Source organism: Taurulus bubalis, assembly GCF_910589615.1.
Source record: "Taurulus bubalis genome assembly, chromosome: 13".
Taxonomy (NCBI): Eukaryota; Metazoa; Chordata; class Actinopteri; order Perciformes; family Cottidae; genus Taurulus; species Taurulus bubalis.
In genome coordinates, this window is record NC_136601.1 from 12,986,250 (window position 1) to 13,130,428 (window position 144,179).

General features: G+C 40.4%; 7 protein-coding genes across 7 annotated transcripts; 1 reads left to right on the plus strand and 6 right to left on the minus strand.

Annotated features, from left to right (window-relative positions):
• Positions 1-1,630: 1,630 nt before the first annotated feature.
• On the minus strand, positions 1,631-9,373 carry eef1g (eukaryotic translation elongation factor 1 gamma). Its single transcript, XM_079229148.1, has 10 exons — positions 9,343-9,373; positions 8,246-8,404; positions 7,962-8,025; positions 6,916-7,058; positions 6,603-6,746; positions 6,365-6,494; positions 5,518-5,716; positions 4,376-4,548; positions 3,607-3,731; positions 1,631-2,007 (listed from the first exon to the last, which is right to left on the minus strand). The coding sequence occupies exons 1-10, from the start codon at positions 9,352-9,354 to the stop codon at positions 1,849-1,851; spliced, it is 1,308 nt and encodes a 435-aa protein (XP_079085274.1). The 5' UTR covers positions 9,355-9,373; the 3' UTR covers positions 1,631-1,848.
• Positions 9,374-9,521: 148 nt separating this feature from the next.
• polr2g (RNA polymerase II subunit G) lies at positions 9,522-12,714 on the minus strand. Its single transcript, XM_079229189.1, has 8 exons — positions 12,654-12,714; positions 12,225-12,334; positions 11,562-11,721; positions 11,118-11,168; positions 10,674-10,739; positions 10,280-10,351; positions 10,089-10,122; positions 9,522-9,862 (listed from the first exon to the last, which is right to left on the minus strand). Exons 1-8 carry the CDS (start codon positions 12,663-12,665, stop codon positions 9,849-9,851), a joined length of 519 nt encoding a protein of 172 aa, XP_079085315.1. The 5' UTR covers positions 12,666-12,714; the 3' UTR covers positions 9,522-9,848.
• Positions 12,715-15,733: 3,019 nt separating this feature from the next.
• LOC306746237 (uncharacterized protein) lies at positions 15,734-18,464 on the plus strand. The gene is made up of 5 exons (XM_079229116.1): positions 15,734-15,800; positions 15,887-16,024; positions 16,144-16,243; positions 17,260-17,390; positions 17,578-18,464. Exons 1-5 carry the CDS (start codon positions 15,747-15,749, stop codon positions 17,866-17,868), a joined length of 714 nt encoding a protein of 237 aa, XP_079085242.1. The 5' UTR covers positions 15,734-15,746; the 3' UTR covers positions 17,869-18,464.
• Positions 18,465-32,699: 14,235 nt separating this feature from the next.
• On the minus strand, positions 32,700-65,496 carry LOC306746122 (neuronal acetylcholine receptor subunit alpha-7-like; the record flags this gene model as incomplete). Its single annotated transcript, XM_079228992.1, has 9 exons — positions 32,700-33,311; positions 33,508-33,617; positions 35,484-35,570; positions 36,204-36,398; positions 37,311-37,558; positions 46,689-46,798; positions 49,052-49,096; positions 53,607-53,746; positions 65,436-65,496. The coding sequence occupies 9 exons, from the start codon at positions 65,494-65,496 to the stop codon at positions 32,700-32,702; spliced, it is 1,608 nt and encodes a 535-aa protein (XP_079085118.1).
• Positions 65,497-73,089: 7,593 nt separating this feature from the next.
• Positions 73,090-79,171, minus strand: LOC306745919 (neuronal acetylcholine receptor subunit non-alpha-3-like; the record flags this gene model as incomplete). Its single annotated transcript, XM_079228783.1, has 6 exons — positions 73,090-73,254; positions 73,365-74,280; positions 74,393-74,502; positions 75,101-75,145; positions 77,481-77,632; positions 79,114-79,171. 6 exons carry the CDS (start codon positions 79,169-79,171, stop codon positions 73,090-73,092), a joined length of 1,446 nt encoding a protein of 481 aa, XP_079084909.1.
• A 13,280-nt stretch (positions 79,172-92,451) lies between these two features.
• LOC306745920 (neuronal acetylcholine receptor subunit alpha-3-like) lies at positions 92,452-113,277 on the minus strand (the record flags this gene model as incomplete). Its single annotated transcript, XM_079228784.1, has 7 exons — positions 92,452-92,577; positions 94,795-95,823; positions 96,231-96,438; positions 96,642-96,751; positions 96,836-96,880; positions 96,969-97,108; positions 113,220-113,277. The coding sequence occupies 7 exons, from the start codon at positions 113,275-113,277 to the stop codon at positions 92,452-92,454; spliced, it is 1,716 nt and encodes a 571-aa protein (XP_079084910.1).
• A 10,995-nt stretch (positions 113,278-124,272) lies between these two features.
• On the minus strand, positions 124,273-138,544 carry LOC306745605 (neuronal acetylcholine receptor subunit beta-2-like; the record flags this gene model as incomplete). Its single annotated transcript, XM_079228428.1, has 6 exons — positions 124,273-124,413; positions 125,347-126,325; positions 128,802-128,911; positions 129,194-129,238; positions 129,377-129,522; positions 138,493-138,544. The coding sequence occupies 6 exons, from the start codon at positions 138,542-138,544 to the stop codon at positions 124,273-124,275; spliced, it is 1,473 nt and encodes a 490-aa protein (XP_079084554.1).
• Positions 138,545-144,179: the final 5,635 nt, after the last annotated feature.

The following is a 144,179-nucleotide window of genomic DNA, read 5'->3' on the forward strand; positions in this document are numbered from 1 at the left end:
ACCACGATCCACAGGATGGGTGAGTCATGTGTTCAAGGACTTGGGCGCTTTGCTGTTGTGGGAACATTTCCATTTTCTGATTTCCATGAGACCACAGAACAAACTAAAATGGCCTCCCTGATTCAACACTATGGTGGAAGATGGTCGCACCAAAACGATCTGAATCACGCTGCGTAGGTTGGAAAAACGTACAGATCTTAGTCACTCCGGGGCGTGATTCCTTTCTTGTGCATCTCACATTTGAGTGTGTCGGAGAGAAAAAAAAGATCCACTCAAGAGCTTCTCAGCTTTAGAGTTTAACATTAAGGGATACAACTAGGATTGGTTGTAATTACTACATTAAAGACCTCAAAGGGACATTAAATTAGGTACATTGTATTATGAATATGACTAAACAAATCATAAGGGCTTGGCCCAGGGGTCCTATTTTACCTGCAGCTCTAGCCAAAACACAATGAATCACCAAACAAAGAATTCAGTTATAGCTGAAGTGAAAGGATGAGTCAGGTTTTCTAGGCGTGGGAACGAACAAACAAACGATGAAAAGTGAAATACAAAACTATGGTATGGTTGGGTGTGTGTCCGATTAAACCAAATGATTCGTAGTCAAATATTTACTCTCGGAAAAGAATCTTAAGCTATAGAAATATTTTCCTCAAAAGAAAAGTTTAGTTTTCAATTTATGTATTCAGTCTTATGTGAAAAGAATGGCTGTATCTATACAGCAAAAGCAGACTCCTGCATTCAAGTGTAAAACAGATATATTCCTCAAACGGAACGAATATACAAAACAAGTTATTGATGAAATAGTGTCACGGGAGTGTCTAAATTATATTGTATATGCCGGGTTCTCTTTGAATGCTTTCTCACTCAGTGAAACTTAAGAAAAAGTAGAAGTTATATATTAAAGGATCATGGAAGACATTTAAAGGGCATTCAAGTAGATGTTCTTCATACAATTATGTTTTGTTGGTAAAGCACCAGAAACATCAAAACAACCCATAGTTTAAAGCAGACGACATTCTTTTCTTCGATTGAGCAAAACTGAGCTCAGCCCAGTAATTCTCTTATTCTGGTCAGGAACTTTCCAATTTCAAGTCGTTTCCTGCCCCCTACTGGAATAAGTGAACACAGCAGCTGAACACTTGTTTGTGTAATACTGAAACACTGATCCTCAGGGACCAATTCTAAAAGAAAATGTTTCCCAGTCGAGACGCATGCTGCATGTATTCACAATATCAGCAGGATAGGTGGAACCGGCCTTTTTTAGGGAATCGGTTATATGACCCAACTGAAAAGATCTTCAGATTGAAAGTTGAAACTGCACTGTTATACCATGCAACAGGAAAGTCACGAGTTGAGAATAAAAACGCAAGGTTTTCACTTTTACTTTGGACTGGAGGTGAATGGAAAAACTGGTTGCAGAGCTCCTCATGTTTCACTTTGTTTAATCATTGTGCATCTTGAATTGGTCTTCTCGTTGACAATTACTTTGATGATTTAATAGGTGGTACTGACTAGGAAAAGATTTCATGAATTAAATGAACAATTTAATTGGTTAACACAAACATAAAAAAAAACAAGAAATAAATAGAAAAAATAAGATTTGAGTAAGACCACAGACATCATATCCCATAGATGGCATTGTGGAAAATGCTTTATTTCGCAGGTCAAACCAAAAAACAAAAACAGTTTGGGGCCACTGAGACAATTCACTCCCGCCTTAAACACTGTAATTCAAAGTCATTCTTGGAGTAAAGTAAGCGCGTGGTGGCTGAAAGTCAATCAAGTTTAAGTGCTGGAAAGCCGATCAAAGAGCGCTTCTGTTCAGGCATTCCCAGTGTCCTCTCACTTGAAGATCTTGCCCTGATTGAAGGCTTTACCCACGTGCTTGAAGTCACCCTCCCAGGTCAGGTACTCCTTAACCATGGTCTTGCACTCCTCGCTTTTTGAATCCAGCTTGCGCCACTCATACGATTCGTAGTCGATCTGCCAGTCTGGAGATAGCTAGGAGGGGAATAAAAATATGTTTTTGAAAGAGAGTCTGATGAAATTATAATGTACAGATTAGGGCTGCAACTAACGATTATTTTAATAACCGATTGATTATTTTTTCAATTAATCGGATAAAAAAATCTTTTTATCAAAAAAGCGTTCATTTCCAACCCTTTATTCAAAAACAGAAGTGACAGTGCAAAACATCTTCAGAAAGTGCACAAACAGGTTGCTCCTTGAACATCCCTGAGCTGTTAATTAAAACAAAATGGACTAACACTAAAAACATACACATCTATGCTTTACATCTGCCAAATGTGAGCTCTTTTTACTGTAATTGATCCCTCCAGAGGCTGCATTTACATACCCTGCTTTATCAATATGTATGAAATACTGGGACAGAGGGAAGCTGTACTGATCCATATAGCGTGTCCTCTTCCTTAAACTCTTTCATTCTGGGTCTCTTATGACCACGACGTCCTGTTGTTGGCTAAGCCCGACTACGTGATTTGCTTCATTCTACTTTGAGTAAAAAAAATAAAAAAAAACCTGCAGCCAGATCCGCCGGTGTGCCGGTTTAACGTTAACGAGTGACAGCGTGAACTGAAGCAGACCGGGGGGTGACGGCATGTTTCATCACGTTACGTTTTTTTACAAGCAAGACTGAACTGTAACGGAACATAACGGAACTTTAACGACAATACACAACCAAACACGTTAGCTAACGTGATAGCAAGCTGACTAGCTTCCATTAAAAACAAGTTTGAGGAACATGAAGACGCTGATTGGCCAAGACTCGACTTGTCAAAGATCTTCTATTTTTGAGAACATCACAACCTCAGCTTTTCGTGTCTGACTCCGATCTCAGAAACGCTGGCCGGCCAGTTGCTTTGCTCCGCTTTTTTTTTTTTCTTCTCCGCGACATATTGCCCGACGTAATAATCGCGCGACACAACGAATCGATAATGAAATTCGTTGCCAACACTTTTGATAATCGATTAGTTGTTGCAGCCCTAGTACAGATCAGACTACTGGAAAATCATCTGATTTATAATAAAGAATAATTGGACCATCACATGGTGTGCATTGAAATGCGGACCATGATCTTCAGCGCATGCTTCAACTAATTTAAGAACGTCAAGCTATAAAACATTTAAAGCAAAGACATACCTAAACATAGTCTCATGCAATCCGCTCAATTGTGACCTGCAGTCTAATTTAGTTATGAAACTTAATTTAGCCAAAAAAAAAGCATTGAAGACATCAACCTTAAACATGAAACAATGTGCCCATAGCATGAACCAGCCTATTACCCACTAAACAGAGATGACTGGGATGAACATGGTCTCTAGTTTCTCTTCCTCCGTCAGATTAAGAATTGGTGCCATGAATAGACACCGCCTTGCCCAGACGGGGGAATGATCTAATCAAACATGTTGTCAGTCAGGAAACATTGGTTTAATGTTTAGCTGCAGCAGTATTGTTTTGCAACTATACAGGTGAACAACAACCCAAATCAGTTCGTCAAACACAAGCACTACATGCATGGGGGTGGGAACGTCATCAGGTCAGGACATTGTGGAAAATGTGTTCAACCCTGTTAAAACTTACAGGAAAGACCAGTTCCTGGCCTCTGAAGATCCAGATACCAGAGATGCTGCTGTTGTTGTCGGTGCCAAACAAGATGGCACTAGCGAAGGCACTCTTTCTGAGCTTGTCTAGGCGCTGGAACATACCTGTGAAAAAAAGGGAGGGGTTTTAGACTTATTAATAAATATAAATAAGTCAAACATAAAATGTAATACATATGACCAGTGCTGTCATATTTGGAAAAAGTTCATTAAACATTTGACTCAAAGCTCATCTGGATGATCCACATCAACTTCAGGGGTACCTTTTCCAGATACGATCAAAACAAAAAACACAGAGTAGTTTTCTTTTTTTCATTACACTAAGGTCAGTCTTTTTTCTGTGCCCATAGCATGAACCAGCCTATTACTCACTAAACAGAGATGACTGGGATGAACATGGTCTCTAGTTTCTCTTCCCCCGTCAGATTAAGACTTGTGCCATGAATTGACACCGCCTTGCCCAGACAGGGAACCATATGCTTATTAATCATTTAGAAACAGTCTGCAAGTTAGGATCGGTTAACATTGTGTTACCATAAAACACAAACACTATGTACGCCACCATTAAAAAAAAACCTCAAATGTTGTAAACTCACTGCAACACATGAACCAGTAATCACAGACAAAATTCACAGAATGTTTGCTCCATTAAGTAGGGCTGAAAAAATAAATAAAAAGATTCCAATATAATATGACCCTTAAAATAAAAAGTAATTTACTTTAATTCATGGAATTTGGTTAAATCTTACCTGAGATCAGGTTGCAGCTCTTGAAGGTAAGTGTAAGCTCATCTGAATATTTGTACTGACAGTACCAGATTGAGTAACCCTCATGGTCAAAGTTCTCCCACAAGTGGGGAATGGCTACTTTGAGGGTGTCCTCGTTGGAATACTTTCTCTTGAACTCGTCCATGACAAATGTGCTAGAAAAGAAAAAAGGGAAAATAATATTGAGTCCGAGATGTCCATTGTATTTTGATAATATTCTGTATAATGCAACAACAAAAAAATACAATACACGGAATGTCATAAAATGCACCATAATGGACACAGGCCCTCATTAATCACAACACATCGGCACCTCACATGCCGTTTAACAGCACCCGGTCCCCATACTTGGTCCAACGATTTCCCCGTCACCTACTCGGAACACGCCAGCAAAAGTCCAAACTTTGCCAGTGTGTTCTGATCAGGTGATACGGTGGAGCTCCTTGAGCTGCAGTATGGAGATCTGCAGTTACCCCTTCAAACATTAATTAATGGAAGTTCTAAAGTAGCAGGCAGACGACTTTGTGGCTTTTGGTTTATTGAGCAGCTCTAAGGACTTTCAGCATCGACGTCATTGATTACGCCGACTAGTCATTTAGTTTAACCCTTACCCCTGGCACACTAATTCATCCATTTCTTGTTTTGCAATTTAGAAAAACTACTCACAACCCAACATGTCTTACAGAGAAATGTTTCACTCGCCCAACAACTGCAGATCTTGATGTTGAATCTGATCTGTGCCCATAGCATGAACCAGTCTGTTACTCACTAAACAGAGATGACTGGGATGAACATGGTCTCTAGTTTCTCTTCCCCCGTCAGATTAAGAATTGGTGCCATGAATAGACACTGCCTTGCCCAGACGGGGGATAAACAGTTTTCTGATTGGTGTTCAGGCCCATTACAGCCTTTTTAATTTTAATGTTCAATATGCCATTAGATGCACCAAATAATCTCAATCTGCTGAAGTGATCCACTGGCAACCTGCAGACTATTGGCTCTTCATGGAACATGGTTGGCCACTGCTTGTCTATGCAGAATTAGCCAAAATGTGAGGGGGAAAAAAACAATTCAACAAATGCAAACCAATGCTTTTGACAAGAAAATTATAAAGATTATTCTACCTCTTTGGCAGGTGTGCAAATGGGTCCTTGGTTTTGGGTTCAGCAGCCAAAGCAGCATCACACTCATCGATCTCCTCTTCAGGGGCAGGCTTCTTCTCTTCCTTTTTCTTCTTCTCCTGGGGCTTGGCAGCCTCTTTTCCTCCCTTCTCTTTCTTGGGTGGTGCCTCTTTCTTGGGCTGCATTTCAGCAAACTTCTTGGCTGAAGAAACAAAATATTGAAACATGTTTTCTGTTTAATGATGCAATTATTTGGCTTTGATTTAAGACTCAAAACTAATACAGTTTAAGTATTTATGTCAATAACCTAAAGAAGAGTCTTTTTTTTTTTACTGTGCCCATAGCATGAACCAGCCTATAACTCATGGAAAAGGAGATGACTGGGATGAACATGGTCTCTAGTTTCTCTTCCCCTGTCAGATTAGGACTTAGTGCCATGAATAGACACTGCCTTGCCCAGACTGGGGACCACCCGTTTACCAAAGAGTTGAACTTTGTTTCTATCCAAGTCTTTGGAGATAAACTGTGAAATATTGCCAGACGTCGGCCTTTTGAATAAAACGAAAATGTCCTGTCCCTGAAAGCGATTCAGTATGTCATTTACGTTATTTTAACACTTAAAAAAAGTAAGTAAATGGCTGCATTTGTCAAATGCCATGTTCTTTTGATGCAATCATTTAGCCACAACCATTTATCTTCCAGGACAATTTAGCTTAATTTTTAGGAGACATGGAACAAACACTCGAAAGGCTAGTGCGCTTCAAACTTGATCCTGTAAATTACACAGTGGGCTCCAGCAGCCAGCAACGTGCTCAATATGAGTCTTCTGATCTCAATGCTGACTACTCACCATCAAACTGGGCTGTCTTTTCACACAGTTTGACCTCTCCAAGGATAGTCTTGAATTGGGGCTGGTTGACACAGGTGACAAACCAGCGAGTCACATTGGGGTAAGGCTGACGGAGAGAAGGCTCAAGGACCTACAGGGGACAGAGTGGTGTTAGGTCTTCCTGGAAAACTAATAGTATGCCTTACAAGTGTTGCTCCAAGTAAATATAGTTTAACAGTGCACTGTGTGTATGTCAAACCTGTTTGTAGAGCCAGATCATGGAGCATGCCACAGTGATGTCAGCCAGGCTGACCCTCTCTCCTACTAGGAAGGTACGGGTGTTCAGGTGTTGGTTCAGCACAGCAAGGGCCCTCTTCACATCTTCCTTGGCCTGCTCTGTGGCCTGGACAGATCCAGACAGAAGAATGACTATGCATAATATCACAACATCTACACGTACCTAGTCTCAACTACAGTGCAAGACACAACTGAAATAGTTACCAGCCTTCCACCACAGCGAAGAAATCATAATTTAAGTCTTGCGCTTAACCAGAAAATGCTGAGCTGCAAACCTGCTTGTTGAACTGCATGATTCCCAGAGTGGGGAAGACCCATGCGCTGGCCGGAGGGATGATCTCTGAGTCAGCAAAGCTCACCCACTGCAGCACCTGGGCTGTGGCCTGGGGGGTGGCACCGCGCAGGGCATCATTGCTCACTGTTGGTAAAAGGTGAAGATCTTCAATCATAATGTCATACCAGTCTATATTTTGTACACTGAGCGCACAGAAAGTTTGTTCATGGCATTAACCATGTATTTCAGTAATGAATGCGCAGAAAAGCAACTTAAAGTGCAGACTAGTTATAAAGTTTGATGGAATGCAGCGTACAGTGCAACAGTCAATGTCTGTTGTACTGTATGCTGCATTCCATCAGACTCTTTTCCTCCTTTCTCTTTCTTAGGCGGCATCTTTGTTTGGCTGCATTTTAGCAAACTTCTTGGCTGGAGAAACACGAAATATTGAAAAAGAAAATTGTATTAATTATTTAGCACTCAAAACTAATAAAACGGAAAGTATTTATGTTTTATTTCAATGACCTACATAGAGAATTTTTTTTGCTTTATTTTACTGTGCCCATAGCATGAACCAGCCTATAACTCATGGAAAAGGAGATGGCTGGGATGAACATGGTCTCTAGTTTCTCTTCCCCTGTCAGATTAGGACTTAGTATCATGAATGGACACTGCCTTGCCCAGACTGGGGACCACCCGTTAACCAAAGAGTTAAGTATCGTTTCTATTTAGGTCTTTGGAGATGGACTGAAATATTGCCCGACGTTGGCTTTTTGATTAAAAAGGCAATTTTATGTCACTGAAAGTGATTCAGTATTTCATTTACATTATTGTAACACTTTTATAGTAAGTAAATGGCTGCGTTTGTCAAATGCCAAGATTAATATGTATAATCAAACAACAAAGGGAATTTGTATCAAAATATGATCAATGATTGGCCGCAAAAATGTGATCAGGGATCTTCAAGTTATATTGGCTTCACCCCCCTTTGTGCTGATCCAAATGCACTTCTAATGACTGCATTAAATGTATGTAAAATAAACTTACAGAAGTGAGCAATGGCATTACTCTCAAACAGACAGAAACCATCATCTCCCTGGTATGCAGGTACCTAAAAATAAAATTGAAGAATGATTTAACACATTGTAATCCTGAGTCAAGCAGCTTAATGCATAATGACATATGTAACAACAGATGGTCAAAGTGGTTAAAACCGGTTCACTTAAAGAATTGATTGCAGTAACCGATTTTCATTGACACTTTTTTTTTTAAACCATTTTTGTTTCTTTTAAAAAGAGGTCCTACATGCCCAACATAATAAGTACACCAACCTTGCCAAGTGGGAAGTTGTTGAGGAAGGCAGGAGTGCGGTTCGTCTGCCCGAAGGTGAAGGCAGGGGAGTTGCTGGCGACTTTGAGGCGAGCCCCGCTGTACTGGGCTGCAATCTGGGCCTTGAAGGCCCGCCAGTTCTCTGGATACGTGTACAGAGTCTGGAGAGGGGAGAAAACAGCAATAGTTTAATAAAATAAAAACACGTAATTATTTGAACATACATGCCTCACATGTAGCATGATGACCAGAAGTTGGGGTAACTTTAAGAGGTTTTCATGCCAATATCTCACGACGGTTTGATACCAAACAAGGATGTATTCTGGCCGTGTTCTAGTGCAATTACTTTAAAATATAAAATGAAAAGGTCTAGTTTTTTTTTTTTTTTTTTAAAACAAAACAAACAAAAAACACACAGACAGACACACAAGATACACGCGGTGCGTTGAATAAAGCCAAACCAGTTTGAGGGCTAGCTGGTGGTGTTCTCGACACAAATGTATGATGTTATCCAAATCTGGACAACCGATCATTTAAAATAGACGTGGCCAGAATGGGAGCAGAGTGATAAAAATGTGGGCTACCGAGGCCAAATGTACGGTTACTTAAGATAACTACGAGAAAATATTTCACGTGGCTTTCCGCTCGCTTTAAATGCTAACTAATGCTAGCTACCATTACCGGCAATGTAGCCCGCTACTCTTTGTACAGCTGTAGACAAAGTAGCTTTACATAAAAGGCAGTACCGGTTTGTCGTAGGCGTTCAAAAACACAACATAAAACACCAACGTTGTGCGAAATCACCTCTAACTGCAACAGTAAGATTTTACACACGGTAACGTGGCACAAGCCTGGGTCAGGAGAGGAGCGTCATTCACTGTGAATGCAACGTCAGGTTAGCAACGGCTAACCTTAGTTTACATGAACACTGAATGGAATTCTTCGTAAATGCACTCGATAAAAGCTACATAACGGACCGAAAGCAATGTTTACGTTAAAAGGTACTCTGTATCCATGTAGATGGGCCTGATATTCGGCGGATTGCAACAGGAAAGTCAAAAGAGATACCCTAAATTAGCCATCTTCCCATTTTACTCACCCCGGCCGCCATCTTCAGGACGAGAGAAAGAAAGAACGAGCACTCCACTGACGTATTTACGTACACGAGTCGTGCGCGTACTTGAGGTTTCCGCGTTCACGTTTCGCCACATCACACAGATGCAGTTCCATCAAGTCTCTTTGCGGATCAGGAAAGATCAATACATATTACCATGCGGACACATTGAAAATACAATACTTTATTACAGTCAGTGTACAAAGAAAACAACATAGTTGATATAAATTATGAATTCTACAAAGAAACAATACATGTTCTGCTTGTATGCCATCTTGCCAAAGATTTAGTAAGCAGTCTCCTGGAATTGTTACACTAGTTTCAATAAAACAAATGTATGCTGTAGAGCATTATACTAAAATAATGTATCTAAGGGGCTTCTCTACCTGTCACCATACCATATCAATCAGTGTAGAAAAATATTAATTTTAACAAAATAACAAAGCTACTACAAAAAAGTCACAAAGTAAATGTGCTCCCTCTGGGGTGAATCAGCTCACAAGACCTAGAAATACAAAAAGGCAGGTTCAACAATCAATTATACAACATTTTTAAAGCACAGGTTATACACAGCTCAACCCAAACTGTTCTATTGCAACCACTTTGAAGGTATGTTCTTATTGTGCAAAATAATTTGACATTGAATACATTTATGCAAGACTTTTATAAATGTCTGCCAATCTGACAAACAGATACATAACCTGTATGACTATGTTATGTATAAAACTCACCCAGATAATCGTCCATGAGAGAACCGATGGCAAACTGAAAAACAAGAGAAAAGCTTGTTTTTAACTTTTTGTATATTAAGATACAGTACATCACTTCTATAAACTACTGTTTAACATCTGATCCAATGAAGAAGAAGAAGAAGAAGAAGAAGAAGAAGAAGAAGAAGAAGAAGAAGAAGAAGAAGACTTACAATGTCGTTCTTGTCCACTCTTGTTCCCACAATCTTTAGCCTAATCTCATCATCTTGCTGGATTACAATGTCCTTGAAAAGAGGAGAAGAAAACAGTCAAGATTCACAAAGAGTAAAATAATAATAGGAGTAGTATGCAGGACTACTTTACAACTACTTTGTATACAGAATATATGGCAATATACTATTATTTAACTTTTTCTTTACTATGCTTTCTAAAAAATACCTTGGTTTACACCAGCGTTACTATAATTACCTGGATTTGTATGTGTTCATTTATTCTAAATGTTGTTAAAGGCAAAGCTAGGAAAATATCTGGTGAACATCTATTTAATTAAAAACACTTTTTTTAACCTCCAGCTGGAAATATGTAATGATTAATTAATTGTCTTACCTCATCAACTGTCTTATAACAAGGAGGATTGGAGTTGGGGTCAAACTCCATTTCTGAAGGGATAGACTGCAAAAACAAAGAAAAGGAGAGTGAGATAAAGATCAGAGTTTAACCGATAGTGGACTTTTAAAGGCCGCTATAACAACAATAGCTTGGAACAGGAATTAGTTGAAATCATTAATTAATGTGCATGCATACTCCCGAGGGGAGGAGGATCCGTAAGTGTGTAATTTCATTTCATAAATCTATAGTTACGTGACTGGATTGGGAAATGAGAAAATTAATTGTTAAAATAAGTTAAAGTAACAGTTGAATGATGTATTCTCCCCCATTACTGCCAAGAAAAACATACCTGGCGAATAAATGGTTCTGATTCTGATACATGGAAAAGCCTATAAAAAGCCAACCGTTTCGGTCACAACTATTCATTTTATGCTGACTCACGTGGCGAGAGATGAAGCAAGACATGGGACCGATTTCTGTGAACAATCCAACCTGCAAGAAACAGAGAAAAATATAGGTCATATTTTATGTCTATAAAGACACAAAAGTAAAAAATATCCATTATTAGCTATTCATTATTTAATACATATTCAAAACATCAACCACTGCAGAAGTATAAACTCTCCACTGGAGGCACATTTACAATGATAAAGTTAAAAGATGTGATCTTTACCAGTAGAGAACTTCATGAACCAATATAAAATGTGGGTATTTACAATTATTTTTCAGAAGTAAATGGACACATGTTGCCATTAGAAAATTAGATAAAAAGCAGTGCAGTGTCAAGATGATTTATTAGTATAAATATGTCAGATTTAATATGTCATCATATAAACTGTTCCAGCTTAAACATCTTAATTCACAGTAAACTGTATTGTCCCATACCTTGTTGACCTGAGTGACCACAGCGTCAACCACCTCCCCTTTGAATGGGCGGAACACAATGGCCTTGTACTTGACTGGGTAGAGGACAAATCCTCTCCCCGGTTGTATTACACCTGCCCCGATGTTGTCGATGGTGGTGACTGCGATGACAAAGCCATACCTGAAGGAAGGTCACACATAAATCAATGCCATGCATATGTCCATGTAGAAATATAAATGCTAAGTTAATATCTTCCATATGCAGGTGAATACTGCCTTGATGGCTTGGGAAGGATGTAACAACTATCGGCCGTGATCTGTTGCCTTTGAATGTGTTTTTTTACTGCCAAGTCAAAACTCAAAGTTTTAAGCAGTGTCTTCCAGAGGCAATGTTTTGAAATGACTAAATAAATCTAACCTAAAGTATTTAAAATGATTACACAAGTCGTTTTTTTCCTATTCCTGAAAGTGCACACACACACACACACACACACACACACACACACACACACACACACACACACACACACACACACACATCTGTGCATTAGCTTGAAGTTCACTACACTTTAGTAACATATGATACAACCTAATACAATTCCGCAACATTTCACTGAAATTACTTCTTAGTCAAAGTACGTCCTCAATGTATTTGTAGGTGCACAATAGTCAGTATGTACTCACTTGCCAGTGCACGTACCCTCCACTTCTGTGAAAAGCTTTTGCTTCACGGTATTGAGGAGGTTAGGGCCAAAATACCTCGGATGTAGTAAGATTTCATGCTCCAAAGAAATCTGATAACACAAACAATACATGCGTTATAAGACACCCCTTACACTGATAATGCGGGTTGCACAATGTTATAGATATTATGCTGTTTTAAGGTACGGATGCCGCCACGCTGCATCTGGTTAATCAAAGACGAGAGAACTGGTGGTATTACTGCCCGGCTATAAAACAACAACGCTATTCAATGCGTCGAGGATTTTCCGAAGTTTTGTTCAGCTCCAACAGCCACGCTAACCGATCAAGCTAAGCACACATTGATCAAATACAACCCCAAATACTGTGCTAATAGCCGTCTCATACCCGGAGGGTATTACACATACTTACATGGTAAAACATGTTGCTGTAATGTTCGATTCGTGCTCGCTAAATTTCCTTTTTGTTTTTTATCCAAAGCGTCTTGACAGAAACCGCCGCTCATTCGCGACCGTTCGCTGCAGTCACTTCCGGGTTACGAGGATAGATCGATCAATGGGCTTTTGTTGCTACCAGTCCTCTCAATACTGACTCCTGGCGACGAGGAGGGGTAATGCATAAGAGCGGGGACTGTATAGGGACAGGCCGACCAGACATTTGACAGAAACAATGGTGGGAAGAAAACAGAGGCAGGGTTTTAAAATATATGTTATACAGCCAACATAAAGTCAAATACAAAGAAGGGACAGGAGAAACAATGTGTTACCAACTAAGCAGAGACTGGGTCACTGTGGACTGAATTGATGGGATGGCAATGGTGGCTAAGCATCCAGATGGAAAATGCAGCTTGTGGTGATGCAGAAACGGTGAAGCACGCCTTGATGGGGCACCAACTATCACAGACAGAGGAATGCATCACATACCATACGGAGTTACAGATCAATCATTAAAGTCCTTTCTCACCGATGGAAATTGGGAAACAACATAATCTGTAATCAATTTTCAAAATTGTACTGGACTCTGTACAGTGATTCTTAACCATAGGGCCAAACCAAACTTTCCGTTTTTCACCTGTGGGCCGCGAGGGTCGCGGGACCGCATAGGTTATCAATTGAAGACAGCAGAGATTTTACTGTTGTCCATGAGACGCTCAGTTACAATATAGCTTCCCACCACTGGGTGGCGGTAATGCCTCAGTCAGTTATTTAACAAGCTCTAATATGCAGAAGAAGAAACTCAGCCAGCAGCTAGCTAGCCTGTAGCGAAAGTTATAGAGAAGTATTTACAACGAAAAAATGAAGACGAAAGTGCTGCTGAACAAACGTCTAAATATTTGTGCAAGTAGAATCCTGATTTCACGAAGTAGGGCTTTGTGAACGGAGGTAACGAGGGCAGGCCCGGCGCCAGGCACTGATTTGCGTGGGGCCTTACGTTGCTTTGGGGGGGCACTTTTTTTTTGACAGCCTATGGTAGCATAGGAGTTCAACTTTTCACCTATAATCAAACTCCGGCACAAAAAGGTGACAGACGGTATTATTTAGAATCTCACAAGCTAGTAAATAGGCCAGCTGAGCAGGTAGCCTACCCAATAGAATTAGACATGAACTGTAAGCCGATGGCAATCAATCAACACAGCAATCAAGCAACACATAAGTCCCAAAATATATTGTATTGAAAGATCAGCAGAGAGTCGATTCAGCCACAACAAGACATTTAAAAAAATAGGCCTAAAAGGGTCTAAAATGATTAGGCAAACACATCCAGCAACAACATTAACAATAACAACAACAATAACAACACACTCAACAACAACACGCGGGAGACGACGTTGGCCGCCAAGTGAAATCTGCGTAGGACAGTGTGCCTCCATTCACATCTGAATTTCTTTGTTAAGTCCTTCTCGAAAGCATAATCAGGTTGGCCTTTCGTTTGTGGAGCATCGACTGTCTGTGATCAAAATGATTTTGCTCCTTTTTTCAGGAGAAATGTAAAAATCTGGCAAGTATTTGTCATTATTATATGTTATAAAGGCGTAAAACACTGTGTAAAAGGTTAAGCAATGTATTTGAATTTGTATCATATTTTTCTATTAAACATTGAAAATTAACATGACCAAAACTTTTGAGATTACAGAAATGAAATTTAACCTATTTTACATCTTCCCAAACAGTTTTGTTTGCATAGAGCATTCAATGTCCATGTTATAGGCTTTTATATGTCTCCATATCCAGACGTTTTAGAGATCTGTTTATCTCCCTGAAGCAGTTCCGATCCAGCTGAAGACAGAACCCATTATTGCCCTCCTCACACACCTAGACAGGCTTTTAGAGGCAGCTAGTACAGTGTTTCCTCCCCAAAATGACTTTAGAAAGCTACGCTTTTTTTGCGCACTTCAACACTCACAACTGTTTATCAGTATGTTGACATTATGGAAGCAGACTGGTCGTTGCACGTTCCAGTCTTGTGAGAAAAGATGAGAACACGGGATTCTCCTCCTCTTGACAGGATAGAGCCAATCAGATGTTAGGACGAGGCGAGACGAACCTGTGACGATAACCTGTGTATGAAAGGCCCCACTTCCGTTTGTGGGGCAGTTGTTCTGTGCCCAACCTGCGTGTTGGCTGTACCACTCACTGCTTTTGCAATTGCAGCGCTTACTACTTACTACTTTGCTCGGCGTAAGGCCGAGTTCAAGTGAGACAAGGCCAATCAGGAGGGGCATTAGGCCCAGCTATTGCTTACTTGCAGAAGCGAACAGTTTTTGACTGTTGGTGAGCAGACGTCAATGTGTAGATAGGAAAATGTTTAGATGTATTTTATGGTTTAATTATACGCAAATAGGTTTGTGCCAGGACCTGGTTATCTTTTTGTTTTATGTCAAGAAATATGCAACACTTAATAAACTACCTTTACCTTTACAACTGGACATTGGTCATCAATTACACACGTAGGAAAAGTTAGCAAAAGAGCAACCACATAGTGACCTTAGTTTTTGCATAGGCAACGGGGGGCACTACCGATTATACATAACGATATTCATTAATTAATCAGACTCCTCTATCTGCACTACTCTGAATACTGTGTTTTGAATTATCTTTTTGTCTCTGTTGTCTTTAATGTCTTTATGTTTATCTTTTTTATTATATATTGTATATATAATAAGTACGAAGAGCATCGCGAGACAAAATTCATTTATGCGTAAACACACATGGCCAATAAAGCTGATTTTGATATAAATCACACAATGTATGTCTACAAATGTACCGTGGAGGGCAGCAATATGCCGTGGCTGCGTCTAGTCTGCCGCAAATTAAACTGAAGAAGAAGAAAACGACCAGTCTATGGGCGTGACTCAATACGACTCTATGATTGGTTGTTGGACTGGTCAACCTTAGATGTCAAGGAAGTAAATTTCAGTCGTCAACAACCTGGGAAGTCTTCAAAGTAACGTTACTCAAGCAAAGCAGCCGTGTTGGACGCGCCCTCCGACTCCTCTTTTGCAAAATGGCAATTAATCTCGTCTCGAAGTTAATTCGTCCTCATATGTTCACACAGCTGGTACGTTATCGGTTACGTTTCTACTCCGCTCCGCTGGTGCTGTTTCCGTGTGAACTCCGTGACTCTCCTGTCTCCCTCCCGTCCAGGCGCCGCTCCGGTCGGTTTACGTGCCTCGGCTGTTCTCCAGCGACCCGCCTCCGGAGAACATCAGTCGCTATCCAGTCCCGTACAAGAAAGACTTACCTTTTGATATAGTGGAGCTCATGGAGGAAGTGGAGTCAAAGGTATAACAAAAATAAATAATAATAAAAAGTATTATGTCTGGCATTCAACGCTTAAGATGGACTCTTATTTTAAACTTTACGTTTGACTTATTTTAAACTTCCTGTTTCCTTCTTTCCAGGGAGGCTTTTTGCCCAATGTCTTCAAAGCCCTTTCTCATAGACCAGCCGAGTTCAGAGCATTCTTTGCTTATTACAATGAACTAATGAACAAAGAGACAGGTGTGTGTTTGTCATGTTTCTCTGTGGGGGCAGTAAATGCAACATTCCGGGGCCGTATATACCACTCTGAGCCCAATGCATCATTCACATGCTACCCTTATCGGGCTACAAGGTCAAACTTCACATCATCCACCACTTAAGTGAGCCAATATGTCATTTTTCTTCATTTTGTAGGCACTATGTGGACTCCTTTTAGAGGGCTGCACCCTATTTGGCTTTTCTGATGCACTGTGGGGTTTGGTGTGCAACCAGTTGAAAGGTGACCTGACATGCAGATTAAATAATGCAAACTGCATCTTGTCTTTCACAGGATCTCAGGCCACTTTGGCCTCTCTGCACACATCATTTACATGTTTTACCTCAAGTTGGGAAGTAATGACGTATAAGAAAGTAAGAGTAGTGTAAATGTCAGCCTGGCTGCTGCATCTGAATGTTACTGCTCTGCCACTTGCTACACAGTAGATATCAACCCAGACAGCCACAGCCATAACAAGCAGGGAAGACTGCAGATAATGTAACAAACAACTCATTTAAATAGAAAGTTATGTCTTCTTACTGAGTTATTTGATGTGTTCTCTGGCTTTTGTTTTAAATACAGTCACCAATTGGGTTTGGCAACAAAGACGCTGAGTGGGCAAGGCTGTCGTCATAGTGGGAGGGTCATAATCTGCAGAACGCCTTCAGTAAAATGTTTTCGGTTTCTTTCCATTTTATTTCATTGGGTTTTACACTTTTATTGCACTTTATTTTTAATACATTTTGTAAAGTAAAACTGAACAGGTGCTTAGTTATTGGATAACCACTATCTGTTTTTTTTGTTACACGTGTTTAGCCATATTGGCCTCAAAGCATTCACATTCACAACTCAATAACAATCTACACTGAACAACATAATCAAACACTAAAACCTCAGCATTCTCATAGATGTGAATTAAAAAGTCTCTACTAAACTTAATTTGAATTCAATGTTACTTTTTTCACAATTTCACATTAATTTGATGTCTCCTGTCTTCCAGGCCGATTGACCAAGGCCGATCGTGAGCTGATTGTAGTAGCTACCAGTATCCACAACAAATGTCTTTACTGTGTGGTATCCCACAGTGCATTGCACCGTATCTATTCTAAAAAACCTACTCTTTCTGATCAGGTATAAACATTAATTGATTTTTCTTGCCCCTGCTTTGCTTTTTATAATACACTGTAGCTGTCACAAAAAGTGTAGTTAAGTTATACCAGGCAGTTTAATCAATCAGATTTTAATTGTTGATTCAAAAATATTATAAATCACTTAAATTTACCACTGTCTAATAATCTACCTCCCTATTTTCACACAGGTTGTTGTTAACTACGAGAATGCCGAGCTGGCCCCCCGGGAGAGCGCCATGCTGGACTTTGCGATGGCTGTGTGTCGCAGCGACACCATTACAGAGCAGCATTTCCAGTCTTTGGAGGAAGTGGGCTTTGACCGTGAGGATGCGTGGGACATCGCTGCCATCGCTGCTTTCTTCGCCATGTCCAACCGGCTCGCCCACCTCACCGACATGAGGCCAAATGTAGAATTTTATAACATGGGCCGTATACCAAAGGACAAGAGCAAGGATAAAGGGAAAGTGAAAGGAGAGTAGCAATGTAGACAAGATAATTTACATTTTAGTAAATGCCTCAAATCAATCAAAAGTCTCCTAAGTGTTTTTTGACGCCCCTCCACTTTGACCATAGCATGTCAAATTGAGGATTTTGCAAAGCTCTAGATGTAAATGTTGATAATTTACATGACAAAGAAGCATGAGAGAGACCATCTGACTTTGATTTGTACATTCAAGTGAGTGTGTTGATGTGGCAGACATAGTTTTGTTGGTGTCTTAATCTAAATAATTGTTGATTGTGTGACTTTGACAATTACAATTTTAGGTATTCTCCGTTTTTTTTTTACTGCTGGTTGTCCATTACATATAATTTACTGAACATGTCATAGTTGTCTTCTAACTTCCATATTTGTGGTTTATGAAACATAATAACCTGAAAATCAGAATCTCAAGCCAGCTCTTTATTTCCTTGTTCACAAGTTGAGTGCACTGTGTTGCTCAATGCATTGTTACAGTGACCAGGAAGAGTGTAAATAAGTTACTGACATTGTTCACAGCTATGCTAGTTAGGTAGATTGTGCTCCTACATTTAAAACTGCTTCTCAAAGTGTTTCCTTTTATCTTTTTAAATAAACTATTTTTCTTGATAATATGAAAGAGTTGGCACTTACTTTTCTGGTTTTACCACTTTTTTGGAAATAGTTGATTTTAGCAGATCACAGTTCACTGCTGGCTGGACGGTCAGTGGTGGGACAAGTAAAAATGAAGAGATGACAACATTTTGGTGAAGTACTGTGTATCACTACCAGATGGCACCAAAGCAATTCACATATTGTGTGCATGTGTAAACTGTTAAACTGTGATTTAAAGATTAATGTGAAGTTATACCCCATACGAGCTGCATATGAGAGACATTAGTCCACACAGCCTTATACAGTAGAGGGAACAAAATATGTATTTTCTATTTTTAGTTACAGTAAGCTCACACATGATTGGTGCAATCTTTAACTGTCATTTTTTGAGGCACATTGTTAAATCGTCTGAAGCTAATCAATCAACGTTAGTAAAACTGATAGCTTCCTCTCAGGTCCTAATCACCCTTAGTAAGTTTCATATGTCTGAATAACTTCTCATTTTCTAACTCCTCATTAGGCATCAACCCTCCTGACCCCAATCTCTCTTATTCGTAAAAGGAGACAATAGACAAGGCTAATTTATGGTGTGTTGCTGCCCTGTTGTCACTTAACTTGTAACTCTTCAAGACGAGAACATAAAATAAATATATAGATCACATGAAAACAAATCAATATGATTATATTCCTGTTGCAAACTGGCAGGGGAGTCTGAGGAGGCTTTGTTGTTTGTCTTTGTTCTCCTCATGTAGATAAAAACAGGCCGTGATACACACGTCAAATGGCTGCATGAGAGATAGCTGGAGAGAAAAGCTGAAGAGCATCAAGAGGATCAGTGAGGTTGTGGTTTAAAGGAAAAAAGATCACTAGGGAAATAGACATCATGTATGAAGCTTAACTTCCATGTGGGTGGATATTACTGTAATGTAAGGAGCAGTCGCAACATGTTTAAGACATCGTCCAGCAACGTACAGCAATGCCTGAGCAGATTTGACATACAAATGTATTTCACAGCAATCCAATTTAGCAAAAATTACCTGAATAGATAATAATCACGTTACTGCTCAGAGGTTTCACTTCAATGGCACTCACATTATTTGTACCGAGTCACATAAATATGTAGGAATTTGGCTTCACAGCTGACTGTATTTCTCGGCTTCAAAAAATAAAAATAAAAATGATCAGGAATTATATTTTTAGATTTTTCCTTGAACTGAGATGCTCTATTTACACAAGACATGCACTCACACTTTGTGACTAATAGAAGAAAATCAGTGTTGGGGGTAACGAGTTACAGTAACGTAATTACTTTTAAAGGTAACGAAGTAAAGTAACGCATTACACTCAAAATATTGGTAACTACACTACTTTACTAGACCTCTAACGCGCGTTCCTACGTTACTCAAGACATTTTTACCAGTCCGAAAAGTTCTCTTTTAGCGGCGCGCGAGTCACACGACACTTCCTGCATGAACAATCTATCACAGAACTCGATCTGAGTGATTTGAGTGACGTAGCTGCTGGTGCGTAGAAGGAGGGAAGCGGGGAATGGATGAGACGGAGACGGAGTGCCCGGATCCAACTGGGAGGTTCTCTCCAGGTTCCCTAGGATTACGGATATTGTAAAGCAATACAACACTCAAATACCATCAAGTGCACCTGTCTGTAATGACGTGGAGCTTCTAATGAGGACAAGACACGTCTGGTATAAACGGAATCACTTTACTGGTGAACTGCAGTATTACAACTGTTAAAGCGATTGAGAACGCGCTCTTGTACCAGACATGTAATATATTTTCCACACGTAACATCAACATTAGTTAGCGTCAACAAGCACGTATCACTGTACTTTATGCCATCAAAGTAAAAGCACTTCCTGTTTACATGCTCTTCACAATAAGAGTAAATCATGTAATAAAACAAGTTACAACACTGTCAAAAGGCTTTTCAGCCTGGGCAGTATTGTTCTGACCCCAAGGAGGAACAGGCTGTCGGATAAAAGATTGCAGAGACTTTTACTCATGCGATACAATCGCTATTTTGAAGGGTTAGGAAATAGAGAAAAATGATAAACTTCATAGGATATAGTGCACTTTCTGTTTATTTAGGCAAAGATGAAGTGGATTTTCTGTTTATTTAATTGCATTTTCAGTTTCTATTTTTTGGGTTAAGTGCATTTCTGTTTCTATTTTATGGGAAAAAGTACCATTCATGTTTCTATTTATCTTAAACCACTACAATGATTCCTATAACAAGCTGGTTTTGTTCTTAGGAGTAGGCCCCCATTTGGTTTAGTGGGGTCTCATGTTTCCAAAAGCCTGTTTTCAATGTGTTATGCTGTTTGACCTGAATGTCCCCACCATACACAGCCTCTTGTATCCTGTTGTTTGTGGATTTTAAAGTGAGGCATATTTCTTTGGTCAGACAGTGTGAACAGGGTTAATGTTCGTTCAAGTTAATGGCTGAGTTTTATATGCCATTTTGTTTTACATGTTTACAATACACTATGTGGAAAGGCTAAGAGATGCCCTTTATTGAAAATAAAGTGATGAAAGGGCCATGATGTGTGTCCATGTATCTTTGCGGTTAATTTGTAACTAGTAGTGAAGTTACTTTTCAAATGCAGCAACTAGTAAAGTAATCTAATTACAATTTTCAGAAGTAACGAGTAACTTGTAACTAGTTACTTTTTCTGAGTAACTACCCCAACACTGAAGAAAATGCACACAGGCATAGGAGCTGAAGTCTAACCAAGCGAGCACATATGGAACATTAGTAAATGGACAGACACAAGGATGAGGCCATTATCCTCTGTGTCAGCTCCGGCTAAGAGTCTGCGCACACATGTGAAAGTCTGCATATGCACAGTGTTGTGTTAATGTGTGTGGCCAGCCATTCACATACTCTAGCAAAGTGTGTGTGTGTGTGTGTGTGTGTGTGTGTGTGTGTGTGTGTGTGTGTGTGTGTGTGTGTGTGTGAGAGCATTTGCAGCTGGGGTCATTTGATCTACTTGTCCCTTTACTGGGAGTCTAATCCCTGCAGACCACATCAGAGATAGAGCATGCAGTCGGTCACACAGCTGTGACACGTTGCAAAAGGCAACACATCTATAGAAATAAGCTAAATTATGAAGGTCAGATTGAGGTATCAGAGCATCCGCTTGGAATTCTTATGCACCAATTTATGGTAGTAAATGTATAGGAAATGTCTAGGAAAACACATAATCCTCTGTCACACACGCAGAAGCATCCCCCATACATGTTTGTCTCACTAAATGTGTCATGATGAGTACAACGAGTGCTGTTTTTACGCCTCATGTGAAACGTGCACACATGCCTCTGTCTGCACTCAGCGTCTCGTCTCTTCATCCCTCTGTGTGTGTGAGTGTCGACTTGCCTACTTCAAAGTTTGCGGTCCCACTCCCTCTAAACAGTGTTGTTTTTTCGGCAGTGCACAGATCCAAGCCTGTGCATATTTCAGCCAATGGACAGCAACAAATAGTAAATGTGAGCAAAAGTGCCTTCTAATCAGTAAACAGAATATAAAACATCAATAAAATCAATATTTGAATGCTGCCCAGCTTTTTTTTCACATGTCTGTGCATTCTGTTTAAACACGGTATTTATGCATGATTGCAAAGAAAGATCAAGCACAAGTATAATTATAGAATACCATTTGCAGAATCCGATATTTAAATAGCAATGGTCCAGGTGCAGGAACACCTTGCTTGGAAATGATAGGTGACACTTTGAATACATGTAGATATGACATATATTGCACTGAATAGGATAAATATAACTGTGATAAAAATGTTAGGGAATCACCAAAGTCATTCACCCCCTGGGCACTACCAATATCTATCTATATATAAGTGAATGACTATCCATTCAATAGCTGTTACGATATTTCAGTCCGAATTAAAGTGGTGGACCAATATACCAAAATATCCTTAAAAACTCCCTTCCATGCTGTCACATGATGAGTGGAATGACGTGGAGAGACCTCATTTAGCAGGATAAGACAATTAGCTTTAATACAGAAGTGTTATACATATTCTTCTGAAAGTGTGTTCATAGCTTAATACTCCAGGATTGTTCTGCAGGTTATCACAGAGATCACCTTGATATTTTCATTGAATACATTGAATACATGTATTAGTATAGTTGAGGAGGTAGAAAAGTAAATTTGATCAGGGTTCTGGTAGACTTGACACAGCAGCTGTCACATAATGATAAAAGTAAGACTGACTCACAGAGAAAGGTCTGGCAGCATCAGCCAAGGGAACTCTAAATATCAGCCAATGAGAATGGGAACAAGTTTCATGCTCGATATCTGCCAACAGAAGAGGTAAACCTAAAGGACTAGGATCCAAGTTACCAAGTTACCACATTCACTTAAACTGCTCAGCAGATCATGTCTTTCTGAATTTGTAGCTGAACTAGTCTGCACCTGCTGATGGGCCTCAAAGCCCAGTGATATATCCTCTGTTACTCATCAACAGTGGGGCAAATACTGATACACTGCCTCTCCACATGACAGAAGCTCTTTCCCGACCTCTCAATCAACCAGTTTGAGAAGTGTTTCAGATTAGACTGTTCCAGACTCATAATCCAAATGCACATTCGCTCAGATTACTTCATGCCTGCGGATTATGGGTCATGCCATCATCTCATATTTGCTGCTGAAAGAGAGAGAGATTCATGCTTGTACTGTTTAGTTTGTTTGTCTGTCTTTGCTTGTTTTGTAGGTATTTGTGTCATACAGTGTGTGTTGCATTCTGTGCTCTTCACTCCATGCATGTAGAATGGCTTCTATTTTAGATGTAAGATTGTGTAATCGCTGCAATGTGTTTAGTTTTAGCATCATGCCCCTTTTACAGTTCAAAGGCTTCAAATCTGCTTCTTTTTTCTTTTCTCTGTTTTCACAGCATTTAGGTTTCAGATTATGCTTTAATATATTATTTAATCAACTGTAATGCTGTAAATAAACATTTCAGAAGTCTGCTTTTTCTGTTGTCCTTGAAACTTGGCAAAATAATGACTTGCCAGACGTATTTGCAAACGCTGTGCTCATTTGTTGTAGTGTCCCATGAATATGAATATCGTTTGACTCATTTAATTGCCGCTATATCTCTACTGGGGGGATTTACACGTCTCACATATAAAACTCATGTTTTGGTTCCAGCCTGCGAACGGAGCCAAGTAAACATTTATCCAGACCTCTGAGCCACAGAGAGGAGTAAGGGCTCTGCTCTGTCAGGACAACCAAGGAAAGTGAGAGGAGATGAGACTGATGGATGAAGCACTCCCTCTCCGGCCAACCCTGCTGCTGCTTTTTAATTTGGTGATGTGTCTCATTAGCATTCAGGCTGTCCCCCACTAAAATGAATCGCATCTTATTACATTAATGAAAGTGTCATGTCAGAATTAAATAAATTAAGCCAGAATTAATTACGGAAACAGAATAACACAGTAATGACTAAGAAATATAAAACACAATAAAGAAAATAAAACAAATGAGAGAAGAGAACATGACAAGATATCATCAAATAGACCAGTGACATGACAACAAGTCCTCAAAAGTAAACAACAAAATATGTTGTTTGAAACTGAACTACCTTTTAGAAAGAACAAAGAAGATTTTGCTGAGTACTAATTTCTATGGCTTTTGGCCAAATCATTTCATTGTTTTTCTTGGAAGGACAGTCTTGGACATGAATGTCTGTACCAAATTCCATAGTAAAACCACCTATGTCAACCTCATGGTTGCTCCAGTCTAGATTATGCAGGTTTAGCAAGGCGGTGAGAGACGCTAAATGTCAGTACTCTAAGAAACTACAACACAGGCTCTCAGCAAGAGACTCTACTTATGTCTGGAGAGGTCTTGGACAGATCACCAACTACAAGCCTAAAGCCCCCAGTCCACGAATGACCTCCGCCTCAAACCAACTGAACAAGTTTTACTGTCACTTTGAAAGACAATGGGACAGTTCTGACCCCATCCCCCATGACCATCCACCAGCTCCAGTCCACAAGGTCCCCCTCCCCCAGCTCAGCAGGGACCCATGCCTCTCAACCACCCATCTGCTCTTCTCCCTGTACACCATACACCTCCAGTTCATCAAGCTCCTGAAGTTCACAGATGACACCACCACTCATTGGACTCATCTCTGGTGGGGATGAGTCTGCCTACAGGGGGGAGATTGACCATCTGGTGACCTGATGCGGCCTGAACAACTTAGCGCTCAACGCTCAAAAAGCAGTGGACAGATTTCCACAAGAACGCAGCCCCACCCGCACGTATCACCCTGTGTGATTCCCTTGTCGACGCTGTGGAGTCCTTCTGCTTCCTGGGCTCCACTGTAACCCAGGACTTCAAGTGGGAACTGAACATCAGCTCCATCACCAATAAGGCTCAGCAGAGGATGTTCTTCCTGAGGCAGCTGAAGAAGTTCAACCTGCCATAGACAATGATGGTACACTTCTACACAGCCATCATTGAGTCCATCCTCTGCTCCTCCATCACCATCTGGCACACTGCAGCCACTGCCAAGGACAAGGGTATCTGCTGTCTCTCCAAGACCTGTTCGCCACCAGGACTCTGAGGTGGGGAAAAAAGATTGTAGCTGACCCCTCTCAGCTGGGACACAAACGGTTTGAGTCCCTTCGCTCTGGCAGGAGGCTGAGGTCCATCAGGACCAAACCCTCATGCCACATAAACAGTTTCTTCCTATCTGGTTAATCAATAAAGCCCGGGACCCCTCACTGACTCGCACATTCCGAGGAAAATGTTCACTGTTTCACATCTTTTTTTCTATAAAAACACACTTTCCACTTTTCCACTAGTTCTAATGAATTGTTTTAACATACTGTTATTTGTTTGTTGACCATGTTTTTATTTTACATTTGAATATTTTTCGATTTTGAAATGATGTCTTATATATTGCTCTGTGTTTTTTGTTTATTGTTATACACCTTTCACTGAGTCAAATGTATTGTATGTGCAACGTTCTTGGCAATAAACAGTTCTGATTCTGATTCGATGAGGATTACCAAAGTCAGCGAGCTTCATTCTCTGGGGACCATGAATGGCTAGACAAAATGTCATGCCAATCAATTCAATAGTTGTTGAGACTTCAGTCTGAACCAAAGAGGACAACTGACAGATTAACATTGCCATCCATAGAGCCACTCTACATGGCTCAAAAGAAAAGCAAGCAAATAAATAGCAGTAGAAAGAGAATAGTCTAAGTGCAGTTAATCACTTAACCAATCTAAAGAAGGAACTATTTGGAGAGAGGTAATGTGTGAAGGTGAGCGACCGTTTTGAACTGAGGTGGCTGTTCAACTCGCCGGGCAAAGACAGGAAAGTCGATCATCAGGTGTGGCAACAGCATCCTGCAGGGTTGTTTCCCTACTCCAACTTCTCTGGGGATTGTGTGATTGATTGGGACTTGAATGAGAAAACGTGAAGAGGGAGCAAGAGAAAGAGAGACAGTAAATGCTGTGGGGTGTGATGTCCAGTAACTCTGCGGCATGGCTGACGTGTCTCTGAGTGTGATCAGGACGGAATAACATTTTGCTGCTGGGCCAACCCAACTACAATCCACCTGCCACACATATAAACACACAATGAGAGCTTCATATTTATTTAAACTAATAATTCTGGGCCAGCTTTTCAGCAGGCTGGCGTTGTTGCCATATTGGACGGTAATAAGATTGAGCTTCAACCCATAAATTCTTCATGGATTTCATTATTTTCCTGCCCTTTCACCACAATGCCCCATTGCTTCCTTGACCTGTTTATGGTTTGGATTTCAAAATAATTTACTTACAGTTTATCATCTACTGCAGTTGCATTATTTACCACCACAGATTGAACCCATATTCCTGTAAAAAAAAGAAAGAACTGTTTTGGTTCATAACTTTTTGATTCCCTGTGAAGTATACATCAGCTGCACGCTGGGCTCAGCAGTCTGACCATTTGACACTCTCGTAGATGCAATCTGGTCTCGCTCAGGCCCCCACCATGCACAGCGTGTGTGAATGTGTTTATGTTGGTGTACAAGCATATTTGTGTTTATGTGTGTGTGTGTGCGTGTGTGTGTGTGTGTGTGTGTGTGTGTGTGTGTGTGTGTGTGTGTGTGTGTGTGTGCAACTGGTAATGGCAGCTTGGTTGTGAACAAGCGTGTATGTGAGGCATCCAGGCACCCTGTCTTGCACTTTGCCATGTTACCACCCGGCTCATGATTAAGCTTCCTATGGCTGGCCTGAAATGAAACCACAAAAACAAACACAACAAGAACACTTGTTTACATGTTGTCATCTCAGGAGCCTGAGTCTGGCAGCTGAGCTGTTCTCACAGGGAGGTTTGCTATGTATACCAAGCGGTGTTGATGAGATTTAGGCAAACGCATCTGTTCCAATGAATTGTTTTACCCAAGATTGTTATCTCATTTTCGCAATGTACGACATAATATAAGACATGCGAAACATAGGGCAGATGTTGGGGTAGGGCAAAACGTTTTGGAGACCAGGATCAGGGGAAATCCTGTCTGGGGTAAAACATGATTTGCATCTGTTAATAATAGCATAAACGAAATGCTAACAAAGACCAATTTCCCTCAGGATTTCTCTGTTTTTTGTTGCATCATTTCACCCCGTACCTTTGCAAGGCTTCACAGGACTCAACTGGGCAAATAATACTTTATATTTATATATAATGATTTATAGATTGATAAATTGGGGAATTGATGGTACTCATAAAATGGTAAAGATGATGTTTGTTTCATGAGATGTTTATCTGAATGTGTGAATTGTGTTTTATTCCTGTGTTAACTGAGCCTTCACCTCCTCACCCGTTATGCTCTGATCCCTGATGAAATTTCCAAGTCTCAGAGGAAAAAAAGAACAAACAGATTTCTAATTAATCTGTGTACAATGCTGTAATATGTATTCCCCAAATTCCTGAATAATTACAAGGTTAAAACGGATTTAGAGTTTTGTCTTTGTCTGTTCCCTCGTGACAAACACCATTGTGCTCAGAATTGCTGCAGCCACAAAACCAATGTAGTACATGTGTTTACATCCTAAATGCAAGCTTTTTTCATATCACAAACACACACACACACACACACACACACACACACACACACACACACACACACACACACACACACACAGACACACACACACACACACACACACACACACAGTAATATAAGATAATCCTTTATTATCTTATATTAAAAGGATTAATACATACATATTTTCACCTATAATATTTATATGATCAGTAATATGTTTTCACACCCTTCCTCTTGCAATGTTCACTCAGTGTTTCTGTGGCTCTTCTGGTTAAAAAAATCATCCCTGGTGTAACCTTATTTTACAACATCTAAAATGCCATAACCCCTAACATTTATAATTGCCCTTAAAATTTGGTCAGACTGGCAGTGACTCTAGTCTAGTAAGAGAAAGGTTGAAGCGGCCGTAATTCGGGCTCTTGTCAGTGGGAGTTGAGATTGTCTGCGTTTGTCAGTGTTTGGGCGGGTGTGTTTCCTTTCAGTTTGTGACTGCAGTTGGACATTGTGGCTGTCCTTGACGCTTCCTGCCTCCAGTGATGTGTGTTGTTTATGTGTACCAAGACGACTCTGACGTTCTTCCACATTGTTTTGTTCCATCAGTGAAGGTGACCATGGTCGAGTGAAAAGGGGAACAACGTGCACTTTCAAAATCAATACATGTCATTTCTATTGTCTGAGACAGTGAAAGAATATTAGTAAGCATGAACAACTCTCAAAATCCCCAAAACTAGAGTGCTGCAATTTCAATTACGATGTCATCAAGTCTACACAGGGGGAATGTATCTGAGTACGTTTTATATTTCAGAATTGAGAACACTGCAATGGAGTACAGCTCATCTGGGTATAAAAAAAAGAAAAATCAGTCTCCCATTCATTGTCTTTGGGGAAGCTCTATACTTGATGTCATCACAAGTTTGAGACTAACTTCTTTGGTGTCTGGCTTCAAGAGAAATGTGCAAACATATCGAAAGAACTTTCCTAGGCCATGGAAATAACATTGGAATTCTTGATTTTGGTGGCTATTTTCCAGGTTGCCAAATACTTGTATGCATGACTTTGATTTTCTGTATATATTTCCTTACTTCCGTAACATGTTGTGCAAAGGCAACCAAATGTACATCTTGACATATACATTATAATATCTCACTAGTTATACATGTTTCTAAATTGTGGTTCATCCCTGTGCAAAACTTTAACATTCCTGGACAGGAGCTTGGTATTCTCCAAAAAATGATGGCTGCCATCAGCTAAATGATTATAAATTACTGTTTGTAGTTTCATGCACACATTTTCACAGGTACAATTAGACTTCTAAAGGATTCCGTGGCCTCAGCATGGAGCATTTTTTGGGTCCAGTATCAACAGTTCTTAAAGACTTTTACAGTTTGTTGTCCTACACACACACACACACACACACACACACACACACACACACACACACACACACACACACACACACACACATACAAATACACACACACATGCTCATACACACTCCAAACCCTCAAGGGTGTAGCTACGGTAAGCAGAAGAAAACAGAGAGAGGGGGATTAACCTTTAACACAGTGTACAAACACACTGCTTGTCTCACAGCCAAAATGCCTTTAGAGCCATCATGCACGAGGTACACACCCACACACAAATACATGAACAAATGGACTGCCAGAGGTCACTTAGAATGATGGATTTGTCATTTATATCCTTAACCAATAATAGCCCTGTAGCTGGGATTCTCCGTGTATCCTCAGTTATTTAATATTATTTATATGTGGCCTACTGACCGGTTTCTACTCTTAAATCCAATATCTCCCTTTCCATTTAAAGCTACAACAACGAGGAACTTTCATTTAGTTTGGATTATGGCTGTCACTTCGGACAAAATTGATAATTTTACTGCAGCAGGGTCTGACAGTCCCATGCCTACCTTTCCTCCAGTGCGTCCAACAAGCGTGGTGTCGGTGTTCTTTATATTTGCCATTGTCGACTACCTAAAATGATTTACCTGTTTATTGCTCTCCAGTTTGACTTATCATCCTCCAAACAATTGACATGACAGTATCTCCCCTCTAAAACTAAAGGGCCAGACATTGCAAATCATTGAAATTCAAAGTGGCATACCGGTTTAATGGTGCAATAGGGTTAGGATGCTGTTGCTATACCAAACAGCTGCTCATCTATTTACAGGACTATTATTATTATCATTATACACAACTAGTGTAACTATTAACTGATGTCTGATCATACAGTTTGATATGCAGGTCTTTTCTTCTGAATCTCAGTTTAGAAAGTTTGTTCAAAGTGCTGCGTATCCCTCCACCTATGCATGAACTCCTGTATTTTCATCTGCGTCCTTCATGGACTGTTTCACTAATTTCTATTTCCATGCTCCTTTAATAAATGATTCAAATACTGACACAGTGCAGGAGACATAACTCAGCACTTTAGTGTCAAGTATTTCACACACAAAGGAGAACTGACTGTACTATGATGGTATCATTTAATTGTAGCATCTTAACTAAAATGGATGATCACGCTCATAAGATGGATGTGTTGCACAATGACAAAGCCATTGTCGTTTGAAAGATAGATTCCTATCTTCCTTCACATTACTTTTGTCATTGCGTCTGCAGACTTGTTTTGCAAACTAAAATAAAAATGTATATTTCCTGAGTAAAAGGAACTGTGAATAATCATCGTAGATGGCATGCTACTTGCACTCCTTTTTCATTTCTATTTGCATTATATTTGTTCTATACATTGCGATTAAAATATTAGCATTTGGTTTGTATCCTAGTATTTCTAAACCTTGTTGTTTATGATAATACTTGTAGCCTAAATACCAACGCAGTGGTCTAAAAGAAACAGCAGTACGATCCTGTACGTACAGCAGAAAAGGCAATGAAGTTGACTTGTACTTGAAAGGAATGAATGCATCTTCCTGAAATATGGGTTCTTCTTTTATTTATTGGAGTTCATCCACAGAACATCAAACAACTGGAAGTTGAGAGGCAGCTTTTGTTGGCCACACAAAAAAAAAGAAATCAGAGCAGATTTCCTAGACCACAGAAAGAAAACATGACCCACATTGTTCATCTTGGATGCTTTTTGGGGGACATATTTCAGCTCAGATAATTATTTGATTCCATCTCTCAATCAATAATGTATTCTCTTTCCTATTTTCTACGACTATCTAAGAAAACATTCACATTATATTAGTCTTGTCCCGACCAGATTTTTTAACGGTTTGACTTTTTCAAAAGGGTTGACATCCCATCCTAATTTTGCACTTCAGACATCTGGCCGATCTGTTTTCTTGCAATTTGGCAGCTTGCAGTAAAACAGCATGCACTCTGATTGAATTCAAAACTTGTGCATGGAGTTTGCAGACTTGTATTCATCTGATCCTGAAGCTGTAACAATCTAAGAAAAGTGTCAGCTATCTGTGTCGTGGATAATGCTATGAATGCCATATTACAAGCTGTAATTTCAATGTACTCACCACAGTGAATGTATATGGCTTACTCTACTTTCTGTCCCTCCACATTATGTCCCCACATATCTGTCCAGAGCCTGTTATACAGAGAATGAATATACTTTAATCACATAGAAAGATAACAACTCACACTTGGAATAACAGAGAAAGAGATAAAGATACCAATGACTGTTGCTAATGCAAAGAGGAGGGTGGGAGGTGGAGGTGGCAATAAACACGTTAACAACTTTGTTATGTGAATCCGTCACTCGGCTCCCTCTACAAAACATGGACACAACTTACTTGCACCAAAGGGCCTTTTATAAATCTGCAGTATATTCTGCAGCAATATGGTGGCTGATGGGGTTGTGAGGTTTTCTTCTTGCCGTCGGACCTCATGGCCATTGTCTCTGGTGCCAGAGATTCAAAAGTCACATCACTCTTCACCTTCAGTGATCACGTATGTACAGTGAAGTCCAGCAAGGTACATAGATATGGATCTGTTTACTACAGTTAACTTAATGAATTGTACATGTATTGTCAGACCACATGGTTAAACAATGTACTGCGCATCATACATACAGTATTTTACTATCATTTAGAAAGAAACGTGTGTTGTGTATTTTGTTTCATTCGTCAACACCAATACACACTAGTAGACATAGTGCTTTTTAAAACAACATATTGCATAACAGCTGTCATTATTACACTGTCACAAACTGTTCTTATTATGTAACAGATTCTATTGGCTAAAATAAAAACAGGCAAGACAAAGTGATAAGTGATCCTAAATAAGCATTCCAACTGTGATGAAGAAAGAAAATGCCTCTATACTTAAGAAATGAACGGTATCCAATGCTCTGTTGATCGAATTGCGCAAACGCAAAAACAATGAAGTCCACAGTGAAACATTTCATTTTAATAACTAACCTTAACATCATTATGAACTCAGACTGAGGGGATATCTTTACATACGTGTCTGAATAGATTTGTACACTTAGGACAAAGAGATTTGAGCTGAGGCAATGAGGTGGATGTGGTGCTGTATGAGTCGTTGTTCAGTAAATTAAGCAGTTTTTAAAATTAATACTGCAGATAAAACAATGATATTAACACTGTTGTCCGGGAAAAGACAATTAGCTGCCACTTTATCTTTCCCGTATAGATATCTTACTCAATGTAAAGAAGAAAAACTATGCATCACCCTCCTCTGATGCCCCAGTGATTCCCAACCTTTTGCCGATAGTCTCCCCAGGGTTGCTGCTTAGTCGGCATGTCCAATTTATTTTCCTCTTCTCGATAGCAACAATTGGTTTCCGACATCAACACAGAGTGGACCAATGAATATCTGTTTCTATTCTTAATTTGGAATGTGCTAATGTAATATAATGATTTTTCATTGTAATTACTTACTTATCAATCATCTTTATTTTGTTTCCTTTTTGACTTAATTGACTACATGATTCAGCAGCTTGGCAAGGCTCCATTTACTTTCTTGAGTTTCAAGAGTACATTTTTTTCATAAAACACTGCGTGGCCCAGCTTGGGTACCCAGACTGTAGGTTGGGGACCACATACGGCACCCTTCATTGTTCCTGTCCCCTCATCCACTTTCTCTTTCAATCTCTTCTTCCACCCTAATCTCTTGCTGTCTTCCTTCCCTCTATCCTGCTGCTGTTAGCTATGTGAAGTCCTTGGAAACCGCCTCTATGAAGTTGGGTGCTGCCATGAGAATGGTGAAGGTGCAAATGATGGAGAAGAGAGAGAAGGCCACCAGGCACAGCCGGTCTACCACCGCCGCTGCAAACTTCCACTCGCTGCAGATGACCTCAGCCCTGTCCTGGTCCCGGAACCGCTGGGCTATGTACGACACCTCCTCCAAGATGCGCTGGATCTCTGGTGGGGGGACTGGGAGTCCAACTCCCATTCCCATGCCTCCGACACCACTGCCAACTCCTCCAGATGGCTCAGCCTCATCACTTGGGGAGCCGTGGGCACGCCCCCCTAGCGCTACCCCGGAGTCGCTAGAAGACGGGCAGTGTGGGCCTTCCATGGGCTGGTAATTGCCAAAGTAGAGGCTCATGGAACCGTTGGAAGTGCCTGTGGGGCAAGGTGGGCAGGATGTCTGTGAGAGAGGCATAGTGAGGCTTGGAACAGTGCCCATCTCTATAGAGCCGGAGCTGGAGTGGTGCTGGGAGGTGTGACTGTACTTGTAACCAGGCCGCTTGCGCTCATCGCCAGGTTGTTTCATACGGAGAAACCAAGCACACCAGTTCAGCAGGACCACCCGGACCTGAACGTTAGAGATGGAGCATCAGTGGCATGCACACACACACACACACACACACACACAGACACACACACACACACACACACACACACACACACACACACACACCATCACACTCATACAAACATAGGTATTTGTGTTATCAATTATCAATGACAATAGTGATGAATATCTGATTCAATTAGTTTCAGTAACTCACCCACTTGGGCATCTTGCCTCCGTGAGGGTCATGGTGGTGAAACTGCAGGACTATAACTGTCACCACCACAGACATTCCTACTATCATCATGGTGCTGGCAAAGTACTGGGCTGCCGTAGACAAAAATATATATTTTTGTTTTGCTCAGAGATACATATAAGGTCATGCCCCCTCCCTTGAACTAACCCATGGTCACAGTTAATAAACATGTTCCAGCAAGTAAAACATTAAGCTTAAATTAATTCCAAAAATAGGTTGATTTCACACTGTAACATGAAAGGAAAGCAAGTATGATCAATTTAAGCAAGAAGTTATATTGCCTTGGGGGAAGATGCACACTTGCACTGAAATGGAGAATATGCAAAAATTGTGACAAAACAGAGAATAGGGGTAAACAAGAGATAGAGAGAGAGAGAGAGAGAGAGAGAGAGAGAGAGAGAGAGAGAGATGTTCTGGTTCTGGAGGGATGTCTTCAGCAACAGGAGGGAAGAGAGGGGAGCATTAACTGAACACTGCTCTTTCCTAACACACACACACACACACACACACACACACACACACACACACACACACACACACACACTACTGCAGTGCCGAGTCAAACTTCATGTGACCTCATGAGGTCAGGGGAAATTACCTAAATTGGTTGTTTGATTGTTTACTTTATGGAAAAAGAGTCCGAGGAAGACTGCCTACAAATAGGATGTACAATGCAAAACATAACCATGAGACCTTTGGTCAGAAACCATATACTATTATAACTACATTTTAAATGAATTAATACTGAACAGAGCTAAAATAAACTAAGCCAAATGGTCTTGAAATAGATTTAAAAAAACACAAACAGTCTAACTAAATTAACGAAAATTAAATGGACACATTATGCTTATCTGGTGATTAGGGCTGACGATGCACTGTTTAACACTGGCTTTATATATTTACGGTCAACCTCAAGCAGCTACAATAACTCACATTCACTTTCAGCCATTGTGTTGTAAAGAGGCATGAGTCATTTTAACAAGGCTGCTAAAAGTGTCCCAGTTGGCCTTGTATTGAGGTCGAGGGAAATAAAAAACACAGATGAATCACTCTATTGATGAAGCATTTGTCAAGCTTTTCTCAGTGAGAGCAGTTATCGTTGCATTGATGTAGTGTTGACCATGTGCACGACCAAACATTCATATCACAGCAATACATTCATATAATGTACACAAAAAATATATTTAACTTTGATCATGTGAAACTGATGTGAAACATTACATACAGGACTGCAGTTATAATTCAAAGTATTTTAAAACACTGTCTCTCGCACACACACACACACACACACACACACACACACGCACACACACACACACACACACACACACACACACACACGTGTGTGTGTAATACTAATTTGTTCTTCTATCCTCTTTTCCTTCATGCCTCCCCAGTGGAGAATCAGACATATTAAACCTTAATGGTCCTAACAGCTGTAGATCTGGCCACCCAATTTACTCAACCCCATCCAGGGGTGCTCTGAATGATGTGCAGATGCTCTCAGGCTTCTCAAACCAAAGGCCAGCGAGACATCAAGATGGCTTTTTATGTATCATTTACAGGAGACCATTTACATCATATAGAGAGGTAAACGTGTCAATAAGGAATGCATGTTTTGCACAAATGGTGTTTGCTGGAAGAGCAATAAATACTCAGAGGGAGTATTGAAGTCCAGTTGAAAAAAAAACTTTCCCCATCCGTTTAGGGAAGCTTTTCACAAGAGGTAAGCACACACACACACACACACACACACACACACACGTACACACACTCTCAGGGATAGCTCTGGTGAGATATATTGCAAAAAAAATGTCTTCTGAGGCGTGCTGGTGTCACTTCGACCAGGAAGGAATCACCAGGAGGTGATTCTACATTCATGCCTGCTTAAGCATGTTACATGTAGGCACACACACAAAAACATCAATATAACCCACCGATGAGAGGAACAGAGTCGGACGTGGCAGGCATGATCTCTGCGACCAGAAGCATGAAGACAGTTAGCGAAAGGAGCACAGTGATGCCTTGAGACAGAGATCAAGAGAGAGACAGAGAACATGAGCATATACATAATGATGTGATACGGGGTCACTGGTGTGTAGAATTATTCCTGTAATTACGTATGTATGTAATCGGTTACGTTCTCATGACTACAACCATTTATCAGCTGCGGGATCCCCTGTGCAAGGTAGGTCACAGCTCCAGAAATCCCTCAAACACTTTGACTTTGTAGCTGCCTAATTATCAAAACTCACTGGTGCGTTAGACTTGCAAAATAGATTTAGTGGCAAGCCTCTTATTTTGAAATTCAATTATTCCAAGGGGATTTGACATGCATGCATTCACGGCTCGCTATATGATTCATGAAGACAAATATGCATGCACAAGTTTGTGAGTGTGCATTAATATGTTTATGCATCGGTGTTGAGCTGTGACTGTATTTCTAAAATGTTGTAGGTTGATGTTGGTGTTTGAAAACCACATTACTCCATGTGTCTTTTACTTGCCAAAAGCCTGGTACTAAAAATCTTTACGAACATCTTCACCTTCTTTCTACCTTTCTTATATAGATTGATATTACAGTTTTCAAATGTTTTGCAAAGCAAAGTTATTTCATCAATAATAAGTGTGTTTGTGTATGTTTACGCCCCCCTCACCCAGAGAAATCTTTTCTCCAGAGTCTGCCGGAAGCAGGAAGACCAGCAGGGCCAAGCCAGAGATCAGCACACATGGGATGAGCAAATTGAGGCCGTAATATAGCGTCCTGCGGCGCATGGTGACTGTGAAGGTCACATCAGGGTAGGGCTCCTTACAGCAGTCATAGTACAGCTCATTGCGCTTGGCTGGCACCCCTAAGAGAGAAGCACAACACATACAGGTCAGGTAGATTTGGTAGACTAATAAAGTAATTCAAGACTTAATAGCTTCGATAAAGTGTGTAAACCAGGCTTGGAACTTTGCTGTGCCTCTCTTTGTATTGTTAGCTGAATTTTTAATCATGCCAAAAAAGAAGAACAACAAAAGTCAGTTCAGATTTTTGATCGTTGGCTCACTTTGGACTCCAACTCTGGGGATGTGGTGTGCTGCCCTCACATATGGCCTGGCTACACAACTGCCAACATGTCAAACATTCCTATTGCCCGCCATCTGGTGCTGTCTGACACCCATTTTAAGCGAACCAACCACCACGGGGGAACAGGCACTAGAAACACCCAGTGTGGAAGGTCCTCAAAAAAGTCTCCCCTCGTCCATCTACAATCATCCAAATGATATCCCACCAGAAAACCCCCATCTCTTTTCCATAAACCTCACCAAGTGGTTTTATTTCCTAAACCTACACAGATTAAATTCACAGCGTTGACCACGTGTTTACTCCTACCATAGTAGGATAGTAGTAGTAGTATAGTCAGTGTTGATGCGCTGGGCTACACACCGAGTTAGAAAGGGACAGCAAGGGGTCCTGACCAAGAGACAGCATGTGTCAAGTTGGGATGGTTGAAAATATTGACTCAAGGAGTTAAAAGATGGAAATCAACATTGTATTGCATGGACTTTAAACTGCAGTCATATTGTTATACCGCCTGAAGATATATTAAAAAAAATGTTTTATCTCATCACAGGACTACGATGGAGAAATCAGTTTTAAGTCAATATATACATATAACAATGTATTACACATCAGTTGTGTAATTGTATCATTACACATCAAGTACAGCCATCAGGATAGATATCTGTACTTGCAGTGAAAAAAAAGTCTCTCTTACCCACAAGGTCCCACTCCCCATTGGGTATGTAGGTGGATGTGTCCACATCCAGCATCTGGAGGTCCAGCAGCCAGCCGTTGTGCGTCCAGGAGCCAAACTTCAAGTCACACTTTTGCACGTCGAATGGGAACCAACGCACGTCAATGTAGCAGGTGCTCTTCAGGATGCCCGGGGGGATGTACTGGCAGTAACCGGATGCATTCACCAGGACGTTGGTGTGAAAAGTCGCATCAAACCGCTCGTCCGCACTAGGGAGAGAATAAGAGAGAGTAACGTGTGTGTGCACCTTCAACACATTTCATCATCTTGCTGTGAGCTACAGCTCTATCTTGCTGAAATGTCTTTAATGCCTTTTTCATTGTTCTTGACATCATGCTGGTAATTACTTTGAAATAGGTTTTGTTTATTTGTTTTATCGTAGAGATGAGGACTCATAATAAAATTATAGTCTGCAAATTTAGTTAAGACAAATTATGGAATAAGAAACATACTATGAGGAATACAACATTCATTTGAAAACAGTAACTGAGTCCTGTCTGTTTGGCCACTTAGCGGTAATTAGTTTTTGTATGTTTTTGTGTGCCTGTTTAAGTGTGTCACTGTCATGGCTGTTTCAGCCAAACCTGCCACAACAGGGAGCAGTGAAGTGAGACCAGCCATCTGTGGAGCAACCAACCTACTGCTGCAGTCCTTCACCCGTCATACACACTTTCAAACAGCACCAAACATCAATGAAGTCGTTGAATGAGGTATATCTCTATCCTCTGAAAGTCTCGGGAATAGCAAACAAATCCTTTGGGAACAGATACTTAAAGTAACGAAAATATTGAAACACCTACACTTAGAGCCACTTCAGCTCTGGCACTCCAGTTGAACTCTAATTAAGAATTAAAACGTTGCTCCTCTGGTGTCGGTGAGAGTTTGAACTCTTTTGAATTAAGTGCCAAAGGCAAAGTCTGAACTTGGGCAATGTCTTCTGTTTTGTTTCTTTCTATATATGGCCAAAATGATTTTCATACAAATTGATTCTCCACTGTAGCAACTAGCTGGAAGGAAGTATCTCCTTTCCTCTGCATTGCTACTTTGTTGTGTGTTTAGTAAAGACTCGTAAAGTTAGTTCATCCTTAGATGAGGGAAACTGTGAGATTATAGTTCCAGAAAGAGAGGTATACATTATGGTTGAATCCTTACTCAACAGCATTCTGTGGTTTCATTTGAGCAATATTTTCTTTTGCTACAACACATGTAATAAAGTAAACACGTCGCTGAAATGTTGTTAAAACATGTTCTTTATACACATCCTTTAATTCATTCGACAACCGCACCTCAATCCTGCTAGATTACACATTTTATTATATAGTCTCCAATATTTTAGCTGACATCAGCTGTGTATGTATATATAAAAAAAACTCCCACTTGCCGAGGTTTAATTTTGAGCTGAGGGTGACTTGACTCATCATTGACTAATATTTGAACGTTAAACAGAGTTTAAGAGTTTCTCTCTCTCTCCTCCCTCTTACAGAGCCAGAGACGCTGTTTCATTTCCTCATTCTTTAAGTCCGTGTTGCAGAGTGTAACGCTGCACATTATTAAAAAAAGGTTTACCGTTTGTTGGAATGTAAATCCTCGTCGGATTTTAGTTTGTTACTCAGGAAAATCTAAAGTTACAGCAGGTTTTCTTTTGCCCTCATGTTCAAATGAGGATGCAACGAATCATCCTTTAATCCATTCACCCTTTCATATTATTGCTTTATATGTCTCAACATTTGATGGACAGCCATAGGTAGTAGAACATGTTGGTCAAAATAATCTATAGCAGCAGAGAAACGTTGCTTCAAGAAAAAACAAAACAACTCATATTGTAGCAAAGAAATGGATACAAAAAGGGGGACAATTCCCTTCTGTAAGGCCTGCTGTCAGTTTTCAGCAGTCGGAAAGAATAGCAAATGTTACTGTGAAGAAGTGCAGAGTTTTCATTCATTACATAAAATGCTCCTAACATACACAGTAAGTCATATGTTTGTCATATTAGGCCACATAAAAGCCTTTTGAAATCTATCTTACTTTACAATCCACACCCATTCAGAACTCAAGCCCACAGACTGAACTCTATATACATACACAACATGAGGCACGCACAATACACCTATACATGCACACACAAATCAACACGTACACAATGCAATGCCCACCGAGAGAGATAACGCCAGTGTGTCTGAAACAAACTGGAAACTCTTTCAGCTCTGACAAAAGGACGTGCTGTGCATCTTAACCGAATTTGTAGACAGACCCATTTTATTTGTGACTGCCTTTGCTCAAGATTGAATGATTTACCGTTTTGCCCTAGGTTAAGTGTGGTAATTTATTTCTCTTCTGTGTGTGTCGCTATCAGGTGTGGCTCCTGCTGCTGGGGGGATGTGTGGGTCGGCCAAGGTGATGAATTATTTAAGCTTTGGCCTTACTTAATCTGAAGGTGTGCGTTTTTCCTTCAGTGCTTATATATTTAGCATGTCCTGGCCTGTGTGTGTTTAACAGAAAGGACATATATTGTACAAGTTATGTATGTGCATAGAAGGGGATGTACTGAACAATACAAGATATTTATAGTTATCTGAAAAAGATAAATTTGAATTTACATGAGATTTACTTTAATTCTACCTTATTGTAGCTTGCTCCAAAATAGAAACACACTGAAAACAATTGTGTCATTTAATCCGAAACTTTTCAGACAAACATATTCATAATAGTATTAATCGTTGGGAAATATTTCAAAATGTTTAAAGAAAAATATTTTTAACAATGTTCACATTTTAACCATTAAATATGCATACTAGAAGGCAAGTGATAGCCCTGGGAGAACGGTAGTGTTCTTGTACAACACACACCCACACAAGAGAAAGAGTACTGTGGACATGTGAGAGTGGGTCAAGGTGGAACCATTGACAATAGTGGCAGTGACAGGTTCCTTCATCATGGGACATGAGTCACCAAAGCTTTCTTCTCACTCACTCAGCACCTGCTGCTATCCTCACTCACACACACACAGACACACACAGACACACACAGACACACAAATGACAAAAAGAAGGAAGCCACAAAGTCAAGAGACTTGCCAGTTGGAATAAATTAGCACATACTGTTAAAAATATAAAAAATGCACTGATCTTTAAAGCGAGATCTCGCTGCCAGATCAAGAATTCATATGTAATATAACAATAGTACGTACCTGTTTAAGTCATGATTCTACTTTTTGTTGATTGTGCAGGAAGAAAGAGCAACAGGGAGTACCGCAGAACACTATTAACTTTGTCATTCTTTGCAAACATTTTTTCCTCATCCTTTTTAATCAGAAAGATAGGAATAAAAGAGCTAAAGACTGTGTATTGTTCCATCAGAGAAAGCGAACCCCTTCCCTGAAGCTTTTCACCGTGCACAGTTGAGAGCTACACACGATCAGCACCTACTCAGGCAAGCAGAGACCTATCCATCCATGTACAGTATGTCATGTCCCAGGAACATAGCACTCATCTAACACTCAGGGGATCCTGACACAGGCAGCCTGTTTGACAGCCATACGGCCCTGTGGCTAACTAGCTCGCCAAAAAAGATGCAAGAAGTACACAATGTGTCAAATTTACAGGGAGTTTACTCCGATAGAAGCAGAGTTCACATAAGGTAGTAATACATCACCCATGACGGATGGATTGCTTTTGAACATCTCCATTGTCATCCTTAAGAGGAAACAGAAGGCGTGGCATCATTATGTTGGGATTATTATGTGACATAATTGTTGTGAAAGTAAATACTTTTTTTTGTGTGAAAAGGAAAACTGATTATTGTTGATGAGACTAAATGAGACTGTTTTCACGTACAATTAATTTGTCTTGGCAGGTGGTGCATTACATTAAACAATAAACACAAGAAACTGCACCGTGCGTGTAACATGAGCACTTCATCAATGCTAATCTTTTCTGCAATCATGCAGAATCTCTGGGCAAAGAGAAAAGAAAATCTGCTTGTAAACTAGCTACCTGTGAAATCATCCGATTGTACACATCGACTCTCAACTCTTGAATCTCAGCTTGCTAATCAGAGTGTAAACAATGAGCAATGCAAGGAAAAGGAAATATTGGCCTATATATCCACTGTCTACACCAGAAGCTCTGAAATATAGCCCCTCACTCTCAGAGGCTTATCCTTTATCAGACTAAGATGGCACTTGATTGTCTCTGAGTCTTCTGGACGCTCACCTTGCACACATACTGGACATGCAAATTGTGCAGGCGTTTGCTAATCATGATCAACCTCATTTACAAATTCACAAAGTCACATCTTCTTCATGGGGACATTAAAAAACAAAACGCACTTTGAAAAAAAGCATGCGTACATTGTATTTTATTTCCAGAGTATTTATTCATTTAAGGGATCACAGAACAGTCATCAAATCTGTCCATCTGTCCATTCATTCAACCGTCCGACCATCTAAGAAAACAAAAACAATCCCTCCATCCATTTATTCAATTAATTCCCCTTTCATCTTTCTGGCCTGTCGCAATGCTCTGTCTGTGTTTTGCAGCTACTGTCACTTCTTGCAAAATCAGGATTCTGTCCGTAGTTTACCTGAGCTGAACGTCCTTCATGTGTCTCATCGATCCCCAGTCAAGTGAGACCATTGACTTTCCCCTCTAATGAGAGAGGAGGTCAACGGCATACATAGCTGTTTTAGATCTGGATATTCTTATACAAACACAATCACGCACACACACGTAAATTCTTGCTGGCCTGACACACACACAAACGGCAGACGAGCTGGAGTCAGCTGGAGATTCTCATCAGGGAAGTGGATGAGCTTCATAGCAAACACGCACCTCTTTGTCCTTTGTCATAACCTTCTTGTGAATATTATAATATTCAATATCTATCAAAATCTTCCATTGATTATCAGAAGATTCAGTTTTCATGAGCTGAGGGAAAAATTAAAGAATACAATGTACGTACAGTAATTTAAACTCTTTGATCTGAATTGGAAGATCCCATCTCTCAATCCCAGTACAAAAACAAAAACACTGTCACCCATTATGGTGGGTAACAAAATAATGTCCCCAGGCACTATGCACTATGGTTGGAATATTGCAAATTCATGACTCACAGTATAGATTACCCATGCGTGAAAACCTCATTGTGAGACAACGTGAGTGAGTGTGAGCACAATATGAGAGCTATATGAGCGATTTCACACTTGGATAACATGAGCCGAATGACTCATCAAAGTCAACATCAGATTTTTCTTCGTCTCACTCCTCTTTTCTTTGATCTCATTATGACATCTGACCTCAGCACTCTTAATCAACATCATTAACTTCATATTAAAACAGTAGAAATTAATGAAGGGATTTATGACTACGTCTCGACTGTGCTGCATGCTAATAAACCGAAATGTATCTGCTATTCAACACAGTAAGACGAGCGTGTTATTGGCTGCGCACTGATGGCCTGCGGTGTAATGACGTATGTTGTGTGCCATTACAGTCTGTAATTGTGTGACAGCGTGTATGTATGTGGATGTGATGGGCTGGTTAAGAGTGTGCGTCTTTTTGCAACTTGTGTGCATGTGTGTGCACAGTTATTTACTGTGTATTTATGACATGAGAGCTTAGATGTGTGTGTGGTGTAATTAGTTAGGTGTGTTTGCGTGTGTTTCCAGCAGCGATCCATATTATTGCTGAAAACTGTACATTTTCATTTCTCCTAAGGAGGCACTTAAGGCTTCCGTCGTGGCTGTAAACTGAATCTTCTCCTGCAGCTTCACTTCAACATTCATTATTTCTAACGTCACAGAGGTAGGCAATAGTCCTTAAATGCAACCACTGTTTTTTTCCCCTCAATTGCCCAAGCGAGTATGTATGTATGGCTGTTTTCAACAAGTTACAATGAATACATGAGAATACGTGAGATTGTTTTTTTTGCTGTTTTTGTTTTGGCAAAACGCCAAGAATCTTGGCATGCGCAAGCAAAACCTGTTAACGGCGTAACGTAAACATTTCCATGAAAGTACAGGCATTTCGCCATGTATTTATTAATGACGTTTTAGGTCTGTATACTTTGTCCTTTTGTACTATGTGAAGTTATCATGTTCATGGGGAGAGTGGTCGTCCTGAAGCCACAAGGTTCGATCCCTGGTGTCACCATAGTTTACATGTTGAAGTGTCCTTGAGCAAGACACTAAAGCCCCAGTCAGTGCTTCACATCAGCACACTGCTCCTTAAGTACTAAGGATGGTAGCATCTTCATTGTGAGGGTTTTAGCATGCTGACATTCAATACAGTAGCACAGCTGTGGACTCTTAGGTTTAACCAAAATAATCAACTTTTCACATCTTAACTAAATGAAGCTCAAGCGTAAGTTCAGTAAGGAAGACACTCTTTACTTTCAGGTTCATTCATAAGCTCAGTCTCACAGCGATTACTCCATCAGCTGATTGGGGGTGTGTATGTTATATGAACCAATCGGAGTCGGCGCAGTTTCCATAAGCCAATCACAGCGTTGTTGTCAAACTTTTAAAATAGGTTCTCCTCTCTTCTGCTGTCAGTTGTCGTTTCAGCTCAAACCGATGCGACCCTCCTCCACCCCAGGCACCTCCAGTCAGCATTCAGTCCTGCTCATCATTCGTCATTGGGTTACACAGCAACTCCCTTCTTCAACAACACCACCAGTGTCTGGACTCAAGGGGGGATTCTGCCTTCGCAGATATCAACATATCACCCATTGCTCATCCTAAATAAGGATGGAGTCCAATCGCCAAAGACTTTGCACTATTCAAATATATGCAATTGTAATACATTATTGTTAAACTCTAAAACAAGTCTCTCCTGTTTGAAATGCTTTTGAAGCCTAAACCTAACAGCATGTGGGATGCAGGACATAAACTCCAGTCTGCAATGTCGAAGTTCTCTGCTATGTCCACAAAACCAGGCTGCACTTATTTTTAACAGGGTTGTTGTTTTCATGCATGATTTTAGCATGTAGCAGAGTAACAAGCAGCATAAGAGAAGGCAGGTGTGAGCGTAACATGCGGACACCATGACAGACAGAGACAGGAAACTGGGATGATTTATAAAGAGGAGTCGCTGAAGGCTGGCAACGATAAAAAAAAATGGAGAGAAAGAGTTGATTGAATCGAGTGAATTATAGTGAGACAGTGAGTTATGAAAGAGAGACGGAGGGAGACACAAAAAATGAGATGAGAAGAGAGATGGTAAGACGGGATGCATGATGGAGGTAGAGCAGGAAGAGGAGAGGCAGAGGGAGCAGGGAGCTTATGATGGGTAATCCTGGCAGGTCTGAAAGCTGAGCTTTTAAAATTTGGGTTAATGCCCCCAAACCTTTGTTTTGTCCTCGTATTCCCTGTCGTGTGTGTGTGTTTGAATGTGTGTATTGGCGGGAATATGGCAATGAGGAGAAACATCTGAGGCTCTTCTCTCCATCCACAAAGTAGCATGAATGAAGACCAACTGCAAAGCTGTCTTTCTGTCTTAACCTCAATTCATGTGTTCAAATCGATCAAGTTTCTGTTTTACACGCTTCTTCACACATTGTATCTGTCTAATTAAATCCCTCTGTGCGATTAAATCCATCTCTTAGTATCACTTCCCCCTCAGTCTCAGACTCATTCGTCTCTCACTCAAGCATGCAGACGCAATGCAATTAGTTGTTTTGGAGAAAAACAACTGGCCTACATTTCTAATTGACTTGGGAAGCCTTACACGGAAGTGTGAAGAACTGTGGATACAGCTTGAACTGAATAAAAAAATGCAATGAGCTTTTTCAATTTAATTAATTAAGATGTTGTCTTTGCTCTAAGCCTTTATGTTGCCTTAAAAAACAGCCAAATAGGATTCAATGTAATGCAGCATTAAACACATCAATAGCTCTTTATTAGCGTTCATTTCATGACATTAGTATCTTAATTGTGAACAAGGATGTCCAAATCAAATCATCAAGGAGATCGGCAGACTGTCAGCCACTACACTGCATCTTAGGAAGACTTTTCGACAGTTGATGTTTTTTCAATGTTAGATAATGGAAGAAGTGTTTTTTCTTGAAATAAGTCAAAACATTTGCCAATGAAACAACTGAAAATATGTAAGAATTCTTAAAATAAGATCTAAAATAATATATTCCTTTATTAGTCCCACAGCGGGGAAATTTGCACTGCAATATTTAGTAGACCTTTCAAGATAAAGAGATTTGGGAAATTAACTATATTTCACCAGTATTTGGAACGGTTGTGTTGTGTATTGTCCCAAAAAGAAGTATATTTATCTCACTTAAATGTTACTTGTGGATTGAGTCTTATATTAAGTGTAAGTAGACAAATATACTAGGTAGGATTTTGCATTTTTGGAGCGTTTGAGAAAGTAGATTATTTATTTACCCTTTTGATCTGTTGCCTGTGTCATCGAGTTTTTCTGTTTGATTGGGTGTGATTGTTTATCACATTGGCTTAAAGTAACCCTGATACGGCTTTAGTTTGTGGAGAATAAAGACAGATTTTAATAAAATAGCGGCACATCAGAAGGATTAAACTGATATTTCAATCACTCCAACACACTGACCCAAAAATAAACATAGAAAGAAAACATGCCATCTCTGACACGTGAGTTTATCTGCTGCACTGACTGATGGATTACAACGCTTATTTTATCAAATTTAACGAGACAAAAGTGTATTTATATTAAACTAAAAAAAAGAGAACCTTTTCAACTTTTCATTAAAAACCTGCAATACCTGATTTGTTTGGCCACCTCGTGGCAGTGGAAATTGAATTTGCTTCATGGTAACACTTCATCACCTTATAAATTGATATGACAAAGTTGTTGACAAACAGTTGCAGACCGTAACATTACTTTGGAGTCATATTTTAGTCCCCTGGTGAATGCAACACCCATATTCACTCTCTTTTAGCTCTGTTTTTGGTCTCTACAGTCACCTGCGGGACATATTTGCTCTTTACCTGCTAAAGGCTCCACTATGTTCCAGCTATTCAATAACTGTGTCTGACTGCTGTTTGTTGTTTAGCACCGAGTATACAGCGGGGTCTTTAAGAGCTTTTTCACTAAAAACAGCTACCTTGTGCAGATGAAAACACTATAACACTGTAAAGTTGCTGCCAACAGCTAAACAATGAGCTGAAACGCAGCTCCATAAAGCCAATTGAAGCTGCAGATTCAGGGTATCATTTTATGTAGGTTCATCACTAAGAGGTACCCCTTTCATTGTAACATTGTTTTCACTTTGTCATTTGATTCATTATTATTATAAAAATGTTGCTGCTCTAAGAATGGTGGCAATGAGCATGCAGGAGAAAGTATCTCTGACCTGTTGTAAAGGAGGATGTCAGGGGTCCAGATCTGGTCTGAAGGGAATCGCAGGTTCTGAACACCGGGGTAGTTTTCTGGATTCCAGCTCAGGTAGATGTCTGTCCAATACTGAGACAGAGAGAGATTAAAAAAGTTAGTCACTAGACCTAAAACATTTTTTAAATGGGTACAATAACTCTTATGCTCTGCAAAAAAAAACATTATGTCCAATGGCTAGATGAACTAACTTTATTGACCTTTCACAAGAAAGTTGACCGTTCAATAGAAATAAGAGTGTCTGTATCTCGTCAAGAAGCAAAATTAAAAATGAGGGATACAATTGATTTTTGCAGTCTTTTCCAAATTAAACAGCCACTCTGAAGTTCTCAATAAATGGATAGAATAGGGTTATTCCTGGGGGGGTATTCTTCGTACGTGGTTCAACAAAGTCGATCAAATGTCCTATTATCCAGCTTAAATTAGTGAGATGATTTATTTCATCAGGCTTTCCCGGTTCTTCAAAGGTTGACCCGCCCTCAAACAGTCTAGTTCATTCTAAGACGTCAGTCATCTGGATAAATGCGCGCGCACGCTCCTCTTCAAAAGGGGGAGGAGTCAAACACAGATTCGATGATCTTCAAACGCTACAATGGCAAATAAACTTTGAGAAAGAGCGTCTCTTCTCTCCATGTCCATAAGTCCATAATCATGGCAAAGTCTAATGGTGCGTTCACATCCAAAGCGCAGTGAATATTCGCAACACTTCCTGTTTGTGAATGCATCATAACGGTGCCTCCGCTGATCGGGCTAGAGTCACATAAGCATCGCAAAATATCAAGCTAAATGCGTAAGTGTTGGGAAAAGGTATTGGCTAATTTGAAGTGCCTCATCACCCAAATCAATCAGATTATATTTATTTAAATGTGCCTGCTGGCAGTAGTGTACAAATTAATATATACTTATGAGGACATATGTACTGTATGCGTGTATATTTCATATATGTGTACATACATGTATGTGTAGATTACCAGATAACTAGGAGTTTGAATATGTGCATGGGCGGATCAGTACCTTAATCATTTTCTACAATAATGATATGTATGGTCTACTAATAACACTGTCATATAATTATGAGTGCTTTCAATACATCCATAAGTTTCTGTTAGTCTGCATACTGTGAGACGGGCAATTGGCTGCGCCTGTGGTGATCAATGTCCGCGGCTCGAGAAGCTCTCGTAAATAAATGATTCCTTGTCAGCAGAATCTATAGCGCCGCGTACAGGAAGTCATGATGATGTGAGAACGGATCTTGGCGATCTGGAAGAACTCTCTCCCTATAAAACTAATATAACTAATATCGCTCCTTCATCAATGAGGAAGGGAGCTGCCTTTTTCGTCCGGTGGGAGTGGCCAGCTTATCCAGTGAATTTCACTAAACCTGCGCTAGAGCAGGTTAAGGGATTTCAATGTGTTATGGTGATTTTTCCAAACTTGCTTCGAAGAACCGAAAAGCCTGACCTGCGTCATCTTATCCTGAAAATTATCCGGCTAACTCAGTAAACCAGGTACGAAGAATAGGGCCCTGCGGTCATACCTGAAGGCTTAAATAATGTAACAGTCAATACCATTTACAGCCAACTCACTACATTATAAGTCTACACAATGCAACACTGTTGGATAACAAACAAGGGATGGTTCTTCTCTCTGCTTTTTAAAATCTTGTTATTTATTTCGGGCCAGTCTAGATTTCTTCTGCATTTAACAGTGGGCACCAAGCAAACTGTGTCCTACTTGAAACTGTTGCCCAGACAAATTTGGCTTGAGGCTATGAAACTGTCAGTGGGATGTTTAGCCTGTTGGCATTAAGTCCATTAGCTATCAAGTTGACAGCCACTTAAATATGCTGCACTCTTTCTTCTTCTTCCTCCTGTTTCCCTAATTTTTTGCTCGACACTGACGTTTTCTTGAGGATGGCGTTGAACATGGACACACACAAAGCACTACATCGCTCAAACTCTCTCAAACGCTGGTGGATGAGTTCCAGTATTGAGGATGAGTGTTATGTGAAACTGTGAGTGTTGAATATAATTGCAGATAACTAAAACATACTTGGCTGGATGAGCTAGTGCCTAGTAATACTGGATATAAAGTAAATGTTAGATTATAAATCATGCTTTTAGACTGTGAGCAAATTCAAAGAATCAATCCAGGAAAGTAATTGTGTCTCTGGACATGCATGGTTAAAATGCAATATCATCAACAAGCACTTAATGTAGTGGCACTAGTAATCTGAAAAAACACAGTAATAGCGTAATATAATTAGAAATCTAATTAAATCACATTAAATTGATGATGACGTGCCCTTCTTAAACTTTGACTCACAAGCTGCAGCCAGGAGTTGGTCATCAGCACTTGGTTCTTCTCATCCTGAAAACAGAAACAAAAAAGAGAAGAAGAGGAAGAAAGAATATGTTTTTTCTTTTGTATAAGAAGAGAAAACCAGGCCAATCCATATTTAATATAGTGAAAAAGGGCTTTGTCATTAGCGCAGTTGCTTTGCATATTCAAAGAAGAATAAACCAGGCTCTGTAAAACTGTGCAAAAGCTTCTTATGTAAGCAAGTTTAGGTCCGTTGAACAGTTTCACTGTGGAGTCATCTGACAAATTACTCAACCCTTTTAAAACTAAAATAAAGTAGGTCCCAGTGGATTTGAATCATGGTGATGGACTGTAAAATACCAAGCTGGCTCCAATTATGAATACCAAAAAAATACTCATCATGTTCACAGAAAGAAATGCTCTCACTGTTTCTTTTCTTGGCTCACTGGTTCATCTGTGTCTGCCTGTTTATTTAATTAAGGTGCAGGGAAACAGTTAATGCTCTATAAATGTTGTGAATTATGTGGTTATTGTCTGGTTATGTATTATCTTAAAAGCACCATTGCAAACACACTAATGATCAAAAAGTATTATCCATAAAAGGAAACAATGACAAAGGGATTTAAAAATGTAAAAGCAACTATTTTAACTATTTTCTTTATATTATATAAGTACTATGTTGTATATTTTATATGCTGCTGATAGTTTGGACAAGATATTACCGTAAAATGAATCAAATAATAATCTCAGTGAGACAATATTCTGCTTTAAAATATATATATTTTTTTATTAAACGTTACTATTAACAATAAGTAATGACCAAATTCTGCCAAAATAAAGATAATGAAGCTGAAAAAGGTGGAAAGAATTCAGACTATATTAAATATTTTGAAAGTGTACTTTGGGAAATTATGTTGCTAATATTCTAGCTGCAAGGTGAAATTAGCATTTCTGCAAGCCTCAGAATTTCAGTTTCATGTGCAGAGGGGAAAACACAGAACACGAATGCCTGCTTGGTAGAAAAGAAGTCTGAAAGGAATCAGACAATTGTTCTTTTTTCAACGCAAAGCATCTGGTTAGACATTTATATTTCTCTCTCTCTTTTTCCTTTTTCTAAAGTTGGAGTTGAACGCGTGGGCACATATGGCAAACCCTTCTATAATGTCTGAAAGCAGATGACCCAGATGATCGAGTAAAAGTCACAGCTGAAAGTAATAATTGGAAATGTGTGTCTCTTCAGACATTTCGTTTGTGTGTGTGTGTGTGTGTGTGTGTGTGTGTGTGTGTGTGTGTGTGTGTGTGTGTGTGTGTGTGTGTGTTTATGTGTGTGTGTGTGTGTGTGTGTGTGTGTGTGTGTGTGTGTGTGTGTGTGTGTGTCTGTGTGTGTGTGTGTGTGTGTGTTTACAATTTGTTGAAATAATGAAAATAGAATTGTGGGTTGTGTAAAATTCATAAGCTGATATTATTACCTTCACTCACCTATTCAAGGTCATAGCACCAGAATTGCAAAATATCTACAGAATATAACGATTTATATTATCAGCCTGCAGCATTATGTGGAGACTGAATATACATTCAACACGCAGACTTTTCTTAATCTACTTCAAGTAAAATATTAATTCTTCCATCAAATAGTCTTGCAACTCTTGCATATCTACTCGTCTTGAGCATATTATTATCTACAGATGTGTGTGAAGGTATTGATTATATAACCTCTCAACATTATTACTGATGTCTTTTCATCAATACACTTTTCTTGACTGTATGAGTGTATTTGTACGATTTAAATGAGTCTATGAGTCTATGAACAAATGTATGGAGGAACACATAAAACCTGACCTAGAAACACACCAGTCAGTCCATATTGTTTACTTTATAGCTGATGAATAAATGAGTGGAATGAACATTGGTGTTCCCATGACAACTGAACAGTAATGTTGAAGTTTATGAGCACACATATGGGTCTCAGCACATCAGTTGCTGCCACATAATTAAAGCAACCTCACACAAGCTATTCTCAGATCGATACAAAAATGTCTGTTATTTTATTTTGATGTAAAAAAAATCCTCACATCTTAACTCTGGGCATCACATTAGCAGCTTGTCTGGAGGCGACAGGGAACAGTACAAGCTATTAGCCAAGAGATGGTCTGGAAGGTATTTATGTGGATAGAAAGGTGTCTTTCTTTACTGACATCCAGCCCCTCTGGCAAGGTTTAATGAGCATCCTTGCTGTGTTCCAGTGTTTACCTTTACCTTGCTCAAAGTGTCAGTGAAACAGTACAAATCTGTCATTTTACTCCCTACCATATTCTCCCCACCAATCTTGAGGACATGTCGATGGCTTCTGCTCCATCCTCCTCTTAATAGTATAATGGGCTCATAACTACAGTTTGTAAATTAGGTTAATTGTCTACTTGAATTGCTTCCATTAGACGCTCTAGAGAATCTGATAAAAACATGATGACACTCACAAATAACATTTAATGATATAATTTCCTCAAAGTGTATTCTTTCTGTGGACAGGCTGACTGAAACATGTGCATGCAGCCTGCAAAGTGTCGTGCAAGTTTTTGGTCCTCACTGGTGGTTAATGAGTCGAGAATTCATTTTAAGGCCTCCTGCTACTTTGAGTGGAAGTTTAACAACTTGAAGTCATTAAAGATAGTAGACCGCGATTGATTTCTGGGTCACAGGCTGGAGGGAGGAAGGAATGATAATTTTCATGAATTGGGAATGTATCGGGGTGTCAAACTCAGGTAGACAAAACACTGTCAGGGAAGCAGCCCTTAGGGAGAGTTTTACACTTTTTATCTACAGTCTAGACAACATGAGAAAATATGGAGGGGAGAGTAGATAAGCAACGTCAATGCCTCTCTCTGCAACTAATCTTTAGGATCAAAACACTTCAGACAGAAAAGTGTGCATCAGAAAACAGCATCATGGGATCATTCATGCTTTTAAGGGCTTATTAGACACCAAACACATTACACACTCAGACAGAATTTTTTAACTCAAGAGAGTTGGCACAGTGACAACTAGTTTTCATCCCGATGATTGGGAGGTAAATAGCACATATTGTGTGGCATTCACGCTACTAAATCATCTATCAGGAAACTGTGCCTTGCTGGATGACGTTGACGTTGCAGGAGTCCCATGTGTTGGCACTCCCGCCGCATCAATGGGCTCTACTTCTAGCCATGCGTTATTTCATGCAGGGTTACTGACGGTCTGAACGATGCCCTAACCGCACACTGCTTCATTGGAGCAGCAAAATAAACAGCTATGCTCAGCCAGCTTTGCCTCGATGAATACAGATTACAAACAATGAAAGATTGTGTTATAAGAGGAATTAAGACAATTACGAGTTGTCAGAACGGATGTGCGGGAATGTCAGATCCAAGGAAAAGATACAGCCAACTGGTTTTTATTGATCGATTTAAAATTTTGCATCAAAAGGAAAAAGCAATTATCGATATACAATCGATATACAATCTCGGATACAAGCGGCCGAAATGAGCTTCCTCCGTAGGGTGGCCGGGCTCAGCCTTAGAGATAGTGTAAGGAGCTCGGACATCAGGAGGGAGCTTGGAGTCGAGCCGCTGTTCCTTCGTGTTGAAAGGAGTCAGCTGAGGTGGTTCGGGCATCTAGTCAGGATGCCTCCTGGACGCCTCCCATTAGAGGTTTTCCAGGCACGTCTAACTGGTAGGAGACCCCGGGGAAGACCGAGGACACGCTGGAGGGATTATTTCTCCTGGCTGGCCTTGGAATGCCTTGGGATCCCCCAAAATGAGCTGGAAAGTGTTGCGGGTGAGAGGGAAGCCTGGGTCGGCCTGCTGAACCTGCTGCCACTGCGACCCGACCCCGGATAAGCGGTTGAAAATGGATGGATGGATGGCTGGATGGATATACAATCGTTTCGCCAATCGCCGAAACGATTGTATATCCATCCAGCCATCGGGTAAAGTTGCAGATTGTAGACTTTCAGGTACAAAGTTTGCCAAGGAACACTTAGGAACATTGTAGAAGTGCATTACTTCTGCAAACATTTAATACCAATCCATAAGCACAATCTTGCCTGCGGGATGCGTCACTGAGGAAACCCACAGCTTGATACACACATCAGACCGTTTACAATGATAATATTCAAATGCTGTTTTTCTTTTCAAGCATTTTCTCTCACTTTTACTTGGATTCTTGGCTGCAATGATTGTAATGTGGGAGTTTAATCAATTTTTCTTTTCTTTTTTTATAGTTTCTAGTATGTCAAGTCTCCCTGTATGTGATGCTTAGCTAATTAACTAAAATGTAAATGATGCAAGTCACCACATAGTGGTCCAATTCCACTTCAGCTTTCCATTAAACTACACACCCAACAAAACACAAATTTATATTGTCACACCTCCTACGTTCTACACTGCCTAGATTAAACACCACGCCACACACACACACACACACACACACACACACACACACACACACACACACACACACACACACACACACACACACACACACACACACACACACACTAGAAAAAGAATGTTGTCTCCCTCACCACGTCTATGATCTGCAGCAGTGTGAGCCCCAGCTCCACTAGAATGGCGGCTGAGTCATTGACCACAGGTCTCTCCAGTCGGTTGTAGTTAGCCAGCAGCTCCTTGTACAACCTCCTCTGATGTTCTCCCTGCAGGGATCCTGGAGGAAACAAAAGAAACATGAGTTGTCTGAGGATTATTTTGAATATAAAGCATTTACATTGAAAGTTATTAAAAACTAAGAGTCAACATCTGTTCCTTCTTGACCTTAGCTGAAAGTTTGTGTGACAGAATAATCTCAATGTGAAGGTCCCTACTCTGATAAAAGTAGTAAAAGTAATTATTTTACATTATTTTGTCACACATAACCACGAGTCGTTACCACATATTTCAGACTTGAAGGTGCACCCCTCCAATTAATGGTTTCTGAAGGTCACTCCTTGATTTACATACTCAGGGGGTGCAGTTTTCACATTTGCATTTAAACGGTAAATCTTGTGCCGGATTCATGATGTTTCAGCGCCGGATAAAAAAAAGAAAAGCTATCAGTGTTTTGGCTTGAGCTATCCCTTTCTTGCAAATTATACTTGTGTACTGCGGCTGAATTCTAATCCAGAAAGTAACTTTAATGGCCTTCCTAACCTTTTACCCTTCCTTTGCTGGCACCAGCCGCTGTTGATGAATAATGAATACTGTAGATTTAAACATGCGCTAACATCAGCATCTACATCTGCAGAATGTAACACACACACACACACACAGACACACACACACACACACACACACACACACACACACACACACACACACACACACACACACACACACACACACACACACACACACACACAAGCCTGACAGGGCTGAGTTGGTGTGGTCTTAAGGTCCAGGGTGATTAAAATGATGCGTTTGTTGGCCCGACTCTTATCACCATTATTGATCCTCTGTACCTCACCTTCCACACACATTTCATATTTGGCCCAAAACAACAGGAGACAGAAACCGACAAACACCTACATGTACATACACAAACACGATCAGACCACACTGTTAATGCCCTTGAAGTCAGTGATCTCACTATAGTGCAATTTACAAAAAAAGTAAACATCCTGATACAACAATCCTTCAAACTAACAAATCATTTGAGGTAATCTCATATTCAGTTCTCACTACTCTTCAGTTCAGTGTTCCTTGTAATGTGTTCACACTGCAAGTACAAAATAATAATTGTTTGTCCTTATATGTGACAGAGATATGTTTTAATCATTGGGGGCTGCAGCGTCAAAGCAAAGACCGTTCAAAATGTCCAGCTATGAGAGAGGGGATTTGTGTAATGACATATATGGACATGGAGGTCAATTCAGAATAAATATTTAAGACTGGTAGGATAGTGACCATAATGTCAAAAATGTCAAATGGACTGCATTTTGAATATAGTCAGTGTATGTTCTACTACATTTACCAGTGCAAACCCTCCCTATAGCGTACAAACAAAAGTCAATATTTGAGATAAACAGCCTTCTTTTGAGCTGAATGACATGATGTATTTTGTAACACCATTAAAGGGGTTTTAAAGGGTTTTGTAGGACCAACAAGTTGGATAATTTTCTTCCATGAGTACACAGACTTCACCAAGTGAACACACTCTTAAAAAAATCATATAGATTTCTGCAAAACAAGCCCATATTGTTACAAACACTTTAACATAAACTTCCTCTCAGGGCATACACAACATGTCCTTGATATAAAACATGCTTAAGAGGTCACACTGATGAACAGACAGTGATGATTTCCTACACAGAAAAAATACTCAAACAGAAAAAAAGAAAGAACAAAGACAGAATATGTAGTGTGGATGATAAACACAGAAAAGGGGTTACAGAGAAGTAGAGGAGCAAGCTCTTGAGCCCTGTAAAGCTGTGAAGAGGACCGTGTTGATTGGCCCATTAAGGCTGTAATGAGGGGAGTTATGGCAGGACTGAGCCTGAGGTCAGAGACAGAGAAGCTACGAGACGCTGCTCAGCCCAGCAGAAGGGCACACATACTGATTAATACATCAGACTGTACTATCCTCGCTCTTGATTCGTCGATCCATCTTCCAGTACCTCATGTGGAAGTTGGATTGACTGATCCATGGCTTTCCTGCAGACACATTCAAACACATGCACACTCAGACATGGATACAGACACATTTTTGCACTGTCTCTGTTTTTCTGTCTCTGTCTGTAAGCATGTTTGTTTGGTCACCCATGCAATTTTTCTAACCGCTGATGGCTTCTGCGAGAACACAATCTCAATAAATCAATACACAGCACCACAAAGTCATAAATCTGTCCATCCACGCACAATGTAATTTGCGTACGCATGTGCACTCAAATTTAACTACTGCCTCATCTTCAGCTGCTATCCTGCCAACCTCCTTCCGGTGTCTCTCCTGTGTTTTATTACTACTGTGAACTGAGATCCAAACATACACAACAAAACTAATAAAGTCAGTGGAAAAGAATTGAAAGCTCATTCTTCGTTGCTGCTCGTCTCATAAAACCGTGTTCAGAAGGAATTAAATAATCAAATACAATAAACCACTGTGCCAACTTAAATCCCAAACAAACGTGTGCAGCATACGCCAGGGACGAAGGCTTACATTTATTAGTTTTCTCTTCTTTTTATTCATCACACTAATGTAGCTGATATGAGAAGCTGGCAAGAAGACATTTCCAAAACCCAGAGAGAGGCTTCATCAAACAAACTCCAGCAGAGGGAGGGAATGAGAGGGAATAGGGGAGCTCCAAGATGTGCCATTTGTTCAGCACTATCTTTATTTATCTCCCTCTTCAGCATCCTTGACCTTACATTTAAAGAGCACAATAAATAAGTGTTTCTGAGACCAGATGAAAGAAAGTCAACTGTCAAGAAGACTCTTAAAAGCCTTATTTATTTTAATCTAAGAATGTATATGTTTTGTTTCAGATTGATTGAGGCCACATAGCACAGTGTCATAGATCCTGTTGATGCTTTTTGTTCAAATACATATAAGTGCTGTTGCTCAAAATGTAAGTGAGAACATGAATTATTGTTTTACTAATGAAGGCAGGTGATAAGATAAAGAAAATTGTACAATATTATGTAATATTTAAAATAGGACGACCAAGAAAAACTAGCTTTTAACTTTTGACCCGTTGATCTTTTTGACATCAAACTGAATCTCTAGTTTTCTTTCGATGTCACTGTAATGTAGTCCATTTGACCTTTTAGTCTCAGTCATGCGTACACATAAACGTTACTACAATTAATCTTACGTCCTTGATAAAGACAATAAAATCAGTGTTTCCTGATCAATTGTGTTTGTGTTAAACAAAGATGTGCAACTGATGCTAAATGAATACTCCATCAGCTTAAAGCCATGGAAATCATCAATATATATAAATATCTCAATACACTTAACTCAAACTCTTCACATGTATTATCATAAGAAGCTCCTGGGCTGTTTTGAGATCAGGGACGCAAACTCCTAAAATGTTAATTAATGTCTAGTGTGGTGGTGTCATTGAAAACTAAAAGCGTGCTGTTTTCCTGTTCCCTCGAGAAAGAAAAGAAAACGGGCCTTTTAAATACAAACCCTTGTTGGTCTTAAAATGGTGTGTGGTCAGGCACATTGTTGGCTCGTTGCTATCTTGAGGCGGCAGAAACCCTGATTTAAAGTCAAAGGCTCAGTATTATCCTTCTATTTAAAGAGCACATTATTCAGATAGTAAGATACGTCTACAGAGGCGGGTCCATGCATACTCTCTACTTGTTCCACAGACTCAAGGACACACAGCAGCGCTCCTCCTCTTCAGTTAAATAGAGGAGGCAGGCGGGTAAAACGGCCGAGGATCCCATACATGCCCCTTCCCTTCCTACACAAAATGTAACGGCACCAGTAATTCAACACCCTGTAAATGGACAGCGACAAATAATAAACACATTGCCCGTTTAATCAGTAAACAACAGAAGCTCATCAATAAAAGAAAACTCTAGGGTTGTAAGAAAGAGTTGGAAGCTTCATATCTTCATGCAAATGTTGTCATTTCAATTCTAAACAAATCCTTTTTTTGCATTTATATTCCTTCTGTTTTTACTTAAAGATTAGTCTTCACTAATATCAGAATGTTTTGCTAGATTCTAGTGGTGGCTGAGCTCCAGGATGTCTGCACATCCAATTTGTTCTAACATAGTGAGCAGAGCCAGACCGCTTCTGGACACAACAAGGACCCCAAGGGCATCGGCACCCAAGGGAATATTTTATGTCAGCTCCGTAGAACCCCACACAATATTAATACATTTCACTCATTCACAAGGTCTCTTTTGAGACTAAGTTAATTTTCTTTTGGAGTACGTTTTCTCGAAATCAACATTTATTAGAACATTGTTGGATGTGAGAGCTGTCTCACAGAATCTTGTGAAAGAGAATTGAGAGGAAATGAAAAAATGTAAATTTGGTCCGCACATCTCTATGCATTTGTGCTGTGTGGAAGTGAAACAAAGTGTCCAAGAATGTGTCACCCTGCCTTTCAGTCAGTCCAACACGGTAGAGGCTCCAGCCCCTGATGTAAAGTTTGAGAGTGATTAAAATATAAGGACAGAAATTATGTTGTGGGTGTGATTTTTTTCTGTACCGTGCTGCATTGACACTTAAACCTCTTTTGATACCCACTATTTTGTATAGGATTAGGAGGCACACATTAAGAACTGACAACCGTCATGACAGAGAAATGGTTGAAAAAACTGATATTGACAACAACGGCCCCTACTCAGTCAGGAAGGGACGTCTGCAACCATGAATAGAAAATAAAGGATAATCTTGCTGAGCATCAGCTAAAAAGAAACATGTGCAAGGTAAGAGGAAAATACAATTTCAGACACATCTGTCGAAAATGTGAAAGATGGGAAGAGGAGTAGGCGACTTCTTAAGACTGCTATTGTATTCAAGACGGTTGTATGCCAGCTTCATATTTCATGCTAAAAAAGTCCACTGAGTGTGAAAGTTAATTCCATTTATTCACAATCAACTCAAGGTCAAACTTCTAGCTCTCCGAATCTTCTTAGTCTTCATCAAAAGATGAAAGCTCCAGAAAAAAAGCTACCTTTAGTAAGTGGACCTTAAATAAAGAGTTTTTATCTAACTTCTATTTCAAACAGCGCAAACTAGACAAACAGTGATGGGCATTTGAAAGTTCCTGAAAAGATCAAACCTCCCCTAAAAGCTTAAGTTTCTGCTTGTTTTTTAAATTGGCCGTTTACTTGCGAGTACAATTTGTTACGTTTATTCATCTACGCGTCTACTATTTCTCAATTGTACAGTCAGATCTCTCAACATTAGCTTTGAAAAATGTGGATGGTTGGAGAGGGATATGTGTGTATTCATAGAAACAAAATGCCGTGAGATGGGTGGACTTAACAGTTTTTAATGTATTGTGCAAATACAAATAATTACAAAAGCGGAAAATCTGAAGCACATTGTTCCAATCCTCCCTCTCAGGCATTCCACCTCTAATCCCAATTCTTTACATTCCACTTTCCTTCTCATGTAAAATCCACTCCAATCTTTTGAATATCCCAATCCTTCACTATTCTACCACACAATTGTCATTCTTTATTTTGATTGAACCTCTCTCCCTCTATCAGTGCCTTTATCCCTTTACAAGCCTTTCCCAATCTTGTGATATCCCCTCTTTTGATCCACCTCTCTATATATGTCTCTCTCTTGTTACATCGATTCCTCCTTTTCAGTCGCTCTGTCTTGTCCTGAATTTCCTTTTTTTTCTCAGCTTTTGTTCTTATTTGCAATGAATGAGCGCATTTTAGAGCCGATTATGTTGTGTGGAAACTAACAAAGAGCTGGAAATGAATTCATGGTCATAATCAGAAGTTAGCGTCACAAATGGCTGGATTTTGGGAGAAAGCCCCTCAAGGTGAGGGCAAGTGAGGCCAGACAAACAGAAAGAAGGTAAACTTTGTTCCACAACTGATGTGTGTGACCTGTGAAGCCAAAAATATAGGTTTGTGTTTGAGGTGGCATCTGAAAATGGGGAAGCGTGCAAATACACTCATGCATCCAATTATTCTCTCTGACACACACACACACACACACACACACACACACACACACACACACACACACACACACACACACACACACACACACACACACACCAAAGAAATACAGCTAGGCGATTCGGTCCCATCTGAATATTTTTTACTGGGGCAATGCGTTCAGATGAGGCTTCCAAATACACTCATCAGACACAGGCTATCCAAACACAGGCGGCCTAAGGGACCGGCTCTCCCTTTCCCTTTCAAACACAAACACCACACACACACACACACACACACCTCACAGACACACCCCTAACAAAAATCGTGAAAGCTATTTTAGGGAGAGCACTATATGACCCCCTCTTACATCATGGTGCTTTAGTGCCCCTGATGAGCTCAGATAAACCCATCCAGGATGAGCCGCTGTCCAACACACACACACACACACACACACACACACACACACACACACACACACACACACACACACACACACACACACACACACACACACACAAAACAGACTTTTAACTGGTAGGATGAAAGAAAGTATGCAGAGCTTTGTTCCCTCATCTCTTTCTGCTATGATACTCTACTGTACTTATGTAGATTAGTTCATCTATAATCATATCACATGGGATTTTAGCACTATTATGCTTTTGGGAAAACCACTAATTATGTCACCAAACTTCTTGTAGAGAAACAGGCCCTAGTAAAATAACTGATCGGAAAATACTGAAACTATTAGTTTGATTAATTAATGGCAATTTTCATGTTTTGGGGATCATTAACATCGAACCTCTAGTGATACTTGAAGTTTCTAATTATGTGACATGTAAAAAACAGAAAGAACACCACAGAGCTGTGGTGACAAAAGGGTCGGGATGATACGACTAGAAGTAAGTTTGAAGCATTTTGGGAGATTAATTGGCAGAAATAAATTATAATATTCATAGCTATGTTTGTGTTAGTATATAATCACCAAAAACTAAAAAAGGATTGGGTTTGGGTTTGCAAATAGGCCCTTCTTATCTACAATTGACTGGTCCTTTTCACAGAGTCTGCCATATTGGACTGCCATGTTTCTACAGTAGCCCAGAAAGAACAAACCAAATAATGGATCATAGAGCCTTTTGTCTTTCCTGAGTTTAGCTCAACATTACATGCTGACAGCAAGTTATTTCTTTTGAGGCTTGCCATATTACTAACATGGAAAGAATGCATTGTGAAACAAACCCTTTATTATATAGAATAATCTTGTTGGGTAAATGTGGTAAACATGCTTGCTAAATCTTAAAAATTGAAGTAAAGTGCCAAGTCTATTATCCGGTCTGGAACATAACAGGGCTCTGGTCCCAGAATGCTCTGGGACAGAGGGACTAGAGTTATGAACCTGGAGGTTGAATAGCGCTGCACAAAGAAACCGCTGACAGACCGCCACTCCCTGAGGGCCTGGACAGTCAACACCACGACAAATGCTACACAGCTACAGCCATTCTGATGCAAATATCTTATGTTCGTGTTTGTGTGAGAATGTATGGGAGAACCAGAAAGAGTGAAAGTGAAAAATGAATAGCACTGCATATACACAATACAATATTGATGTGGAAGGAGCCAGATAATTAAAACTAAACTCCCACAGTACAGTTTGTTTGTCTGAAGCAGTTACATCTGCCAAATCAAATTTACACCTGGAAGCTGGAACAATAAACACAGTAGAACAAACGCTATGAACTTGGGGTTTGCAATCATGATTCACATAAAAATGTGTTTCTGTAAATTTTGTTTTAAAAGACAAAATGTGGGTGTATGACCAAGCTGAAACTTAATGTAATTTGATCCCCATTTCATTTGGGATTTTTTTTAATTAATCAAAAAATAGCAGCAGATACTTGGAAACACTCAGGTACATGACATACTGACATGTTGGATATATATGGATTTAATGAATGCATTCACACGTATGAAGCTTACACGCAGGTCTGCCTCTAAAACTAACCATGTCTACATCAATTCAAATTAAGGTCACTACTACATTGGACATGGTCTAGGACCTCGTTATTTCACTATCAATCATTTGGCAAGGGAAAGAGTCAGGGGAGGTCAGCAGTGAAGTATCCAGATGTTCAGCAGCTTTAAACCTGCATCTTAAGCCAGGTGGCTAGCTGATTGCCGAATGATGTTTAATAACACAGACAGAGAGACGGGAAGAGATGGGGAGAGAGTGAAAAAAATTAGAGATGATGTGAGTTGATAACAGGAGGCAGAAAAATGAGGGAGACAGATTGTAGCGGAAGGGCAAGGAGGAGAAAGATGTTCTGGGTTAGAGAGGTAAAAACTAAAGGGAGGTAAGGGAACAGCCGGGGCATCCATTTGTCCTTAAAATGCTCTGAAATACTGAAGAGCCATAAAGGAAGTCCCTTTAATAATGTGACACAGTTTTCTAAAGATGCTTAGTTTTGAATCAACGGTAAAACTTCAGACATACGTTTTCTGTCTCGTGAGATTTGATCAAAAGTTGTAGTTACACAAAAGCTCACACTTGTATCAATCATTAAGTGTTGAAAACAAGATTGGTTGTAGTGTCAATTTGTGTTAATTTACTAGACATGAATGTTGACTGTTTTAATATATCAAACCTGTCAATCAATCATTCTTTGCCCTTTCATATATGATTAGGGTATAATTTACTGTGTGTGTTAATTTGCTACGTTCATGCCAAGCTGCTTTGTCTTCAATACAAATCTAGTTGGCAATATAAAAAAGGCTCAAATCTGAAACCTGCAACCAGTAAAATAGGCAAAAAGGCAAGAGAAGGGCAGCATGTCACTGTCAAGAAGTAATGTACAAAATAATAATAAACAGCAAAATAAATAATTAATAATAATGAGGAGTAAATGGGGTGTCAATGAGACACGAGGGGAAGAGTGAACAGAGACAGACGAGAGTAAAGGAGACCACTGGAATAAAAGTAATCCTGAGAAGATCGATTTCAGCGTTTACAACCCTCTACCCCGTCTGACTAGTAATGTTTTGTCTTTGTGCGAGTCTGTGTCTCTTTGTGGATTCCTCTGTAAGTAAATGGGTCTCCATGTGCACATACACATGCTCATTACGACTGTGTGTGTGTGTGTGTGTGTGTGTGTGTGTGTGTGTGTGTGTGTGTGTGTGTGTGTGTGTGTGTGTGATGCTGAAAGCAACTGATGAGTCACGGGTCAATCCATTAGCACGACATTTCCCAGCATCATGTGACAATCTACAGTGGAGAGCCAAGATCAGAGTGTATGGTGTTGGGTGTTAATGGAGTTTTGGTTGGATGGATTCATACATGAGATTTATAATCTATGGTCGAGGACTCAGAGCTCTAAAACCACTGGAGGTTTAATCCTAATCCAGGAGCTAAAACCTTCGTTGTGTTGCAACGCTGAGGGCGTGGCTACATCCATACTTCTACACCATTTTACACCTAACATGCCTTGCATATCTTTCTAAAACAAAAACAACCTTCATACTTTATCAGGAACTGGCACTGACATGTCAATTTAGGGTATCCTTACACCATTTCACAGTTTTAAACTTTTGAGCAAAACAACCATTTTAGCAGTGTCATTGAATGAACAGCGGCACTTATCATACTTTAACACATGACTGAAAGGCTGAACAAAGGCATAAAAAGATCATTTAACATAAGTGTGTGATTAAAGATCTTAGAGTCTGGGGAAGTAGTAAGTATTGCTGACCGTGTCTGCAAGAGAAAAAGAGAATAAATGAAAGAGGCAGCAGAAGTCGAGGGAGATGAGGCGTCACATTGAAATCATTTCAACATCTGTGCCAGGCCACTTCACGCTTACCAGCGAGGGTCAGTCAAATAAATTAATTGGAGGGTATATACAGTACGCAGTGTAATTTTGTTGGATATTGTCTTGTGTTTCCCTCGACAGATTATAGCTGCTTATCAATGGTAGTGAATGTGAACATGCTCTGCTTACAAGCGGCTAACTGGTTCTTTAATCCCCGTGCCAAAAGGCTCATGTCACTCGGCATGACATCCACTGTTAAAAAAACAACAACACACTGTTCCCATCATTTCCATTGTACCAGCAGCATATTCTTTCAAATAAAGTTAATGTAAGGCTGCTCAATACAAAATTGTGAGTATTTCTATTAGGGATAAATCAATCCGATCAATATCGATACCTGGACTTTGGGTATTGGTCAATACAGAGTACCGATCCGGTAACAGTGTTTAATCAATGAGCTGTATGCCTCAGTGTGTGGAAGTGACAGGGACCATTGTTTTATATGTAAGGCAGCATCTAGATTAACTTAAACATTGCACCCCTAACTTTGTAAAAGAACATGTAACAAGTATATACATTTAAATGCACTGAATTGTTATTTGTCAAAATGATGGTATACAATACCAGATTGCGGTATTGGTACCGATACCCGGTCGGTTATCTGATTCAGTATTGTACCAGTATCAGTATCGGTATCTCTAATTTCTATTGCCTCTCAACCATGACGACGACTGAGCCGGTGGCTCGCAGCTAGCGATGCTAACAGCGCTAATAGTAAAAACAACAGCAAAAAGCGATGATGCCTTTGGTCTGGACAGCCGTTTGAGAGCAGTGCAGAGTGGCTGCTGTGAGCGAGACCGTGGGGCACGCTCACATGCACTAACAGCAATAACACACACAGAGGGAGAGCGACTTCATTCTCTGTTCAGGTAGACATTAATCAACCATATATGTTGACAAAAGACTGAAACTTTCTCACCCTTTGTGAATGGTTTGAGAGAAATAAAATAAAATACTGTCAGTACTAAATGATATGACTTGTGTATTATGTACCTTCACAACTTTGAAAGTAGACAGGACATAGTGTCCCACCATTAGACAGAAACACAGTCCATGAAAGACAGTGCAGGCCTCCTGTCATGGGTTAGCATGCAATACGTCCCTTTATCTCTCCCTTAAGCCATTTGACCACTGTGAGTGTTACGAAGATCTGAAGAAAGCGGAAGGTTGCAGCTTTGATGTTGACTCATGTTGTGCACACACAAACACTGTTTGCACTTAAACATGCAAAGAGGGTTTGGAAGACATATCTTCAGCAAAGCTGCTGTTTCACAGATCGACAAGTAAGCCACCCAGATGTTACAGCTGATGCTGATGGGACGGGGCTTAGGAGAGAATTACAGTCATGTATGCACATCTAATTGCACAACAATGATCAAACATTAACACTGGCACAGTGTTTGAAAATAAAAAAACTCTTTGTGTAATAAATCCCCCTTTTACAAATGCACATACAGGTACACGTGTTTGTACCTGTAAGGAGATCAAACTAAAATAGATTTAGGATGCAGAAAGAGGTGCATTTTGTATGATTCATTCACATTTGTCATTCAGAAAGCAGTGTTGTTAAAAAAAAAAAAAAATTATCGCATGTTTTGGGGCTTGGTTCTATCGCTATCATTCCAACAGGAAATGCGCACACAAATCTAAATCAGGTTTAGGTGTTTTTGTTTTGTTTTGTTTCTAAAGTAAAAGAACAAATTCACTCATCGTAGAAAATTCTTCCAACAAAGCCCACAATGTAGAGTCACTTCTATTCAAAACACATGCTAAACCCCCGACGACTTTATTTTGTTTTCGTCAAAACAATGAATGTCTTCGTCATCTTTATATGAGGCTTGTGCACTAACTGAAGGAAGTGCCTTAAAAGAGACACAAACTAACAACGTAATCACTTTTCCTCAAACCTACCTTTGAAAAGCATGGCCACGCAAATATAAAATCCAACCGAACATGGTCCCCAAAACTTCATCCTGGCACCGCGCTGTGGACTCCGCTGGCCCCCGGCAACGAGCTCTCAGTGTCGGCCTGACAGGGAATCAGCTCCGGCTTGGCGGTGGTGGGAACATGAGGCTGGGGAAAGACGGTGTGTGTAAGATAGAAAATACTGACGGACCAGGTTGAGTATAGAGTTGAGATTGGCGCGTTCACGCCGCATCACAAGCACATTCCCTCACACAGCGCAGCCCGGGCACGCGCGTCCGAGCGAGTAGCCAGAAATATGGCTGCTAAAACTTCACAGGTAAAACAAGCGGTGACAATAACTACAGTAAAGTTGTGTAGCCTGTAGTTGTTTATTAAGACCTATCCGTGGTTGTTTTTAATTCCCTCCTAATTTAATCCTTATTTTGTATGTTTTTTTTTCGGTGTGATATTTACATCCTTAATCTGTTGATGTTTTCGTTAACAAGAGACGTTAGAGAAAGTCTCTACTAGGCTACTAACTTTAAAGTAGCCGGTGTGTGTGTGTGTGTGTGTGTGTGTGTGTGTGTGTGTGTGTGTGTGTGTGTGTGTGTGTGTGTGTGTGTGTGTGTGTGTGTGTGTGTGTGTGTGTGTGTGTGGATCCTGCCCTGCTCGCATTTGAATTCCCTCTTCAATTTTTCCTGTTGTCAAACTGCATTGCGACTTTTATTGATTGTCAATTTATCACTTGAAATACATATTTCTTATTATTAGCATTAATTTATTTATTTCTATCATGAAGGTGTGTGTGGCCTGAAGGACAGCATGCTTCCAAGTTTTTTTTAATATAAAGCAGAGCCATGGAGAAGTTTTCTTCTTTCCGTGATTCAAAGTTGATTTAAACTTGAACAATATTTCTATGTAAAATCACTGTGAAGTTATTTTTGCTCTAGTCTTATTATAACAATAGATCAAATTAGTATATGCAGGGGTTGCTTGTGAGGAACACACCGATAATTATTACCTTGCAGATCTAGAGATCTTGTTATTGTCTTTCAATGCATTGTGTTAGTTACAGCCAGAATATTCCTATCTTATTTCAGTTTGCTGCTCCCATCAGCATTGTTCACAACCACAGTTTCCAGCTCTAAGGATCTGTTAAACCTACAGTGTGCAAGTGTTCGTGATTAGGTGGGGAATATAGTGCATCAGGAAAACAGAACAAAAAAAACATTGGACTTGCACTCATTACAACAAAGACACTACTTCAAATGATAATGTTGCTCTGTTTCTGCTGGATGTGTAAACAAGCAATGGTTTGCCACCACATTTACCACATCAACGTTGTGTTTACAGCTTGATGAGCTGGCCCCGAGTGGCCAAAAATCAATTAATGCTGGTTTCATCAAAGATAAGGCTTTGAGTCACACTACATACAAAAAAAGACAAAACTTTCTCAGCATTGGTCACGACCAGGCCAGAAACTTTTTGGCCCTTGATGTAGGCGCACATCAACACCCAATCCCCCCTCACCCACAGTTGTAGACTATCGATTTATGAAAGTGATGATACAATTTTCCACTTCCCGGTTTTACAAAGAGGTTCATCCAATGCATTTTTCGTATTTGTCACCTTTTTGTGCCAGCGTGGCTCATAATCAAATGACCCATTTATTTCAGTCCATAAATAATTTCAGTCAGGAATAGGATCCGACAGGCACTGAGAACATTTGCACAAATGTGCAGCGTTACCCCTCATGAGTCCCTTTCGCTCCCTCTCAATGGAACAGGGGCGTATCATCTAAGAAGCAATCCTGCACCAGTGGTATTAGACCAGTTCTTGCAATTTTTATACCCCGCATGTCTGCGTCTCATGGAGTTCCATCAGAGGTTTATGCTGCTAGATGTGATTTGTAGAACATCATATCTGTCTGTGTTGTTGGTGGGCCGACGTGGGCTCAGTGAAACCTCTGATCACAACCTTCAACCTTGTACTTGCTCTCACTGGGCAACCATCTAAAGTCAGAAGCCAGAGCCATTAAACTAGTTCTCATTTTAGCAAGGAAACTATATCGAGCCAGCTTTGAAATAAAAGCTAAAGGCTTTGTTAAAAACAACCAATAACTCTACTAAAGTTCAATGAAGAGCTGTCCATAGTGCTGAAATCACCAGTGTCACTGTTCTCTGTCGACAGCAGTATACTTGCAGATGAAAAGGGTATCAATAAATCTCGCCACAGCAAAAATGTAAACGGCTGAGCCTCTGATCTCTTCCAACCAAAACTCAGACAGAAACAGAGATCGACTGAGATCAGACCTCTCAATTCTTTTTACCACATATTTAACAATTACCAGGAAAAAAAACAAAGCCAGAACACTTCTCCGAAGCACCACAGAGGATTGGCTGCAGGTGCCAGCAAAAATATTTGTTTAAACATCAGATATCAGAGAAAGTAAAATACTTGAAGATTTAGTTCTAAAAAAGTCCTGTCACTGTGAATCTAAATTCACAATGTAGATTCTTAAACTCTCAATACTGAGCTGGAGACTACAATGTGTCCAGCCTTCTCCAAATAAGGTCAGAGAGGGAATCTGCATCATATTTTGGCTTTTTTAAATGCACATTTCACCGCTTCGACGTGAGCAGGAGAGGTACGCGTAGAACAGATTGGAAAGACCAGGGGGAACTGTTAATTCTCTATCTTTTATAAATGAGAAATGTTCTGCTAATGGATTTAAATGTTGTGGAGCGACCATTGCTTCTTTCCAGTCTCTCGCTGTCCCTTTTTCCCCTCTACATCCATCTTGTCTTCTTCTATTACTTAAAACAAACCTAGTGAACACATAATTGCCAAAACAGGGACAGCACTACATTGTTTTACTTATATTTAGACATATGTGAACACCACACAAACAAAAGTTAGAACAAATCAATAAAAATGGCAAAATTGAAATGTTTGTATGTCATTTTGAATCCGTTATATTGATAAACACTCTTCTCTCCCCCTTTCCCAAATTAAATATTTGAAATATTCCCCTGTCCCAGCAGGGTGCATATGTGTGTGCATGTGTGTGTGTGTGTGTGTGTGTGTGTGATAGAATGGGGTCAGATGAGTTTTAGTTTTGTCTGAGTCGCTACCTTTGATGTGTGTAAGATGCAAAGCTTATGCTCTGGCAGAAAGCACAAGGGTCCCAGAGCTATCTAAGGTCTGTGTATGTGTGCATGCTTTGGGTTTCTGCATTTCTCTGTGTGTGTGTGTGTGTGTGTGTGTGTGTGTGTGTGTGTGTGTGTGTGTGTGTGTGTGTGTGTGTGTGTGTGTGTGTGTGCGTCTGCAATTGCGCAGTCATACTGTACATGTGACAAATGAAAAATGATCTAAGAAACAATGAATTTGAAGCTTTATCTTCTCTACATATTGTTGTTAAGTTATCTGTGAATATCTGCATATGATAAAGTGCATCTTGCTCCTCCCAAAAAACAGTTCCTCCTCATTTGTCTTGCTGCCAGCAAGCCATTTGTCTCTGTCACACTGCAGAGGTGGCAACTTCGTTCATTATGGGATGTCAAAGAAAGGTTAGACCTCTCACACACACTAAGGAGTTTAATGTGGAGAAGGTCAGCAGTGCACACACAGGTGAGGAAGACACACAGAGAATCACACAAACACAAAACACACAGAGAAAACAAGAGGTGTGCACTGTGTGGGTGGACATCAATGTGTGAAAGAAAAGTCTTTATTCCCATAGAACTATGCTATGAAGTACCCTCACACGTGTTATACACATTACTTACACTTATATTCATAAATAGAAGGAGTTTGAATCATTAATGAAATGTATTCTGTGGGACCTTTTGTTATTGTCTCTCGACATCAACTCTTCTCCCATCAGCTTTTAGGTGGTCATTTTCATGTGTCTGGGTCTGGTTTGAGCAAATGTAGATTCTACATCACACGAAGCCTCCTGCTCATACTTTAAAGGATGGGAACATTTGATGCAGCACCTTCAAAAGAAGAAACACAAATTAATACTCTTGGGACCTGCTTTGAAATTCCTGCAAGCCTTTATTGACTCAAATACCAGGCTTTAAATTACCTTGCCTTGGGTAACCCTATATACATGCATATTTAGTTCATGGTCATTTTCTATCACATACATTTGACATGTAAATAATACCTTTAATTTGTGTAAAGTCTCTTCTTGATGTCAGGCCCAAAATGTACTTGGCTAACTTTTTTTTCTTCTTTTTTTTTAGCAAAAAAATCCAACTTTCAAAAGATTCTGAGAAGCAACAAAACAACAGCATGTGTGTCACACATCGGTTAAAGGCCTGGAGCAGGAAACGTGAACTGTGGTTAGAACGCCACCCAGTGGAAGAAATGTTGATGTACACAAAACCGTTGTATATTTATAAACAAGCATTATAATTCTTCAATGACCACACACACATGTCATAAAATCAAAATGATCTGTCTGAACAGTCAAACACAAATAATGAATTGATGTGGTGTCAATTAGTCTGAGGAGAAATATAATGCAACGCACAAGTATATACTGTAATGATGTGTTTCATTTTAAAACGGCAAGGAAAAACAAACAAAACAAAATATGTGCGCAAAATATGCATATTTGCGCACATTCTGTGCACTAAAGATGATTTGTTTCAAATAGATCTTATTGAATTTAGTTTTTATTGATACACAAGATCGCTGCCATGACAAAATATGTCGACTGTAAAGTATTGTATTTTACTGGGTTCTAAAATCAAAAGTGTGTTTGCTGACAGACTGTTCAGACAGGGTTGTCTTTATGTTGACTCTGAATGCTTGACCTGTGTGTGTGTGTGTGTGTGTGTGTGTGTGTGTGTGTGTGTGTGTGTGTGTGTGTGTGTGTGTGTATGTGTGTGTGTGTGTGTGTGTGTGTGTGTGTGTGTGTGTTTGGGGCGGTCTGCCAGAGCTCTGTATCACAGATAAGTGGATACCTTGAGTGGTCGGCCTGATGCTTGACACCAATCACGCCTCTCTGGTTTCTGGTAAATATCTGTGAAGGAAACTCTTGTTCACTCTCACGCTTAGCTCTGAAGACAGCTGATCAACAGCACAGTGCTCACACCCATTTCTGGTAAATCTGGTAAATTTTGCTACTTTTTTTACTTCTCTCTCTATCTTTGTCTTATTTATTGAGCAAAGGTTTACACACATGCCGAAAGGAAGGCTTTTCATAACAATGTAATACATATATTTGTGTTTCGCACCACTCTCAGAACCAACCGGGTTACAGCGCTCAGGAACAGGTAACACTGCGCTGTGTGATGTGAATACATATATAAGCCAGTTTGACCATGATCTATAATCAGTTAAAGCAAAAGTTAATACTTTTTTCCACCATTAAAGAGGCATTTCTACCACCAAGTATCATTCTTTCTCAGGCAAACGAGTAAAGCAGTACGAGCAGATGCTCAGTGCTACTTGGACATGAGTAGCATGAGGTTTGACCGCTCTGTGGAAACGTGAGTGAGATCAGCAGGAACAATTCAGTTGTTAAGCATTTACTTCATAATGTTTTTATTTGCAAGTGAAGGTCTTAGAACCATATTGTTCCCACTTTAGCACAGTGCCACTTTGACATGGGGTAGTAGTTCATTACTTGATAATAATAATAGTAATTTTAATTGTTTTGATTAGACAGATTTGCTCCATCAGTTTATTATATTCAGTTACCTCTTGTTGCAATTGAGCAGTGCACCTCTCCCTGAGTGTTATATGTAACCTGTTTTAATATGCTATTAAAGTGCTACAATTAATTTTCTTGAACATGTAATTATTTTTCCGTATTTTGATTCTATCTGGTTATGTTGCAGGGAAAAGGTTGTATATGTAATTGCTGCGCTTGAGAGGTTAAAGCCAAAACATTGAAACAAATGTGATGTCATTTTCACATCTTCTGAGCCTAAACCATGAACTACTTTTATGAAAAATGTATTAGTTCTGCCTTTAAATATTCAACTGTATCTGTATTAAAGTGGACACAAGAAAAGAAACTGAAAGGGGCACAAGATTATAGACTTGTTAGGACTTTTGGTAACAACAATCCACTTGTAAATTATAAATCAGTTAAATAAACAGAAACATAATATCTCACTATGAGTTTAACTGAATAAACTTAATATAAAAGGCTGCGTTTCGTGAGATTTACAGAGAAATGTATGTTAGTGTATATTTATCTATCTGTGAATAGATAAATAGAGAATAATAAAACATGTTCTTCATAAAAGACAGAATCAAAGAAATTAAAATGGTCCTTTTTTATAATTGAAAAATAAATGTTATTCCCTTGGGATTGTTGTCATTGTCCGATAACAAAATAGTTGCTTGCAAGTAATGACGATGTTTTGAACACTTAGAATTAATAGAATAAACTAATCCATATTTAGCAAATCTTGCATGTTGTGCTATTGGAAATCAGATTGGATTTAATGAGAGGAGAAAAGAATAATTTATTTCAGTTCTGGGAGAAAAATAATTATGTTTGTGTTTTGCATTCTGTGTCATTTCTCCAAAGGGGATGTTTACAGCTCCCTGACTTACCACTAGGTAGAGCAGTCACCACCCTTTCATCTCTCTATGTTTAGTACTTTCCTTTTTCTGTGACAACTGTGTGACTGGACAGTCTCAACTTTTGATGACTATAATTTTCAAAGGAACAGAGGTAAATATGGCTTTAATCACGAAAAATAAAGCATCATGAATTTAAACCAACTATTGCAATAAAGTACATTTGAACAATACAAATACTGTACCTTTGAGGATTGTGCCATCTCAAGATAAAATGTCTATTCAGTCTGGATTTATTCCTTACACTATACATTACGTTGCTTAAAATGCTTTCAATTTCTGCAGCGACCACAACAAGAGAAGGGTGAGAAACACAACAGAAAAAAAGTCACAAATTAGAGCTCTTAATGTATTTATTCTCCTAACGTATGCTAACGTCTTCAACGATTCTGCAAACATATAACAGTTTGTTGCATCTCTAATTAATGTGTAAGGTAGTTCAAAGGTTGTTGGTACCTTAAGAGAATACATTATTTATTTGTCTACTAGTAAAAAGAAGTTATACAAATTAACATACTGTTGAAGTGATAATTTGACATTGGGAATTTCAGATGGTCGACCACATTCATCTAATCAAAGGCAATGTAAATTTGAAACATAACACAATAGAGAGGTCGTCTTTTTAGTCAATCATGAAATTTGTCGTGAATCTTTATTTTTTCATAATTTAATTTGATCTTAAATACCTTTCAAAAATGACCATGTGTAATCTAATAAATAAATAGCTGCATGCTACTTAAATCCACCATGATCCACCAAATCCAAATGTGCTGAATTTCAAATTGTATGACAATACAGGTTGCATTAATTTCCACTAATATTGTCTTATTTCATAATAATTTGAAATGTGGTATAATGTGCATACAAAGTACACATACAATGACTTAATTGCATAGAGAACATTTTACACAGTGGATCTAGAGAAGAAACCTTAAACAAAGTTCTCCTTTACAAAACACCTGAAGTGACTTCCTCTTGCTTAGTGGTGACAAATGATTTCATAGATTCTTAAAGGTTGATACTCAGTTGCATGTGAAAGGGGTGTTATTGTCTAGTGTGAAGGTGGATTCTCACTTGCAATTGGAGGAGGGATTTTAAAGAACATGTAAAGAGCTGGAGTGAAGATGAGGACAGTGCCCAGTATTGAGACGGTGAGAAACGCCCACAGGAAGATCCTGTCCAGCACTTGAGCCACAAACTTCCAGTCTTGTACCACCTAGAAAATAGAGGAAATGTGAGATAGTACGACAGAAACAAATACAAACATTGAGCCCTTAGAGCCATTCTAATGATCAGCTCAATCTTTCTTGATAAAGCTAAACCAACCTCGCGGATGAAGTGCTCCTTGCGGATATGTCTGCTGATGTAGCGCACCGAGTAGACAGCCTTGTCCAACATGGTCGCCCAGGCCTCGTCTTCCTTCCCCTCAGAAGTTGTCTGTCCGTGGGATCCGCTGTTTGCCCTCTGGCCTCCTTTCCGACCTCCAGAGTGGGGTTTCAGCTCTGGGCTTTCGGGAGCCAGCTCTGGGTAATGGTAGCGGTCGGTGTGTCCACGCATGCACAGCAACCTCGGCAGCTTCTGGAGGAAGAGGTTACGAACCCACGGCGACATGGGGTGGTAGGTTGCTGAGGAGCGGTGGTGCACGTTGATGACAAAGACAGTGACAATGATTGAGAGTGTGACAAAGATCATGATGAACAGCAAGTACTCTCCGATGAGCGGGATCACCTTGGAGGAAGAGGGAATGATTTCCTCTATGACCAGGAGGAACACAGTGAGCGACACAAGCACAGAGGTGGAGAGTGACAGCTTCTCTCCTTCGTCCGAGGGAAGGTAAAACACCAGGACAGTCAGAAAGGACAAACCCAAGCAAGGGAAAATGAGGAAGAGTGTGTAGAACAACGGCAGCCTCTTCAGAATGAAGGAATACGTGAGGAACGGGTACGAATACATGTCGTCCTTTCTGTTCCCTCTGGCTCCAGTAGCATTTAGGATCTGCCACTCCCCATTATCGAAGAAGTCCTTCCGATCTACCTGGTTGTCTAATAGGACCAGGTCCACCATGTTGCCATCATATGTCCAGGAGCCAAACTTCATGGTGCAGTTCTGCCGATCAAAAGGGAAGAAGGTGACGTCCATAGTGCAGGCGGATTTGTAACTAGCAGGTGGCGTCCAGGTGATGACGCCATTGAACTTGACGATGGCTTTGGTCATCAGGGAGCCTTCGAACCGCCCATCAGCACTGAAGGAAGGTGGAACAATTTTACGCATTTATTGAAAATTAATTTATTTAAGTTATTTAAGTTTCACATGAAGGTAATATTCAGTCAGTTGCCCCATTCAAGCCTTCTTACTTCTCATACAGGACGATGTCTGGGAGCCAAATATTTTCAGAGGGGACTTTGATAGAAGTGATACCTCCGTATTTGTCTGGATTCCATCGCAGCTTGTAATCGGTCCACTCCTGGTCAACAAAAACACAGGACACAGGATGCAGTATCGTTACTCCTAGACTAAACAATATTCAAGTTTCAATTTGCATTTATTTTACATTTATAGGCATCACATTTCATGAAACATCTTTTAATATTGTCCCTGGATTCATGTTTTACACAAAACAACAAAGAAATACTACAATTGTATAAATATTTCATAGGGTTGGTTTAGAGGGAAATGCAACTCCTTTTTAAATTGTTTGTTTTTACAAAGAAAAATCAATGTCTTTTAGTCAAATTCAGTTCTGTCAAGTTAATGCTATGGGATAATACTTAAATACAAAACGAATTTCCTGCGTTATACAACCACAAATATTTACATTTATCAGACAGAACAGAAATAAATAGTCATGAGTGTAGATTGTGTGAACTTATTTACAAAGTGAACTTATTTTACAAAATGTAGATTGTAATTGACACTAGATAATCCATATAAATACCATCATGTTCCTTCTTATAAAACTATTACACTATTGTGTAACTATTAGCTTGTGTCTTTTCCTTGACCTTTGGCTTATGAATTGATGGGAAGAATTTCGCCTCACTTGGTTTCTATGGCTTGCTCACCTGCCACAGCCAAACGTTGGTTGTCATTAGCTGGTTCTTCTCATCCTAAAACAGACAAAGTAATATCAACAGTAATATTTAAAAATGGGAGAAAGTGTAAGGTTATTACACATGATCCAAATTCAAACAAAAGTGTTTACACATCACCAAAATTCAAAACATATGATTAAAACCTTCTGTCACAACCTTATTGTCAAGTCTTTGCTAAACCGACCAAAATGTACAAAAAGTAAAAGTGGCTGGGAATGAGGCTCTGATATTACTATATGAGTAAAACAATTTTCAGATACAGTATTCATCAACATATAATACAAATGTACAGATAGTGGTAATGTGAGATAATCTATCAGTTGTGTTCACATGAATATGTTTATCCCTTCAAACTAAAAGTCAGAACATATCTTGAGGTTATATCTGAAATGTGATCTGGGTGCTTCCGTCACGATATTAGATTTGATTAGCTGACGAGATATGAAGCTTGGTTGAAAGTTAACAAAATCATCCGTTTCCCTTGCCATGAAATCAGAGACAATGTCATTTACCTGTCTCTGTCTGCCACTTCCTTAGTAAACAAGAATAAGAAACATAAAACCGGAGGTGGGTGCAGTGAACCCTGGAGCTGAAGCAATATAAATGCAGGGGGAGGTAAATAGATGAAGACAGGAATAGAGATATGAGAGTGGTTAACACAGGTTCATTTCCACATCACTGGAGGTGAGTTGGAAAAACAAGGGGGAGACTGAGAGCAAAAGACTTGAGAGAAATAAACAGTAGAGAGATACACAAAGATGTAGCTGTTCAGTTGTTTCCAGACCAGGCCACAGCTGTCAGACTGAGTTGAATGGTTTAATGATCACATAGAGCAGAGGTGAACCATAACCTAATACAGAGCCATGCACAGTAGCAGCCCAGTGACGCTCAGGGTATGGACATAGAGGAGTGTAGCGGTGCTGCTGTCTTTCTGGTTCGCTCGCTTTCCCAAAATCCAACAGATTATTCACCTAAGTCTTTCCTCTCTGCTGCAGTGGGAGCTTTGTTTAATTCATCACTGATTGTCTTTGAACAGCATGTGTTAGTGTGAAAGGATGGAGAGTTAAATCTAAACTGGGTAAGATTAATATTTTAAGCCAAGAAGAGCGGCTCCTCCATTAGAGTCCTCCATTTTCTCTTCTTGGACACCTAAACCATCGCAGCCTATCACAGCCAGCCGCTGAAATATTAAAGGAACACTCCGGAGACGGAGACTGTGTGGTTGTAGATATGAAGAGTGTTCCAGATCTATTTCAGGACCACAGAAAGCGCCACACTGTCAAGCTGCCAGTGGCCTGTTTGGTTTCAGCACCACAGACGCTGCTCGGCATGCGAGAAAAGAACAGCCTTTGTTCTTTTTGATACATTTTCATGTGTCATTCTATTCTTTTGACGGATAAAGCTAGACATGTTCTATGTTTTTGTTGTTGTCAACTCTAAATACTTTTCGGCTTCACCACTATATCTTTGGCTCTCACTCCCACACCCACTGATTCCTAACGATGGCATGAATTTAAAAAAAACTGGTCATTATAGATACACAAACATCCTTTTCTTAAAAAATACTTGAAATTAAAGGCAACATTATTTCCTATATTTTGTAGCAAACGTAAGCTAAAAAGGAGTAAATTGTTCATTGCTGGAGACTATTTATAGATGTGTTGCACTAGCATGGATCATGGTAATGAAGGACATTTTCACTCAGTGATTCAGTTATGTGTTTTTTATCGGTTTGAGACAATAATGGAGGTCTATGGTACGCAGGAAAACGCTATATCAGGCTTTGACTACACACATAAAACTGACTTATAGTATATATTAATTGTGGGTTTTGTTTTTTCATTTGATTTCTTGCCAATATGAAAAATATAGAGTTAGCCCCAGACTCATCCTTTAACATCCGCATCATGATGAGGTTAAATATACAATTAAAATAAGCTATTTGTTTTGACAAAGTGTTGAGTTTAACACCTTAATTTAACAACATTTCTCGCAAATAGATTCCAAACTTTTTTGTTTTTAAATGCTATAGTATATACTGTATGTTACATTCATATTCAACATTTAGTCATTGAAGTTGTAACATGCTTAAATTGAGCAAAATATTGAACAAACTATGACATTGGTGATATTAATACATTTCTATGGGATTGACCTATTTGGTCTAAAAAGTTACTGCACCATAGGAACGAGAGCTTTTAAATAAAAAAATGTAACTCAGAGGGTGTTGTGGAAAACTCAAAGTGTGCTTGTAGTTTATATCCACTAGTGGGATCCAAACTACAAATCTTCATAGTCATGAAAACAGAAGTGCATGGATATGTGCTTGTGATTGCAGGTGTGTTCTCACCACATCGACCAGCTGGGAGATCTTGAGTCCAAAGCGTACCCTCACAGTGTCGTTGACATGCTGGATGGGCCTGACCCAGCGCTGGTAGCCTTGGAAAAGGTTCCTTAGGAGGGCGTCCTCCATCTCCGCCAAGGACACAAACTCACTTGGAGCTGAAACAAAGAGGAGGAATGTGTATTTAAAACTGTTCATTAATTAACTAAGATGTTGTGGTAATTGGTGAATGAAGTAAAATAGAGTTATCTCACTGACAAAAAACAAACAGACAAAAGAAAGCAAAAATCTCTCCTTTTATTTGGAGTGTTGAACTATTTTATAATCCCTCTTGTTGAGTATTTTTTTTTATCTTTTAAGTGGGTCAAAGGTACAATCTGAGAGTAAACTATTGGTTGGCAGCAGCATCGTGACATTCAGATACTTTGAATTTCTTCTTCCTCATTTCTCACTTCTACACACTTTGAAAGTATATTTCAGCACCATGGACAGTAGCCCTGCTTAAACTGCGATGGATATAGTGTCAAGATTGTAAAGTGCGTTCAGTTAATTTAACTGAGTACATCCTTAAATGTGTTCCTTTATGTGAATCATGTTTAACACCACAAGGAAAATAAAATTAGCAAACAAAAGTGTATTGAACAAGTTGTTTCCCTCCAAATTCAGATAATCTTCATCCAATTTGCTGTAAAATTCCACTGGAAAATCACAGCAATCATAACAGTCTAGTTGTGTATGGTCAGGTATTGTAGATATTCACACTAGGGGGGGGGGAATGAATGATGCAACTGTATGCCGTCACAAATGGAGAGGAAGGGGTTAGAGATAATATAAGTTGGGCAGTCAGCACATCAGTCAGCCTGAGGCGATGCAATGTCTCTGGAGGGACAGAGACAGTAATGTAGACAAGGGACAACTATAATGTCAGACACCAGGGACGTCAAGTGCAAGAGCTGATGTGGAGAGGAGGAGTGTGGACCTGCAGCTGGTTTCTCCATCTGGCTTCACATCTGTCTGACTTTATCTGGACCCATGGGTGAATAAAAGTATCCACAAAAGCTAACATAACACCAGAGGTAGCAGTTATGCTGTATCACCTCTGTCTGTGCTTCCAAGGACTCAGTGAGAGGTGCTGGGAGCTGGACACTGACACCTGACACCTACAGTATGTTTGTCTGATGAACAATCAGCTTCAGCACAACAGAGCCAGGCCGGGCCTTTGTTCTTGATCTGATGAACTGCTGAAAATCTTAGTGGAAATAACTCAGGTAAATCTGATAACGTGTATTTATGTGATATATTTTTTTGGTTTCAACTAGTTTATGTCTGCTTATATAGTGGCATCCCGATAAAATAAGAAGAAGGGGAGGACATGTTTTCTTCGAGTAGAAATAGTCGTAACAAATAACATGAATTCGGGGAAAGTAACTCAATTAACGCGGATTCTGTAACAAACTGCGGCAAAGCACCAGCAACCTACTTTTGGCTACACGCGATGACTGAAGTCTTACTTTCTGGGTTGCGAAGCTAATTTCGCATGTTTTTCAGACATGACACGGTCTGTCTGTCCAAACATAAACGATACCGTAAGTGGATCCCCCCAAAACATATGAAGAAAAACACATCAGAGTTCCCTTACCGGCCATGTCGGCGAGGGACAGCGGGCAGAGGAGGAGGAGGAGCACAGTCAACTTCATGATGCTGTCCGACCGAGCGCTCCCACAGCCTCCCGTTACCACCGGCTGTTCAGCTGGAGAGGAGGACTACAGCGCACACATCGAGGTGGCAAAGGCACCGAGGTTTCCATCAGTTGTGATCAACATCATGCGGCAAAACAAGCCCTCCCTCTGCTATAGTTTCACGTATAGAGCCGGGGTCCGGTGTGAGTGTGTATGTGGCCGGTGTGCGTATACTGTGATTCTGGTTGAGGAGTCACGAGGAGCGGCTGTCGGCGGACGACGACGAGGAGGAGGAGGAGGAGGAGGAGGAGGAGGGATACCCGGGTGGGGCTTAGAGGTGGAGTTTTAAAAGCCGATCTGAAACGTACGGTTTATATTGTATCTCTGTGTTGCTGTTCTGCTTAGAAATGTCTATTTATGGTATAAAAACATTATAATATTCCTGATCGGGAATATGAAGGGAAACTTCAAGTTGTGCAGTGTATTTTTTAAAGTGCACATTTCACTTAAGTCTTGGAGTAATTCGCCCACATATAATGACTGTTGTAACATTTGCATCGTTTCCTTTTTAGGAGCATAATTGTGTTGTAATTGTTTTGGCGTGTGACACAGACTGGATGGCATGAGACTTAATGGCTGAGACCTTGGCTGTACATCCCCCAGTAATAAAGTAATAGCCCACATTCTAACTGGCAGATGAAGTGAGATCAGCTGCGTATATATATGTCACTGTCTCGGCTCCTCCACTGGAGAGCGCTAATAGGAACACTAACACAGGACATCATGCTGTTAGAGACGACATGACAGGAGAGGCATTTTCTAACATTTAAAGATTCCCTCTAGCTACAATTTAATTTGTGATTTAGAAATTACATGGCAGCTATGAAATGGAAAAAAAAGACTATTGTAATATTCCAATTGGAATGCATCTTTCTTCTTACAGTATCAGGTTCATGGTTTATGTGTATTAATTTGCCATGTCATTAATCATGATATTAATTTAACAGGACCACTTTGTCAAGAATCATATTTGGTGTGGCCTAAATGATACTGCATAGTCCTCTACCTGACAACAGGTTTTTAAATCCATAGAATTTTATAGCGTAATTTTCTCCATGACATTATTATTTCATTCAAGTTGCTTTATGGATATTGAGTAGATCCACTAAAACACAAATATGCTTCAGTATGAAAAAATTATGTCAGAACTGACCATGGAAAAAGTTTAAATCTGCTCTACTTTCAAAGCGCATCACTCAAGCATTTCGCAGAACCTAAACATAAAACACAATTCACTTTTTACATGCCCAGAGCAGAAACACACACATCTGTGTTTCCCTGTTGTGCGGCCTATCGTGTCCTATCAGGGAACCAGCTCAGCAGCACACACTCTGTCACATGCAGACGTCTCCAGTGTCAGACACTCAGTCAGCCATAAGAGCATTGTTCATCCCAGGGTGCATTTCTTTGTCTGTATGCTTAAATCACACCTATAGACAGAGCAACATGTGAGCGTGTAGGGAGAGCACAGAGCACAGACTCATGGGAACATCACCAAAGACCACAATGGATGTGTGAGGTGTTGTTGTCAGCGCAGCAGGTTGAGCGACCAAATGCTGCATCACAATTATGTAACACTTTTGATCCTTTTTTTTTCTCTCCTATCGTTCTCGTCCTTTTTCCCCTTTAAGCACACACACACACACAACAAATATTACATGAGTGACACTGTAGCTAGCACTCGAAAATGTCTGATTCACACACAAAGAAAAGGGAAGATAAAGAAAAAGAAGAGAACGGAAAAAGAGCACTGACAGCAACGTAAACTCACTTACATCCCCACATGAATCACATAAATCACAGCTGAGAGCAACAACTTTTGATGAAGAAATGTGCAACTGACTTCGAGAATACAGCAAACATAGTAGAAAAAAAGTAGAAGTGAGAAACAAGCCGTTGATTAAAAAAAATAATAATACAGTTTAGTGTCTATGAGCTTGGCAGCTTTCTGCATTCAACAACATAAATAACTGTCCAAAATATTGGTTTTAGCAATCAACCAAGCAAACACACCCCCTGTTCAAAGAGGCACAGCAAACATGGGTAAAAGCGTGGATGCTTTTCCAGGTTCAGGATCATGACCTTCCTCCTTCAATTTGCATGTCACATGAACATGCCAGAAATGATAATGGCATTAAGAATTAAGATGTTTCTTTAACAAACTCATCTCAGCCTTTCTAGTTCTACAAAAAAGGATTCTGCTGTAACAAAGTATGTGAACAGCAGTCGCCACAGCAGTTGCCATTTGATGTATATTTACTCTTTGTGCATTGGGGTTAGATGATAATGACAATTTATATGTGTCATGAATCCAGCATTCATGTTCGGCCAAAGTGGGTTTTTCTACCCTTTTAGTTTAACCAAATCTCATCAAACCATGAGAGGATATGAAAAGATTGATTACTTGCATTTTATAAGTCCTACTTTACATGTAGATGTTTTTTTTGCTCTGCTCTGCTGCTTCATAATGTTGCCTAGATGGTAAATCTAACATCAGTTAAAAATGACGCCAACAATTGCACATTTACAGCGTTGTTGATTAATGTGCAGTGTCCCCATGAAGATTGCTACACATATTGAACCTTGCAAATTGTTTCAGTTTTATGTGAAGATGCTTTCAGAATCTTAAGAAAAGTAATCAATTGGCAGGTTCCTCTGGAAGGCTGCAGAGTTCATTGTTAATGGTTTTCATTGGAACTTTCTTGTTCCAGTTCCAGCAAAAACTGTTGATAGTCAGGTGGGTCTGTGGATTATAAGTAAAGGACACAATAGTTTCAAATACAGGCAGAAACCTGTGCAACTGTTGTCTTAAAACCTGACAAATAAAAGCACAACCTCTGCATGGCTGGATTTAGTGATTTGGTTGAAATGACAGTAAGGGAGAAGGATATATGAGTGAATGCAGGCTTGTTCCTCACCACTATGAGAAGATAAACATGTAACACTCAAAATGTAGACGAACAGACTCCAACACACTCACACACACATTGTGCATACATTTTGAAGTTAACCAGGCATGAAGCACACATTTTTTGTGTGTGTATTTTATTATCGCTCTCTCACTCTGAATGTCACACACTCTCTCTCTCTCTCCTCTTCTGTGGGGCGAAGTGACAGGGATAACGGGAGGCTGATTATCACAACGAAATTATCCTGATTTTCTGCTCCACTTGGAGCTGTGGGGCGGGCAGCTGCTGCCTCTGAGATCGTCCCATCCGCCTCTAATCATTTGGAAACATAAATTCTCGCGGGCTGGAAACCTGCCGGTCCCTTAACAGATGACTGTGGGCAGCTGTACGGTGTGTGTGTGTGTATGTGTGTGTGTGTGTGTGTGTGTGTGTGTGTGTGTGTGTGTGTGTGTGTGTGTGTGAGAGAGAGAGAGAGAGAGAGAGAGAGAGAGAAAGAGAGAGAGAACAGAAAAGGAGAATACACTTTCTGCATGTGTGCTCTGTGTGTGTGTGTGTGTGTGTGTGTGTGTGTGTGTGTGTGTGTGTGTGTGTGTCTGTGTGTGTGTGTGTGTGTGTGTGTGCGTGTGCTCTGTGTGTGTGCTCTGTGTGTGTGTGTGTGTGTGTGTGTGTGTGTGTTGTGTGTGTGTTTGCCACGCGTTGTTTGTGTTTTCTCAGCTGGTTGTTGAGCTCATAATTAAAGTCTGCATAATTAACTTGATGCAGAAATATTTAGTAAATGAGAGGAAACACAACAGCCATGTCTCTTATGGTTTGTGGATTTAATCTTAATCTGTTTGTTATTTTTAGGATTAAAAAAAATGGTGAAAAGGGCAGGAGAGACATTCTACAAGGGGAATCAAATCTCACACAAGCTTCAAAGAAAAACACAAAGTCAGTGGGCTCAAACATGCTAATACTATTAGCCAACTGAAGCTAGCAGCAGCACTTTGAGTGGAAACCCTGATAACGTTGTAAGCTTTGGTTCATCGATGGAAGCCAAAGCAGCTTTTAGAGGAAGCTAACTTTTTCTAAATTAGTCAAACTTTTAAGTGATCTGATGTTAAAAGCCAGATGAGAGTGGGAAAGTCACTGGGGATTTTGCCAAAAATCCCTAAAAAGAGAAGAAAATGGAAGAATAGGGAAAGTAGTGATTAGGAAAAAGTGGCTATTCAGCATGAGACCATCACATTCTGGGATGGATGACTTTCAGTGTCAAATCAAATGTTAATCATAAGAGAGTTTCATGTCAGTTCCAGACGGTTAGCCGCAAACTGAGCCGTCTCATTCAGCAGACACTCACACACAAAATATTTATTGACTTCTAACATGATACGTCTCACTCTTATTTTCCTTTTGTCTTCATCTGACTGACGCAATGACAAGAAAAGGCCACTGATTGTTTGAAACGTATCCCTGGCGGACAGAGTTACACTGCCTCCTTCAGATAATAGACTGTAGGAATGACTGAGGGACAAAAGCTATGTGTGTCCATTTAAAATAATAATGGTGTGTGTTTGGTTTGACTTGAGTCTTTGAAGATATTTCAGACAAAAAAATTATGAAATCAAATTATATCAGTTATTTTTCCTTTCTGGGCATAAAATATACCAATATAGTGTTTTTAAGTATTACCATTTTTTGGCAATGCGGGTCAGTTGGTCACCTGATCCACTGAATTATCTCAGCATCTGCTGGATGATTATTATTTTGTATCGACATTTAAATCCTCACAACGACTGGTGGTCTTTTCACTTCTAGTGCCCCTTATGAGGTCGACAATTTGGGTTTTGAATCAATTTCCCCTGCAAATAGTGACTGGATCTTCATGAAATTCTGTACAAATAGTCAATATCCTACTCCTCTTTTTATCTTCTGACTTTTCATCTAGCATCATCATGAGAGTGAATGTTTTTGTTCAGGGGGAAATGTCTGCAACTAACATTTTCAACTAACACAATCATCAGGGAAAGTTTCGCTCTGTCCAATACTTTGGTCTATGACAATTTACCGGAAACTAAACATCTGCATGCTAACATTCTCATTGTGACCATATTGTTGACCTTAACATTTAGGTCAAAACGCCGTAGTGTAGCCTCACAAGTAAAGCTCAAGAGACAGAATATTTCAGCTTTTGTTTTTAATATTTCTTTACAAGTCGTGCCTTAACTGAAACATGAACAACTGCATATCCCTGTTAGGCTAAAAAGAAAATGTCAGATTGACTTACCTGATTGGTCCAATCATTTTCAAATACTTATTTCAATCAACATGACAATTTGTCATTCAACAATCAAAACTTCTGACAGCTCTCCATGTTAATGTGCATATGTCATTGTGGCCTCTGGCATCTAATGTATATGCTGTTTGTGTGTGTGTGTGTGTGTGTGTGTGTGTGTGTGTGTGTGTGTGTGTGTGTGTGTGTGTGTGTGTGTGTGTGTGTGTGTGTGCGTGTGTGTGTGTGTGTGTGTGTGTGTGTGTGTGTGTGTCTCTGTCAGTAACATTTAGTCCAAAGCCAGTTGGGAGAGAGTGAATGAACTCTGGCACACCAAAGATGTTGCCATGTTGCCATCAGATGTGAGTCAGCTGTGCTTTGTGTGCATGTCTCATCTGTATTTGTTCACATAAGCATGAGTGTCTCTATGTGTGTGTGTGTGTGTGTGTGTGTGTGTGTGTGTGTGTGTGTGTGTGTGTGTGTGTGTGTGTGTGTGTGTGTGTGCGTGTGTGTGTGTTTGAGCATGTGCTTGCGTGATATGTAAAAAATCATGACTGTCCACTTGTGTTGGTCAATGTATGTGTGGTCCATATTTGTGTCTGTGTTTGGTTTATCGGCCTGCGTACAGTACAGCATTCTTTGTATTTGTGAGGTGCTCTGTATATCTGTATGTGCATGTATATATATGTGCTCCGGTGATGTGATTGCTGCTCAGGGCTTTGCACCCCGGGGTGTCAACAAAGAAGACGGCTGGGTATGCGTTTCGTCTCACGGTGTCTGTCTCTGTGTGTCAGTGCCCATGAGGAGTTCAAAGTGCTTGCTGTCCGAGGAGAAAACCGTCTCCATTTCTCATCTCAAGTAACAGAAATGTTGTGTAACCTTCAATTGCCTCTGGACAAGACGGACGGATAATAAGGCACCTTCTGCCACGCATCTACATATGCAGTGTGTCACATTCACATATAGCCTCGGCGAGGCCTTCAGACAAGTCTTGACTCCACTGAGCTCTTGGTAGAAGATTTCACATTGTATTTACATCCACACCCTGATTCCTAACCTGTTCTTAACATGCAATGTGAAGAGCAAATGCATAGTTGAATGACACCAAATTGTATTAGCAAATGCAACAGAAAAAAATCAAAGATCAGTCTAACTGCTGTTCATCATGAGGTTCAGAAGACAAACAATAACATCACTGGACCCTATATTTGTTTCCTCATCCAAATTGCTGTGTGTGTTCTTTCCAGCAGCTTTCACATTAACCTTGAACCCTTATTTTTACTCCACATAAGGTCCAACAGGTTAGAATAAGGCTTTAAATATCCACCAGTTCACCCAGCATTTAAGCTCTCTAAAAGTAAATATTGGAGAATTAGTGCATGTCTTTTTTATTACCTATGTTTAAATGGGAAAATACCGCTAGAAGTAATATATTTAGCAACAGTGTATGTTGGTGAAACTGTCGCAATGTACTGGACTGAGAACATGGATGGACAGAAGAGGAGTTGATTTTATGTCTGGAGAGGTTTGAGAATGGTCTTTGCTTATAACCCAAAACATGTGGTATCTATTTGAACTACCTTCCCCGCCCTTCATCCATTTAATATATGTTTGCATGGAGCATCACATGAAATGTAAGAATGTTTAGGAGGACCTGGACTATTAGCTTGAATAAAAGCTGAATAATTTCATGAAATGTGTTAAAGCAAATGTGTGAAACTGTTATATTATAAAGATATTATAGATATTATATAGTTATTACAAATTTCTCTCTGGTGATTTAATAAAAGGTCTGAGTTGGAGACTTTCTAGCTGGCCGGTAATGTTGTGTAACAGCCTTCCTGCTTTTTTTTTTAACACCGTTATGGGCAGCAGTTGTGTCACTGCGCTCACAGGGGATGTGAGATTTCAGGGATCTGTTCTGTTGCAGATCCTGTTTGAGTTGCAGAGCTGATCTCTGCTGTTGCTGTCCAAGCTGCTGATCTGATGAGTGGTTCTCAACTTGGGCGTTTGTGATCCCCAAAAGAGCTGGAATTTCCTAAAGGTTGTGGGAAAAATGCATAATATTATTAATAAAATAACATATTTTAGACTGGGAATGTTTTTTTTACAATACATGGCTTGTACCAGTGACACAAGTGATGCCTCAGAATATATTTTATTGTGTGCACAGGGGATTTCCAGCTGGATAGTGCCTGGAGCACATTGGACAACACCTGGGGTCGCGAACACCAACCTGATAATTATGTGAACCTCTGCTATACAGCACACATTGAAATTAGATCAGATCCTGAAAAAACAAAAATTAAGAGTTTTTACTACTAAATAGATTACTTTTGTTGTTGTTTTAGAATACCTTTTCGAGAGATAATAAAATGACAGAGATGAAGTTAAAGGAATAGTTCAACATTTTGGGGAATATGCTTATCCGCTATGTTGAGAAGGTTGATGGCTCCCTCTAAGACCAGCAGCCAGTTAGCTTAGCATAGCATGAATCACTATGAGGATGATGGACAACTGGCAAAGACTCTGTACTGTTAAAGTACAAGAGTACAAGGTTGTATGGTTTTGTATTTGTTATTGTACAACAGGGTTGCACAACGAAAATCCGATTGTATTCCCATTTTGCTATATCGGGAAAAAAAATTATATAAGAGGGTGAAGGATGAGTTAAGGAGTCCCGTAGCCAGAGGAAATAAGCTGTTTTGAAGTCTGGTGGTATGGCAGCTGATGCTTCTGTATCTCTTTACAGACGGCAGCAGGGTGAACAGGATGAGGCTGGGATGCTTTCTATTGATCAATCTTAACAATCTGCTCATTCTTGAGTTAGCACGCTTTCTTGATGGTGCAGTTGTCATAAAAAGCAGGTTACATAGTAAAGATCTAAGTTGCATTTCCTCCTACTGTTATATTTTAAATGTACCTGATATCCCACATATGAAAACCATGCACCGCTGAATGCCACTATGTCACTGTGAGCAATATAGCAGAAACCCACACAGGAGGAATACCATACAGCTATTTTAGGGTGATAAAGAGGGGCAGTGTTTCCCTTATCATTTTTTTATCAAAAGATTTAAGGTCAAACAAATATAATATTTATGTGCCCTGCTGTCAACCTCTCCTGTTCAAGCAATACAGGTCATGTAAAGATGGCAAGAAGAAGAAAATAGCATGCACCAGATAAATTCATATGGCTCCTCTTATTAGTAAGGTACAAGCACATATTTATCTAAAAGTTAATGTATTTGTACAATGTAATGTATAATGTTTGCTCTCAAACCCCCCAAAAGTGCCAGAAGCATTTTCTGTTGTTCCACCAAATTCCAAATTCTAAGACAATGTTTCTTCATCTATGAATATTCATCTGAGAGTAAAATTAGATGCCTGCTCTTTGTGAGCATGTGTGAGTGTGTGGTGCTGTCTTCTACTTCAAGAAGCAACCAGTTATGTGTATGAGAGGACCCTGCATTATGTGTGTGTTCAGGAGTCTCCGATTGGAATGAATTATTTAGAGGAGAGTCTCTTTTACTTATCCACGGTCGACTGGCCGCCGGCACATACCGTTCTGCTCTTGACGGCACAAGAGACTACCCTAATTCACCATCCACCCTCCTGCAGTAAGCCCCCGTGTCACCCTTCAACCCCACTCAAAGTTTTCCCAGCATGCTCCAGTGTCCCACTGGAGAATTAACCCTCTGTGCAGCCTTGCTTCTTGGTAGATAGGGTTCACAGAACTACTGAAGAAAGACAGCAGGAGACAGAGAAAGAAGGACAAGTATGAAGAGAGACATGCAATAATAAGTTGTTTTTATTTCAAACCCCAAAAAACAAGTACAACAAGTAAGTCATGTAAAAAATCTATCATTAATTTTTTTCAAAAAGTTTGATCACAAAACGAAATGAGATCCAACAGGCACATGCGCTTTGACAAGTCCGTCATCTTGAAGTCCTGTTATCCAGAAGCCGAATGCTAACAGTCAGCGTCAACAGTGAAGACTCATGTAAAATATTCATTGATGTGGCCGGCTTAATAATGTATTATGCCTCAGTTTAGCACCCAGAGCTTTGCTGTGCTCTGCTTTGCTCTGACTGCCTCACAGTACTTGGAGTCCAATCATTCAAGAAAGATGTACTGCTTTCAAATAGGAAGCTCACTCCATTACATATTTAGATTAAAATGGCTGAAGCTCTCTAGTAGCAGCTGATTGGTGTGTCTATCTCAAACAATTGTATAAGTGGCCTTCAGAAATGTCTTAGTTTAGGAGGATTGTGAGAGTTAGTGTCGATCAGATTTAAAAAATGAAGCAGTGTTGAAAAAAAAATAACATCATTGGCAGTCTTAACTATTTAATTTCCTGTTAAAAGTTGGAAGGGCAGCCCAATAAATTGGATGGAGATCCACTGAGGAAAAGTGCATGTATCGCGCACAAATACTGTCCAAATATAGCTGGAGTAGCTGGTTCTTTGGCTGATCTCTTCATTTTCTGACAGCCAGGCACGGATGTGACCCTGTCAAGCAGCAGACTGAGACTGATAGGATACTATGTGTGCACTGCTGCTGCTGCATTTTCATATTTTTAACTCAGCCATCCCATAATCCCCATGTAGTGAGAGCTATGCTGCTGAGTGGCACATGGACTCACATACCATGCACACTCAAGTCACTGTCTTACTCTCTCTCTCTCTCTCTCTCTCTCTCTCTCTCTGTTTTCCCACGCTTACTTCCGCAGGTGACATATGTAATCTTCCTCTTCCCCTTTTGGACACACACACAAACAGAAACGTGCACACGCTCATTCAGTACTCACTAGTAAGGATTAAGTTTGAGTGGTTGTTCGGAGCCACAGGGTGGACCAATTCAAAGCAGAGTCATACTCCAATTTGGCTGGAGGGGGAAAGGACTGGGTTTTCACCACCCTGAACTTTCAGTGTGTGTGTGCATATGTGTGTGTGTGTGTGTGTGTGTGTGTGTGTGTGTGTGTGTGTGTGTGTATGTGTGTGTGTGTGTCAGTGCTGACAGGCACATTCAGATTCACCCGTGACCTTTGATAAAGAGAAGGAAAGAGGGATAAGTCAGAGGAAGAAGGGAGCTTCAAAGGAAAAATGCTTTGCTGTGCTTTTGCTTCGGAGACGCAGTTCTGATCACTTTACCCAACGCACATCAGTATGTGGGACTGTGTGTCAAACTGTTTCCTCAAGAAGCACAGCAAACTATACAGCTCACCCTGAAACTGCTGGGGTTATTATGGAAAATAATCTTCAAAAATATGTTTCCTAGAATAATAGTTATTATATCCCAAACTATAAATAATAGTAAGTCTGTTGTAGATAAAGAGGAGAGATGACAGTAGACAGAGATGTCATTCATTTGCCCTTTGGTGACATTGAGCTTGATGTACGGTGGCTCAATGAGCGTTTTCAGTTTGAGGCAGAGCAAATTAAGAAAATGCATGCAAATAGAAACAACAAAATAAAAATGGATGCAAATGGCTCAGATATGCAGCGCTTGTTGCTGCTTTTTGTGGATTCTAAAGCAGCAAATGCTGCTGGCCAGAGACAAACTGGGGACATTGTGGTCCATGGTCGGCATCTTAACCCAAATGCAATCTATTTAATAATTTTAGAAGTTTAAAGGGGCTAAATAGAATATCCAGTGCATTATTATATCAGCAAACAACTATTTGCGTTGTAAAGATATCGTGGAGTCGACCTGAGCAGATAATTCATTCTCTCCCTCCTTCTGTGCATGTGAGCTCATAGTCGCCATGTTGAGAGCTGTTTAAAGGCAATAGAAATGGTCAAACTCATATATAGCATATTTAAAGTGTTTCACAATTCAAATACGTTTAAAAATAAATAAAACAGATCTAAAAAAGCACACAATCGGAAAAGTAACATAATAATAATAATAATACAAATGTATTTAATTAGAACCTATTCTTTATTTACATATGGGTGCTGCACATTTTTTCTTTGTCTTATATAAATACATGAAGACCATTCATTTCTCCCATCCTCTGATCTTGTGCACTCCTCAATACCTAACGCTTTAGACTGTCAGTGACCAGCAGCTAAAAACTCAATGAGCTAGACCTAATTCAAAATACTGACCCCCTTCCTTCTCCAAGTGTACTCTTGAGACCCAGCTGCAGAAGCTGGTAGAGAAATGTCTTGCTCAAAGGTGTATTCTGTGGGTGACTGAGCAATATTCCATCAGTTCCTTACACACATTTTTGATTCCAGTCAAGTGTATCACTGTTGCCCCCGGTCCATGCTAAAACTTCCACTCAAGATCAAAGGTTTTTATCTTAGATATTAAACAACAATCATTGAGTCTGTTATATAATGAGAACACTGACACCAGAATCATCCATCTGTCAATGACAGATCTTTGAATTGTGTGCTGTTTGCTAAAACTAACACTTCCAGAAGTGAAAGAAATCTACATTTGAAGTCTGTACAGCCATGCGAAATAATGTTCTTTTGCGGGTATATTTGCAGATAGTATGTGATTGAAGCTCAACAACAACAGTTCAACAAAAGGACAGGTTATTACAATGTTTGTCTACTGCTGAAGATGAACCCATTGAAAATCCAATTTGTTTAATACAATGGTTATATTGCCTCAATGTTGAAGTATATAAACCTATTCATTATGCATTTGATCAGACCTCTCTGCTGAACACCAGGAAGCAATAAATTCAATCAGAGTGCAACTGTTTTTCCATTAATTGTTTGCTATAGTGCTGTACAGATGGTTCCTACAAGTCATTACACGAAGAAATCGATTGCAATATTGTTCCGTTACGTTTGCATAATAGCTTTGTTTTACTTCATACTTGACATAAACATTTTTCATTCTAGGTTTCTTCCTCCTATATTTCATAAGCATTACAAATATTTGTATTCTATACATTTAATCCTTTTTTTTCAATTTATCCAATCACTTTCTGCACCCGCTTACTCTGAAATGGGTGATAGGGCCAATTTCAGCAAGAGGCTGTTTACATCTGTGACAAGTGACTTCAGTATCGTAAGAAACTGGAACATCAGAGGAAACCGTCGCAGACAAAGTGAGAAGTTCACACAGAGTTTGAGTCCAGCACCTTCTTTATTATTAAATAACATGAGACAGTTTGGCTTTTAATGTCTTTTTACAAATCTAATCTATGTTGTGCAATTCAAAGTGTCTGCATTGTATCTTGCAGTGAAGTTGTGAATTCATGTGCAATGCGTAAATATACTTAACGTGAACACATGTGGGTGCAGCCGTAGCCAGTGTTCCTTCTCAGGAGCCATGCATCACTCTTTTGTATCTTACAAACTTATCTACAGGGAAACACAGTCTGACAATAGCAAAAGCTAAAGGCAGCTATCAGAACAACATCATACATATCATTACCAGCTGTCAGTATTTGTTTTTAACTGAGACGTTATAGTCAAACACACTGTCCAACTTTTCTCAAACGTGTGTTGTCTTTATTGCACCGGCTTACAATGACAAAGTCCTATTGCAAAACTCATAAAGTTCTTCTTTCTCAGCCATTTGAACGTTAAGAGGTTCTTAAAATTGCAATTATTATAATACATACTCCAATAATTACCTGACATTGTTAAACACATTGTAAAACATTGCACAATAACAATGACTGAATATATATATTTTCAATAAAACACACAGAATGGAAATGCACAGAATAATGAACACAATGGGAGACAGGAGACAGCTCTGACGAGATAAGCTGGCAGGTCAAAACATGGCACAGGAGAGGATAAAGATGGGAAAGAGAAAGGAAAGGAAAGCAGACTTGATAATCAAAGATGAGATGGGGAAATCAGGGGAAATCGTGTGAGGAAATAGACAGACGAGAGCTATAAGTAATAGCTGATGATGGAGTCCCAGAGAAGAGCATGAGACAGAGATGAGAGACACAATACCAGAAAAAGAGAAAGGAGACAGTTCTGTGTTAAATGTGAAAGAGCTGCAGGAGGGATAATTCCCAAAGTAATTTAAGTGGGAGACAGACAGAAGTAGACAAAAAGAGAGTGAAAGAGACTGGACAAAGACACGTTTCTCACATAAAGAAGCTGATAAGTGGCTGGAGGAAGAGTCCCACTGTTCCCAACACACACACGGTCACGAAAACCCAGAGGAAGATCCTGTCGATGACCATGGCTACGTACTTCCAGTCGTCCTCCACCTGAGGAGAGGAAGGACATTTTGAGTGTATAAGTCATAAATATATAACATACAAATTCATATAAAATAGCACTTTTCTTGCAAAAATGCTCCCAGCAAACTCTGCTTAATGATTATTGCAAAATGGGAAGTCACTTTGCTTTGTTAACATTACAACTGAATAGCTATAAGGGGTGTGGGCGTGTCTTTATGTGAGTTTGTGAGTTTCTGTGTAAAAGAGGCTAAGAGATGCTGCACTGTTTACCACCATGGCTACTGGTGGAGTGGTTTTGTACAGTGTGTGTGTGTGTGTGTGTGTGTGTGTGTGTGTGTGTGTGTGTGTGTGTGTGTGTGTGTGTGTGTGTGTGTGTGTGTATACATATAGTATGGAGTATCCCTCAATCAGTCAGGTGTGGCCAATAGGATCTTGGCTGCACTGACCATAATGCCATTGTGTGCTATTCTGCATGCATCAAAGAAATATCCCAGCTGTGTTACGAAAAGATGGAGCTGAAGCAACAAACATATCAGGACCATCCAGAGGGTGCAGGAGGCGTACACAAAGCCCTCCATCTGCAACCAACAAGCAGCTTTCCTCTCCCTTTATAGCTCAGTGTGAATGGCTTTCCCCACCTTTTGCTAAGCCAGGTAGAATATCCACACGCTGCAGAGATAACAGACGTACAGTATTGCTTTGTTGTTGCATGTTTATGTTTATTTGTGTGCTGTGTACATTGTGGGGTCTTACTCTGTGCACACCCATCTGGGGACAAAACTCTGGTCCCCACACGGTCAACCATTTATTTCAAGGCATTAGAACCAAGTTAAGTTTAAGGTTGGGGTTGTTGTTAGTGATCTCAGCCTCTGTGATGACCCTCTACCTCTGCCATGGCTTGGCGGTTTTGTCTTTCCCTTGCCTTGTGGCCCACCTGTACCACAAAGTAAGTTCAACATACCCAGGGTATCTTTTGGTTATCTGGCTTCACTAACGGCCGCGATCCCACTTAACGGCCCCATGGATTTTGTTATGAACTTCACATAAGGGGTGGGGGTTCAGCTCAAGACCGAGACTAAACATGGATGATTCTGCTGTCAGCAGAGCGGCACATTTTACAAATAAAGAGAGAACTGTAATATTAGACAAATACGCAGAAGTAATAATTCAGGCTGAGAGTAAAGCAGTTTAAACTGCCAAATGAAGGAAGGACAGGTAACAAGAAATAGCCTACCTACTGTGTGAATGCGTAAATTAACACATCTATAATATTACTGCTTAAACATCTTGTCAACAGAAAAAGGCTCACTGGGAGAGCTGAGTAGAGCTGAGTATAAATACAGGTGCTTATTCCGTTAAGTTAAGTGGTGTGTATGACAATATTGTAATCGTATTCCTTCAGCTGCAACCCTGGCGAAACGGACTTGGGAGCAAAAATATATTTAACAACATAATTCTAAGCAGTAAGAAGATTTGCTTCCATAACTTGTTATCACCCACCACGTCCATTAAAGTAACCGGAGCAAAGTAACACTGCACCTAGTCAGTGACTGTAAGACACGACTCTGACATGTCTCACTGCAACACACAGCTCAAGAAGCTGACGTGACACTGCCGGAGTTACAGCTGAAAGACTGAGGCGAAAGTATTGTCATAAATGCCATAAGAACCTCCGTTGTGGAACTCAAGACCCAGAGTTAACCCTGAAGTTACCTCGCTAACTCCAAATGTTTTGTTCTGTTTTGAGTTTTATACTTAAATCACCCAACACAACACCTTCACACTGGTCTACTGATCATTTTACACAGTTAGTCAGTATACTTAACTATTTAAGTTAATACATTCAATATGATTTTCCCACTACAGTTGAGTGTAATTATTTTGTTTTTTGCCTCAGAGTTGGGTTATGACACCTAGTCCCATAAATATAGTAGTTTAAGGTTATGTACGTCTCTATCAGTCTCTATCAGTATATATGTTAATTTGAATGTTTTCAGTTGTAATTTGGGACTGCTCTCGTGGCAGAAAATTATCAAATTCCACTGTAAAGGTGAAATTAATAACTTTGTCTTTATGTTCAAGATATAGCAAAATGTGTGCAGTAAAAATATAAATGTATATGTGTTATTTTACTTGATATGATGAAGTTTGACAACACTGGCACTGCCAACTCATCTGACAGAATATAATGCCAAACACAAATATCAATTTCATTATCAAGACAGCTCAAACTTGCTCTGGTACCTCTTTGGCTTTGTTGCGAGTCCTCATGTTCTCTGCGATGTACCTGACACTCTCTATGGCTTGCTTGATCTCTGGCGACACCACGGAAAAGGCAACAACAGCGTTGACAGCCGAAGGAGCATTCAACGGCCGCGGCACCTTGGGCACCTTGGGTACCTCTGACTCCTGTGGCCCCTGGGTGGGAGGTGCCTGTGGGGGGGGAGGAGGAGGAGGAGGTGGAGGTGGAGGAGGTGGCACCATCGAGGGAGGGACAGGAGTCGGTACCTCTTTGCCTCTGTAGGGGCACCTCCTGTTCATGTCCCGGTTCACCTCACCGTACTCCACACAGTTCATGGAGCCACCAGCGGAGGCAGCCCCTCCTCTTCCTCCCCCTGTCCCAACATCCAGCGGTGGAATCGCAACACCCCCAGTTATACCCCCAATGCTTACACTTCCTGTGCCACTTCCTCCTCCTATGCTGTTCTTTCTCTTTTTGTTTCCTGCCCTCCTCCCTCCTCTTCCTGTAACACTGTCAGGGGAGGAGCAGCCCTGGTCGATGGGCCGCCTCATCAGCATCACCCTGGGCAGCACCCCGAGGAACACAGACCTCACCCACTCCGGCATTGTGTGAGTCATAGGGGTGCGGTAGTGGACATTCAGCACAAAGACAGTGATGACGATGCTGAGCGTGACAAAAATCATGGTGAAGAGGAGGTACTCGCCGATCAGAGGGATGACAAGTGACGTCGAAGGAATGGTCTCAGTGATGACCAGCAGGAACACAGTGAGAGAAAGGAGGACGGAGATACAGAGGGTGACCTTCTCGCCGCAGTCAGACGGGAGGTAGAAGACCAGCACCGTGAGGAAGGAGATGAGGAGGCAGGGGATTATGAGGTTGATGGTGTAGAAGAGAGGCAGGCGGCGGATGTAGAAGGAGTAGGTGATGTCCGGGTAGATCTCCTCGCAGCAGTTGTACTTGATGTCATGCTTGTATCCTGGTGCGTCAATGATCTCCCACTCTCCACTTTCCCAGAAGTCTTTCAAGTTTACCTAAAGAAATGCAAATGTGAAGTGAATATTTTGAGGGTAAATTTATATTTGAAAAACCAACAGTTTTTCGTGTTGTGTGGCAAAATAAAAAGCAAGTCTGTTTAAAGAGACAAAATCAGTGAATAGTTTAAATGTTCAAAGGTTGCCTCTAGTAAATTGTGACACCTCACTAAATGTTTTTTGGCATAAAAGTGAAGGAATTTAATAGATGTTTTCTGAATAGATTATATGAGCACATAAAAGGGCATTGTGCCTCAGTACTGAAACCTTCCTGGTAATATCTCAATGAGTTCCCACAAAAAAATACAATATTGCGATGTAAACATGTCATGTCGAATACAACTGCATGACTGCTGCAGTTTAATGGCCAGGATCCCTCCCCATATGCCCCAGAGACTCCTTCTGACCTTTGAGCCAATCAGCACAAGGTCAATCTTGGCCTTGTCATAAGTCCAGGAGCCAAACTTCATGGAGCAGTTCTGGTAGTCAAAGGGAAAGTAGGTGATATCCATGGGGCAGGAGGATTTGAAAATAGCTGGAGGAACCCACGTGATGGTGCCATCGAACTTCAGCAGAGCCTTGGTCTTGTCTTCCACAAGGAAGTCACCCACAGCACTGTGAGAGATGTAAACGACAGGTCAGTTAAAGGCTATTTCACACAAAAGATGGAGAGCATAAATAAATAGCATTAGCATGTAGGAAGAAGACTAAGGGAATAATTAAATTGTTAAAGGCCTAACTCTGCACAGTTGTGTTTCTCATCATATAGGCAAGCTAAACATGGAACTCTTCTTTAGCATTTGTGCACTAAAACTTACTTGTTGTACAAAACAATATCCGGCCTCCAAATCTTATTGGAAGGAACACGTATGAACTCAATCCCATCGTACTCAACAGGGGCCCATTTCAGTTTGTAGTCGTTCCAGACCTAAAAGACACACAAAACTTAGCATGAATAAAAAAATAATGTGTCATCACTAATGCTGTTACATAAAAAATAGAACTCACTCACATGTCTCAGCCACAGATTGGTTTCCATAATCTGATTCACCTCATCCTGAAAAAAAAGCAAAGTAGTCACCAAGAGAAAAGGATGCTTTTATAAAACATATGATTTGTTTGTTTAGAGATGTTTATTCTCTTACCACTTTGACCAGTTGAGACATGGAGACCTCAAACTCCACTGTGACTGGATCTGATACATTCTCCACTGGTCGGATGAACTGGTTGTACCTCCTGAACAACCTCCGAAATAATCTGTCCTCTCCCTTGGATGAAAAACAGCCTCATAAAAGAAAGAAGAAAAAGCTGTCAATACTTAAATACATTCGTACACACCTTGGCTCTTTAGAGATCTGGCACTAATAAAACATAGATCAAGCCAGATATTCCACTTTTTATTGGAAGGGGTGTAATGTAATCCCGGGTCACTAAAGAAGTGAGGTATGCATTAAAAAGTCATTGAGTGAAGTGAAAACATCTAACTTAAGATGTGAGAAGTGTCCATACTGAATTCTACATGCTAGCTGTGAAACTTCTCAGGCTGAACTGAATTATATTTAAAAAAGTCAAAAGTGTTTTTTAGTTTTTTAAACTGTTAATTTCACTTCTTCACAAGTATACTTTAGGGTATTTGGCAAATGATTGTTCTTGAGTGGAGATGTTAAAGGTCAGTTCAACCAGTTATATGTATACAATATTTAAGGTAATTACTTAGATAAACACTAATAAATTACCTTGAGTGTCATTCTAGATGTTTTTTTCTTTTCCAATGGTGGTCTTAGGGACCACAGCAGATTTTCTGCCAGACGATATCCACAGCTCTCAAAGTCTCTATAAATCTGGGTTTAAATCCTTTTTTTTTTTTTTTTTTAAGTTTGTGGGTCTTACTAGTGGTCAAAATGTTGGAGATTCACTGCTTTAAATGTAGGTGTTATGGAGCCCCTTAAGACAAAAAGTGTAAATTAATTTGACTTGATTTAAGGTCAGCCACTAAAAATAATTTCACATTACTTTCTGCTCAAGAAAATCTTCCAATGATACATCAAGCAGTACTTTCACCAGAAAGCCTTGAGACATGTTTCATTCTTTCAAAAGAAAGTGAGAGATGTGGATGAAGCAAAGAAAGCCACAGGCAGAAACCGTCACATTGAATCTCCTGAAAAACTTCACAATTTGCTCACTGTTCTCACTTACACGTTGTAGCTTCTGCAGAAAGACTAAGCAATATGTTCCAGTGACAGTGGATATCCTAAGCAAATATACCTGGATGTCAAAAAACATGTTATAGTTTGCTTTAGATGAAAGGACCCTTTAACTGTCAAATCTTTGCTGTGGATGGCGCGAAGGCTGTGAGAGAGCAAAGTGTGTTTCTATTTCCTGTTTACAGAGGGGAAGCAAGGCCTGCAAGCTTTTAGGAAATCTCCAAATATAAGACGCTTTAAGCAAAGCATTACTGTGTGTCTTTGACCAAGTGTGTCTGACCAAGTGTGTGTGCAGGATGTGTAAGGCTGGACTGGTGGTCATATAGTGGAACACTGCTACTCGTTACACTGGTGGCCTGTAGACCCAAGCATAAAAAGTTGCCTCACTCACAGCACGCACTCTCATCATCAGCACAACCTCATAAAGCACCAGTGGCTGCAAGGAGTTTAAAGTCCTCTCTACAGTACATAGAACATAGAAAAACATGAAAATAAACATAATCTTTCAATTCCTCTGTATCTTCATCCATATCTTTGAAAAGCCTCTTTTCTCTGTTGCTGTTTTCTTATTGATAACTGGTTTGTTACTGCATGGCCTTGGATTTCAAACTGCATACATTATTCAACATGGTTCCAAACCATCCAACTTGCACTTACCGAGCTGCGGGAACCATTTTAGAGATGGAGGCAAATGTGCTACGCCAAAAGGGCAAATGGGTCACAACCCATATACACACAGATAGCCACATTCACTGAAAAGGTTTGTTTCCCTGGCAACAATTAAATAAAACATGGCCCGTTAATAGGGCACTTTCTTTTTGCGCAAGTCAGTTACCTCTCGACAAACCAGAAGCTCGTAAACATAATTTACACAAACCTTACTTTGATATTTTCTTTATTAATTTACTCTTCATCATCTTCAAAGATATCATATATTAATAATGTGTATGCCATATATTAAAATTGAACTTTGTACAAGGAGAACCAATAACAGTGTATGTTTCAGATTAAATAGATTTGTACGTACACATTTGCCTTGGAGAGAGTTTTTCAACGAGAAAGCAACTAGCACACATTTGTGGCAATACAAACATGTGAAAATAAGCAAATAAGAATTAGAAAATAAATATGTTTGTATTGCAGGCTATTAAACTAGATGACCTAAGCTAGTATGGTTGGGCTTTAGTATTAGCAATATGCATGTCTTCCACCCACAATAAGATCCCATTCACGTACCTTGAATAAAAATAATTTCAGTAGGAAGGTACTTTCATAAAACATCTTTTTTTTAAAGAACCTTTATGCGAAAACAAATATTTCATATTCAGTGTCTGTACAGTAAACTCATAAAGCAGTTTGTCCATTTATTGCCATTGGGAGTACACGTAGATGAATATCTTGCAGACATCTCAGATTACAGTCTGTCTGGTTTCTCATTTTGGGAAGCTTGTTCAATTACTCATGTTGAAAAACATCTGACTCGCTAGGGCCAGGGAAATAAAAATGTAATTGAAGTGTATCCCTGTTATTTTATTTGAGGGTCAATCTGAATCTGAAGCATGTGAAGCAATATGACACAGTGAACACGTTTCTTAAGATTTCTACATTTACAGGTTTTAACAACACTTTTAATTTAACCTCATAGGGGACTAACACAGCTCAGGGGTAAACTCAGTTTACAGAGCTAAAAAATTCAAAAACACTCACAACACTTACATAATCACAACATCTGGTGCACATAAAACAATGACCAAACAACAAACACAGTTATGATTCTGGACACATAAATGAGGGAGAATATGCAATGACCTTGCGTATCCCCATATATTACACATGCAATTACATTTAAATCTTTACCCCTCACTCCCCTAACTATTTCAAGTTCAGATGGAGCACACACAGTGGGCTGCAGGCCAGCAGAGACATACACAATTCATCAAGTTCATTGAGGTAAATGAAAATCAGGTCACACAGCTTTTTTTCCCCATCATGTTTATTCCCCCAAACATTTTCTGCTTACATAGCTTTCATCAAATCATCAGGATCGCCACCCCGAAGGAAGGTAATGTAGCCAGAACCATTTGGGGAGTAAAAATGGAGAAAAACCTGATTTGATCTTACTTACTTTGATCTAAGTTTTGTGTCTTATTCTAAAGCTAATTAACTAAAAATTAATCTGAAAGCTGTCAGATCTAGTTATATGGGTGAGCCTTTGCATTTGCTATACCCCTTTAAAATTCTCAACAAGTTTCCTGAGGTCACTGGCATAGAAGAGTTGAGTCTTAAAGCTTAATGAGAGGGCCTCCCTCCTGAGACTCATGGGTAATTTCAGCTCTTGGTACCTGCCTTGACAACTGCCCGCTGCTCCCTGATTCGCTGCACACACAGAAAAGTTGTCTAAGCCTCTAATTGGGATAGGGGAAACCAGGACACTTATAATCAGTCAATTAATTGGACCTTTTGTTCACTGTGACCAAAAAAAAATGAAGCCAACATTGGGTTTTTTTTCTCTGTTGGCACATTCACTCCTCTAATGCCCTTTTTTGTTCTGCCACTGAAGATCTCAGACTTAATTTAAAGGAAGTTAATTCTAACCTCTGCTCTTTCACCACAGATAATTCTGCACACGCACTGCTTGCTGTAGTCTGGTACCTAAATAAGGATTTAATTTGTGTGGCTCAAAGAGAATTTCTGAGTTTTCCTGTGAAAAGGAAAGCCAGTGAGCAAGTTAAAGTTAAAATCCAGAGCACATGTAATTCCAACTGATCCAGATGTGGAATTATGTTTTCAACCAGTGGCGGTGCGTCAATAGAGGGCGCTAGGGCGCCGCCCTCTTAAAATTTTGCGATAAAAAAAAAGAAGAAAAATAATATATAATATATACTGTCAAAAAACATTATATACCAAATAATTTAAATAAGAAATATACTGTGTTGACGCGCTAAATGTGTGTGGGAGACCGTAAGCCCCTGTCAACAACCACTTAAGTTAAATGTGACCAAATATAATATATCGCCATTCATCATCACTGAGAAAAGCCCCTCCCCTCTGTCGGGGCGCCGGCCAAATGTGAGTCTTTAGGCTCATTCGAGATGAGCCAGTTCTGCGCAGAATCGATCGGCGGCGATCGGCGCGCAATGCATGCCGGTTAGATTTGTGTCCGACTTGCTCCCGACTTGCTCTGACGTCATGCACACGTGGTCGATACTCTCACGAGTTCAAGTCGCCGTCGATTTCAGAGTCAGCCGCCGCAGTTGCTTTCCAACGACTGCGTGGCCCAGTGCATGATGGGAAACGCCTGGCTGTCGCCACATCAGAGAGCTGATTGGCTCTTAGATCTGACAGCAAACACCACGTGTTGTAGAACATCCATATTTTATGTGTAGTTGGAATACTTAACGCTGGATTATTGACTATTAGTCTCATGTTTGATCTAAAAGCATTTATTGTGTGGTTGTTAATACAAAATCGTATTTATACGACACACATCAAAAGTACTAGTAATGTATTTTGGTCAAAAGACCAAAGGATGCAGCTACACACACATTTCTACATAAATATTGTGGCATCACAAGGGGACAGGTAGTGGACGGGCGCTACAAAATGGCCGCCAGGGCAAGAACTACATCTCCCAGCCTGCCTCACCGCTCACCCAGCTGCAGCTGCTTAAGGCACCTGATTGAGGCAGGGCTGGAGGACTTAAAAGAGAGCACCTGGGAAGGAGAAAGGACAAGCGGAAGGTGAACCCACAAGCCCAGGGGGTGGTTGCAGAGCTGGAAGCCGCCCGCGTCGTGGGGCCTGGGCCAATTCAATGGGCCTATCAATGTCCAAATGAGCTGGTTTGAGGCGATCAATGGAGAGTCGTTCCGGTTTACCACCCATGTCCACCACAAAATGTTTGTCTCCCGTCTCCAAAACACGGAATGGGCCCTCGTAGGGCGGGCGTAGCGGCCCCCTGTGAGCGTCGTGGCGAATAAAGACGTATTCAGCCGTCTGAAGCCCAGCAGGGATGTGCGACTGAGGGAGGCCGTGACGGGAAGTAGGGACAGGAGCAAAAAAATCTTGCATTGTCCAGCAGTGCGGCCCGTTGGAGAGTCGCAGACCAGGGAACGGTGGAGGTAGGGACAAAATCCCCTGGAACCCGCAGTGGTTGGCCATAAACAAGCTCCGCGGATGAGGACTGCAGGTCCTCCTTCGGTGCAGTCCTGATGCCAAGTATCACCCACGGGAGCTTGTCGACCCAGTTGCTGTCCTTGAGGCCGGCACGAAGAGAAGCCTTCGTTGACCTATGAAATCGCTCACAGAGCCCGTTAGCCTGCGGGTGGTATGCAGTCGTGCGGTGGAGTTTTGTTCCGAGGCTCTGGGCCACCGTGTTCCACAGCTCAGATGTGAACTGCGCGCCCCGGTCAGAGGATATGTCCGAAGGGGTGCCGAAATGGGCCACCCAGGTGCCGATAAATGCCCGTGTCATCTCGACAGATGCCAACGACGTCAGTGGCACAGCCTCAGGCCAACGGGTAGTCCTGTCAAGCATGGTCAACAGGTAGGTGAAACCCTGAGAGGAGGGCCCACTAGATCCACGTTAACATGGTCAAACCACCTCTCTGGCATCGGGAACAACTCTAACGGGGCTTTAGTGTGGTGGTGTACTTTGGCCCGTTGGCACTCAAGGCAAGTGGTAGCCCAGTGTCTTACGTCTTTTTTGAGGCTGTGCCAAACAAACTTTGCCGTCACCAGCCTTTGCGATGCCTTCGAACCAGGATGGGAGAGACCATGGATGGCATCAAAGACGCGTCGTCTCCACCCCGTGGGAACGATTGGCCGAGGACTGCCTGTGGAGACGTCACACATGAGCGTGGTGCCGGCTTCACCAAAAACCACATCCTCAATTTTCAAACCCGTAGTCGAGGTCCTCAAGGTGTGCACGTCTGGGTCTGCGGTCTGGTCCGCTGCCATGCGGCTGTAATCCAGACCAAGCTGGACTGCCCCTGCCACAGCCCGTGACAGGCAGTCCGCCACCTGATTGTCCTTACCGGCCACGTGCTGTAAATCCGTGGTGAACTCGGAAATGTAGGACAGATGACGTTGCTGCCGGGCAGACCACGGCTCGGCCACCTTGGCCATGGCGAAAACCAGTGGCTTGTGGTCGACAAAAGCGGTGAAGTGTCAACCCTCTAGCAGGAAACGAAAGTGTCTGATGGCGAGGTAGAGACCCAGCAGCTCCCGGTCGAAAGTGCTGTACTTGCACTCGTTAGAGCGCAGCTGGCGGCTGAAGAAAGCAAGCGGCTGCCAAGCCCCGCCTACCCACTGTTCGTAGACGGCACCGACAGCGTAGTCCGAGGCGTCGGAGGTGATGGCGATGGTGGCTGCAGGATGAGCCAGCATGGTGGCCTGCGCCAGGGCTGCCTTAGTGTCAGTAAAAGCCTTGTCCCTGCCCTCAGTCCAGTCCACAGCGTGCGTGGGCTTACCTTTCAAGGCCTCGTGCAAGGGCTGCATAAGCTGAGCGGCTCGAGGAATGAAACGGTGGTAGAAGTTCACCATGCCGAGGAACTCCTGCAGGGCTTTCACGGTGAGCGGGCGTGGAAACTGCGTGACCGCCTCCACCTTCGATGGGAGCGGCACTGCACCGTCCTTGGTGGCTCTGTGTCCCAGGAAGTCAATGGTGGAGAGACCAAACTGGCACTTGGCAGGGTTAACAATCAGGCCATGTTGGTTGAGCCGCTCGAAAAGCGTTCGGAGGTGTGACAGGTGCTGAGATTTGGACGTGCTCGCCACCAGAATGTCGTCCAAATACACAAAAAGAAAAGGCAGGTCACGTAAAACAGAGTCCATGAGGCGTTGAAAAGATTGGGCTGAGTTTTTAAGGTCGAACGGCATCCTTAAGAACTCAAAAAGACCAAACGGCGTGATCACGGCCATTTTCGGAATGTCCAGTGAATGCATGGGCACCTGATGATAGCCCCGCACGAGGTCTACCTTAGAAAAAATCACCATACCGGCCAGGTGTGCTGAAAAATCCTGTATGTTCGGGACCGGGTATCGGTCAGGTGTCGTTGCCTCATTAAGCCGCCGGTAGTCGCCACATGGGCGCCAGCCGCCACCAGGTTTGGGGATGATGTGAAGGGGTGACGCCCACGGGCTGTCGGATCGGTGGACTATTCCAAGGCGTTCCATGTTAGAAAACTCAGCCTTAGCAACGGCAAGCTTGGTCGGGTCGAGGCGCCGAGCACGGGCGTAGACGGGTGGACCAGTAGTGGCGATATGGTGCTCCACACCATGCTTCACGGCCGACGCAGAGAAAGTGGGCTGAGTGAGTGCTGGAAAACCAGCCAGCAAACGGTGGAAGTCATCCGATGTGGAGAGCATGCCAGACAGTCGTATGGGGTCAGCCCCGCTGAGCGTGCACGTATAAGAGCAGAACGTGACAGTGTCGATCAAACGGCGGTTCTTAACATCCACCAACAGTCCATGCGCACACAAAAAATCAGCGCCAAGGAGGGGAACGGCGACTTTTGCCGTGACAAAATCCCAGCCAAACCGATGCCCTCCAAAGCGCAAATCAATGTACCTTGTGCCATACGTGTGGATGGGGGTCCCATTAGCCGCTTCCATCGGGGGGCCATGGCTGTCGGTCACCATGTCCAAACGGGATGCAGGCAGGACGCTCCTCCCGTGTCGCACAGTAACGGCGCCCGGAGATGTTGTCATGGATGAAAAGTAGCCTGCCTACGCGGCCGTTGCTCATGGCCACTAATGAGCGCCGGCCTGGGCGTTTCCCAACCCGCCGAAACTGCATGGTGAGCGGCATTTATGAGCCTTCGGTCCAAACTTCTCGTGATAGAAGCACAAGCCTGAAGAAGACTGCTGCCGACAAGAAGAGGTTGCTGCGACAAGTGGGGAATCCTCCATTGTCACAGGAGCGACGTGCGCGACACAACGTAGTAGTACCGTGTTGCATCAGCGGTTATCTCCCGCAGCGCGAACTGCGCCTCCGCCTGGGCAAACCACGCTGACGATTCCCAGAATTCAGGGAGTTTGAGGGGAACAGCGTTCGCGGCCATGGTCGAGTCGTGTTTGCGAATACGCCGAGCAAACAAACGTCGGGGTCACCAGTGAGGAACTTGCATTTAAAAGTAAAAGGCAATTCCTTCAGTTGAGAACACAAGTCGTGTCTCGTTGATTTTACATGTCGAGAAAAAAACACAAGATGGCACTACCCTCTAACCTAACAAGCATTGGGGCATACGTCATCAACCACAGTCGAACTCTTAAAGGGACCGCGATCCCGGAACAGTAATAGCTACGTGTATAACACATTACTTGAATAACTGCATGAAACAACAGTGTATAGAACCACACTAAGCACAAGGGTGAATTATGAAGTCACAGTCACTACAATATCATGACAGAAGCTGTGTGTACACAGTAGAATATGAGTGCATGACAGCCACCCCTTCTACCACACAAAACCAACAACACATCACACACACATCACACACACATCACAGCCAACATTAGCGACACATGCATATTAATGACCATTTTCACAAATAAACCAGTGGAAGCAGCAGCCAAAATGAGACCAGTTGGTACAGTGGCCATGCTCCATCCGCTTCTTCCGGCCAATGTAACATTATGCAGGTTAAAGTTGTACGTCCGACAAAATAATAATACAAAAGTCCCTCCCCAGTGCTTTCACCCCCGCTCACTCTCATAAATAATAGACAGTGTCTAAAACAAGAATAATTGTATGCAGCCATGCCAGCGGATGTGTGAGGCTGTCTTTGGGCACAGCGGCACTTTCGAGCTGAATGCTAATTTCAGCATGCTAACAACCTTATAGTGGTGTGAGAGAAAACGCCAGAGCATCACCAAAGGCATTAGGATACTTCGCCTGACTGTTTGTACAACATGTCAATAGGAATCCATCTTATAGTAGTTTAAATATTTGAATCCGTGCCAAAGTGGTGAACCAACCGACATTGCTATCGAGAGCCACGCTGCTATCTACCCACCAAATGGCTCTTGTCTCGTGTATGTTGATTTGTCTCAAGCTTTAGATGAAAGTTTTTAATCATTGTAAACAGAAATGTATTTGCCTCTGATGATGAAAATCACATGATGTCAGCTTGCCAATCACAATTCACTTTCCCAGACATGCACTCTTTCCTTCCCCTGCCTTTGTGATGCAGTAAGAAAATAATGAGGTTTTGCTCTGAGGCGGATCAAGCAGTCATGCATTTCACCCTTAAATAACCACATTGATTCAGAATTAGCAAGCCAAACAGTAAGTCTGTGCCCGTCTCTCGTGTCTACAGGAGCCCAAAGCTTCAGAGGGAGCCGTGGCCTGTGGGAAGCTCTTTGATCATGCATGTGCTTAACAGGATGAGCCTGGCAGCGAGTGGTGGACAATCTGAAGAAACTAATTACCCTCCAATAATACACTGCTGTGTGTGTGTGTGTGTGTGTGTGTGTGTGTGTGTGTGTGTGTGTGTGTGTGTGTGAAGGGAGATACAAAAGAGGGAGAGAGAAACAACGCAGAGAAGATAGATTAGGAGAGAAGTTACAGCAAGAGGAAGCAGAGTAAAGCCCGATGTCGTGTCTTCGCTCTCCAGGGTTTTTGATGGCCTGACTGTGACATGCTGAGTGACGCACAAGAGAATCCACAGTGATTACTGCATGTGCTGTGACCATCCCATTGAGCATATGCGTGTCTTCATTTATGAGGGATCGTCTACAGTATATAGTGTATGTACTGTGTGTACGCACATGTTGCTATTTATGTACAGTATGTCCACTCACAGTTGATGTGATTCACTCTGATGCATGAAATTCAATGGATGCTTGCCTCCATGCTTTCATCTCAGAAAATGTGTGAGTTTTTAGGTCAGATTCGCGAAATGTTTTTTTATGTATTGTTTATTGTAATTAAACTCACATTTTCATTTAAAAAATAGGACAATTCTCCAAATGTAAATATGGTATAATGGGACAACCGCATATCTAAGTACCCCAATGCCAAACTATGTTTACTATAAACAAAAAACAAAACTTCTGCCAAATGTTGAGAACAAGATAGACAACATCAGCCCATGGCTTTACTTGATAGACATGGACAGGAAGAATATATATATAGTAGTTTGAGATTGATTCTGGCATAACTCTTCCCTCACATTTGCTCTTACATTTCTATGCGTATCTCACAGACAGCAACGGGAAGTTCATCCCCTTTAACTTAAGATCAAAAGAGATTAACATTGAGACAGAGTGAACGCAGGCATCAACACAAGCACCAATGATATTCCCCAACATTCAGATGCTGCTCCTGTCATTTGAATTTATCCAGAGAATTAATCCACAGCCAGGCAGAAAGGAGGGAAAGAGAAGTGAGAGCGCCTTAAGGAGGTACTCAATACTCAGCCATTCTACAGAAAAGGTGTTTGAAAGATTCAACAAAATGTTTCCATGTGACCGATTATCAGCCCTAACAGCTGGGATTACCGTATGTTTAATTATAAAAATAGCTACAGATTATCAGGTTCTTTTTACAGCAGCAGCAAATAGTGTACGTCTTTTGCCCTCATTTCAAACCATTGGGAAAAATGCCTTTCCCAAAATGTAATTCACAACGCAATAAGTATTCATGAGATGAACTACACCTAAAAACTGTCCAAATGTAAATATTCTCCTGAATGTGCAAGTGACACTGCTATGCACTGTTCAATTGCCTCACATACAGTGGATAAATGTCCTTTCTAGGACAAGGAACCAGAAAGAACTAGAAAGTAGCTTTCCGACCCATTCAGGGAAGATGAGCAGCTGCCCGATCAAATTAACCATCTAATCTTCGTCCCGACCCTCACCTCCAGCCTCAGGCACTGAGTATTGGGAAAGCAATATGATAATGGGCACAGTAGATCAAATGACTTGTTAGCTGTAGTTGTGTAAGGCACAGTGAAGAACTAAGGCAGCAGAAGCTTTTCAGTTTCAAGCACTTGCTCATCCAAGGGTCTCTCAAGATGACAATGAAGCTGCCCGACAGCTTCCTCCCTCTGGAGTTGACTCAGGATATGCTGCAGAGATGACCATTCCCATATTGATCTGAAATTGTTTCAGGATGAATGAATGAATGAATATATACTTTATTAATCCCCAAGGGGAAATTTCGTGTCAAGTAGCAGCCGTTTACACAGAAAATAAGATAAGATATAAAAACAACAGGGATGAAAGATATATAAGATATATACAATAATAATACCAGTACTAATAAAAATAAAGATAAAAATAACAATAAAATAGCTGGGTGAAAGAAATAAGAACAGAGTATAAACAGTAAAAGTGCAAGAGTGCAAGTATGTATGTGCATATTAAGTGTGTGAGGTGTAAATACAATAACAGCAACAACAAACAATAGGAGAGTGCAAAAATGAAAATAATGTATGTAATATATGTATGTAATCCAGTAAGAGGAAGGAAATTCTTAAAGAAAGAGTGCTAGGCAGTGCTACTTTCCATGACCCAGGTGTGGGTATGTCAATGGAAAATGGATGAATGGCTGAATGGATCAATAGAGGGCTTACACTGTTGAACTACTGATGTAGGAAACTATAACATTTGAACAAGAGGCCCTGGAGCATCCTGTGTTCTTTTTGTAGCAAACTGAAATCATTCTTCCTGATCGTGGTTGAGTTTGACACTTTGACGAATACAGCAGGCGAATCGGTGAGGGCTTCAACGCTCAGCAGGGCGACATGACAAAGCAAGGCGTGGATGATGATTTGCTGATTTCAAGTCTCAGAGTGCACCATAGAGAACACGTTCAAACTGAACAAAAACTATTGCAGACAAGCAAAATAAAGAGATCATCATTAATTACTCTTGAAAATGGCAAATGGGATGGAAACACAAAAACATCAGATTCAAGATGGGAAACTAACAGCAAAATGTATGAGGGGTGGCACTGTTTTAATAGGGACCGGTGAGAACAAGGCTTAACTCTTGTCTGTTAATTAACCTTAAAAGTTTAAAGTTGTTGCAACTGGACTTCTGTTGCAGTAGCAAGACCACAAACACACAAAGCTACTGCCAAACAACACAAGGCTGGGTTAGCTTGTGTTAGCAGCTGGACATACACACAAAGTGGTCAGGACACATTGGCACACATATACATTAAAAACAATAAATTAAATTAATCATTGATTAACATCAATTAAAGGAAGGATTTAGATCAGTCTATAGAAAATGTAAACAAGTAAGGAGGAGAAATAAAAGTGGGGCAAAATGCTCAAAACCCCTGTCTTCCATCTGAGGCCTCTGTTGCTCAACGTCATATCCAGCTTTCGCTCCCTCCATTCTAAATTGTGACTCAGTTCATCGGCAGCACCAAAAACCAGGATGTCCCGGAGGAATCATTCAGCAGGGATGTCTGGAGAAGGAATTGTCTGTGTTTGTGTGTGAAAGAGTGTAAGTGTGTGTGGTGTTGGTTGGAGGGGAGTATGGATGTTTAAGCCAATCCATAGGCGGTGAAATAAGTCCTCTGCCTGTGGTGGTAACACCATGTGTGCGGGAGCGAGGGATCAGTTGCAATAATCACACGACAATCGCGTTAAGAGGATCCAGTCCTGAAGTCACACGCACAGAAGCACACACATACTCACTGATTGCCTGTCAGACTTTGATGCAACTATATTGCTTCTGGGAGAGAAACCAGAGAGCCGTTCTGTAGTTGCTAGCTCAGAGAAGAATTTAAGTCTGGCAGAAGAGCAAATGTGCTTGATGATGCTGCGATGCAAGCAGACAACTCCATAAGCAGATAAAGGCCTCAATGTCTTAATGTAAATCATGTTGAAGGCTGGTGAAAGAAAGAACACTTGATGGTTTGGCCACACCGCAATCTCCATTGTGAAGACTCAGTTGTAAAGACTTCTCTTTTCACTGGAGTATTTCTTTAATTATTAGCCGGGCAATGCAGTTGCTGCTCTCTTGGGTATAACTTGTTTAAAAAGGAAGATCCTCTTTACACTGTCAACATGCAACTGCAGCCTATTAAAAAGCACTGTAAAGTGAGTTAAGGGGTCAAGCCTCAAACATTAGAGGATCAGATCAGTATAATGCAGGCATGGCTGGACAATTCTCTCAATTATTTCTGCTGGAGATGATGTATGCTGCAGGGTAATGCATCATGCACTCATGAAAACTATCTTGTCCATTAATATGCCGATGAGCATCACAACCTATCACACAGGCTGTGACTTTATGTATCCTTACCCAATGTACTCAACTAACAGCCCCATGCTGTAGCTTTACAGATCCCACACACCTTACATCCAAGCGACTCCAGCCAGAGACGACTAAAATACCGCAATCCCATGGTCTGCAGGATCAGCTTTTCCTCTGTTATAGGGACGAATCACCCATACCTTCTGTAGCCCACTTATCGCTCCACTGGGAGTGTGTGTGTATCAATGTGTGTTTTCAGTCACTTATCTGCATACACAGCCTTTGTACAAAAAAAATCATCTGCAGCCAATGAGGGATTGAGGGAAGGGTGCAAGAGAGGACAGGTGGAGGACAAAGTGGAGCATAGACGAAGGTGATCGTCAAATTATTGAATTTCCCTCCAAATAGCAGGTCAACCCCCTCTATTAAGCAAGGACACAGAGGATTTCCTATGACTTGAGAGAACACAGTAGCTCTGTTCAACTGTGGAGAGTCTTGAGACTTTCATCCTTTCACGGCACCACTTTTTTTTTCCTTTTGAAATTTGCCAAGTTCAAGGGCGTCACGACAAAGCAGTTGGCCGTCGCAAATCTCTCTCGCTGAAGAGAATGAGAGAGACAGTGAAAGAGTCCATCCCACATGTCATACGGAGACATATCCCTTCTCCTCAGCGTTCAGTCTGCATCATGTTACAGGATGTGCAAAGCCAGTGTCTTTCTCGTCGACTGGAGCGTGACAACACAAAGCTATTTAGTGCTGCTCCCGAGAGGGGACACCGGGTAGCACATCTGGGACAAATTCACTGATGCACTCTGGGCTTTAAAGTAAAGAAAACAGTTTCATATAGCATGGCAGTGGTTCAACCTATAGCCAGAATAATTACTCCTCTCACAATTTTTTCAAACCACAGTTCCAGGAAAAATGTTGGGTTTGTCTTTTAGTCTGAGCGATACCCACAACGGCTGAGTAAATCAAGAAAAGACTCATAAATACCGCCCTTGAAAAGCTAAATACATTAAGTACACATTTAGGTCATGGTCCGAATCTGGATTTTTGACAGCTGTCTTAATATCTGTGTAAAAGCTAGCAGGTGAAATAGAGGTAGTAAAAAACTACAAACCTAATGAATGGACAATTCACATAACAGCTACTTAATTAGGCAGTTATGTTGAAGAACAAAATCTCAGCTAAACTTCTCCTAACTGGTTTATCAAAGAGTACGCATATATCTGAAATCAACTTTTGACTCTTGTGGGAATCATCCAATATTAAGCTATCTTTAAATTACACAAACTGTACATTTATTTTATTTACTTTATTTCGATGTCAACATTTAAAGTAGAAGGACAGGCAGACATCTAAACCTGTTTTTTGGAAACTGTTTTCCCCACTCGCATTCTGTGAGGATTAACCGAAGTCCGAGCAAATGCATGTCAACCTTTCTATCTGTCACACAATTTGCCATGCAGCTTGAACATGTTTCTTTCGTGGTTACTGCTCTCTGCCTTTGTGGGTCAGGATCTAAACTCAAATTTCAGCAACGAAGAACCCACAGTAAAAGACTGACCGGCAGCTGTTAAGGCGTAAAAACAACAGTGAGCACTTAGAACAAAATATGCTGCCAAAGAATACATTACCACTTCAAAGCAAGTTATGTTATCATTCACATCGAGACCCATTATGCTCCCATCGTAAAGATGCTCTCTCAAGAGGCATGCTTCTGTGTAGGCCTACTCTTTGTGGTTGTGAATGAGGTGCATTTTTGGGTTTAAAATAACTATTTAGTTTCATGTGAATGCAGCATTAAAGCAGTTATCTACACTTTGATCTGCTGTGGGTCCTCTGAGAGCCACTCAAGGACCCAACTTCAAAATCTGCTGTTTAAAAGCAGACAGGAGACTGACAGCCTGAACCAGAGATAGGAGAAGATATAAAATATGTGTGGAGGGAATTTTGGAAAGAAGAGAAAAGAAATGTATCACACAGAGAGCAAAACAAAACACAGACAACCTGACTGAGCGATCCAGCTTGATGGAATTTTATAAACCAAACCACAAGGGAAATGAGAGTATTGCACTTAAACTCTTGCTGCAGCATCAGGATCTATGGGTGCTACTGTACTTCAAATACCACTGAAACCCATTCAAATGCCCTGAAGCAAGAAACTGAACCACTTCAGCTCCATGACATCCATCCTGTGCCTAACCTTGACCTCTGACCTCTGTGGGTGTGAGGAGCCCACCACTCTCCATCTCTCATCTGGAGGATGAAATCAACATTGAAACGTATGTCTGTCACCAATGTGTTGGCTTGTTTTGTGAATGGATGGCTGCTTAGCTCTGGGTGATGAAGTTCAAATGAGACGAGTCACGATCACAGATCATCTCCCACGGAAAGTAAACCCCGAGCCCCTCCCTGCAACAGTGACTCCACAAGTTTCTACAGAATATAGGAGATTATTATTTACAGGCACGTGCAGTTTGTTCAGGTGAGCAGCACAACTACTCAGAACATGGTGTCTCCTGTTTTTATGGAGCAGCAAGCAAGATGCGCAAATGAAAATGGGAGGGGGTTCTCGGTTTCCTGCGAATTGTGCGCTCCTGAGCGTTCAAAGACAGGGAAAATAAAGAAGTATATTAAATAGTTTTGCACAAATTGCCAGTTGCAACAATAAAACGTGTTTGCATTTGACATCCTGCTCAAGTTTCGTTTATATCCACGTTATCCCGCTTGGTTGAATGTGGTCGTCGCTTAGGCAAAAGCGGTGTTCCCGGATCATCACTCAAAGGCGCACAAAGCAGTAGCCTAACACATGGTGGTCGGTGACTCATTGTAACTTAAAAGTAAGATATCGAGTAAGGTAGCAAACCATTCTCATGAGTCCTACATAAGTTGAAGGTGTTCCTAAAGTAACGAGTGAAATGCTACTTTTCTTGCCAGCATAGCGCCGACGCACGGCGCGCTGTGTCTTACCTTGCGCTGCGAGGACCACCAGCAGAAGGACGTGTGTTAGTTTCCCGGAGAAATTCATCGAGACATCGGCGCTTGACGATGCTTTCTGTGGATAAAAGACGATGCCAATGACGGAAGTCTTGTCAGTAACCCACTACAGACGTCTGTGAAGCCTTACGATTCGAGCAACATTTTCCTTTGCGCTCTCGAGCGTGGAGAGGTTGGACTCGCGGTGCGCTCTCCCGATATGACCAACTTCTTTCTGCACGTCCCACCTTCCCCCTCCCTCCATCCCCGCGTCCCACTCACTCACCCAAGGGCCAAACCTAGCGACCTGACTCACAGTGACTCACAGGTGATAGGTTTGGAATAATGAAATGGGTTTCATATGGTTCAAGGAGCGCGAGGGGGGGGTCCCATCTTACACAAAATTCTACTTGAACATTTAGTCTCATATTCAGTTTTTGCACTCATTAAATACTTGTTACTTGTTAAAATGTTACTGTATTTGTCTGCTAAAAGTTGAAATATGCATATATATATATATATATATATATATATATATATATATATATATATATATATATCCTCTATAGTTCTGAACAAATGTATATCAAACTCAACAAATTATCATCACATCTGCTCATACAGCACTAGAGAAAGATGCTGCACATACACAAAATAAGATCACATATTTTCACTGCTGAGCTGTAAATGACCTATTTAGTCACTTAATTGATTTTGTACGCATAACAATGCTCAGGCAGCTTAAAGCATTAGCTGCTCTATAATAGAGTCTTGAAGGATGCAGAGTTTGCCCAATTCAAATAATGGAAAGCTATAAATGCAGAGCAGAACTGTCAAGCATGCAAGTCTACACTGACTACTACAGTATATGATATATGTTTTTAAAGCACTTTTTAGTGAATATCATACACTAAAGTCAGCATAATAATGAACTTTCACTGAAACAACTTTAATCTGTATTTTCTGTCTGTGCTTTTCTTTAAGTTTGTGAAGAAAAATATAAGAAATAAAAAAGTCTAAAGTCCTTAATTTTTGTTTTGTTTTGTAAGAATAAATCTAGCAAAGATAGCAATGATGTATTATAAGGTAACAGGATGGACAGACACAGCTTTCAATTGGTTTGTCTCTTAGTTTTTCATGAAACTGTCCTTGTGTGTACCTGCATAGGCACATTCACCTAAATGTGTATGTTTATCCATGTTTTAGCAGCACGAGATGTATTTGTATGTATTCTAGCTAATATATTCACTCCTCTTAACCCGCTTACCTGGCACAAAAACTATATCTAACGTGGAGTTTATATGACACACACACGCACACACACGCACACACACACGCACACACACGCACACTTCAGTGACATGCATTGACATACTTGCACTCCAGACAAAATACAGACAAAATAGAAAGAGACAAAGATACATGTTTTATTTCAGGAGATTAGAGCCATTTAAAAAAAATCATGTTCGACAATGTTGTTTTGTGTTTTTTGCTGCACACTGCCAGCCCATCAAACAGAGATCAGCTATAGGTGTAATGTGAGAATGGTACCTTTGTACTGCAACACTGCCACTGATCGTTAATGTACAAAGTGCCTGTTAGCAGCATGTTAGCAGCTGGAAGGTTCGGAGCCGAAAGGCTGAAGATGAGTCCTCAATGTTAAGCTCAATTAGTTTTGTCGTTGGGGAAGTCAGACGAGGTTGTCGTTGAGGTTCGGTGGATGAAAACTGCAGTGATTAGATGTGGCGCAGCAGCAACCCCAAAAAGAACAACAGGGAGAAAAAGAAAGAGAAAAGTAAGGTGCAAGTGTAAAAATAGGTGTTATAGGAGTGAGTAATACAGAGAGGTTGTGAAACTAGAGGCATATGGACAGCTAATACAGAGAGAGAGAGAGAGAGAGAGAGAAAGAGAGAGAGAGAGAGAGAGAGAGAGAGAGAGAGAGAGAGAGAGAGAGAGAGAGAGAGAGAGAGAGATACGGTGAGGGAGCGTCACCAGAGGATGAAGAGAAGAAACCCAAGGATGCAATTTGGCTGCCTGGTGTGCTTCGGGGTGACAGAGCAACAGAATCTATTTGTAGATTTTTTTTGTTCTCATTCAGCGACATGCCGTGAAAAGCTGAGGAAAAGTCTTCACCCACTAGTGTGGACTGAGGAGGGACAGGGGATTTTTTTTTATTTTAACCTTTTACATTGTGTTAATCTTTGTATTTTTCTGACACAATATATATATTTTTTCTTTATTTTCTACCTCTTTTCCTGTTAAAACATCAACCTTAATAACAGTGGATCCCTTCACAGAGAGACAAGCCTTCTTCCCATTCAACATTAAATAAAATGTAACATTTGCAGGCACTTTCCCCTGGAGTTGAGCTTTGAAGCTAAAAGGTCAACCTGCGACCTTTGTCCCGTATTTGATATATTTTGAATTACCTGACTGAGTTACTAAGGTGTACATTTGATTGAATATTATTTAAATTGTTTAGTAATAATATGTTTCACAACATTATTTAATCAAGGGTGTGAGGTATACAATAGTTTTTTAGGGAAACACACAAAAAGCATTTTAAATATTTGATTTTCTGTCTAAGAAGAGAATATTGTATGTTTCTGAAGTATGTATGAGTGTACATAACATTTGGGACTTCTTCCACTGCCATTCTTCCTTCAGTCAGTTGCAGCCCATTTTGAAAAACCCACATCTCAAGTGTTTCAAAGCTTAAAGTCCCTCTGCTCAACTCATTGGCTTCTTATCTGCAAGTCTTTCTTTGTGATGAGTTTCGATTTAATTAAGGAATTAAAACCGGATTATGGCTTTAGTTGCTTCTCAATTCTCATCAAGGTAAAAGCAAGTGTCTCAAATATGAGTTGGAACAATTATATTCAATACAAACGCTAATCCTGGTCTCGTCATCTAGCCGCAGCTTTAATGTAGAATGGAAGACAGAAAATGGCAAAAAACAACATTAAATAATATCCAAAGGAGTCAATCGAGAGCCTTTCATTGAAGAAAGTAGAATATACTGAATTAATGTGTCTATTTTCTAAGCATAAATCATGTAATGCAAAATATACATGATATAGATAACTACTCATACGTACAGAAAGCATGTAAACATATGAATAACCATATAAAGGAGTTGTGAGATAATAAAACACTAATAACAACACTACACTGTTGTAAGAATTAACGCCACTAAATTCACATAATTCTACACATTCTATCTTACTTCTCACAAAAAATGTGTTGTGCATTAAAGTGTGCATGTTCAAGTGCACAGCTGTACAGTGTGTTTAACTCTTACTACTTAGATCCAGCAGAGAAAGAAAGTCAGATGAGGAAAGAGAAAGAGAAAGAGCATCTGCTGCAATGCAGGAATGCAGGAATTAGTCAGGTTCACAGGAGGAGACTATTGCCCTCCAGTGCCAGTGTCCACTGGTGACTTTGGCTGAGGTGACATCCCAGTACTGCTACTCTCCAACAGAGCAAGCGAACAGAGGAAAACACTCTCATACCCTTCTTCCCCGTGCCACCCTTTTTTTCATTTCATCACTATACTTTCCTCTCTCTTTCTTGTCTTTGACCCGGCACCTCTCCCTTTGCGATCACGCAGACAGACGCATTGTTAAATAACAGCAGGCATCTGGTGGGACAGCTCAGACAAAGCAGAAGGACCTTGAGGGCCTGATGGAGACAGCGAAGGAAAAGGGCAAGTGTGGTTGCAACAGTGTTTGTCAGACAGGACTGTCCTGCCTCATCCACATCAACCAGCTGAATCTATTTGTGTATTATCTCTCCACTTCCTCTCTTCCTCTATCACTTTGTATGTCTGTCTCACTAAATCACTCATTTTAAAGCTCTAACTCTTTTTTCTCTTCACATTATATTTTGTTGGCCATGAGAGAAGACCTTTTTCCTTTCTTAATCAAGATTTTTTCTTTTTTTTCTTCTTGATCTTTTTCGATTTCCTCTCAACTGGTCATAGTCTCACCTTGTGATGTGTCACTCACGCTGATGAGACGTCTGCCTTTAACAACCTGCAGTCTAATGTTGCAGCAAGGCTTTTCAGTATCCTGTATTATTAAACAGGTTGTGTCTGTGTTCAATGTTACATCAGTGAAACCCATTGACAGTTACCTCTTTTCCCCCATTAGTACATTTAAAGCTGCACCGATCAAGATGTAGAGCTGTTTTAAACTCTACAGTTCCCTTTATCTCTATGCATCTTTGAGCATCTTACAGCTCTGTGTTTCAGTTTTATGCTGCAAAAATGTGCAGTTCTGGTTCACTTTCACTTCTCTCCTTAGCTTACGAGCCACAGCTGTTTTCAGTGAAAGAGTGCTGGTAAAAAAAACTGCACACTAAACTCCCAACACAAATTGCAAACAAACAGTTGGCAACCAAATGGTGCAACACTGTTTCTTGGAAATTACATTTACATACCACCAATTTGCAACGGCAAATATTATTTGAAGGAAGCTTAATACTGAGAGGATTATTTCTTCTTTTCACATTATGAAGGAAATTAATGTTAATTAAAATATATGACCAAATGCTGATAAAGAACACATTGGAAAAATGTTGACTGATTTAATTTGGTTTCCACCAAAATATCCAATTTTGCAAAAGAGTGCTTGTATTGACTAAACATGTTTATGTGTTTGGGCACATCATGGTCTGTACACAGAAAAGGTCCACAATGATTTGAGACACAACTTGTTTCCTGGCATTTAACTTTAACCTATTTATTTTTCCATTAATACATTTATGCTAGGTATTCAATATCGAATACAACGTTTGATCATAGAGATATGACTAAAATGGAATTTCAAAGTTTCTAACTGCTCTGACCTCACTGCATTTCTTTCCTTATCCTTTAACCCCATCTAAGCAGTTTAGCCTTACGCCCATGATCCTCTTTTTGCTTCTGCTCTGTCCAATCCCACCACACCACCGTCACCCTCCAACAAACCCTTTTTTGAAGCTCTGAGCGTCCCCTTTCCTCCCACAGCTCGTCCTGTTCTGCCAGTCACGCTACACTTGTGACCCTGCTCAACCCTTCGGCATCCAACTTCCCTCCTCATCGCCTTCACCCTTCCTCCCACTGCTCCCTCCTTCTCTTTCTCACTCCAGCAGCCACATTAACACCACAGAGAGTTTACTTCCTATTTTCCAGTCATCTGGTGTCCACTATATGCAGTGTGCTTGGTCACGCTGTGGCCTGTTTCAGCCACAAGCAACTCATTAAAGTCAATTCACTGCTCGAATCACAGTTATCTGATTAAAGCCCTTTGCTGCTAATTAAACTGCCATTTCTCTGAGCCTTGTTTCTCACACGTACCCTCCCGTTCTCTCACATATACACACACTACAAATCAAGCGCAGCAACTTTACAAATATATGTACATTATGACAAGGTGTTTACAATCATGTCCACAACACCATTCTGCATGCGTTTACTCTCTCTGTCCACCTTGTTCTCTGAATAACCAGCAGTGTCATTTTCACTGCAGCCCAAGGGGTTAAACTGAGCCACGCATAGCTTCCTCATTATCTGGTCCACTCATGTTTTCCTAAGATGAAATATGAACGATTGTCTGAGCCTCTTTTTGCCATCACAAATGATCTGTCCCTTAATCAGTAATCAGTTTAAACTGTGTTAGTAACATTTTGTTAATAGCTGTTGAAATCCTCATTGCTGGCCATGAGGCAAATGTCCAACTGGAATGTTTAATCATATTTCTATTCATGACTTTTTGAATATTGCAAGATATCTGGTGACATTTTGTCACAAGCTGTTTTGCATGATAACTTTAATAATAACAGACAAGATGCAGATATGTGTTGATGGCCTTAATATTGTACAAAGTTTTTCTCTGGCCTTAACATTTTTGATTAACTTCAGAGATGTTTGACTCAAAAAGGAGATGCTGATGCTGTGTATGTGTCCAAAACATTTGTATCTACAGTAATTATATACAGTATATATATATATATATATATATATATATATATATATATATATATATATATATATATATATATATATACATACATATATTGCACCACTTACAATTACACAGAAGGGAATTCAAGCTAATTAAAAGCGTTTCCAAAGTGCTATAAATTCAGTGTTATTTTAATTTCAACGTCAAACAATCAGAAGTGGTTAAAATAGGTTTTACGTTACTTATAGAAGAAGAAGAAATCAGATAGTTATGACCTTACTTTGCTTCCATACTATAAACATGTTCACTGAGACTTACAGCAATAATTGATGCCACAGACAAGTTAAATTAAAATCCAAACTATAAAGACAACAATTTTACTTAAAACACCTTAACGTGCAGAAATCAGACTAATAAAGGAAACTCTGAAGTGTCTCTTTTGACCACTCGAGCAGCAGCAGGCACCTTGATCTGTCAGCAGGTAGCAGACTAGAGGACATATGTATTGCTCCTGCAGAGACTTTACAGAGCGACCCCTGGGCTCAGTTTAAAAGCATGTAAAGTGTTTGGACCAAAGCTCTGGTTCGTCCCTTAAGCTCAGCGGCTTAGGAGGATCGATGGCCCCCTGACTCAACTGCACGGCAGCTACACATTCTGTAATGCATGATGTAATTTATAAATATTGACCTGAGAGCTGTAATGGCAGGTATAAATCCTAAAGGAATGTCATGTGGAGAATAATGGCTAAGATGGAGGGCGATGGCAGACAACAAGAAACTGATCAAACTGCTGACGTTCACTGCTGCAATCAAGGTTCAGGAGTCTGATAACAGCAGGTTGACAGAGAGAAAAGAATAGAAACATGTCACTGTAGACAGAGAGTTGTATCTTGCAGTGGTGTAACTAAGTACATGTATTTAAGTACTGTACATAATTGTAAATGTGAGGTTCTTATTTTACGCTATAAACTTCCACTCCTCTACATTTCAAACGCAAATCCATTTATTCCTCTACATTTCTTCAACAGGTTTAGATACTTTGCAGATTACAATTTCCCATATCTCCACATTGGTGATATTTAATTTGATTATTAGATGACCTGAATGATGAAGTGATCCTTTACAAGTTGAAAAAAGTCTCTACACTTCTTAAGCTAAATAAACTATTCAACACCTAGATAAATGAGCTACAATTAGGAAAAAACTTAAACATTTTTAGCAATACAAATGCAATACACATTAATACACTAGTGATATTAATATATATATATATATATATAAATATATATATAAATATATATATATATAATGTTAACGTTTTTTGCAGAGGTCTATAGAGAGAGAGAGAGAGAGAGAGAGAGAGAGAGAGAGAGAGAGAGAGAGAGAGAGAAAGAGAGATCTAACTGTCAGTTACACTCTGACAGGGAGCAATGTTCTGCAGAATGAGTACTTTTCTTTTGATACTTTAATTTTGGTGATTATACTTACAAACCTTTACTCAAATTACCTGTTTGTATTATTGAGTGGCATTTAGCATTGAGGCAAATGTAAAATAATACACAATAAATACAAGTTTCAATTGCATTTGACTGCTTGTCTGCCTCTGAGTGCCTTTATGTGTGTTTGCCTGTATGCACATTATAAATGTCTGTATGCATGTGGGTTTGTCTTGCAGGGAAGAATAATTGCTTATTGATCTCTGACTACAATGAAGCAGTCTTTAATGTCGGGTCTTCTGTCTCTTGTTTATGACCGACATTTATCATCCCTGTCTCCCTTTATCATATATTTCTCTCTTTTTCTCTCTTACACCGCTTGTATCCCTCCTCCCTCACCCGTCCAGTTTCATCTACTCTGTCACGCTTCATGATCAGACCTGGAGACCCAAACCACCAACTCTCTCTCTCTCTGGCTGCCTTTTCTCTTTTTTTTCCAAAGTTTTTTACCCTTGAGAAATGGGCCTGTTGGTGTAGTTACCTTCAAGATGGTGGTTCACTGCTAAATTGATGAAAATACACTTACACATTATAATTTTATGTAAAAGTCATGAAGTTGGTAACTCACCTTACAATGTAGATTCTACAGTGGCTGTTCAGACAAATATAGATATAGATGTACATTGGGTATACTGCTTAAATTCAGGAGATTATTTTAACCTACAGTCAATAGACTTGATACTAGAGTCAAGTGTGTCACCATTGAACAACAAATTATTTATTTTCCTGCCACTTAAATTATTTTCAGATGAGAAGGTCCCAAAAAAAGATATGCAGAACAAACACATAGAAAATATCTCTGAGGTTGCAAATTACTTGATTAGCTGCCACGAAATTCAGAAAATTATTGTAAAACTTCAGGAAGCATTCTAATAATTGACTTGTTGGTAAAATAGAAAACAATGTTAAAGAAAATTGTGGAAATTAAATTTGAATGATGTTTAGAAATCAGAAAAATTGACATAAACCCCACATCAGCCCCTCTAACCCCTCGAGTGACCGCCCTCTTAATGGAAATTGATGCAAATGTCAAGTATCTAATTTATGATTCATACGAGGGAAGGATGTACAACTCTGAGCTGTAATTGCTGAATCTAACTCCAATTCAATGGCTGTCCCTTTGTCTTGTAAAACAGACCTTAAAATATCCGCGGCAACATAATAATACAATTTGACCTGAAGCTGCCATTGTTGGAGAAGATGATCAGTGGCATGTAACCAACAAGCTTTATCTGATGCTTCTGGCTCCTTCTTAGGCCTACACAACATTAAAATGTCACACATGTCAGGAAAGCAGCTACTATCTGATAAAGAGGGGAAAGCTTTATAACACATAAGACTTCACAGATTTGTGATTGTGATGCACATGTGTGTATTCATTCACATGCACTGTCCCATTAGCAGCTTACTGCCACACTGCCATCTTTAAGCTAACAGAAGGCGAAGTTGCAAACCCCGGGGATACAAGACTAATGAAGCCTTAGTCAGCTGACTAACATTTAGCACTGGCCCCGGAGAGTTCACACGCATACACAACAAGCACGTACACTTTAGAAACCTCTGTCCAAAATGCCAACTGCCTGGAAATTGTGCCTAGTTTTGAATCATCTCAGTGTGGCTGAAAATATGTGAGGTGGGAGAAAAGAGCCTGGAGAATGTTTGAGCTTTTTAAGTCCTTAACAAGGTGGTACTCAAATGACCTGCTTGGAGAGGAAAAGCTGGAGGAGAGATAGTGAGTGATGCCTCAAGAAGAGCTCAATGTAGAAACTGAGACATGTTTATAATGTTGAATGAAATACAATTATCATGGTCATGTGATTCACCAGGTCTGCTTGTTGCTTTCATTTCCCTTTATTGATCCAGTTGTCAAGACATCAGCTCCCATCATAGTCCCTTCCTGTAGTTCTCAGCAATCGTTGTCTAGACAGACACAACTCAACAACATGACTGGCCAGTGGGAAGAAAATAAAAAAGTATGTTTCATTCCATCCACAAAAAAAATAAAGTCAAAGATGAAAGAAATCAATATAACTGGATTAGGAGGCCTACAGTACACCTGTTCCTTGGCTAGCGTTAGTATAGTGACAGACTTGTATGTTATGACGGTGACAAGTTATACCTCTTGGAAATAATCTTTTGACACCGAATTCAAGTAACGTCTCTGAGAGCAGACAGCGATAATCAAGCATAGGATATGATGGAAGATGAAACAAGTGAAGAGCCAGGCTGTTTGGCTAATTTTTCCCATGTCTGTGTGTATAAAATACTGTACAATATTATTGCTGCTGGTTTCCTTGGTGATGGATGCTGAGGAGACAAGAGTTTTTTTCTTTTTTGGCTCTATTGTAACATCCCGTCTTCATTTTAAACATGACTGCTTTAAAGCATCACAACAGCAGCTTGTAATACATTTGAACAGTATTATAATCAGTATTCTCAGTTCACACAGGGAGGTGTGTGTGAGGGTATAAACAAGCTGGTCACCCCCTCACACACTCATCCATTATTATTTGAGCAGTCCAACAGTTTTCTGTTACGTTAAACAGTATATGTGTTATTGGCAAAAGGACACAGGGAGGTTATCCTCTCCTAAGTTTGGACACAGAAGGGATTCATATTCTTCTCTGCAGGGGGTGTGTTGTCGAAGTGAGGCCCGTAGCTCCAGAATTAGTCTGCTTGTGAGTTTTAAAAACAAAGACCTGTCCCTTGTTGTATGCATGCGGGCCCCAATAACATCATGATTGCACCATTATAATTTGATTTATACACAGAGAAAAAAGAGCAAAACCAAGTCTGTTCTAAACAGAAAAAGTCCTGAGTTGCTGTTGGCCAGGTAAACTTTTGTGAACTAGGTAAACCTTTGTGAACAGTGATATGGGTCAACACAATTTCAATTTAACAATTTCGGTAATGGTTTTCTTTTCAAAATACTGCTACATTTCAATTATAGGAGACTGTGGATCTATATTCATCTCCGAGAAAGAGCATCATGGCTGAGTGGTGGTTTGATGTTTTGAAATAAAAGAAAATCTATATAAATTGGGTCTGGTTTTCATAGTTTTATCCATTGTTTCTTTTGATTGTGATATTATTGAACACATCAATACGTATACAACTGGGTAAATTAGGGAAATGCTTCACTGTAAAAATCAATCTGTAAACTGTGATTGGTGTTACAACATTTTAGGTTATAAATGTACTGTTTGGCTTAGTTTTGTCATCCAAATTAGTTTGGCTAATTACACAACTAAAACCCCCGGGGATTTTAGGGGTGTCCTGGTAACCAAGTGATAACTGTGTAGCTTCAGTGTCCTTCAGTAAAAGTCCGATCTCCACCATCCCTGTCTACTGAATGAATTAATTAGATCCCAGTTGGTGACAGATGAGTGTCGCAGAGGATGGCAAGACACATCGAGGAGAAAGGGGACAACAGGTTGAAGTAAGGAAGGGAGCAGGTGGAGGAAGAGGGCTAAAGTGCATTATTATAATTTCCCAATGAGTGTGTGGTGCGAGGCGGACATGTGAGTACATATGTTAAAATCAGAGCTCTGTTTCTGGGGGGTAATCAAAGTTCATGATGACGTTTCAGCTTTTGGTTGCAGTCCATCTAATCAATAATGGGAGTGTTGTAACTCTGGAACAGAGGCTGCATGAAGAGGCCCAGCGTCCCGACCACACACACAAACACAAAGATCCACAGGAAGAGACGGTCGATCACCATGGCCACGTACTTCCAGTCTTCAATGATCTGTAGAGAGAGGTTTGATTTTAAATGTTGCCACTGTTGTGTAGATTGTCCTGAACTTCAGTAAACTGATTTGTTTAGTTTTTTCACTTAGGAACTTTTGTCTATGATGGTTGTAATTTCTCATTTCACATATCTAATGATTTATTGGATGAAACAACAGTGTTGCTGTGACCTTGCTCTGACATAATATAAAGTGGTACCATTCACAACTCACTGAAATAGAGCTTTGGATGGACTTGCTCGGATGGCAAGCACTTTGACAATGCTGACTTTCCTCATGCTCAACAGTGTAATTTTCCAATAGGTGGTACAGCCTAATCCATCCAAAGTTGTTGAGGCTTGTCATAAGTGTATGAGGATCACCAAGGTCATTAGAAACATCAGACTGGAGACCTGAATGCCTGTATTATAATATATAATAGTATATCATTTTAAGAAATTTCACTGCATTATTGAACATTTGGACCTAACATTGGAGCTAAATGGAAAATCAGAGGATAAACAGTCATGAGGATCCATCCTCTGGGCACCATAAATATATGCACCAAATCTAATGGCAAACCATTCAATAGTTAGACATTTAGACATTCCACACATAACCAAACATGTCAGCCTTATGGTGGCATCAGAGGGATAGGGTATCACCAAAGGATTTATCATCTAGGGACCATGAATGTATTTCCAAAATTCCATGGCAATCCATATTTGCTGAAATATTTCAGTCAGGACCAAAGTGGTTGATACCGACCAGCAGATCAACATTGCTTACAATCTTCTACACAGGTAGCCTCGCTGCCAGTGTAGGATGTCCTATCTTTAAGTTTGTGGCTATTCTGCCACACATGTGAACATCTATAAATAGTTAAAAAAAATAACAACAAGCAGGTTGCACATTTTTAGACTTTTGACACATGCACATGCAGATACACCTACCCCTTCATCATCATCCTCGCTCTTCATCTTCTCAGCGATGTAGCGTACTCCATCCACCGCATCCTCTGTGTCAATGTTGCACTTGAGCGTCATCCTCTTCCTGAACTCTGTGTTCTCTGGCAGGTCGCTAATCTTCCAGCCGTAGCGTTTGGCCGACTCCTCGTTCACATAGAAGGATGAAGAGGAATCTGCCATTCCTGTTCCTCCGTCCGCTCCACACATCTTTTGGTCAGAATATGATCGCTGCTGGTGTTTTTTGCGGAACTTCTCGCGGATGTTCGAGCTACCGGGTCTCCGCATGAAGAGGTAAGAGGGGAGCCGGTACAGAAAGATACGCTTGACCCAAGGAGGCATGGTGTGCGTACTGGGGGACCGATGGTGCACGTTAAGCACGCAAACGCTGGTGACAATGGAGAAGGTGACCAGCACCATTGAAAACATCAGGTACTTTCCAATTAGAGGCACTGCTAAAGATGTGGGTGGCACAATCTTTGAGATAAGGAGTAAAAACACAGTCAGGGCCAAGAGGACAGAGATACAGAGGGTCATCTTCTCACCACAGTCTGATGGGAGGTAGAACACTAGAATAGCCAGCGACGTTATCAGGATGCAGGGAATGATCAGGTTGATGGTGTAGAAGAGCGGTTTTCTCTTGATAATAAAGTCATAGGTGATATCCAGGTACCTAATGTCATTGGGGTCTTCGTTCTTGCGTCCAGGCAGTGAAACAATATCCCATTCACCGCTGGGTTTGAAGTCATCACGTGAGGCGAAATCACTGAGGAGGATGAGATCAATTTCAGTGTGGTCATAGGTCCAGGAGCGAAACTTGAGGGTGCAGTTCTGCTGATCGAAAGGGAAATCACGGACTTCGATTTTGCAGGCTGACTTGTAGATAGCTGGAGGGAGCCAGGCAACCTCGCCGTTGTTGGAGACCACGACATTGGAGTAGAAAGAGACTTCATATGTCCCATCAGCACTGAGAGAAGGAGAAAGGCAGAAAGTAAACAAAAAAAGGAGAAAGATAAATTCAAAGCACTTAAAGAGAAAGTGATTAATTGAAGAATAATGGCAAATCATATTCAAAGACTATCTCTCACTCAATCAAACACACATCTCTACCATCTTCACATGTCATATATACAAACACTTAAAGGAACAGGGGGAGGAAGTTGGAGTTGATCTGCTGTTCCTTTGCATTGAAAGAGGCCGAGTTTAAGTATGTGCTAAGAACGCCCCCTGTAAAGATATTCAAGGTCACCCTGAGGCAAACCCAGAACACACTGGAGGGATTATATATTCTATTTGGCCTTGGAACACTTTTGGTTTTCTTACTTACCCCTTGACAAACGCATGCATGAATGAGAGGCACACTTTCAACCTTACTTAAACTCTATGGTGCGTCACAGGTTGAAATCTATGTTACCATTTGTTGAATCCATTATAATCTTGAGCTAGCTCATTGTATTAGTGCAACTGATTACAAGATAACAACACAATCAGTGTTGCAGCAACATCATTAAGAGGCAAAGAGTTTACTTGAGAAAAAAAATGACTGTGTTGACTAATGGCATGTTGAGAAAATATGTTTCTGCAAAGGTGACACATGCAACAGTTATGTTAGTTGAAAGTTAAAGGATGTGTGATGACCATCTCAAGATCTCAAGGGAGGAGTGCAACCTGCAACACATCCCAGCAACATGGCAACAATTCTCCCCCCCACCTAAAATCTGCTGAGACTGACTTTTTTTTTCCAAGGCTAAAGGTAATGCATTATAGAGAAGTGGCCTATCAATTATAAAGTAGGTCAGGAATCTAACCATCACACTCTGTCTCTAATGCTTTAGGCCTTGCTGTGAATATGCAGACTGATTAAAAATGCAGAGGCCCCACCTGCTTACTGCAATCTCTGGTCCACTACACTTGGCCAGAGACCTCCACATGAAGCCGTAAGGTAGTGCTGATAATCTCATATCGTTTTGCCTCTTTTATGCTCTTTATGTGGTCTTTAGCTGACCAGCAATCTGTGTCTATAAAAGTTTAATGCCTACCACTACTTTATAAACTGTAGGGTAACACTGCTGTCCAAAACACAACACTAGCTATGAGCTTGTGAAACTATCTCTTTCTTGACCTTGGATACAGTAGTTGAGAAAACCAAAAACCACCAGGTTCATTTAGTATATGTTTTGGAGCTTTTGATCACATCACATGGTCTTCATCAGCAGATAGAGTTTACTCAGTTTCCAATTTTTCTGAGCACAGGAATATTAGCTGCTAAATATATTAAAGTATCAAGGTACTCATGTCACAGAAAAATGGCTTGACCAATGACCAACAGCCAGTGACTATTTTTTGTAGCAGGTTGGGATGGAGCTCATTTCAACTGCTATACTTTTTGTACAATTAAATAGTTTACTCCAGTGGTTCCTAATCTAGGGATTTTGCCACACAAAAGGGTCACAAGATAAATCTGAGGGGTCAAAACTTAATTTGTGACACAAAACAAGGACTCTTTTATTAACTACATTTTCATAATAAAAGTTAATCATACGTAAATTATTTACAAGAAACTAACAGATTGACTAGAAAGACCCAGGTGTTGACATTCATGGGTGACAGATGAGGTGAGGCCCAAAAGCCTTTGTGTTTTCCAGCTAACACCTTTCAATGGATAAAAGCAGTTGGGCTAATTTCTCCTTGAATCATCTCATTACAGCATTAACATTCTCGTGTACTGATTTTCCCTTGCAACTATTTCACAGCTGCAAGATGATGCAAACAAAGTTAAAATGTTCTCGCGTCAATGCTTTGTGCATTCCTACTTAATGTGCGAAAACACACAATAACGTACCGGGATGTTGTCTTTTTCCCAGAGTGGTTTGAATGTGCAGTAAGGCTTTTTTAGCACATTGATTTCTAAGTACACTTTGAGTTTAAAGGCTATAATTTGATTGTATCGATCCAGTGTACATATCATAATATATATTGTGAAATGCAGCTGAAACATTTCAAATGCCTGGTTGCTCCATGTTTTTTCACGTAAATGTGAGATGTGATCACTTAATGTGGGCATCAGTTAGCAAAGGTGTGACCCAATGCACCGTTGTGTTAGCAGCAGATTTTATAACTTCAATATGTCCCTGTCTTGTTTTCTCCATACATCCTATAATCTCTCAGACCTTAAAAGATCACTCATCATCATGAGTGTCAGAAGACGGTCTAGACAGTGTTAACAACACATTTTGGTCGCATTCATTATCCAAAAAGAGGTGAAAAGTGTGATAATAAACAAGAGATAAGAGGATAGAAGGAATAAGATGATGTGAGAAAACATTTCAGGAAAATTGGGCTTTTAAATAAAGTTGCTGATTGTTTTGTGTTTATTCCTCTTTTAATCACTTAGTTTTCTACAAAGACACACAATCATTTTGTGTTTCACGAAGCGGACATACTTGTTGTAGAGGACGATGTCCGGTAGCCAGATGTGTTGTGATGGGAGCCGAATTTTCTTGATTCCCTCGTACTCTTCAGGTTCCCACATTAATCTGTAGTCATACCATACCTGATGAAGAAGTGCACAAACATGCACACTTAAGGAAATTAATTAATTAATCTCATTCAACTCTATAGCCACCAGTACACACTCAATACTTGGTCCCAGCCCAGTCCCCACAGACTGAGCTACTGCTGCCCATGGACATACCAGTTTGGTTGGATAACAGTTCATACAGACACATTCACATACTTGTTCAGTTAGCCCCTATTTGGCAAGACAAAGCATTTTTAACCGATGGACACAAACACACACAGAAAGGAGAACAAGAGCGCGAGTGGGGACACAAACCTGACTGAGCCAGCAGTTGGTGGTCATGATCTGCTCCCTCTCATTCTGAAACAGACAGGAAGAGGGAACTCATCCAAACAGAACAGTCTCCACCATGTGTGTTCTTGAATGATCTAAAATCAGTAGGATATGCCTCAATAAGAACAGCGTATGTGGATTTGGATAGAGTGTGTGTTTCCTCACCACATTGATCAGCTGGGCCAGAGACACCTGGATGTAAATGGTGACCTGCTGGCTGTTGTTAACAGCTGGTCTGATCAGCTTGTTGTAGCGATCTGGTGACAACAGGCGACTCACCAGTCGTTCCTCAACCTCCGCACACAAGGCAGCTGTACACACACAAACACAGGAACAATTTAGCCGGAAGGCAACTACAGGACCTGTATTACATACTAGTCCACTGTTCCTACACAGAGGGGGGCAACCATATACCATGAGAGTCAACAATCTGCAGGCTGGAATGACAACACGCAGACTGATGGTTCTCTCCATTGTTTGGCCACAATGCAAAAGGGAAAATCGTGCCAATAAATGAGCCGTCATTAAAACTCTTTAGTGCAAAGTTCATTCCAACACTCTGTCCAATGACATATTTCCACATCAATGATGTATAGGCTAGTATGTATCTGAAGTCCACCACCAAAAAGCATGAAAATAATTAATCAATTATCAGCTGTATTTGATGTTAAACTATGAAATTGACATTTTATCCAAAGCAAAAGAAAAATAATTTTGTCAGCATAAGATTTATTTTTTGTATATCCCCTATTTTATATATCCTCTTATCTCTTGTTTATTAGCTTTGAGGAGGATATATTATATCCTCCTCAAAGCCTCATGGAAGCTATTCCTATTTATCCTATTGTATAAAGCTACAAAATCCTCTGGTTGTTATGTAATCCCATTATGTCGGACACCTTGCCAAAGATGTCAAACTACAGCCCTGCACAGCTACACTACACGACTTCCCTAATGTTATCATCTCAGTGGAGTGAGTATTGAGACGATACACTCATATCAGGATGACAGGATGTGTTGAGGCTGCCTCTCATTGAATAATGTGTGTGCGTCTTAAATGATCTGTTATGGCGACTAGACACATGTAGAGGGTGATCTCAGTCGCTGACTCAGTTTTATATTACAGATGTGCGTAGGTAGAAGTTAGAGTGTCTGTTTCTAAACCTTGAACTTGATGCAACCTTGAGTTCAACTTTCCATGCTGGCATGAATCATCTGAAAGAGGTGTGACGTAGTTAGATTGAATTGTCCTGAACAAGTAAACATATGCTCTTATATTAAAATAAACTGTACAATTCCATAGTTTAAAGCATGGTTGAAAAATATCTGAAAATTAAACGTATGTGAAGTTAATCAGTTATTGTGTTGATCTTAACTATACCTCAACCTTGTTTTGAGCATTAATGAAAATCCTTGAGGGAATGCCATAAGTAAATGACACAAGCTCCCTGCTCATTGCTGTTTCTTGGTTTTTATTATTTAGTTTAATGAGATTATAATGACAAAACCCACAATAACAGAAGCAAACACAAATCCACACACTTTCCCAGAGCAGTAGTTTCTGAAGCGATGTTTAAATCTTGTGCGGTGAGGTCTTCAGATGTAATGAGTGTGTAATGACAGTAATGAGAGTAAAGAGTGTATGTGCGTGTGTGTCTCTGATCTGTTTGAGATCACAGACATGATGTAATGGTGTATTTAGTGACCAGCACACCAACAAATGTAAACAACAAAAACAATAAATACTCAAAACATATACAGTATATATTGCATATTGCATGTTAACAATGCATGCAATCTGCAGTACTATGACAATAATGAGTCCATCTAAATATACACACGTGCACCCACGTGCATACACGCACACACACACAGGGCTGATTTCACTAATTTAAACAACAAAGAACAACGTCTGAATGGGTCACAGAGCTTCGGTGATCGTGGGTGGTTTGAAACATGGATGTTGCCAGACTTTCATACATTTTAAACTTGTAAAAAAAAATCCCTTGAGTTTAGTCCCTTGTTTTTGGCTTGTTACTTAAGAAAAGATTTTGATGTCTCCATATCTGCGTTGTTGCAATCCCACAATTGAAAATAGAAATATCAACCTGGATGTCTTCTGTACAAGCCAAAAGGTACTCTCTGTCACAGCCGCTTTAATTTAAAAGCCTTTTCTCTTGTGTTTTGTCTTGTATCTGTTCTTTCCGGTTTATTTGTTTTTATGTGTCCCTTGTTTTTGGGGATTTTGTGACCACCTTGTTTGTGCTCCATGAATAAACTTTGACTGTTGGCTCTGGCTTCCCTGCACAGGACAATATAAACTGGAGGGTGACAAGATATAAAAGAGAGAGAGAGGTAGATTAGATCACATGTCAATTATGTGTATATCACAGCCCATAGAACCATAAAACTGCATCTTTAAAAAGTACTTAAAGTATGATACATGAGATTAATCTTTATCTTGTTATCTTGGGAATGTGAACAAGACACCAGAAGAACCAGAAAATTAACTAATCTCTCTAAGTATGGACGTTTTTGTCTGGACCTTTACATTCAGCTGAGCAAAGAAGTGACAATCTGTCACTTCATATTTCTCCCTGTTCTCATGCTCCGAGACATTTCTCTCCTGTTCCAACATTTACACACCTGCTCCCAATTTTCTCGTTAGGTCCCCAGTGTACACATATCGAGGGTGTCTTCATGCCACAATTTCATGCCGAGTCTTTTTCTTTGGCATTTTTGTCCCGTTTTGTTTTGGGTTTATTTTCTACCGGCAGTTACTGTTGCTTTTAATTGAACCAGATTCAATGATTTTCATCAATTTCTGCATCTCACTACTGCATTTTATTTTTTGAACTGCACTGCAACTTTTATTATTTTTTTTGCTTTTTGACTGTTTTTTATGTTTTAATGAATGTCCTTAATTGTTTTTAAATCTTGTTTTCTTCTGTATTATGTTTTGATGCTTTTAATGGTTTTATGTGAAGTCGTCTTGTTGTTGGAACTGTGATAGACAAATAAACTTGCCTTGCCTTATGTTTGCCTCCTCTTTTGGTATTGCATGCCTGCGTATGCCGCTTTCTGCCTATTGTCTATATATGTATCTATAGAGACATGTGTATATTTATATACATATAATATTATAAATCAATTCATCTCTATAGCATACAACACACTCTGCAAAAACAACCACTCAAGATTCAGGTGACTGAAGTAAGTGTCCAGTCAGTTGTAGGAAGAGTTTGTGTTGATGTTGGATAAGAACTGTCAGTTGTTTATTATGGAGCCTGATTAAAGTGACATATGTCCAGACCACAGCAAGCAAAGAGGAAAGTGTGGTCTGCCGTTGTCAGGCAAAAGCTAATTCATCTTGAATCAACAAAAAACTAAAAAGTATCAGTGATCTGATTCTAAGACCTTTGACTTTGACAGTGGTATCCATCATCTAACTGTCTTGAATAGTCTCACCTACAGAGTATCTAAGCCTATATGACAGCTATATGAAAGCTGTATGTTTGACTTAAGCTTAAGCACAAGATTTTCAGGAGAAGATGTTGTTGTTATAGTCAACATTCATATTGAGCTGTGCAAACAATTCTGAACCGACATCAACAATATACTCGTGTCCAGGCATCTCAATGCTCAGTTGGCAGCTTTTGGATGAATATCATTATTTCGGCATTTTCCTTCCACTTGTTTTCAGCATTTCTGCCAACTGTTATATATATATATATATATATATATTAAACATGTCAGATCCAACTGAAAATTAGAGGCACTGAGCTATAAAGGCAGGTGCAGGAAAGAGAGATAGTCTACACTTAGTCAGTTCACATTAACCTCCAGCAGGCCTCCACTTGAAGAGGAGACTGGAGAAGTGTCCGACATCTGAGCAACTATGACATGACACTAAACCTCAAGGGTGAATGTCTTAGAGAGCTCTGACACCCACAGTCGTGTCTGTCAGGATAAAACAGAGAGAAAAGACAGAGACACATGAGAGGAGAAGAGAGGAATAGACACACTCCAACACACAAAAGAAACAACAAGGAGCAAGGGACGAGACAATTCCCAGATTAATGTAACCATCTGATCAAATGAAATATAGGATCATGCCGTACTATGGTGAGGATTCTGTGAAATCAGTGTTTCATCAATTTGTTGAATGGTATTAAAGCCAATATATGAAGCTATATTATCCATCATTTATTGCTCATACATCTGCCAATCACTTCTCATGCATTCCCACTCATTATTTACTTGCTGTTATTTCTCAGGGCTGTCAATCATGCCACCAGCTGTGTAGATCAGTTGGTCTCCTAACATCGTTAGCCTGTCATCTTGCTGCTGTTTCTCTTTTGAAATATGACTGTCTCTCTACCTTCAGTTCATTCATGTTGCTGTAACGCACTACTCCACCTCTCCATCTCCGCCCAGTCTTTGCAGATCCATCAGCTTCATCAACTCATCATTCTATCAGCCTCATCAGCCATCACCACCACCTGGACTCCACTGTGGATTTATCTTGTTGAGGGGCAGACGCTCCTCAATTACAATCTCCCTGGAGAGTCCAAGCGCCAAAGACTGTCAAGACTTCATCATCGCATATCCTCTGTTAATAATAAACAAATATCTTTTCGTTATCCGAGTGGTCTCTCCTGATTGAAAAGCAATAAGGATGCAAACTGCTGCATAATGGCACACAGGTTTCTTGTATTAATCAAAAGCAACTGGTGTGAGGCACATGGGAGTTGAGACCACAGTCTCTATAAATCCTATTAGTCGGCTCATTGTTTCATCTTTTTTTTGTCATTGTGCTTTGGTTAATTCAATTAAAGCCTCAATAAAAGGCTAGAGCAGCTAAACCACCAAGCAGTGACAAACAGACAGTTGCTCACACAATGTAGATGATTGTCAATAATATGTTATATATGTTATTGAATCATTATCTGTGAAGATCAAATAAAACAAAGTAAATTATGGGAAACATACAACATAAACAAACATACAATGGGAATTAAGCTAAAAGAGGAACTCTACTGATTGCATGCATGGCGTTCATTTTACTCATCGGAGGAGTACCCAGACTTAAACATCATCTGTATTCTATCTCCATTTATAAACTCCAAAAAAGTAGTGCTGGTGACATAGATGGCTTGCAGAAAGCCTGCATTAACATCAGGCTGATCAAGTTTAAAAGACATGACCATTTACCAGGCGGAGCTCAAAAACTAAAATGATAATATTGGTTGCATGCAAAATTTAGGATTCTGTGTTTTTAACCCATATGGACAAAAATTCCGGATATCCTGGCCTCTGCTGCATTAATGTTGACCATTATTTTGTTGTCCCCTCACTTTATGAATGTTAAATCATTGCCAAGCCCTATCATATCAGCACATGAAGGGTATTGTTGTTCATAATCAGAATTAATCAAATCCTTAACCAAACCACAAATGCCACCTATGCATTTTTTTTTACTGTTATTGCTTCGGCCTTTTCTCTGGCTGCTCACTGATTTCTGCAAGAGACAAATAGGGGGGGTAGTTTTGTAAGGAGGGTGGCATGAAGATGAAACTCAGCACACACTTCATGTGACTAGTGGAAAGGACTGAGGAAGAGATGCAGTATGAGCTGTATAGAGTAATGTAAGGGTTTGACAGTAAATTACCGCTAAAACGGTAGATGAGGCTAAAATGAGATGTGTATGAGGTCAATGTAAGTAGAGACGGAGCATTAGGGAGTACCAGCAGGTCCCATCACACAAGTATGCACACACACACATATACACATACACTCCTCTCCGCCTTGCTGCGCTCTCCACGCCTCAATTATTCATCGCCGCTAAAATAAAAATGCCATCATCTCACAAGCAGATACTCAACCACAATCACAGACTATTCTCCAAGTCTTTCAAAAACAGATCAAATCAACACAGTCTACATCACAACATATAGAATTTATAAATTGTGACAAAAAACATTCGGACACAATGCTATATCGCTGCTGTGTTTGGGTGATGCTGATGGAAGGACAGGCTATGATATTGGTTCAGTGTACAGAGAGAAAAGCATCCAGATTCTGCATCCTGTCAGTTATTTTTTAGGATAATGAATTATTCAATGCCTTGTCATCTGGGGGGGCCTTTCTGAGGCCAAAACAGTTTAGGATTCAGCTGTCTTTGGTTTTGCTCAGTGCACTGCCCGTATCAGTCATGTTCTAAAAGACACCCATGTGCCACTCATAAGCGTCCGTAGCCACATGATCAAGTTCCAGTAGACATTTGGCATTGCTCTCAGTTTTTGTGTTTTTTTTTTTTCTTTATCTCATGGGCCAGGCAATAGTCTGTCCACCGGTCCAGGGTGTACTCTGTCTTCGCCCAATGTCACCTCCCCCCGTGACCCTGAACAGGATAAGATAATGGATAAATGGAAGTATCTCATGGGATTTTTGTTGGTTGTTTGCCCTTAAACTTTTTATTATCACAGACAATGTGTCCTTAGTCTGTGAGGATAAAACCAACTGTTCTTTGACTACAGTTTTTTTAATGTATTTGTCCTCTCCCTCGTGTCTTTTTTGTTCTGCTTTGCTCTTTTCCTTGTGGCAGTGACAGGAACAGAAGAGAGACAATGACAGCAGGAAAAGTGGCTTTCTCCTGTCCTCAGCTCCCTCAGAGTCACTCTCACATGTAACCACTGCTTAAATGTATTGTAAATTCATCTGATGCATCTCTGGCTTTAAATTTTATATATATATATATATATATATATATATATATATATATATATATATATATATATATATATATATATATATATATATGTATATATATACGTATATATATATATATATATATATATATATATATATATATACGTATATATATACATATATATATATATGTATATATATACGTATATATATACATATATATATATATACGTATATATATATACGTATATATATAGATATATATTCATGTGCCTCCTTTCTCTCATTCAAAGAGCAACATCCTAACAAGTGTCTCCATGCAATGACTAAAGCCTAATCTATGCTTCTCCGTCAGGTCGACGGCGTACCTATGCCGTAGCTACGCCGTCGACGCAGACCCCTACGCCGTAGCCTGACGCGCACCTCCAAAAAATCCTAACTACGCGTCGCGTCGACGCGGACTGCAAGCGCTGTGATTGGTCTGCTCAGAACGTAATTTCCGGCTGTTGCTTTTTCCCAGCCTCGACCGGTTTAGTGGTCGTACAGACCACCTCCGCAAACGTCTTCTCTGTCGCCTGCGCTTCAACATTTGCAATATAAGCATTTGCTCTTCAATATTGATGAGCTCCAACTCCAAATGCAGCCGCTCCAACTTGGACGCCATTGTTTACTGTTTACTGTGACCGGAAGAAAAAGGATTCGGCCCCTATATAACCCCTGAAACCACACAGCCACACCCCTGGCGGCATGGCGGTTAATTGCAGGCAACGCGTTCCCTCGACGCAGAACTTCGAATACTCAACGACTGCGTCGCGTCGACGGCGTACCTACGCCGTCGACGCGACGGAGAACCATGAACTAGGCTTAATACTTTACTATGAAGTATTGACTCACTGATGCCGAGCCCTTTTGACACATTACACATCTGCAGTTATTAGAAAGAAGCTATAAAGTCATGAGAAACAACAGCAGGACAAAACTTAGAGCTGCATAATTCTGCCCACCCACATGTAAAGCTTCGCCCGAGGGCTTCAAAGAAGCAAAGTCAGGGTTGTCACACATGGATAGCGTGTTTTTCCCCCTCATGCACTTGTGGGCATTTTGTAAGCTTTTAATTAGCAAAACATCAAATCAGGTGTAGCTCTAACACACATTGGCACAATAGCATGCAGTTGATACTGAGAAAGACAGGGATGACAGAAGACAGGGGCGGTGTGATAAGCAACTAAATATGTCAGATAAGTTACAGGATAAGAGAAGGAGAGGAAAAATATAAGAAATGTGGCATGCAGGAAGTGACAGAGAGTAGCACAGAGTGACAGGAGACAGAATGACACTGAAATATGTCCCAACAAAGTGACTACTTGGATTTAGTCGTTTCACTGTAGCTGCAAGGGTGAAGTGGCAGAGTAACTGTCATCAATGCTTGTAGACAGAGCACAGGTGAGGAGACAAGAGACAACGTTAGCTATGTTAGACAAAAAAAAGTGGAATAAAGAGGTCAAAGAAAGGGGAATGGGAGAGGGTTTGAACAATAAGGAGACTCACTAAATGTGACAAATGCACAAATTGTGAGAGGCCTGTACTTGAAAACTTGATATGAGAGCATGTGCTCCCTAAATTAAGACTCACTTTGAAAAAGCTGAAGTTTCAGTGCATTTAGAGCATTTTACATATACGATTCAGATGCCCATGTAAGGTGCTATAATTCTGAGGATGCAAATGAAGACAAGGAGAGTTGAAAGGTCATAAAGGCATGCTATCTAAACACACTCAATGCATTTGAGTTGACACAATGACTGCTGGGGTTTGCCCTGTTGAGTGCTGCAGTAGATCATTCACTGGCCCGTTGAGCACCATGGACAGCTCCTCAGAAACTGCTTCATTTGATAGAAACAAAAGAGAAAATATTTCTACTGCACATAATCTAAGAGAGGTGCACTAAATTAAAATTAAGAGGGTCCATTTAGGTCCCTGTTGCTATAATCAGAGAACATTGAAACACTTTGAAGGCAGTGAGGGCCGCAGAATATTCTACTATGTGATATTATTAAGTAGATCCGTGTCCGCAATAACAGCTAAACCATCCAACTGGGAAAGGGCAAATGTGCAGCAGTGCACCCTTCTCCAGCATCCATCCCACCCATGCAAGTATAAAGCAATTTCATTATGACTCCATGGGGGTTTTCTACGTAAAAGAGGAGTTAGTTAATTGAGGCGTGCTTTAAAATCACGTGTTAAACTGTCTGGCAAACGGAAATGCCATTGCTTTCTAGATTCACGTGTCGTCTGTAAGTTCCAATGTGACTTATACATTTCCTCAAATTAAAAATACGACTCACATAGAGCATTAGGCTATGTTTTAAGCTCATAGGGCAGATGTGTGGTGTTTAGCTACAACGCACATGTGGTATTACATTAAATTCCTAACATTGCTAACACTTCCCGAACCTGTTATATTAAGTGTCATGCACAGAGCCCAGAGAGAGTGTGACCCCGTGAGCCCCATACGCAAAGTAGAAGCCCCCCTGTCCCGTCCCGTTCCGGGAGGATTTTAAAGGATTACTCACTTGCCACGGTGAGAACCAGGAGAGCCAGCGCTGCTTTCACCGGGGCTGCCATCGCTTCCTCCCCTCCAGTGCGACAAACACACGAAAACTTACAGACGGAGAGCGTCTCTCGCGTGGTGTTTCTTCTTTTCTACTCCCGATGTGAAATAAGTAAAGAGTGAAACAAAAAAAAGAGAAGGCAAGCTGGATTATAGCGGTTTCATTGCGAGGGATTTCGCTAGTGATAGCCGAGGCTTGGAGGCATGGAGAGACGCACTGACTGCTGTCTAAGCCCACAGAGGGGGTGGGGTGGCTGGATGCTTTCTGCCAGAGCGCACCGACTCCATCGCTGGTCCTGGAGCTGTGATTGCGCGCAGCGGAAAGAGGCTGTGGAGAACAGAGCCCCCTTAATTCTTCTTGAGCAATGCAAATAACGTTTTCTTCGGGAATATGGGTCAGGAGCTAGTGGGGATACGCCAATCCTGTTATCACCGAAGCGGCCATTCTTCAGATAAAAGATTTAAGCGCCCCGGTGCTCACATCACCCTGCCCGCCCAGTGCACTCCCCCGTCGGGCGTCAGTTTCACTCTCTGCCGTCTTGATCGACACAGTTTGACATGACAACAAACAGGAAGCGATAAGACTCAGAAATCCCCCTAAGGAGAGGGGGAGGGGGGGGGGGGGGGGGATGACCGACCTTATCTTCTCCAATCAAAGGAGAAATCCCCTCATTGAAAATGCACTTCAAGTTAATTAAAACACACTTTTAAGCTCAACAGCTCCAAGAAGCCAAAACGGGTTTTTTGTTGTGAACTAGTGGCTTAAACTACAAAAAGGTTATCTCTTTAAATTCTGCACTCTGTTACCTAATGATAAAATAAAATAATTAAAACCAGAGACTGAATTTGTGCAGAAGCAGGTCTTTACAAATCATTTATCCGCATTAAGCACACTCGTGTGGTTCAGTTGTAGGATGCATGAAAACGTTTCGGTGCTGGCAGCCCGTCATTTGAAATACAATCCAGTAAATGTGATGTTTTATTGATCCCTATGGGGCAATTGGAGAAAAAGACTAAACGTGGGGATATGGTTGTCCATCGCAAACTGTGTAGAAGATATTTTTTTGTACGTTTGTGCGTTTTTGTAAGGACTGTAGACCGTTAAGTAATAGTTTTACTGTCTTAACAAGTAAGATGGGAAGATTGAAACCACTTTCTTAGAACTTTAGGCAAACAAGCAAAGGGTTACGGTTGGTTTCCCAAAATGTTAAACTATTCCTTTAAGCCTCACACAGACCGTGTTCCTGAGAGTTGGAAAGAGAAGCAAAGCAAACAACTTCTGAGTATTATGTGCAGTAAAAAGAAGATGCAGGAACACAGAGTGCTACTCTCACCTGAACTTTGACCTTACTTCTTCCCCTATACATGAGAGGCCTTTTACGGTTCATTCTTTCATTCAAACACACACACACACACACACACACACACACACACACACACACACACACACACACACACACACACACACACAGACACACTCACACACACACACACACACACACACACACACACACACACACACACACACACACACACACACACACACACACACACAAACACTCCATAAAATTAACCTCTAGTCACAGCTCCAAATGCAACCAAATTGTATTATCCCCCATCACTCCCCATTACAGCCACATGCGAGCATCCGCCTCCCAAAGTCCCCGCCCGTCTATCCTAATGAACATTATCTCTGCATCCTAAAAGCAATGGAGAGGAGCAAAGGGAGGCCAGATTTAATCAGAGCTACTTAGAGCTCGCTGTGGGGTCTGCTGGGGCTCTGAAACCAACCAGCAAATATGCACTCAGACACACACACACACACACACACACACACACACACACACACACACACACACACACACACACACACACTCAAAGGATAAATTCTATGAACCCATGTTTTGTAAATACGATAACTGATAGCTTGAGGATTGGCAATATTACATGCATTGCAAGCTCTCAAACACAGTAACAGACACACATAAACAGGCTTTTAGTAAAGCCTGTTTACTTTAAATTTCAGCTTTAACACTTTTCCTAATGTAAACATTCATTATTTATTCAGCCTGATTAGTCTTAACTTACATTATGCTACTAGTTTAGCATTTATTCACTAAACATACAACTTTATCATTCTAATTATGTCATATTCATGTTATATGGAAGTTATTTTGATTGCCAGTTTAAAACTTTTAAAATGTGTGAAGGCCTTTGAGTCAAGCTATTTATACAGCCCAATATCACAGATTTGCCTCGAGGGTAATTGTACAAGTTGTTTCAAGTTTCAAGTCTCTACAAATAGATACTAGCATAGCCTCCTGAAGGGTAAAATATCCACATAAAAAAGTTCAATGATTAAAAAAAGTAATCATACTCTAATTTTGTAGGCAACAATCATTTAACCCAAACTTAAAAAAATGTGTGATACATAAAAACGTCTTCATTTAGTCACGTTTGTTCCTCAAAAGATAAAATGCAGACCTTTGGTTTAGTCTGTAAATCAAAGTGCGAAAGTGTTTTACATTTGCATAATAATTCATCAATTAATTTCCTCCAGCAATAATAATCTTATATCAACCAGAGCCAAAACAGTCTGTCGGCATAAACTAATTACCACATATTGTACACCGCTCCATATGTATGCGTAATGTATGCGTACACACAAACACACATTACATTATGTGTCTTCTCCTCCACAATGCTCCTCCGGGTAAAACACACAAACACAACAAACTCGCAACATCTGCATCTATTTCCCAACAGATGCATCATCATATTGTATATCATTTCAGTGGATTAAGTTTATTTAGCTTGCTCCTCTCCAAGGAGTCGACAAACCAGCATCCCTTTCATCAAACACGGTTGAGACATTGTGCCCTGGTGAAGTGTCCAACGCCATCGCTGCATTAACGTTATCATAAATTCATATCACTCGGGGACATTTGTGTCCTGGACTGACAGTATGAGATTGAGATTTCTAAATCCCAGACTGGTAGCCTGTCACAGCTGGTCATTGTCCTGCTCCTTTGGGGCAGAATCAGTATGATGGGACCTCCGAGATGTGTAGTGATTCATCATACATCTTCATGTCTTTCTAATCTTTTTGTTGCTTCATCGTTGCTTGCCTTCAGTGTTTGTCTACTTTATCTGCACTCTTGCTCCACTTTTGTTCCTTTGTTCCATTTATGTGCTTGCTCCCTTTTCCACCTTCTCTGATCTTCTCCCTGTGTTCCTCTCCCTACTTACACTCTTTCTTCTCGCTCTCCTCTCTCATCTCCTTTAAACCAAACAGGCATATAAACCCCTGCTGAGCTCCCAGTGGGTGGGGGAAAAAAATTGTGGAAAAAATGGCAGAAACCTTACCAAGGCTGAACTCAGTTAAATGTTCTGACAGCCTCCACGCTGCTTCTGAGTGCCCCTGCTGTTCCGCTACATCTTGGCTGATTTGGTTTTCTGTAACAATGTAAAGGAAGGTGGGTTTCTGTGAGACCCCAAGGTTTGCACCCACAACTTTTGGATGGCTTGGAAGTGAGCAAATTCAACGCTATCTGAGTTGTACTGGGTTAAGTGTTCATATTAGAAATCACGACGTTGCACAATCTTTTGTGATGTTGAAAATCAACCTCATAGCAAATTATTTCAACCATAAAAATGCAAGTACAAGCTAATCAAATTTAAAACAGTCGTTTAATGGTGTGCACCATGCATGGCAGTGCTCTCTCTATGGCCCTCCTCCACAACAAGCCTCTCGTGTCATCCTTACTGCAGGCCAAGAAGATTCAGCTCTGCATATAATCCAGAGGCAACAGCAACCTGACAGAGATGGACCCCACAAACATGTACTGTTGAAAAAATATGACAGTGTTACACAATCTAGCATGTTCCTATGACACAGTCACATTTCTTGCTCAGAGAAGAGTAAAGAAGATGAGGGGGAGGAGATTTAAAGGAAAAAGCTATTAGCGGTAACCGTTCAAATGTAGGAAGTTATCTGACAAAAGCATACTCATTTTAAAAGACTGTGTTTTCTAAAGATATGCTTTAGATATATAAACGTCAGAATAATAAATAAATAAATGTCAGAATAGCAAACTTTTCTGTTTGCATGCACACATTTTTGACTGTATGCGTGTGTTTACAGTGTGGTGTGTGTGTGTGTGTGTGTGTGTGTGCGTGTGTGTGTGTGTGTGTGTGTGCGTGCGTGCGTGCGTGCGTGCGTGCGTATATTCTCGTAGTTTGAAAGGCAGGTGTGGCTTTACATTTCATATTTCTAGGTGCACTTACATGAACATGAACACTCATGAATAATAAAGTGTTCCATACTGTAGCTCTTCTCCTGGAAAGACTCAGTTTCAATAGCAGTGAACCAAAGCATACTATATGTGGATTGTCTCCATTGGTGGCTTGGTTACTCACTTGTTGCTAATTGAATTAAATAGAAGGTGACATGATTCAAATGCCTAAAACACTCATTTAATGCTAAAAAAAGATGCTCGTAAAAAATGAATCAATAAATCTGCCGATTATTCTCTTGATTAATCAAGAAATCAAGAATTGTTTTCTCTATGAAGAAAATAATCTTTAAAAATGTATTATTTTTCCAATCACAATTTCCAAAAGCCAAAAGGAAAGTCTGCAAATCACATGTTCACCCAACCAAGAAAAGCAGCATAAACCATTTCCATAGTTTGGATTTAGCATATTTTCTACAAAGGACGATACATTTAGGTGGATCTGTCTCCATTTGTGAATTGGTTACTCACTCGTTGCTAATTGAATATAATAGAGGGCAAGATTCAAATGTCTTCAAGAAACATTTCACCTTTCATTTTCTATGCTTGGATTGTAAATGAGTAACACTGGTCAACATGAAAGAGATCTTTCAAATGAGTATATAACATTTCTTACAGCACTGACCTCAAAAGCCAAAGAATGGCAACGGGATAAACAGTTTACAGAACAAGCTTTCACATGTGGAATCTCATCTCAACGTACATTAAGTATCATCCAAGAGGCATCCATGTTGGTTAAACAAATATGAATTAGCATTTTCCTTTGCAGATTTAAAACATGATAGTAATGTGTGGTACATTTGAATGGATACCCGGTGAGTGTAATTCCATGATAAATGGGGAACGCTATCTGTCCCTGAAGATTATAGCGTAATATTTGCTTTTTCAGAAAAATGTAATTGACTGCAACTCTCAACAGAACTCACTTCACTCCATTCTGTCATCAGTTTGAATTAAGGTAATACATTGCACTTTGTATGATTAGTCAGTCTATCCAATTTGATTCAACAGAAGGGGAATGAAAAACAAGTCTTGAAGCAAAAAACTGGCCTAGTTAAAACCTCCAACCTCCTGTTATCCGAGCCGCATATTCAAACAGATCGGTACAGTTCCTATAGGTTAAACCCAGCTTGCAATGAGCGTAAAGAACTAGATGTGAAGTAATTATCTGGGGCAGAACATAGGCCTTCAGTGTGATGTTGAACACATGAGCCCCATGGAATAGGTCAGAGAAGGTTAACGCTGTGAGAGACTTACGGTGCTTCACTTTGGGAGTTTAATGATACCAGAAATGTTGAAGATCGAAAGAGAGCTTATCCCCTCGTATGATCTCATATTTACCGTATTGTATCAG

Coding starts and splice junctions, on each gene's coding strand:
- eef1g (XM_079229148.1), bottom strand. Junction 8,026..8,245: donor ACAACTTCCCACTTGGCAAG/GTTGGTGTACTT, acceptor TTTTATTTTTAG/GTACCTGCATACCAGGGAGA. Junction 4,549..5,517: donor TTTGCACACCTGCCAAAGAG/GTAGAATAATCT, acceptor TTTCTTTTCTAG/CACATTTGTCATGGACGAGT.
- polr2g (XM_079229189.1), bottom strand. Junction 11,169..11,561: donor TGGTCACTCAGGTCAACAAG/GTATGGGACAAT, acceptor TGTTTCTTGCAG/GTTGGATTGTTCACAGAAAT. Junction 10,352..10,673: donor GTTATAAGACAGTTGATGAG/GTAAGACAATTA, acceptor CCTCTTTTCAAG/GACATTGTAATCCAGCAAGA.
- LOC306746237 (XM_079229116.1), top strand. CDS start 15,747: ATGGCAATTAATCTCGTCTCGAAGTTAATTCGTCCTCATATGTTCACA. Junction 16,025..16,143: donor TGGAGGAAGTGGAGTCAAAG/GTATAACAAAAA, acceptor CCTTCTTTCCAG/GGAGGCTTTTTGCCCAATGT. Junction 16,244..17,259: donor ACTAATGAACAAAGAGACAG/GTGTGTGTTTGT, acceptor CCTGTCTTCCAG/GCCGATTGACCAAGGCCGAT.